Source organism: Leptonychotes weddellii, chromosome 9, assembly GCF_054177405.1.
Source record: "Leptonychotes weddellii isolate Sample4059 chromosome 9, ASM5417740v2, whole genome shotgun sequence".
NCBI classification, from domain to species: Eukaryota; Metazoa; Chordata; class Mammalia; order Carnivora; family Phocidae; genus Leptonychotes; species Leptonychotes weddellii.
The window spans coordinates 2001787-2139023 of record NC_138377.1 but is presented as its reverse complement, the minus strand read 5'-3'; the positions used below and the strand labels follow the sequence as shown (position 1 = coordinate 2139023).

The following is a 137237-nucleotide window of genomic DNA, read 5'->3' as shown; positions in this document are numbered from 1 at the left end:
AGTTTGGCTATTGTGGACATTACTGCTATAAAATTAGAGTGCATGTGCCCCTTCGGATCACTATATTCGTATCTTTGGGGTAAATACCTAGTAGTGCAATTGCCGGGTTGTATGGTAGCTCTATTTTCAACTTTTTGAGGACCCTCCATACTGTTTTCCAGAGTGGCTGCACCAGCTTGCATTCCCACTAACAGTGTAGGAGGATTCCCCTTCCTCTACATCCTCGCCAACATCTGTCATTTTCCTGACTTGTTAATTTTAGCCATTCTGACTGGTGTGAGGTGGTATCTCATTGAGGTTTTGATTTGTATTTCCCTGATGCCGAGTGATTTTTGAACACTTTTTCATTTGTCTGTTGGCCATTTGGATGTCTTCTTTGCAGAAATGTCTGTTCATGTCTTCTGCCCATTTCTTGATTGGACTTTGTTCTTTGGGTGTTAAGGTTTTTTTTTAAGATTTTATTTATTTATTTTGAGAGAGAGAGAGTAGGAGTGGGGGGAGGGGCAGAGGCAGAGGGAGAGAGAGAATCTCAAGCAGACTCCATACTGAGCACGGAGCCTGACAGGGGGCTTGATCCCACAACCGTGTGATCACTACCTAAGCCAAAACCAAGTCGGACACTCAACCGACTGTGCCACCCAAGTGCCCCCCCATCAATTTTTTAATGGTGAAATAACAAGGGTCATTTTCTTGCTCTTGCTTCGTGTCCATTATGGCAGGGTCTCTGGTCCTCTCACTCTAGGATGCCGGCTGATGGAGCTTCACTCGTTGCTAGGCAGCGGGGGAGGGAAAGAGGAAGGGTTAAGTTACCCACTGGCTCTAAGAGCTTCTACCCAGAGATTATACATGTCACTTCCACTCACATTTCAGTGGCAAAGGGAGTCTCCCAGCCATGTCTAACTCCAAAGAGATATGCGATCCTCCCGTATGCCAGGAAGGGGCGGACATGTTTAAAGACTCACAAGAGTAAAATAAGGTTCTTTCCTGCAGGACTTCTCAGCACCTTTACTGGGCTATCGTTCACTGTCTCCCCTTGGCAGAGAGTGGGATGCAGCAGGCTGAGCAGCCCAGGCTTATCCAACTGGGGGACTCTTTTCTCCTAGAGCATCTCACAGGATGAGTATTCCCTGGAATCTCCTTTGGGGACCACTGCCTGGACTGGTGGCCACTTCCTAGAGTAGGGTGGGCAAAGTTTTTGAAAAGCACTACGTAGTAGATATTTCAGGATTTGTGAGCCATAGAGACAAGCTACTCAACTCTGCTGTTGTAATGAAAAGACAGTTACATGGAACATGTAAACAAATGGCATAACAGGTTATGTGTAGATACTGAAACTTGAATTTCATGGAATTTTCTAGGGTCACAAATTAGTCTTCTTTTATGGATTTTTTTCAACCATTAAAAATGTAGGGGCGCCTGGGTAGCTCAGTCCGTTAAGCGTCTGCCTTCGGCTCAGGTCATGATCCCAGGGTCCTGGGATCGAGCCCCGCATCGGGCTCCCTGCTCAGCGGGGAGTCAGCTTCTCCCTCTGCTCCTCCCCCTCCTTCTTGCTCGTGTGCGCACGTGTTCTCTCTCTCTCAAATAAATAAATGAAATCTTTTTAAAATTATAATTTATTTTTATATAAATAAATATTACTTATAAAAATAATTAATAATAAAATAATAAAAATAATAAAAACAATTTAAAAATTAACAAATATATAAAACCATTCTCAGCTCACAGCTGTCCAAATATAGGTGATGGGCTGGGTTTGGCAGTAGTTGCTCACCCCTGTCCCCGAGGCTGGAGCCCTGCCTGACACCTTCACCTGGCATTCAAGCTCCTTCATATTTCTGGGCTTTATCTGCTGCCCCATCTCCACACAGAGCCTGGGAGTGGGCCATGGTGGACCTTTTTCCAGGAACATCACATTCTTCACTCTCAGGAGGCTTCTGCACAGGCTGTTCCTCATACTGGGAATGCCCATCCAGAGATCTAGGTTTGGGAAACCTGAGGCTTCTTTTGACCGGGTAGAATAAGAAGTTTGCAACCCTTTTGGCTCCTTCACCCCCAAGGTGCCCTTGTTGGTTATATTCTGATATTTTATAAATGTATCTGTTTCCCAACTAGGCATGAGCTTCTGGAGGATGGGGACCCTGTCCTCCAGAATTCTGATCTCCAGGCCCAAGGGAAGGAGACCTGGCATGGAGTCTGGGCTGCTGGAGAGTGAAGGAAATAAGACTAGGTAGGAGGGGTGCCCCAAGGCGGGGTTCTGGCCTGGCCAAAGGTGCTGAGGTGGGACGAGTTTGGAATGCTGGGGGTTCCTGAAGATGAGTCTGCTGCAGCTGGGTTGGAGGGTGACATATGTGGGGTTTTAGGGTGATGCTAGGAGAGGTAGGCTTGCTGCAGTTCAACAGTAGGGTGCCTTGAGGTGTTCTTGAGCAGAGGAGGGGCTTAATGATATTGCTGTTCGGGGTGAGGTCCAGCTTTCGAGGCCCCATCCTGGCACTCCTTGGAGGTGTCCAGATGAAAGTCCTGAACAAGCTATGGGAAGGCCCAGGTTCAAGTTCTGGTTCTGCCGTTCAACTTCCTGCGGGGTCTTGAACAAGTCACTTTTCCTCCTGGGGCTTCAGTTTCCACATCTGTGAAATGGGAGCAATAATCCTTGCAGTGGAGGCCTCCTGGGGCTGCTTTACAGGCTCAAAGGGACTGTGAGGAACCGAGGATGATGGCGGACAGCACTGGACTCTCTTTAGTGGGTATTAATGTGTGCTGGACACCGTGGGGGTGGTGACGGTCAGGAGGGGGAAAGCACAGGCCTTGCAGAGAGCTGACCTTTCGCCGTGTCCCTAGCCCCTGGCACAGCATGGGCACCTAGGCGCGTGGCCCTGGTGTGAAGAGTGCAGGATAGGGGCACCTGGGTGGCTCAGTCGGTTGGGCGTCTGCCTTTGGCTCGGGTCATGGTCCCAGGTACTGGGATCGAGCCCCTCATCGTGTTGTCAGGCTCCCCACTCCACAGGGAGTCTGTTTGTCCCTCTGCCCCTCCTCCCTCTTGTGTGCGCACGTGCTCTCTCTCTCTCGTGTTCTCTCTCGCGCGCTCTCTCTCTCCAGATAAATGAAAACTAAAATCTTTTTTTTTTTTTAAAGATTATCTATTTATTTATTTGACAGAGAGAGACACAGCGAGAGAGGGAACACAAGCAGGGGGAGTGGGGGAGGGAGAAGCAGGCTTCCCGCCGAGCGGGGAACCCAATGCGGGGCTCGATCACAGGACCCCGGGATCATGACCTGAGCCGAAGGCAGACGCTTAACGACTGAGCCACCCAGGCGCCCCGAAAACTAAAATCTTGAAAAAAGAGTGCAGGAGGCCTGAAGCGGGGTCTGGACGAGAGTGGCTCAGGGCTGTGCGAGGTGGCTCTGAGACCTGCAGTAAACCATAGCATCGTCTGCGCGCACCATGCCCCCTGTTCTCTAGGAACCGGCATCGAGCTTCCTGTGGCAGATAACATTTGGACCTGAATCCGAGCCAGAAGGCCCCCTCATTTTACAAATGAGGAAACTGAGGCCAGCAAGTGTCAGGGACCAGCTCGGGGGCTCTCAGGCTGCCAGAGGTGGGCCAGTCCCCCCCAGACACTCCCCTGCAGCACCAGAGAGTCTTGGCGGCCGTGCCTTGTCCCTGGGAGACACAGATGCCAGGATGTTCGGGAAGTCGGTGCCGCTAATTAGTCACATCATTTTTGGCATCTCACACAGCCTCGGGGAACTGGAGAATGTCATTGTCAAAGTATTTTTGAATATTTGCCTTCTCAGCAAGAAGATGCTGTGAGAACACTCTGTCTTCCATTCGGGTGTGGATACTAACAAAAATAACAAGCACCGCGAGCTAGAAGGATCTGGGAGCTTGGGAGAGAGGCCTAGGGAAACCTGGTGCTGCCGGTTACTGCTGCTCACTCTGCCCTCTGGGCCTCGTGTCCTACCATAAAATGGCTCATTCATTTCTCAGATATTTGTGGAAGCCCAGTGTGTGCCATGTACTACTCTAGGCTCTGGAGAAACAACTGGGAACAAGACAGACAGGAATCCCTGCCCTCAAGGGGCTACCATCCTAAGGGGGAGCCAGGCGGTACGAATCAATAAGCTCTGCTGGCTGGTGGCATGTGCAAAGGAGAAACTAAAGTGTGTTGGGTGGCGGGAGGGGTGACCTTCTTCAAGAGAGTGCTCAGAGATGATTCACTGAGAAGGTAAGATCCGAGTCAGGGTCTGAAGGAGATGAGGAGTGAGCCCAGGACAGCTCCAGAGAAAAGCATTCCTAGCACAGAGAACAGCAGGTGCAAAGGCCCTGAGGCCTGGGGATGCTTGGTTTGTCTGAGGATCAGCAGGAAGGCCAGTGGTGCTGGAGCCAGGTGGTGACACAGAGAAGATGAGATGACAAGACAGTATTTGGTAGGTCCCAGGGGCCTGCTGTGGAGGGCCTTGTAAACCACTGGACAGCCTTTGTTTTCTTGTTCTTGTTCTTTTTCTTTCTTTTTGGTGCAAAAAGGTGGCTTCATTAAAGCACAGGGACAGGCCCTGTGGGCAGAAAGAGCTGCTGAAAGCCTTTGTTTTCGTTCTGAGTAAGCTGGGAGCCACTGGGAGGTTGAGCAGGGGCATGACATGATCTGTTTTCTGCATTAAGCATCTTCCTCTAGTGCTCATAGGTCAATGGCAGAAGCAGACAGTCTAGGGGAGAGGTGACGGGGCCATACCAGGGTATGGGTGGTGGAGGAAGGAGAGGGGCTGGATTCCACATGTTTCTGGAGGCAGAGTGGTGGCTGGATGTGGAGTTTGAGAGAAAGGAGCCAAGATGCCTCCAAGGTTTTGGCATGAGCATGTGGGAGAAGAGGTGACCTGCCCTCGAGGTGGACCCCGGGTGGGCTCAGCGTTGAGATGTGTGTGGTGCCCATTGGTCAACTCTGGGCAGACTGGAGCAGGTGGCTGGACTTGAGGCCAAGTCCCGGCTGGAGACATAGATTTGGGAGTCATCGGAGTAGAGGTGTTATTTAAAGCCAGGAGCCCGCCTGAGATCCCTGAAGGGGGAACAAGAGCAGAGGCTTGGGGCCAACACAATAAAAGCAGCATCTCCGTCCCTGCACAGGGCAGAACCGGGGGGGGCTCAGCCCAGACGGTTACTTCACTATCACCACAAAAGCCATGCTGGTGCTCAGGCCCCTCCATCACAGACCACTGCCTCCTCCGGGACTGTGGGTCACAGCCCAAGAATCCAGGGCTTGTCCTCTAGACAGGAGCGGCAGGTGGGAATACGGAGGGGCAGAGTGCGGGGTGCACGGCCGTGTCTAGACGCCTAGCATCCTGTGCAGTGGGCCTCTGCACTGACGTTGAAGGCTGGACTCCAACTCTGGTCCCTCAATTCTTTGTGCGTGCTTCTGTGTGTGTGTGTGTGTGTTTGAAATGCACGTAACAAAATTAATCATTTTCACCATTCTGAAATGTACAGTGCAGTGGCATTAAGGATGTTCACAGCGTTGTGCAGTCATATCTGTTATCTGGGCGTAGAACTCCGTCATCCCCGGGCAAGAAAGCTCGTACCCGTTAAACAGTCCCTCCTATTTCTCCCCGTGCCAGAGCCTGACAACCACAAGGCTACCTTCTGTCTCTGTGGATTTGCCTGTTCCGGACATTTTGTGTAAGTGCCATCAGACACCCTGTGACCTTCTGGGGCTGGTTTCTTTCCCTTAGTGTAATGCTGTCAAGGTCATCCATGTTGTAGCTTGTGTCCGTGCATAGTTCATTTTTTTTCCCTTAAGGTTTTATTTATTTATTTATTTGAGAGAATATGCACAAGCAGGGGGAGGGGCAGAGGGAGAGGGCTCAATCCCAGGACCCCTAGATCATGACCTGAGCCGAAGGCGGACGCTTCACCGACTGAGCCACCCAGGCGTCCCATGCATAGTTCATTTCTTGTTAGGGCTCGGTCCCCCATTCTTGGCCAGGTCTGTGATGTCCAGGTGGACAGTGTCCACCCTACTTCAGCTGCCACGAGGATGGTTAAATACCCTGGGGAGAAGTGAGTCCCGTGCCAGGGCGCAGAGGGGCAGGGCTGGGGTCCACACTGTGGGCAGAAGTGGTGCAGGCGACTCGTGGCTGCTTTGGAGGCTTCCACAGTCAGGGGTCACTCCTCAGCTTTGCCCTCAGCTGAGCTCGGAGTGGGCACTCCTCGTGGGCGAGGCCAGCGACCACTGGGCCATCTGGGCTTCCCGGGTTTGGTGCTGCTCTCTGTCCTTCTGTTGTCTTTGTCCCTTTCTTCTCACTCTGGTCGGCTGGGACTGGAGGTAAATGAATGGGCCCCACCACCATCTTTCCTTTCCTTCTAAGACCTTCTAAGATTTCCGAAGCAGCCCTTTGGGACAGGCTTCACCCCCTCCTCAGAGGGGAAGCAGGGGCAGGGAGGCCTCTCGGAGGAGAAGGCCACGGCTGGTGACCAAGGCGGGGGCTGGTCCAGGTCTGTGTGGTTCCCCCACCGGCTCCGAAAATGCTGGGCATTTAGTGAAGGAGCCCCGATGCCATTCGTGTGGTCCCCCCATTAAGAGGATGCTGCCCTCCTGGGGCACCCTTCCAGAAGCCCCCTCTCCCGAGGCCCCCTGTGTGCCAGGCCAGGGGCGGCAGATGCCAGCGAGCCAGCTGTGAGCGCAGTAAGGGCAGAAGGAGGCGGTGTGGTGGGAGGCCTCTTGGGCCATGACAGACCTCCCTGTGCAAGTGGCCCCAGTGGCCTTCCCCAGGCCTCACCTGCACCTGCATCAGCCCCAGCAGCCCCCCAGCCGGCACCATGAGGAGGCCCAGGCGTAGTCTGCGCTAGGCCAGGCTCTGGCCAGGGGCTGGAGCCCCAGCATGAGCAGCACAGGCCTGGACAGACAGACAGGCCCCTGTGCCCGGGGGGAGTCTAGTGAGGGAGTGATAACAGGAACAAAGAGAGCCATAACTGTCGTGGAGATAAGGCGGAGACGGGGTGCAGCAGGGAGGAGGCTGTGGGGGTGGGCTGCTGGAGGTGGGGCGCTGCACATGCTGTCTGAGGGGTGCCGGCTGAACGAGGTGGAGGCAGCCTGTGAAGACGCAGGGAAAGGTGTCCCAGGCTGAGGAACAGCCGCTGGCCTGCGCGAAGCCCTGGAGGCAGGAGGGGAGGGAGAGGCAGGGAGTGGAGGTCAAGGAGGGAGGGAGGTGGGCCACATCCTGGGGGGAGGGCAGCAGGAAGCCCCTGGAAGGACGGAAGGCTAAGATCCAGTCTGTGTTTCCAAGATCATCTCTGGCTGTCCGGTGATTAGGGGATGGAGCGCTGGGAGGGAGGGGGGCAGCCTGGCCCGGGAGGAGGCTCCGCGTGGCTCTCCTGGGCCTGGCCCCAATGCAGTGACCTGTCCCCAGGACTGTATGTCAACAGAGCTCTCAGCACGCCCACCCACCACCTGCCAGGGCCACCAGTCTCTGCTGGGTCTCACGGGGAATTTAGCGGGTCCGCTTCTCCCTTCCAGGGTCCTGTGGGGGAAGGGGGGCCCGTCACTCCCGCTGGCACTGCTGTGGATAAGGAGTGGGTCCCCAGGATGGAAACCGCACGCTGGAAGGCGGTTTCTCTCTGAGAAAAGGAACACTCCTCCCTCTGGGGGTCCAAATGCCTGGGTGCGGCCAGAAGACAGCCCGTGAGCCGCCATCTGCCAGCCACGGGGCTACCTGGGAAGTCGGAGCCATGCTCAGCGTTTCTTTCCCGGCGATACGCTGGTGCCCTGACTCTGTTTTGTGGAGGTGTCCCAGGCTGCGGCGTGCGAGGCCCGGTGCCGAGCAGGGATCCCAGACACACGGGCACAGATGAGACCTCGTGGAGCTTATTTTTCAGGGGGAGGGAAAGACAAGTAGCACACCCATAGGTCATTACCATCGTGATTGGTGCCAGGTGGGCTGGGACAGGGGCCTGAGTTGGTCACAGAGTTCAGAAGAGCTCCCGGAGGAGGTGACCTATGAGCTGAGTCATGAAGGACAAGTGGACACAGTTTGGGCCATGTAGCCTGGTAAGAGGAGCATCCCCTGGGAAGGAGAGGTCTCCAAAATGGGGGACTCTTGAGGCAGACCGGAGCCGGGAGACTGTGGCCTCCAGCGTGGAGACTTGCCTTGGCCACGTTTGAGGCCTGGGGCTGGGGTCTGTCTCTGCCGGTCCTCCCATGTGCTTGTGGCCCCTTGAGGGAGTCACCCTGGGAGGCCTCCTTCTTACCAGGCCAACAGCTATGTCCCAAACCCTCTGGGGAGCTTCTGAAGAGTGAGGCGGTTTGGGCCAGAAAGGGCCTGGGTCTACTTCCCTTCCGACATCCTGCCCTGCTGACAGACCCCGGCTCAGGTCTCTCCTCCGTAACTGCACAATGGCGAACTGGCCAGTCAGGGGTCTGTGGGACGAGGAGCCTCGGGGTGGCCCTCCTGTGGTCACCTAGCTAAGTCAGCAGCGCCCAAGGCGGCTGGTGTGGAGCAGGACGGGGAAACCTCTAGGCCCTGCAGGGAGGCTCTCCCATCCTCCCCCTGCAAATGAGGGATGCAAACCAAACAAAATATACAGAAATACCAGGCTCCGTGTGATGTCTCCTATGTGTTTCCTTCCTCCTGATTCCTCTTTGTTGATCATCTCTACTTAACCAGCTTTATTGGGATAGAATTCGTCAACCATACAATTTACCCATTTAAACTACAATTCAGTGGTGTTCAGTATATTCACAGAGTTGGGCAACTGTCGCCACGATCAATTTTAGAATATTTCACCACCTCAGAAAGAAACCCCATACCCATTAGCAGTCACTTCCTATTGCCCTACCCCTCCAGACCCCCAGCAACCACTAATCTACTCTCTGTTTCTCGACATTTGCCTGCTCTGGACATTTCCCTTAGAGCAATCGTATATGATGTGGTCTCCTATGACTGGCTTCTTTCATTTAGCATAATGTTTTCAGAGTTCATCGACGATCCATGTTGCTGCCTGTGTTAGTCCTTCTTTCCTTTTCATGAGTGATATTCCATCATATGGAGAGATCACATTGTGTTTGTCCATTCATCAGTTGATGGACATTGTTTCTTTCTTTCTTTTTTAAATTTTTTTTAACTTAAAATTTTTTTTTATTTTTAAAGATTTTATTTCTTTATTTGATAGAGAGAACACAAGCTGGGGGAGCGGCGGGCAGAGGGAGAGGGAGAAGCAGGCTCCCTGCTCGGCAGGGACCCTGGGATCATGACCTGAGCTGAAGGCAGATGCTTAACCAACTGAGCCACTCAGGCGCCCCTCTTTCTTTTTTTTAAAGATTTATTTATTTGCGTGCAAAAGAGAGAGCGCGCGCGCACACACACACACACACGCATGGGGGGGGAGAAGGAAGGGGAAAGAATCTCAAGCAGACTCCATGCCCAGTGCATGAGCCCAATGGGGGGTTCGATCCCAGGACCCTGAGATCATGACCTGATCCGAAATCAAAAGCAGGACGCTTAACCAAATGAGCCACCCAGGCGCCCCATTCTTTTCATTTTCTGACAAGGTTTTATTGCGTAGAGAGGGGGTGGGTGTTCAGTCCCTCCTGGCTGCCGCTTTCCTCATGGTTGCCAGGACCTTGCTCAGCTCATCTTTTGTCCTCTTGGCACAGATGAGTGTCCCCACACTTTTCTTGTTGACCTTGAGGGCCCCCTTGTCCTTGGAGACCTCGAGCAGCATCATGACATGCCGCTCATATGGGGCAAAGCCACACATCTCTTGGATCATGTCCTGAACAGATTTTGGTGTGACCGTGGCGGCTGCACTTCTGCTGGCTCGTGTCCTTGGTCCCTTGTGGCCCTTGTTGAGGCCCACAGGCCACGGGGGAGCGCAGAGCCGCAGCTGCTGCCCCTCCATGGCTGCTGAGACAGAGGGGCTGGACACTCTTTCTTTCTGGCTCCTGTAAATAATACCACTATGGACATTTATGTATGAGTGTTTGTGTGGACATACATTTTCGATTCTTTTGGTTAGACATCTAAGAGTGGGATTGCTGGGTCATATAGTAACTCTATATTTAGCTTTTTTTTTTTTTTCCAGTTTTTCCATATTTAACTTTTTGAGGAACTGCCAGACTGTTTTCCAAAGTGGCTGCACCATTTCACATACCCAGGAGCAGGGCATGAAGGTTCCAATTTCTCCACATCCTCACGAACGCTGGCTATTATCTTTTCTCACTCCAGCCATCCTAGTGGGTATGAAGTGGTATCTCATTGTAGTTTTGATTTGCATTTCCCTGATGACTGATGTTGAGCATCTTTTCAGGTGCTTACTGGCCATTTGTAGATCTTCTTTGGAGACTTGTCTATTCAGATACTTCACCCATTTTAAAATTGGGTTATTCAATCTTTTTATTATTGAGTTGTGAGAGTTCTTTCTATATTCAGATAAAGTCTCTTACAGGGCATGATTTGCAAATATTGTCTCCCATTGTGTGGACTGTCTTTTCCCTTTCTTGATGGTATCATTTGGCAACACAAAATTTTTGAATTTTGAAGAACTCGGATTTATCGACTTCTTTCTTTTGTTCCTTATGCTATGGGAATGCATTTAAGAAGCCTTTGTCTAACTCGAGGTCACCAAGACTTACTCCTTTGTTTTCTCCTTCAAGGTTTATAGTTTTAGCTGTTACAGTTAGGTCTATGATCCATTTTGAGTTATTTGTTGAGTTATTAACACATTAAAGGTAACAAGATCTGGCAGTGGGTCTAACATCTCTGTGATTTTGGAGGTGAGTGTACAAGTTATTCTGAGATCTTTCCAACAATTGCAGTGTGATGATGAGACAGTATCATGAATTCTATGAGTGACAGAGTCGCAGCCATGGCTAAGACCACCTACATTCATAATTGAAGAAAATGCTGGATTTCAGTGAAAGAAGGTTCACAAAGCTGTAATTATTCTCCCTGGTTCACGGTTCCCCTGAATTCTATCTACAGATTGGTTAAGAACTCCTGGGATGGCTAAAATTCATGCCACATATCTCAGTTTCTCAATAGTCTTGGGGGTTTGAACCCTCCCAGGACTGGCTTCTGGGCTGTTTTCCTGCCACCCCAGGCCCCGTTCCCTTCACCCTCTGCCTGGCTGCAGACTTGGGGAAGCTATTCCTGGCCCAGCAGAATTTGCTAACAAAGTGAGGCTACAGAGCTGTGTGGCTGAGACATGCAGGCCTCTCCACTGGCCAGATTACTTCATTTCCTAGGTGCCTCTGCTTACCTGCAAGGCATGGGTGGGCCGTCAAAACTGTGTTCACCTCATGGGATTATTGGGCTGATTCCATCAGTGTAGGATTTCAAGGCTGAGAGCAGAACGGGGCACACAGGCACACCCCGAAGATACCAGCTTTTTAATTTTCTTTCTTTTTTTTTTTAAGATTTTATTTACTTATTTGACACACACACACACACACACACACACACATAGAGCATGAGCAGTGCGGAGGAGCAGGGGTGGGGGGAGGGAGAAGCAGACTCCCCGCTGAGCAGGGAGCCCGATGTGGGACTTGATCCCAGGACCCTGAGATCATGACCTGAGCTGAAGGCAGACACTTCACCCACTGAGCCACCCAGGCGCCCCAGCTATTTTCATTAAGCCTTTCACAGGAGAGGGGAGGCTGCTGTTTCCTCTGCCTACACATTCTTTCCCTTGCTCTGCACCAGGTTAATGCCCAATTATTTGTAGCGGTCAGGAGTCTTTGAGTTCATTTTTTTTTTAAGATTTTATTTATTTATTTGAGAGAGAGAGAGAGACAGCACATGAGCAGTGGGTAGGAGCAGAAGGAGACGGACAAGCAGACTCCTCACTGAGCAAGGAGCCCGCTTTGGGACTGGATCCTAGGACCCCAGGATCATGACCTGAGCAGAAGGCAGACGCTTAACTGCTTAACCAACTGAGCCACCCAGGCGCCCCAGGAGTCTTTGCGTTCTAACAGAAACTCAAATTGCTCCATTTAAAAGGCCAGGATTTCAGGCCGTTTATAGGGTGTGGAGAGGAGGAGAGAGGAGGAGAGTTCCAAACATCCCATCAGGCCTCAGCCCTCCGCTTTCCACAGGCTGGTCAGATAGTGGGTGCTCCCTTGAGCAGGGCCAGGACAAGCGAGGACCCCTTTCTCAGGTGCCTGGGCTACAGACTGACCACACGGAGCCTGGGCACAGGACCCAGGTACCTGGCCCTGACCTGGAGGCTCCAGGCTTTCCTGGTCCTGAGAGAGAGAAAGACTCTCTCCTAAGAGTTTCCCCAAAAAGTTCCAGAAAGGACCTTGATTGGCCTGGCTAGGTCATGTGCCAATGCTTGAGCCAGTCACAGCAGCCAGGGGCTGGGGGGCTCTGATTAGCCAGGCCTGGGTCACATGCTTGTAAGGCCCCAAGCCAAACTCCTGAAGGAGGATGGTGGGGAGGGGCTCGCTCTGGGGAGATGCTGGGCTGACGAAATTCAAAGGTCTTCCCCTCTTGTAGGGCACGTATCAAGTCTTGGTCAGACCTCACTTGTTTCAGGAATCCTCCCCTCACTGGAACTGGCTCCTGTTCTGCGCACCAACAGCAGCCTGTATTCCCTACCGCTCACTTCTCACTCAATAATTATTTAGTGAGGGGCTCCTGGGTGGCTCAGTCCTTAGGCATCCGCCTTCGGCTCAGGTCATGATCCCAGGGTCCTGGGATCGAGCCCCACATCAGGCTCCCTGCTCCGCGGGAAGCCTGCTTCTCCCTCTCCCACTCCCCCTGCTTGTGTTCCTGCTCTCACTGTCTCTCTCTGTCAAATAAATAAATAAAATCTTAAAAAAAAAATAAAAAATAAAGTAATTATTTAGTGAGCACCTACTATGCACCAGGTTGAAAGGAGGGGGATGGAGGCTGCAAAGGGGACTGGGAAGGAGTGGTCTGTGAGGCAGGAGAACCAGGCATCCTGAGGTCTAGACACCTCAGGGAGTTTCCAGAAGGTGGAGTGATAGACTCAGGTGCTGCTGAGGAGCTCAGTGAAACCATTAACTGACCACTGGATTGGGACGCCTGGAGGTTGTGGATGACCTTAGCAAGAATAAAGAGTGGGGACAGCCCTGCTAAGGTGGCATGAGGAAAGACTAGGAAGGAAGGAAGGGAGTGGACACATTTTTGCAGGTTTCTGTGTGGAGTAGGGAGAGGGGGAGGAGGGGGAGGAGGCTTGGAAGCAAGGGAGAGTTTTCCCCTTACTTTGGAAAATGCTGACCCAGGGGAAAGAGAGAGGTTGATGGCACAGGAGACCAGCCAGGGGAGGACAGTGGGAAGCAGGTGCCAGAGATCCAGATCAGAGTGGGAGAGCCTGAAGGGGAGGGGAGTGGGTGCTAGGCTGGGGCATTTGTCCGTTTGGGGCCTGGAAGTTCAGAGGGATCCCATTTGATGGCTTCAGCTTTTCTCACCCAAGAATGAGAAGGTCACCCAAGGTCGCTGGCTGGGAGCGAGGGCAGAAGGGACTGTGGGAGGTGTGAGGGAAGGAGAGAAGGTGGGATATCTTAGTCTCAGAGTGGGAGAGAGTGTCACTGGAAAACATGGTAGGGCTGCTGACTCTGCCTGTTTGAAGTCTGAGGTCACAGATTCCCAATCAGAAGGGTTGTGTGTGGACACCCCCGTGGCCCTCCACTGCCCCAAACAATAGGAGGTGCAGGAAGGGGGTTTTCCTAAGGTTGGAGGGTTCCCTATGGCAGACGAAGATTGGGGCTGGGGAGATGGACTCTATAAAAATTCACCAGGCCAGGAAGTGGTTATTGTTGTCTGTGTTTTACAGATGAGTAAGTTGGGAGGGTCAAGGCCAGTATGGTATCCATGTGGCTTTGGGGTCAAACTAGAAATAGGCCTCGACACATGCCAAAGTAACTTAGGTGTTAATATTTGTTGAAAAAAGTGAATGGTTGGATAGCGCAATGATGTAACCACAGTCATAACCCAGTCAGGAAATAGCCCCAACCTTGGGGTTTGGTGGGTGGTGCTCATGACCTGGTGTCATGCCATCCCTGCTGCCCTAATAAATGACTTAATATCACCTTTGCGCTGTTGTAGGCTAATCATTCCAGGGTCTGGTGGTAGAATTTCATAGACTCCAAGTGAGCAGGTGGCTGGGCCCCAGAAAACCACCTCTGGTTCCTCACCCTGGGCTTTGCTGTCTGCACCCTACCCAGGCCAGCTGGTGGTGGTGGTGGGGGGGTGGTCTAGGGGGATTCCCAAGGGCACGCATCTGCAACGCCTGGGGCTCTCCAACAAGAGGGGCATCCTTTTAAGGGGAGGCCAGAAGATGCAACCCTGAACTTGGTGGGGGCAGGGGTCCTCCACTGGGAGGGCTCCCAGCCCTGTTTCTTAAAGGCCATGTAGGCAGAAGTGAATGTGGTTACTTCACTGAAGTTAATAATAATGGTTCATGCTGCATAAAATGTGGACGAGAACACTCTGCTTATTTATTCAGGTTTTAAAAACATAAAACTCCAGATTTCTCCCTGTAGCTATTTATATCTAGAGTTGGTGTAAACTGTCCCCCTATAAAGCTCAGGTTTGAAGTAACTTAAAAGAAAAATAGCTATCCGTTGAATTAAAAAAAAATCATTTATAGATCTTCTCTTGCCTCCTAATTATGCAGGATCAGCGCGCTGTTTTGGGGGGGGCTGTGGAGGTGGGACTGACGCGGACCTCCAGGGGAGTCCCACGCTCCCCCCACTCCCCAGCCAGCGGTAAAGCAGCCCCCAGGCTGGCTGGTGACCACCCTCCAGGCGGGGATGTCTCGGGCTGGGTCATGCTCTCCCTCGCCGGGTGCCCGGTGGGGACTGGGGGAGGCAGGGCAGGCAGCAGATCCGGAAAAGTGGCTGTTGCCTGGGAGGAAGTTGACCCTCCTCCCCTACCAAGGGCTTGGGATGAAAATAGCTTCTTCCTCTTTACCCTTCCTGGCCCCAGCCCATTTCTATAAGTCCTCCTCCCCATTTCTGCAAGTGCCCCCTCCCGCAGGGACAATTCGGCCCCCTCACTGAGGACTAAACGGTCATCAGGGATGGCAGGGGACCCGACGCCCAGACTCCGCGTCTGGCCAGGAGCCGCTGGGGACCCTCCCTCCGGCCCCCGCGGACGCCGCGCCCGCAACTCCGGCAATTGCGGCGACTTCCAGCCTCCCCCCACCCAATTAGCAGAAACCTCCACAGACCCTCCGAGCCCCCACACTGCTTCCTTTCTCTCCAGGGGAGACTGTCACCTGGGAACCCTGTCCCCTGCACCGGGGACCGCCGGCACCGAGGCACCCCCATATCCCTTGGGAAAGGTGTGGGCGCAATTAGTTTCCTCCAATTAGTTTCCCCTCTTTGTATAGAACCCATTCAAACTGTGGATGTAATCCTCCGCGCGAGGGGGAAAGTAGTCCCGACCTTGCATCCTATTTCTCTTCTCGTGTCGCGCATATTTTACTTTTTGAAGCCAACGGGACTCACAGTGGGGCCCTTCGCGGAATGTAAGGGCAGAGGCTGCGGGGGGTGAGCGCAGGTGAGAGGGTGGGGGGGCCGCAGCAGAGGGAGGGGGGGGAGGGCAGCTAACTCCTCGCTATTGCCTAGAGAGATGGATCATGGGGCGTAGAGAGATTACAAACCTCAAACCACGTACAGCGGGCGATACGCGTCAACCGAACCTGACCAACGGAAGCCCGGAGCCTCCCCCTCCCCGCGCTCCCGCCCCCGTCCCTTGGACAGACGGGAGTGCCGAGCCAACCGCGCTGCCGCTCGCTGTCCGAATCCCACAGAAGCCAATGGGAGCTCGTGGGGGGCGGAGCCAGCCCGCTTCGGGTTGGGCTGCGCGCGGCTTTCCCCCCTTCTCGCCCCAGGCCCCGCCCCCCCCGCCCGCTCGCGGCTCCCGGAGTAGTTAGTGCCAGTGAAGTGCGGGCGGCGATGAGAGCGAAAGTTGCGCTCGGCTCGGCGCTGGGGGCTTGAAGCGGCACCGCTCTCCGCCCGCCAGGCCACCCCCAGCCCCGACTCGCGCCCGCGGGCTTCCACCGCGCCCGCCCAGCCCCGCGCCCGCCCGCGCTTCCTACCCCCCCGGCCCGGCGCCCCCTCCTCAGGAGCCGCGGGGCCCCGCCACTTTCGCCCGGCCCCGGCCCCCGCCGATGCCGGCCATGGTGGAGAAGGGCCCCGAGGTCTCAGGGAAGCGCAGAGGGAGGAACAACGCGGCCAGCGCGGCCGCCTCGGCCGCTGCCGCCTCGGCCGCCTCCGCTTCGGCCGCCTCCGCCGCCTCGGCCGCCGCCTCCGCCTCGGCCGCCGCCGCCGCCTCCGCCTCGGCCGCCGCCTCGGCCGCCGCCGCCCCCAATAATGGGCAGAATAAAAGTTTGGCGGCGGCGGCGCCCAATGGTAACAGCAGCAGCAACTCCTGGGAGGAAGGCAGCTCGGGCTCGTCCAGCGACGAGGAGCACGGTAGGTGGCAGCCGCCCCGCGCCGCCCCCACGCCCGCCCGCCCGCGCTGACCGCCGTGCTCTGCTTCCCCGCAGGTGGCGGCGGCATGCGGGTCGGACCCCAGTACCAGGCGGTGGTGCCCGACTTCGACCCCGGTGAGTAGCGGCCCGGGGCCCCGCGACCCGAGGGGGCGGGGGCCCTCGGACAACTTTTCTTTTTGTGTGTGTTCGCCCTGCTGTCCGCGGGGAGAACAGCAGGGCGAGAACCAGGAGGGAAACACACACCCGAGCGTGGTCCGCCAGCGCGCCTCGGCACCCCGGGGAGGGAGGTCCAAGCACCCGGGGTCGGGTCGCTGCCGCGGGCCCGCTGAGCCCCCGGGGGGGGGGCGGCGTCGGCGCGGCCGCAGCTGGCCTGGAGGCTCCCGCGGGCCCGGGGTCCCGGGCCGGCTGCGCCCTGGCCGGGGGGTCGGGGTGCCAGCGCCGGAGAGTTAGCGTGCTGCGAGCGCCCTGGACTTGGGACGTCCTCACACCCGTCTCTGTCCTGCCAAATGTCGCAGCGCTGGCCCTTCCCTCCTCCTGCCGGCCCCCCGGGCTTCTGCTCGCCCCTGACTCCCCTCCCAGCCCGAGGGGGAGTAGAAAAGCGACCCCCCAAAATCAGTTAAGAAGTGTGCTTCCCAGAGGGCGCCTGCCTGGGGAAGAGAGGCTTGCTCGTGGCAGTTTGATTTTAGGACCTATTTGTAAATGTCCGTGTGTTTCCTTTTTTGTTTTGTTTTGTTTTCCTTGAAGGAAGGGGTTGTGAAAGAATAGAACCTTCAGAGGTTTTAGCCTAAGGAATGATTTCCACCTCCGAGAAATCCCTACACCCTAGAATGGAACATTTACTTTCCTTGCTGCTCTTCTGCGTGGAAGCAAATTTAAAGTGGTACCAGAAAAAAATCTAATCAGACAAAGGAATTCGTCAGATTTTAATGCGTGAGATTCTAGCTGGTCTCCGTAGGACTGTTCTTTAAAGATTGTTGGCATAGAAGATGTTTGAAAGGATATGGGTTTTATTTCAGAAATAAAATTCAAAAGAGAATCCTGCAGAACTGGAGTTGTTAACAGGCTTTCTGGTTGGAGGGCTTTGGAGCTGGAAGGTATCTGTGTAGGTTATACCACTAGTTTATTTGAGAAAATAATGCATAAATGCTTTTCCTTGGAAACAAGACTGCAGAAAATTGCAAGGATCTAGTCCTTGAAAAAGGAGATTGCTCTTAAGCTGTTATTAAGGTACTAAACTCTGGGTGTTCTTTGAAGTGAAAATACACAGGGATCCCTGAATGAGCTTTTGGGCACTCTGGAAATAAATGACCTTGCCCATATTGGACTTCTAAATTTTAGTCTGTTGATTTAAATCTCTTAAATTTATGTAGTATAATACCCAGGTTTGTATTCCTTTTAAATTCGTGTTAGTCTTTTTGATAGTTTCCCCTTCCCCCACATCTTCCTTTTTTGGTAGTGACTTCTCATTTACAAGAGTGACAGGATAGGACCGGGAGACCAGGCTTTTTCTCTTGTATGCATGCCTTCTCCGTTCCTAGGTTGGCCACCAGGGGAAGCATACTGTATTTTGGTTACAGTTGACCCTATCTTCATTTTGTAGGTCAAGTCCATCTTTGTTTTAATATACAGAACATAAAGCAAAGGTTGTCACCAAGTTTCCCACACATATTAAAAAAAATCAACTTGCATAGATCTTTTAGTTAAGTTGGTCGATTTTCAGTACGTTTTAGTTATATTAATTTCGAGAGCTTTACTTAAATGATGTGACTAAGGAAAAGGGCATATTTGATGGCAGCAACAGGAATTAGATTTCTGACGTTCTTCTAAATATGGATGTCTACCTCTGCATTGTTAGTAATGACTTCTTTGGGTTTGTTCTCTGAAATAGCAGATGTAGTAGGATCATATTTTGAGCTGCCCTTGTATTTTTGATGGAATAGATACAACCATAAAAATACTAGAGAGCTGCCATTCTAAAAAGTAAAACATTGTAAATGTTCTGCGTAGTGTTACTGCCATTTGATTGGGGTTTGGTATTAATATTTACAAATTTCTTATTTTGTGTTGTTTTAATCTGGAAAGGAATCTAACTGACAAACAATTTTAAGCCCTGTTTTGCTAGTCTGAGCAGTGGGACACATTCATAGGTATGGGTGAAAATTGTGGGAACTCATTGTTTCCTAGTGATTTTTTTTTTTAAGGTGTGTTCTTATACAGAACTTAGTATCTAAGGAAGAGGAGACTTCCATTTCGGAATAGAAATGGTACACCATGTTTGATTCATGGCAAAAAAAAATTTTTTTTAGGTCTTAAGACTGAAAGGTTTTTTCTATGAGTACAGGTTAGGAATAATACAGACTTTGAAATTGTGATTGTTAGTGCTTGTTGTTTCTCCCTGCCTGAGTTTTGAGTGCATTTTTTTTTTTTTAAACCAGAATTTGAACAAGTGAATGTGAAACTCCTCAGGAAGCCTTTTTTCTTTCTTTTTTTAAAAAAACATCTCTGGTAAAGATGTGTGAGTGGAAGAAGTTGATTTTAATTTTTTTTAAAGTCAGATTTTCTTTATCTATGGTATCCCAACTTGACCTTATTTAGCTTTAAAAGCAAATGGTTAAAGCTAGGAACACCTGACATTCCCTGTATAGTCCAAGGAAGATCCACTTCTGGCATTCCTTACAGATAGTGAATAAAATGGATGGAGCACTGTAACCCTGAAATGCTGATTCAGTTCTTCTAATCAGATGAAGACCCAGACTAGATTTGTGGACTGTGGTGTAACTTGGCAATTAAAATGATAGGAAAAGTTTTATCAGTTAGTTTTAAAAACAAAGACCAGAATGTAGTTCTACATCTTTAACTTAGGCTTTGCTCTTGGGGCGCCTGGGTGGCTCAGTCATTAAGCGTCTGCCTTCGGCTCAGGTCATGATCCCAGGGTGCTGGGATCGAGCCCCACATCGGGCTCCCTGCTCCGCGGGAGGCCTGCTTCTTCCTCTCCCACTCCCCCTGCTTGTGTTCCCTCTCTCGCTGTCTCTCTCTCTGTCAAATAAATAAATAAAATCTTTAAAAAAACAAAACAAAACTTAGGCTTTGTTCCCAGGTATGACGTCCAGACTGTCTTTCCATACCCCACGCTGTAGCATGTGCTGAGTTGTCATTGGTTTCTTTTAGAATTTAGTAATCATAGAATAGAGTAAGAGGGAGGAATGTTTATTCTGTCCTACCTCTGGTTAGTTGTTTCCTACACTTGCAAAGCATAATTTAATTTGAAATGAGTAGTGTTTTTCTATATAAAGATGTGAATGTTTCCATGATCTTACCAGTAAGCATGTAAAGGAAGGAATCTATAGTCTATATGTATATATAGATACCTGTATATTTTTATAGCCTATATATTTCTATATGAGTAGTGTTTTTCTATATAAAGATGTGAATGTTTCCATGATCTTACCAGTAAGCATGCAAAGGAAGGAATCTATATATATATATATACACACATAGATAGATACCTATATATTTTTATAGCCTATGTATTTCTTTTTTTTTTTTTTTTTAAAGATTTTATTTATTTATTTGTGAGAGAGAGAATGAGAGACAGAGAGCACGAGAGGGAGGAGGGTCAGAGGGAGAAGCAGACTCCCCGCTGAGCAGGGAGCCCGATGCGGGACTCGATCCTGGGACTCCAGGATCATGACCTGAGCCGAAGGCAGTCGCTCAACCGACTGAGCCACCCAGGCGCCCTAGCCTATGTATTTCTATCATTGTTTGGTACTCTTCCTCTTTGTTGTCTTCTAGCTGGAGAAACACAGTGACAGGATGTTAAGGTTGACTCAAGTTCTTTGTTTTCTGAAGCATGGGTTATTATGTCAACTTTTATCCTGGATTGGTTTTCAGTATCACAGTTTACTGATACTAAAATTGAGACTTACAGAAGAGGAAATTGTTAATGGTAAATACTTTTGAGATAATGGTCCTTTAAAAAAGCAACCTATATTTGGAACATTGAATCCAACTTAATGAGATTTGAAAATTTGGGTTGTCATTGACTCAACTGTCACTTCAGAGTGGATTTATATTAGTAAAATGTGTTCTGCTTTAATGTGGAATAATTTTACTGAACAGAGGGTCTTGACCTGCTTTTCATTTTTTACTGGTGGTTCTATGTTCCTCTTTGAACACATTATTTTCTATGCTTCAGTTTCATTGTAAAAATCAATTTTATAAATATTCTAAAATTAATAAGTTATGGTGAATGTTTTGTGATTTAAACATACCTTGAGGCAGTGTTCACCCAACCATAAGAGGTTAGGGTAATGATAAATCCTGTGAGATCAACTTTGTCAAGTAGTGTGGTAAGGAGACACTTAGAACTAGTTGTCTGGAGATTGACTGCCCTAGCTCTGTGACTAAGCAGGTGCTAAAGGTAGAGCTGGTCATTTTATTTCCAGAAACCTCAGTTTCCTCTGTCATAAATCAGGGGTTGTTTGCATCACTAATAGTCCATGATTATGTCAGTTATAGTCCTCTTTGTAATTTTTTTTTTAAAGATATTTATTTGAGAGACAGCACAAGTGCAAGAGCGGGGGAAGGGGTAGAGGGGGAGGGAGAGAAGCAGACTGCCCGCTGAGCGTGGAGCCCAAGGACCCTGAGATCACTACCTGAGCTAAAACCAAGAGTTGGAGCCTTAACTGACTGTGCCACCCACGTGTCCCCTTCTTTGTAATTTCATGTTTCTTTCAGAAGCAGTGTAGAGTAGATTGAGAGAGCCTGGGCTGTGAGAATCCTCAAACTTAGATTTGGGTCCTGGCAGTGCCTCCTGCCAGCTGTGTGTGTTGCCCTTGGGCAAGTTACTTCCCTTTTGTCCTCATCTGTAAAACAGATAATAGAATATCTTAACTTACCCATGTAAAATGCCTAGGACAGTGCCTGGCACACAGAGTGCTAAGTAAACATTTTCTGCTATCCTTATTCTGATTATCATTCATTTAACTTAAGTTGCCAAATAGTGGTCCTTGCATCACCTGCTTTACTCATAGGGAAGACTGGATTATAATGAAGCCATTGATTTGAACGTAAGTTATGCACTGAGATATTTGAAGATGATCTTAAGTCACATGTACTTGCTACAGTTTAGTTATATACCCTTTCCTCGAAGATGGAGGAGTCCAAAACATTTATGTAGCAGAAAAAGAATACTGAGGACCAGAGAGCGTAGGTAAATCTCTTCAGATCAAGTTTCTAGATAGTGTAAAGACACCTTGAATCCCTCCCTGGGCCAGGGGAGGTACACATTAACTAGGTTCTGAGTCAGGGAGTTTTTGCTCTAAACTTTGAGGTTCTTGTCTTTGAGAGTTAATGCTTTCAAGGTAGGGTTCTACCACAGTACTCCCTTCCACGGATGGTGACTGTGATTCAAAGGTTAGCTGGTTGAGACTGACCAGAACATAGTGGTTTTAAAAATCAATAGGGGCGCCTGGGTGGCTCAGCCGTTAAGCATCTGCCTTCGGCTCAGGTCATGATCTCAGGGTCCTGGGATCGAGCCCCACATCGGACTCCCTGCTCGGTGGGAAGCCTGCTTCTCCCTCTCCCACTCCCCCTGCTTGTGTTCCCTCTCTCGCTGTGTCTCTCTCTGTCAAATAAATAAATAAAATCTTAAAAAAAAAATCAATGTTAAGGGGCGCCTGGGTGTCTCAAGTCAGTTAAGCATCTGACTTTGGCTCAAGACATGATCTCAGGGTCTTGGGATCGAGTACCCACAGCGGGCTCCCTGCTCATGCTCTCTTTCTCTCAAGTAAATAAAATCTTAAAAAAAAAAAAACCAAAACCGGGCGCCTGCGTGGCTCCGTCATTAAACGTCTGCCTTCAGCTCAGGTCATGATCCCAGGGTCCTGGGATTGAGCCCCGCGTCGGGCTCCCTGCTCGGCAGGAAGCCTGCTTCTCCCTCTCCTGCCCCCCCACCCCGCTTGTGTTCCTGCTCTCGCTATCGCTCGCTGTGTGTCAAATGAATAAATAAAATCTTTAAAAAAATAAATAAAATCAGTGTTAACTTGTACTGTAGAAATTTAGGCTTTTAGAAGGTCATTTTCCTTGGTATTATAAGGTTCTGTGGGGCAGTTCAGTTGAAAAAACTCTTAAATCTTTGGAGATGAAACATCAAAGTTCTATCCAAGTTACTGTATTTTCTCCCAGGTTGTCTTTTTATATTTTCTTCTCTGCTACATAGATTGTTGTAAGCAATTTATGGTTTAGCCCTCACTTTTTTCTGAGTCTTTCTTCAGAGGTTCCGTGCATAATGTAAAAAGAAATAGTCTTCTATATGTCCCCTACTCTAATGGAAAACAGTGATCTTTGCTAAGGTGTAGTGTAAGTTTGTATTTATATTAAAAACAGAACTTGAAATCACTTTGTGGGAGAGGAAATCTGTAGCAATGTAGTAGAAGTCTGAATAAGGTAGAGTTTGGGGATTGAATACTGATTCAGTGATTTGGAAGGAGTTAATTCCTCCCACAGCTTTAAATAGCAATTGTCGAAAGTATTTGTGACCCTAGAAATGATAGGGTTATAGTTGCAATATAACAGTTTCTTCTGTTTTGTGTTTTGAATGTTTTATTAATACATCGTATCTAGTGTCTAGTTGAGTTTTATGGTTTCTGTGTTGATTTTTATTATTTATGTATTTTTTAAAATATTTTTTGATTTTATTTATTTTTAGATTATTTATTTATTTATTTGACAGAGAGAGAGAGAGAGAGAGAGACAGCGAGAGAGGGAACACAAGCAGGGGGAGTGGGAGAGGGAGAAGCAGGCTTCCTGCTGAGCAGGGAGCCCGATGTGGGGCTCGATCCCAGGACCCTGGGAACATGACCCTAGCCGAAGGCAGCCGCTTAATTAACGGAGCCACTCAGGCGCCCCCACAAAGATTTTATTTTTAAGTAATGTCTATATCCAACATGGGGCTCGAACTTAAAACGCGGAGGTCAAGAGTCAACATGCCCCACAGCTGAGCCAGCCAGACCCCCCCTTCCCCCTTGTCGATTTTTTTTTAAAGTTGGTTTAAGGTGACAAAGTGTTCTTCCAAAATGTTTGAGAGAAATGACATTAAAATGTCATTTATTTTTAAGATTTTATTTATTTGAGAGAGAGAGCGAGTGTGCATGTGTGCACGAAGGGAGAGTGGGGGGTGGGGCAGGGAGAGAGGGAGAAGCAGACTTCCCGCTGAACAGGGAGCCCAAAGTGGGGCTCAGTTCCAGGACCCCAAGATCATGACCTGCCAGGCGCCCCCCCCAGGCTCCCCTTAACTTTTCATTTAAATGACATTTTATTTTATTTATTTATTTATTTATTTTTTAAAGATTTTATTTATTTATTTGAGAGAGAGAGAATGAGAGACAAGAGAGCATGAGAGGGAGGAGGGTCAGAGGGAGAAGCAGACTCCCTGCCGAGCAGAGAGCCCGATGCGGGACTTGATCCCAGGACTCCAGGATCATGACCTGAGCCGAAGGCAGTCGCTTAACCAACTGAGCCACTCAGGCGCCCTTAAATGACATTTTAATGGAGTACCTGGGTGACCCCTCCCCCCTGCTCACACATGCGCCCGTGCTCTCTCTCTCAAATAAATAAAATCTTAAAAAAGAAATAAATGAGGGACGCCTGAGTGGCTCAATGGGTCAGGTGTCTGCCTTCGGCTCAGGTCATGATCCCAGGGTTCTGGGATCGAGCCCCACATCGAGCTCCTTGTTAGCCAAGAGCCTCCTTCTCCCTCTCCCTCTGCTGCCGCTCCCCCTTCTTGTGCTCTTTGTCTCTCTCTCTGATAAATAAACAAACAAACAAATAAATAAGATGTTAACAGTAAGCCCTAAAACTCCTATGTTTTCAAATTAGTCAAATTTTTAAAAGATGTGGATCTTAATGAAAATTGAACACCAGACATAATTTTTGAAGTTTCTAATTTTTTCTCCCTCAAAGTAATGAGTGAAAATTGTAATGCCCATCTAATCCAACCTTCCTATGTCCTAGATGAGGAAAGAAAGAGATAAAATGACTTATGTTTGTCTTTCTTTCAATATCTAATCATTGAAAGTGTCACAAGGTTGAGTTGAGGCCATATGAGGCCAAACTTCAAACTTGGCTTATTTTAGATTTTGTAGAGTCTTGTTACTGGGTACAGTAATTGGGAACAGTAATATGTGTTCAAAATTTTAGATCGAGACATAAGAGTTTAAAAATTTTTTAAATTGAAGTGACTGGATAGTTATGTATATTTTGAATATCTTTGTGTATTACCATTGGATAGGATAGAATTGTAATCATAGAGTTATTTAAAAAAAAGTAAACATTCAGATAAAACAGCAAGTAATACATGTACCCACCACTGTGATTAATACTTAATATTAGGCTGTATTTGTGTCATGTGCAGCTGAAGGCTAATTCTCTCACTTCCTACACTAATTTGGAGTTGATTGATGTTTTTCCTGAGATAGTTCATTTGCATCCTCTTAGAAGCAGATGCCAAGACAGGATTAGATGTGCAAGAGATTCATAGGGGTAAATGCCTGTGAAGGATAAAGAGGAGAGGATGGTTGGGTGGCAGAAGCCTTCAAACTGGATGTTGGCGTGACACCCCTGAAGGAAAACAGAAGGCAGGATGATTTGTGGTTGGATCCAGGAGCCTAAGGTTGGAGTGCAGCTTGGAGAAAGTCTGAGCCAGAGCAGATTGTTTGTTAGAGGAGTCCATTGGGCAGGAATGGCCCTGCTCTAGAATGCTTGCTGTGTTCAGTCATTGGCCTGGCACTGGTATGAATGCTGCAGTGGATCCCAAAGGTGCCAGGCGATGGGACTGCCAGCTAATTAAACATCTCTTAGCACTTTCTCTCTTGAAGGGAAATCTGAGTGCCATGTTCTCAAGGCCTTCAGAATTCCCATACATGTTTTTGTATTTTAATACATACTTATGTACGATAAACAATATGTTTTGTCAAAATCCTTTTGTAAGTGAAATTATTTTGTATATTCATTTGCTTTGATGGTTTCCAAACGAGTACATGTCCACCAACAAGGCACATGAGTTCCATTTCACCCAATCTTCACTATACTGTTAGATTTATTAACTTTTTGCAGTGCTCTCCTTTTGTGGTTTATGTTGGCATTTTTTTTCTTTTTTTTTTTTTTAAAGATTTTATTTATTTGAGAGAGAGTACATGAGCACACAAGTGGGGGGGGATGGGCAGAGGGAGATGAAGAAGCTGACTCCTTGCTGAGCAGGGAGCCCCATGTAGGGCTCGATCCTAGGACCCTGAAATCAGGTCCTGAGCCTAAGGCAGACGGTTAACTGACTGAGTCACCCAGGCACTCCTGTTGTCATTTTTCTAATTACTGGTGAGGTTAAATGTCTTTTTATATGTTTTTTGACTGCTTGGATTCCTCCTATGAATATGCCTTTTGCTGGGGTGCCTGGGTGGCTCAGTCGTTAAGTGTCTGCCTTCGGCTCAGGTCATGATCCCAGGCTCCTGGGATCGAGCCCCGCATTGGGCTCCCTGCTTGGCGGGAAGCCTGCTTCTCCCTCTCCCACTCCCCCTGCTTGTGTTCCTGCTCTCACTATCTCTCTCTCTCTCTCTGTCAAATAAATAAAATCTTAAAAAAAATGAAAAAGAATATGCCTTTTGCTGTTTTTCTGTAGGGTGTTGGTCTTACTGATTTGTGTGAGTTCTTTATATATAATTTGGCTATAATCCTTTGTTAGGGTTGCATATATAGAGTTTTTGTTTTTTCTTTAGTATGGGGGGGTATTAATTGAGTTTCTTTGGTTAGGAAGGAATAAAAATAATATCCCTGAATGGACATATTTCTGCTTAAAGCTTGGCCTTGGAATGTAGCCCCTGTAATATTTATCACTAGGATCCTTGATTTGTAAGATGAATGTTACTGAGAACTGACATCTTTTTTTGTTTTGTTTCAGTGTTAGTCATTTTGGTATACTAAACTATTAACTGATAGGCCCACATTACAGTGCCAGATGACTTGGAAAGCTGATTTAATTTCTGTCCAGCATGTAGTTAAAGCAGCAGCATGTTAAAGTTAATGGCTTTAGTTCCTGTAATGGTTGGTTAGTTTCTTGCAAATGGTTAAGGTGCTAAATTCATCTGTCTGTCTGATGGATTTGCCACTGATTATAAGGGAATGGGTGAGTGTGTGGATGGGGAGGTAAAACTTGTCATCACTAACAAAACCTTCAAAGGAATGATCTATCAATGCCAGGTCAGGGTGTGCTTATTATGTTCCAATCTGGTTTGAATACTTTATATCTCTTAAATAACACACAATCACAACAATCACATAAGGTAAAGTTGTTATCCCCATTTTCCAGATGAGGAAACAAAGGCTTACCGTTCTGGTTTAACCTAATAACTTGCCCAAGGTAGTGCATTCTAAGATGCCATTAGTTGTAAGATGTACCATTATTTTATATATCACCAAGAAAGGAAAAACTCCAAGATACCATTGTTATGTTGCAGTTAGATTTCAATCTAGTATATTTTAGGGAGAGTCAGCCAGAAGTCCTCTTGAAGAAAAAACTTACATAGGAGTAGTGCTTTATTGGATCAATTAATTGATTAGTTGTTTCCATGTGCTCTCAGGTGTTCTGAAGTTACAGGTTTAGGATTACCAGAGTCCGCTTCATGTCATGTCCAGTTATATTCCTCTTCTTTCTGGCAGTGAAGACCCAGATTGGTTTGGTTGATTGGCGCAAATAGGAGTGAGTTGTTTTACTCCTGCATGTATGTTGAAATAGTCTTCTTCAGAGCTTAAAACATAATTGTAAGTTTTTTTGAGGGGAGTGATTTCTTATGATTATATGATTTAAGGTTATAATGGATAGTGTTAGGTTGGTTACCCTTTAGTTTAACAAATATGAATATAATATTTAAATATTGTTTATCCCATCCTCCTGCCCATTTTTCTACAGGTTCACATTGAACTTGAGCTGTGGAGTGAATTTAAGAACCATGTCTTGAATAAGGTGTGAAATGATAAAATATCTGAGAAAGTAATTTATTTTATTTTATTTTAAAGATTTTATTTATTTATTTGATAGAGACACAGCGAGAGAGAGGGAACACAAGCAGGGGGAGTGGGACAGAGAGAAGCAGGCTTCCCGCAGAGCAGGGAGCCCGATGCGGGGCTCGATCCCAGGACCCTGGGATCATGACCTGAGCCGAAGGCAGATGCTAAACGACTGAGCCACCCAGGCACCCCGAAAGTAATTTATTTTAATTAATTAATTTTTGACAGAGTATTTTTTGAAAACCCTTGATTTCACCTGTACCAGCTATCTGGTTAGTATTGTTCAGCAACTAATTTCCCTTTCTTGCATATTATTCCTATCCTCCCTCCCCTCCTCAAGTCCCCCCTCTTCAAGCCCCTCCCCCCAACCCCCCCCAAACTAACCCTGCCCACCATTCCAAAGTATATATTTCTTGGTGTTAATAGTCAATTTTGTTCTATTTTTCAGAGACCAGAGTATAAAGAAAATTGCAAGCCTTTTTCTGATGGACTCAGATATGAGCTATGCCATGTTTGATTTTATCATAGTGTAATTTAAGGACCAAATTACCGAAGGACTAATTGTTGTCTGCCCAGAACCTCAGGGCTTCCTTTGTACTTAAATTGAGGTTACTTAAGTAGTCTTTGCTTCTAAAGTTTGGCTATTGGTATCCTTTTCCAGTTTCATCTACTGGCCCAGAAACACTGCCTGATGGCCTTTGTCTGAAAAGGTTAATTAAAATTTTGAGGTTAGCTAAACATTAATATTTACCTGAATTTAGGGCATTTCTGTGTTGTTTTACACGCATATACACATGCACTCTCTCTCACTTAAGGTCACGTTCCTTCTTTACCTCTAGTGGCATGGAAGCTTTTGGACTTGGGGCTTGTTCTGCTTTCAAATTTAGCATGGACATAGGGAGACCAGGATAGTAGAAAGAGTAGAATAAGTAATTAGTTTGGTCTTAATACTGTCAAGTTTTCTGGGAGCTAGTGGTGCCATGTACTTCTGCTTTTATAGAGTGCAGTAGTATAGTTTTTTGAGTCACCAATTCAGGTTTAAATATTTTAAGGCTCATTTGCTAACTTGTCCCAGCTGAGTGTGGTTCTGAGCCATGTGCTTGGTTTGGCTGATTTTCCTTGAATAAGCATTTTGTAATGGACATTTAATAACTAAGCATCAAGTTCAGTTATTGAAGAAGTGAAAACCCAAGGAAAAATGAACTTTTAAATTGCTGGTAAAAACTGATTTCCCCCATTTTCTGTGCTTTCTTACAGTGAATTTGTGTAAATTAGAGATGCACATCTTGCTTAGATATATTAAAATTTTTTTTCTCAAGGTGAGAGTCACGTAACATAAAATTAACCATTTTAAAGTGAACAATTTATTGGCATTTAGTACATTCATTAGTACATTGTGCAGCCACCACCCTGTCTGGTTCCAAAACATTTTCCTCCCCCTAAAAGGAAATCACCTCCCCATGAGGTGGTTACTTCCCACGCCCCACTGTCCCAGCCCCCAGTACATTGCTGACAGTATACAGAGAGTACATGAGACCTGACTGGGGCCACCTGGTCCCTCCTGGGGTGGAGGGTAGGGCAATTGAAGGAACCAGGAAGTTTTAGGTGATACGATCCTTTGAGCCAAGCTTTAAAAAATAGCTTTTCACGGGCTCTTTGGAGCATGTGACTCTTGATCTCAAGGTTGTGAGTCCGAGCCCCATGTGAGGCGTAGAACCTACTTAAAAAAAAGAGCTCTTTAATATTTATGATTTTATGGTGCTTATTTTAAAATCAATATATATAAGCTATGAATTTTAAAAATTATTTTGGGAAAATTCTAATCTTAAAAATTTCAATCCAGATTTTCTTTTTGTCTTGAGCTGTGTTGTCCAATAATGTAGCCACTACTGTATAAAAATATTTAAATTTAAATTTATTAAAATCTGTCAGTAAAACATGTGACTCTTGATCTCGGGGTCATGAGTTACAGCCTCACACTGGGTGTAGAGATGATTTAAAACAAAACTAAACTAGGGCGCCTGGGTGGCTCAGTTGGTTAAGCGACTGCCTTTGGCTCAGGTCAGGAGTCCCAGGATCGAGTCCCGCATCGGGCTACCTGCTCAGCAGGGAGTCTGCTTCTCCCTCTCCCGCTCCCCCCTCTTGTGCTCTTTCTCTCTCTCACTCTCTCTCTCAAATAAATAAATAAAATCTTTAAAAAAAAAAAAACTAAACTAAACAAAAAATTCAGTTCTGTCACACTAGCCACATTTCAAGTGCTCTGTATTCCTATGTAGGTACTGGTTACCGTATTGGACAGTGCAGAATAGAACGTTTCTGTTATACCAGAAAGTTCTGCGGGACAGCACTGATCTAGAGAGTCTGATGACTTGAAAGTTTTCTTGTTTTCAATTTTTATAATTAGTTCAGAAGTTTTGCCTCTTTAATCAAGGTGTGTGGTGAAATGGGATTTTGGAGCAACTGCTAAATACTATGATGGCTGTGTACTGAAGTCTTGTAGTGGGGTGTTTGTTTAAATAGTGCTCTTAAGATATTCATAATGAGGCTTCTTGAAAGCAAGTAGAAATAGAAAGCTTAGGAGAGCTTTGTTTTTTGAGGTGGTTATTTAGTACCTAATTAAACCAGAACGATGATTAATATGTATGGCTATATTGAAGATAGATGTAGGACTTAAAAAATTGACAGTATGAAGTCTCAGCCTTGTCTTCAAAGGTTAGGTTTCTGAAAACAGCCTTATTGAGGTATAATTGACAAACTGCGTATTTAAAGTGTACAGTTAGACATATGATAGGCTGAAGTCACACTGCTTACTGATGCTATGGTTAATCTTTTTTTGTTTCATTTTGAATACTTTCTATTGCTATGTCTTTAAGTTTACTATTCACTTGCAATGTATAATCTGCCCTCAATCCCATTTTTCATCTCAGACATTATGGGTTTCATACGTAGAAGTTTGATTTGGGTCTTTTTAAAAAAATATATTTCATTGGGCCCTCTGGGTGGCTCGGTTGGTTGAGTGTCCTACTCTTGATTTTGGCTCAGGTCATGATCTCAGGGTCATGGGATCGAGCCCTGTGTCAGGCTCCTTACGCGGTGTGGAGTCTGCTTGTCCCTCTCCCTCTGCTCCTCCCCCTGCTTACACTCTCCCTCTCTATAAAATAAGTAAATAAGTAAAATCTCAAAAAGTTTATATAAAAATATTATATATTTCTTTTTCTAAAAAAGATTTTGAGAGAGAGAGAGAGCACTGGGGAGAGGGGCAGAGGAAGAGGGAGAGAGAATCTCAAGCAGACTCTCACAGTGAGCGTGGAGCCTGACATGGGGCTTGATCTCAGAATCCTGAGATCATGACCTGAGCCAAAATCAAGAGGAAGCTTAACTGACTGAGCCACCCAGGTACCCCTGTATATATATTTCTTTTCTTTTTTTTTTTTAAAGATTTTATTTATTTATTTGACAGAGAGATAGAACAAGTAGGCAGAGAGGCAGGCAGAGGGAGAGGGAGAAGCAGGCTCCCCGCCGAGCAGGGAGCCCGATGCGGGGCTCGATCCCAGGACCCTGGGATCTTGATCTGAGCCGAAGGCAGCCGTTTAACCAACTGAGCCACCCAGGCGCCCCACCCCTCTGTATATATTTCATGTCTCTACTTAGCATAGTCAGTCTTTCCTTTAATATCTTAGGCACATTGAAATACAGTTACAATTGTTTTTAATGCTTTTGTCTACTAATTCTATCATCTGCGTCATTTCTGGGTTGGTTTTGATTGATTTTTCTCCTCATTATGGGTTGCCTTTTCTTGCTTCTTTGCTTGTCTGGTAGTTTTGTTTGGATGCCAGACATTATGAATTTTACTTTGATGGATGCTGGATATTTTTGTATTCCTATAAATATTCTTGAGCTTTTTTTCTGGGACATGGTTAAGTTCCTTAGAAATAGCCTGTTCATTTCAGATCATTTAAATTTTAAGCTTTGGTAGGCAGCGTCGGGGCAGCATTTCATCTGAGCTGATTATTTCCCACTACAGAGTCAAAACTCTTCTGAGTAGTCTATGCAGTAGTCCATGAATTTTGAGGTTTTTCTACTCTGGCTGTTGGGAACAGGCAGTCCTCTTGGCCGTATGTGGGCTTTGTGAATTGTTCCCTTTTATTGTTTTGGGTGGTTCTTCATCCAGAAACCTCAAGTATTTTCTTCATAAGGATGTGCTAATGTGCTCCTCAGTACTCTTCTGAATACTCAGGGGGGACCCTCTGCAGATCTCTGGCATCCCAGTTCTGTGCAGCATCCAGCTCTCTCTTCTGATATTCTTCTCTACAAACTGCCTTGGCTTCTTGAACTCAACTTGTTCCCTCAACCTAGAAAGAATTTCCCTGAGTCCCCATCCCCATGCTGTCAGGTGGAAACTCTCTTCAGGCAATAAACTGGGGCAGTTGTAGGATTTACTTCATTTCTCATCTCTCAGGGCTCACTGTACTTTGTTGCTTGGTGTCCAGTGTCTTGAAAACTGTTGCTTCATATAGTTGTCCAGGTTTTAGTTGTTTGAGACAACAGGGTAAATCTGGTTCATGTCACTCCACCTTGGCTGGAAGCAAAAGGTCAAAAATTTTATTTTATTTTATTTCAATTTATTTATTTATTTGACAGAGAGAGACATAGCAAGAGAGGGAACACAAGCAGGGGGAGTGGGAGAGGGAGAAGCAGGCTTCCCGCCACGCAGGGAGCCCAATGTGGGGCTCGATCCGAGGACCCTGGGACCATAATCTGAGCCGAAGGCTGACACTTAACAACTGAGCCACCCAGGTACCCCTTTATTTTATTTTTTTTAAAGCTAAACAGAGGGGCACCTGGCTGGCTCAGTTGGAGGAGCATACAACTCTTGGTCTTGGGCTCGTGAGTTCAAGCACCACGTTGGGTGTAGAAATTGCTTAAGTAAATAAACTTAAAAAAGGTAAGCAGAGGAATTGGTTATATTCCCCCCCCCCTTTTTTTTAAGTTTTATTTGTTTAATTTCTATACCCAATGTGGGGCTCAAACTCACCACTCAGATCAAGAGTCACATGCTCTCCTGACTGAGCCAGGTAGGCACCCTGTTACATTTGCTTTTTGTTAGAAAACATTAATACTTGTTTTATATATTGCCTTTTGCCCCTAAACTATTTGGTTTCTTCTTGAAGTTGGTAAGGCTTTTAAACTTTCTTTTATTTTTGAAGATTTTATTTATTTATTTATTTGACAGACATAGCGAGAGAGGGAACACAAGCAGGGGGAGTGAGAGAAGCAGGCTTCCTGCTGAGCGGGGAGCCAGATTTGGGGCGGGGAGAGGGGGTGGGCTTCTATCCCAGGACCCTGGGATCATGACCTGAGCCGAAGGCAGACGCTTAATGACGGAGCCACCCAGGCGCCCCGGCTTTTAAACTTTCAAATTTGGGTTTTATGTTCATGAAAACATTCTGTAAATAGAATAATAATGCTTTTAGAAACCAAATGCCAAATTTTGTGTTTTTATGTAGCCACTATTCATTTCAGTATTTGTAATAAAGTGCTTCCTCTGATCTCCCCGCTCATTGAAACTTGATGATTCTAGCCCACAATTTTCCAAAGGAAGATAGTTTTTTAAAATTCACCGTTCTTTAGAAAGTAAATTATTTAAAACTTACTACTTCTAATGTATTTTTGAGAAAAGTATGATTTAGGAAATATCTCATTCTTGGACTGTCTTGGACCTCCATCTTGCTGGAATGTAGTAAAATGATATGTGTATTCCTTTTGAAACACAGAATTTTTATTGTTTTCTAGTCACTTTCAGCTGGATGTCTTTGAGATTTTTGAACATCTGGTGCATTCAGATGCCGTATATTGATACTAAACTAAATTAGAGTTTTATGGATCAGCTCATGAACTATCATTTTGAGTAGCCACTTGGTGTTCTGCTTGCTTGGCAGCACGTCAGTTGCCATGGCATTGCCATTTTTGTACAGCATTGTTAATGGTGCCGAGAAGTTGGGGGGTAGGGATGCTTCCCCTTACCCTGTTAAAAGGAGCTTATAAACTGCAATAGCTGAACTTTATTTAGCTTTGTATATTAAGTTTCTAGATAATGTTTAAAGAGTTTTATTGCTATAAAAAATTTTAAAGCCACACTTTCTGCCTTATTAAGAACACGTAGCAATAGCAAAGTGAAAGTGTTGATACCGATGATTTGAAGTGTAGGTTCTACAAACTTTCATGCAGTTGAGACAAAGCTAATAATCATTAGGCATTCTAAAAGCATGCAGCTTTTACCTCAGACGTATTCATTGGTTGGCTGTGTTTAACTGTGAAGGGAAGAAAACCAAGAACATGTATAAAATTGGAATTACACTGTGGAAAAGTAAAATGAGATTTAATTAGGTGTTTTTTAGTTTTTAGCTTTTCAGGAACATGATTATGACCCTTTGGGCACGTCTCTTGCCTTGCTTTCACACATTCCACTTTTGTACATGTGTTTAGGAATTCATTATGTGAGAACATGATGGACTCCTTATAATTTTGCTGACCTAAGAACACTAAATTTTTCTGTTAGAGGATATTACACATATAGTTTCCCTAAATATTAGTAACTTGCTTTTTTTTTTGCTAATGAAAAATTTAAACATGTATAAAAAATCGGATATTAATGAATCCTGTATGTTTAGCAACCAGATTTAATAATTGTATGATTTTTGTCATATTTTGTTAATCAAAAAGAGTTTTTATGGCTGAAGTTTAGTAAATTTGCTTTTAAGTGGTATTTGCACATTACAGAATATAATAATTAAGTCTGACCCTTTTAGACCTAGTTATTTCTTGGATATCTGCTATTTTCCACAGTCATCAAATGCCTAGTCTGGTATGATAAATGCTGTGTTATAGGGGCGTACCTGTGTTCTGAGAGCCTGTGGGTCAGTGGGACAAGGTGACGTGGTTGAAGTGGGGTGTGGAAGGGGAGGTTTTCTTGAGGTGACCCTTAAGGTGGGTCTGGAAGGGCAGATGAAGAAACAGTGCTCCAGGCTGAAGGAGCTATGTATTTACATAGAGTCCTATGGGTAGAGAGGGCTTGACGTTTTTGAGGAATCATTAGTAGTTTGATATAATTAAAACTCAGGAAGGTAATCAGGAAAGTGTTGGAAGGTAAGATGGGAGAGGTAGATACATATTAATCACAAGGGCCTGTGTGCCAAGCTGAGGAATGTATTTATTAAGATGTAATTCACATACCGTAAAATTCACTCTTTAAAACTGTGCAGTTCGGTGGGTTTTCACATAGTCACAGTTGTGTAACCATTACCACTATCTTAATTTCATTTTCATTACTCCCAAAAGAAGCCCTGTACTTACTAGCAGTCATTCCTATTTGGAATTTATTTTAAATGTTGTTTAAATGATTTTCAACAATCACTAAAGATACAAGTCTTTTTGATATGCATAAAAATAATATACTTTCCTTAATGTTTGTTTGTATTATGGAAGCAGTAATGTATATTTTTGTGAAATAATGCATGTGGTATTGACCATGCATTTTATTTTTTATTTTGTTTTATTTATTTTTAGAGCAGGAGGTAGGGAGGGGGAAAGAATCTCAAGCGGACTCCACATCCAGCACAGAGCCTGGCTTGGGGCTTGATCCCACAACACTGCGATCATGACCTGAGCCAAAATCAAGAGTCGGACGCTTAACTGACTGAGCCACCCAGGCATCCCTGATGATTCATTTTAAAACCACACTACTCCATTTTGGATAAACATTGTTCTTCAGTGTGAGTAACACTGGAGAATTTTAAGCCAGACAGTGGTGTGAATGTAATTGCAGTTTGGAAAGATCATTGGTTGTTGTGTTGAAGAGAGCTTGTAAGAATGGATTCACTGAAGGTAGAGAATACTAGTCATTCATTCAGAAACCTTTAAATAAGCATCTCCTATTTTTCCAGACACTGTTCTAGGCTCTGTGAACAAACTAGACATTCTCCGCCCTCATGGAATTAAGTTGTAGTGAGGGGAAGGGAATGGGGATAGATTTGAAAGCTCTTAAGCTGTTAGAACAGACTTTGATGGTAGGTTGGATGTGGGGCACAAGGAGGCGACAGTGACTTCTGGATTTCTGGCTTAGGTGACTGCGTGATTGATGATGCCATTCACTGAAATAGGAGTGATTGCGGTTTCGAGATTGAGATGCCTGCACATAATAATTCACGCAGCATTTATTGAACTGTCATGGACTCTTCTCCTGTCTCTCCTCTAAGTTAGGTCCACCTTGTATGTCTTCTGTGTGTACCTTGTTACTTACCTTTATTATGGCACTTCTCCATCTTTAGTTGCTAGCTTTTACGTCTTCTCTGCTGCTCATTGAAGGTGGGAACTGCCCATATCATTTTTGGATCCCTCCTGCAGACCATTTAACTAGCATGCAGTATATAATTCTCATTGCCTCTAGTGCTGCTGTCCCCTTGTAAGCCATCATCATCTGAAACTCGAATCACTGCAGTAGCCTTCTGGTAAGTCTGCTTCTGTTTATTAAAACGTAAGTCAATATGTTTCTCTGCCATTAAAACCTCACAGTGGCCCACATTTGACAGTGGCCTCATAAGACCTTCTTAGTCTGGTCTTGCACTACTACTCTGACTTTATCTCCTTCCCTTCTTTCAGATCTTTGCTTAAATGTTACCATCTCAATGAGGCCTATCTTGACCTACCTAGCTATCCATCTAGAAGCATATTATCTCTAAAATATGACTTTCAGACAATCTAGCTACATTTTGTACGGTTCCACCTATATGACAGTTCTGGAGAAGGCAAAACTATGGTGACAGTAAAAAGATCAGTGGTTGCTAAGGGGTTAGAGTAGGAGCAGGGAAGATTAAGCAGAGCACAGAGGATTTTTAGGGCAGTGAAACCACTCTGTATGATACAGTAATGATGGGTGCATGTCATTATACATTTATCTAAACCCACAGAATGCACACCAAAAGTGAACCCTAAGGTACACTGTGAACTTTGTGTGATTATGATGTGTCAGTGTGGGTTCATCTGTCAGTGTCCCACTCGGTGTGTGTTGGGGGGGGAGGCTGTTGTTAATGGGGGAAGCTCTGCATGTGTGGGAGCAGGGATATGTGGGAAATCTCTGTATTTTGTCAGTTCTCTTGTAAACCTAAAACTACCCTAAAGAAAGTAGTCTTTAAATATAAAAACAGCAACAACAAAATCTAACTGCAAATATCATCATTAAATAAAATATTTATTCTTTAGTAGAATTAAATCTCCAGTAAACTATTTTAATTTTTATTTATTTTATTTTTTTAAAGATCTATTCATTTATTTGAGAGAGAGCGTGTGCATGCTAATTTAGGGAAAGGGGCAGAAGGAGAGAATCTCAAGCAGACTCCCCGCTGAGCACGGAGCCCAATATGGGGCTTGATCTCACGACCCATGAGATCATGATGAAATCATGACGTGAATTGACACCAAGAGTCAGACGCTTAACTGACTGAGCCACCCAGGTGCCCCTCTAGTAAACTCTTTTTTTTTTTTTTTTTAAAGATTTTATTTATTTATTTGAGAGAGAGAGAACACCTGAGAGGGGATAGGGTCAGAGGACGAAGCAGACTCCCTGCCGAGCAGGAAGCCCGATGCGGGACTCAATCCAGGGACTCCAGGATCATGACCTGAGCCGAAGGCAGTCGCTCAACCAACTGAGCCACCCAGGCGCCCCTCTAGTAAACTGTTTTTAAACAGTTGGTCCGTTTGAATCAGGATTCAGACATGAGCCACATGTTGCATTTTTTAAAAATAGCTTTGTTGAGGTATAATTGACATAGAATAAACTCATATTTAAAGTGTATAGTTTGATTAGTTTTGACATATATGTACACCTGTGAAGTTATCACCACAATCAAGATACGGATTATATCTATCATTTCCAAAAGTTTCCTAATGCCTCTTTATAATTCTTCTTACCTGCCACTCCTTCAAGCAACCACTGATCCTCTTTCTGTCATTATTGATCAGTTTGCATTTTCTAGAGTTTTATAGAAATGCAATCTTAAATTATGCACTAGTTTGACTTCTTTCAGCATACTTATTTTGAGGGTCATCCACATTGTTGCATGTATCAATTGATTATTTTTATTCCTGAGTGGTATTACATTATATGAATATACTAATTTTTTTTTTAATCCATTCACCTCTTGATGAACATCTGGGTTATTTCCATTGTTTGGCTATGACAAAACTGCTATGAAGATTCGTGTGCAATCTCGTGTGCAATTGTGTGAGTATATATTCCCTTTTCTGCTGGGTGAAGTCCTCAGGAATGGAATCATATAGTAGTTGTATGTTTGTTAATTTTTTAAGAAACTGCAAAATTTTTCAAAGTGGTTTTACAATTTTACATCCCACCAACAGTGTATAAGAATTCTAGTTGCTCCACAACCTTGCTAACACTTGGTGTGGTCAGTCTTTTTAATTTTAGACATTTTGACCTATATGTAGTGGTATCTGATTTTACCTACATTTTTCTAGTGACAAATGATACTGAGTTTTGTTTCTTTATATGCTTATTTGCCATCCCCATCTTCTTTGGTGAAATAACTTCCCTTTCTCAGCTTCATGGCCTGGAAACTCTCTCAAAGCAGTACGTTGGGACAGTTTGGAAGCTCATCTCGTTTCCCATCAGGGATCACTGTCCTTTGTCACCTGATGTCCGTTGTCTGGAAGACTGTTGTTGCATATATTTTGTTTGTTTGTCCCTTAGGATGTTTCAAGGGTGAGGGTCAGTCTGGTTTCTGTTACTCCATCCTGGCCAAAAGCATACCCACTCAATTTTAATATATAGATTTTCTCCTTTTTTTATTTTCCTTGTAATTTAGTGGTGGAAAAACACTAGATTGTCTGGATGAGTTTCCCTCATGCTGGATCTGCTGATGTATCGCCTTGATGTTTTTATCATGTTCTTTGTCCTCTGTATTTTCTGTAAACTTGGTAGTTAGATTTAGGAGGTTGATTGATTTTTTGATTAAAATTATTTTTGTCAGGAATAATTTACAGGAGCTATTTTGACCATCCTGTTTAAAATGGGAACTTCACTGCGCTCCAGGCCCCCTCATCTTGCTCTACTATTTCTAATTTTCATAGCACCTTCTAACATGCTGTAAATGTACATATTTGTTTAATGTCTGTTCTAAAATATATACAGACTCTGTAGGGTGCCTGGATGACTCATTCGATTAAACATCTGCCTTCAGCTCAGGTCCCGGATCGAGTCCCGCATCGGGCTCCCTGCTCAGCGGGGAGTCTGCTTCTTCCTTTGACCCTCCCCCCTCTTGTGCTTTCTCTCTTTCTCACATAAATGAATAAAATCTTTTTAAAAAAATCATAAACCCCATAAAGGCGTGGGTCTTTGTTTTGTAACACCCTTGTTTTGTGTCTAGAGTCCTGTATCCTTTGGGAGGATGGGTTAGCCTGGTGGTGGGTATTGAGGAGGGCACATTCTGCATGGAGCACTGGGTGTTATGCACAAACAATGAATCATGGAACACTTCATCTAAAACTAATGATGTAATGTATGGGGATTAACATAAGAATTAAAAAAAATAAATATAGATTCCTGTATCCTCAGAGTTTAGAACATTGTTTAGCACATAGTTGGTACAAGATAAAATCTCTTGAATAAGTGAATGAAATACCAGGGCACAGAACTGATAAACTGCCTAGCCTTCACTACTGTCCACAGAAAAGTAGCATTTTCTTTTGTTAGATTAATTGTGCTTAGCAACATTATTAAAAGTAACATAAAATCCTCTGGAATTTGGGCAGTTACAAACTCCAGAGATGGATTTTGGAGGAGGGTTGTATCACCCGTTCTACTTCTTCCTCTGAGAACAAGCCTCTTTTTGGTAGCTACCAGAGATCGATTGGCTCTTTACAATCCTAGCCCAAACCTAGCAGCCTTTTTCAGCAGAAAGGAAGAGCAGTGCTTTGGTGAGACTGCCCTCTGCCAGCCAAGAGGCTTCACCGGATGTTAGGAGGAAGCCCAGGAGCTTTGCTGTTCCTGGCGAAATCCTCACACACCCCCTCCCTTCCCTCAGCACACCTAGCTTCTCCATCACTTTCTGCCTTGGGAACATCAGTATTAATGTCATCATCATCATTGATCTCAGCATCATTAATCTCAGTATTAATCTCATCCCTCTAATCACCCAGCAGGCCAGAATTACTGGGTCATCCTCCCATTATGTGTACTCCAATCTCCAAGACTCTTACCTGCGTTGTTTTTTCTGACCCCATCTCCCACCTCTGACCTTCCCGTGAAGTCTTCACACTGAGCCTTCTGAAGCTCTGGGTGCATCAGCAGAACCCCCAGTCCTCAATTTCTTTGGTGAATTTCCCTTACGTTCTTGTTCTAACAGAAAATTGATTGTCTTCTGATGGCACTGCTTTCCCTGTAGCACTCTCAAGTAGTACTTGCTTCCTCTACATTTCTTGTGTCCCTGGGCCTGGAAGTGGGATGTTCTCCTTGTTCTTTATTGCCAGTTCCATACCATTCTTTTCCCGAAAATACCCCACTATGAATATGATGTCATCAGATTACACCGTTTACTACTGCTTTTTGCTGTAATCTGCCTTTCCACAGACTGCTGGAAGAGTGAACCTTTATCCTTATCTCTCGTAACGCTCCTTCATGCCTGCTTTGTGTAATATCGGCACAGCTGTGCCCGTTCCTTTTTGTTAGTGTTTGCATACTATCTCTTTTCATCTTTGTGCTTTCATCCTTCCTCTATTCTGATGATTTAGGTATGTCTAAACAGGTTTTTATCCAAATCATAAAAGCAAATCTTTGCTTTTACCTAAGGCATTTCGTTCCATTTACAGTTTCACTTAAGTATTTATTGATATGTTTTTGTATTTAGATCTACTGACTCAGAGCTTTCTATTTATTTGACCCACTTGTTCTGTGTTTCGTTTTTGTTCCTTTGCCCTTCTTTTGCATTGTTTTAGTGTTTTTTATTATTCTACCCTCTCTCCTTAGCTTGGTAGTTATATGCTCTTTTTATTTATTTATTTAAATTTTTTTTTTTAAAGATTTTATTTATTTATTTGACAGAGAGAGACACAGCGAGAGAGGGAACAGAAGCAGGAGGAATGGGAGAGGGAGAAGCAGGCCTCCCGCGGAGCAGGGAGCCCAGTGTGGGGCTCGATCCCAGGATCCTGGGATCATGACCCGAGCTGAAGGCAGACGCTTAACCGACTGAGCCACCCAGGCGCCCTTGTTTATTTATTTTTAAGATTTATTTATTTATTTGACAGACACAACGAGAGAGGGCACACAAGCAGGTGGAGTGGGAGAGGGAGAAACAGGCTTCCCACGGAGCAGGGAGCCCGATATGGGGCTCGATCCCAGGACCCTGGGATCATGACCTGAGCCGAAGGCAGGCGCTTAATGACTGTGCCAAGCAGGTGCCCCTATATGCTCTTTTTAAAAATATTATTCTCTTAATGATTATCCTAGGGGTTACAGGTGTTTTTAGTTTTGTATTCCAATTTTTAAAATTATGGTAAAATAAACAATATAAAATTTGTCATATTTAACCATTTTTTAAAAAGTGTACAGTTCAGAGGTATTAAATACATCCATAATGGGCTATACAGTCATCCTTATCTTCCATCTTCAGAACTCTGCATCTTATAAAACTGAAACTCTGTTCCTATTAAACAATGACTCTCCATGCACCCCTCCTCCAGCCCCTGTCCACCCCACCATTCTACTTTCCGTCTCTATGATTTTGACTACTCTGAGTATCTTTTATAAGTGGAGTCACACAGAATTTGTTTTTGGTGACTGGTTTATTTCACTTGTATTAATGCCCTTAAGATTCATCCATGTTGTAGCCTATGTCAGAATTTCCTTCCTTTTCAAGGCTGTTTGAAGGACAGTTTTGCAGGATATAGGTTTCTTGATTGACAGTTTTTTCTTTCAGCACTTCGAATGTATTGGTCCTCTGTCTTCTGGCCTCTGTACTTTCTGATCAGAAATCTGATTAACTTATTGAGAATCCTTTATATGTGTTGAGTCATTTCTCTTGCTACTTTCAAGATTCTGTCTTTGTCCTTGACTTCGGAAAGTTTGATTATAATGTGCTTTGGTGTAGGTCTCTGATTCATCTTACTTGGGGTTTGTTGAGTTTCTTAGATGTTTATATTCATGTCTTTCATCAAATTTGGGAGGTTCTTAGCCATTATTTCTTCAAATATTCTCTCTGCCCCTCTCTTCTGGGATGCCCACAATCCATATGTCGGTCTGTTTGATGGTATCCCACAGGTCCCTTAGGCTCTCTGTTCACTTTTCTTCAATCTTTTCTTTCTGTTCCTTAGACTTGACAATTTCCATTTTTCTATCTTCAGATTCACTGATTCATTCTTTTGCTTGCTCGTATCTCCCTTTGAGTCCCTATAGTAAATTATTCATTTCAGGGCGCCTGGGTGGCTCAGATGGTTAAGTGTCTGCCTTCGGCTCAGGTCATGATCCCCCAGGGTCCTGGGATCGAGTCCTGCATCGGGCTCCCTGCTAGGCGGGGAGCCTGCTTCTCCCTCTGCCTCTGCCTCTCTCTCTCTCTCTCTCTGACTCTCATGAATAAATAAATAAAACATTAAAAAAATAGTATTTAAATTCATTTCAATTATTGCATTTTTCATCTCCAGAATTTTTTTTATTTCTTTTTAGGTTTTCTATCTCTCTCTCTCTCTTTTGAAAGATTTTATTTATTTGAGAGAGGGGAGAGAGAGAACACATGTGTGTGTGTGTGTGCAGGAGGGGAGGAGGGGCAGAGGGAGAGAGAGAAAAGCAGGCTCCCTGCTGAACAGGGAGCCCAGTGAGGGCTCGATCCCAGAACCCTGGGATCATGACCTGAGCTGAAGGCAGATGCTTAACCAACTGAGCCACCTAGGCACCCCCCCCTTTTTTTTTAGACTTTATTTATTTATTTGAGAGAGAGAATGCGTGAATGGTGGGGAGGGGCAGAGGGAGAGGGAGAAGCAGACTCCTCGCTGAGCAGGGAGCCTGATGTGGGGCTCTGTCCCAGGACCCCAAGATCAACCTGAGCAGAAGGCAGATGCTTAACCAGCTGAGCCACCCAGGCACATCCCCCCGCCCCCCCAACTTCAGTTTTATTCTTAACTTCCAGGGTACGGCCTTTTGGAGTCCCAACTCAAAGAAATGGTCATTTGCTAGCTGCTGCTCTCTCTCCCTCCCCCCAGTGGCAGTACTTGAAGTCAGAGCCTGTTACCCAAAACCATGAGCCTGTCAGATGCATTATTCAGTTTCTCAGCGTCTCAGTGCTTTCCTCTGGAATTGGCAAATAACCTCTGGGGGAAAAGTGACCCCAAGATCTGTACTTCCCTTCCTAAGCCTCAGTCTCTGCTGTGTTCCAGCCCAGTCTTGTTAGTTCTCTGGTTCCTTCAAGCAGATGTTAATATTTTGTTCAGCTTCTCTGTCCTCAGTGGGAGGGGTGTAAGTTACTTAGTTTATTAGTAGAGTAGAAGTAGCTTCTACTTTTCTCACCTGCTACAATACAGTGTCTTTAGTCTTTTGTGATTTCAGTAACCCTGGAAATAATTCGTCCCAGAGCAACTGTGAATGGCTGGCTGGACAACTATTGAACAACAGTGACCCTGATCCTTCAAATACTTTGGCTTCTTAGTTCTTTGACCTCTCTCCCAGCTATCATGTTCTCTACCCTACCTTGGTAACCCATTCCCTTGAATTACTATTATCTGAAAAAATTCTGCCACCTCATTTTCAGACTTAGCACTCTGACTACCTCTTCCAGACTTTATAGCTCACACCTTCTACTATCCCATTTCCTGTAGTCTTCAATCCCATTGTGAATTTCAGTTCATCGTTCCTGCCACCTTTCCCATCACTCTCATGTCTTTGTTCACCTTAAATTCCATAGTCATTACAATATGTCCTGTACTCGTATTCTCTTGTTTTCCTCTCATTTCATCTATAATCTTGGCTAAGACACGGTCTCTCTTAGCCTGAATTCCCTGAAAGAGGGCATGAGTGTATGTGCTGATGCTTTATTTGTAGTTAGCATGAGGAGAGAAAAAAGGTGAGGCAGAGAAGGAGAGAGAACAAATACAAAGTGGTATGTTACCAAGCCATCACAGCTTCATGAGAACCTTAGTGGCTGACTGCTGGGCCATGCTGGGAATCTGTAGGGAGTGAGTCATGACCCCTCTCAGAGCACTCCCAGGGGATGGGGGGCAGGCAGGTATGTGGAAAGGACAGCTGAGAAATTTGTTGGCCCTTTCCCATTTCCTGTCTCTTAATGGTAAGAGTTGCCCCATAGGGTCTTAACTGTTCTCTTCTTTCAGGCTTGTTACTTGGCCGCTCCAGGCAACTCCTGGAGAAGCAGCAGAATTTGGGTATTAGAGCTGTTGTGGCTTCGGTCACAGTGCACATGGTGAAGGCTACCAAAGTTCAGCCTGTACCCCTGGGGGAGCTAGAGACAGCTGGTGATGTTAGGAGAGAAGACATGGGCAGTGAGCTGAGGCTTTATGATCGCCTGAAGCTTGCGTTTTTGCTAGGCCTTGTGGGGCTGCTCCCGCTGGGAAGTAGAGCAGCAGGCAAGGCAGAGTGGATTTGGGGGAGGGTGCATGAACTGCATCTGTTAAGGCTTGTTTAATCCAGCCTTTGCTTATTTTTTTGCTTGTATCCAGACAGCTGAATGTGACTGAAGAAGCCATACTGACTAATCTCACTTAAAATCATGACCACCAAAATCACATAGGCCCATTATAGGTTATATTCTGTTTTCCTACTCCAGTTACTTTTCTAGATAGTATTTGAATATTTCACTTTAAATCTTCCATTTTGGGGCGCCTGGGTGGCTCAGTCGTTAAGTGTCTGCCTTCAGCTCGGGCATGATCCCAGGGTCCTGGGATGGAGTCTCACATCGGGCTCCCTGCTCCGCGGGAAGCCTGCTTCTCCCTCTCCCCCTGCTTGTGTTCCTGCCCTCGCTATCTCTCTCTCTCTGTCAAATAAATAAATAAATAAAATCTTCACAAAAAAAAATCTTCCATTTTTCCTTCCTCTTTTTTCCTTTAAGTAGAACAAAAAGGAAGTAATTGGAAGAGAACTTCCACAGGTTCCCGTTGCTGTATGTGCCACCTTCCTGCATCTGTGCCTAATCCTCTGCTTTATCCCTGTTCCCAGCCAAGGCCAGCTCCTCTGCATGTGCGTTAGACCCTTCGATACCACGCCAGTGATTCATCTTTTATTTGCATCATAAACTTTTATTCTGTGTTGTGTATATAGCAAGGCTGTTATATCTCCCTTGTTTAAAAAATTTTTTCTTGATAATTGTCTATATTGTTTTCCATTCTTTTCTCATATTCTCCTCTTGAACACATTTCTTTCAGACTGTTGCCCCCATTGCTTCTCCAGAATTGCTCATGATGTCACTAGTGACCTCCATGTTGCAAAATCTAATGTCAACTCGCAGTCTTCACCTTATTTACCCCAGGACCCAAGTAGATCACTCTTCTTTGAAACCTGATCAGTTAGGGTTCTCCAGAGAAACAGAACCAATAGGAGGTATATATTAAAGGGATTTGTTATAAGGAATTGGCTCATGTGACTGTGGAGGCTGAGAAGTTCCAGGATCTGCCAGTCAGCAAACTAGAGGCGCAAGAGAAATTCTGATGGTAGGTGTAGTCTGAGTCCAAAGGCCTGAGAGAGAACTAGTGTCCCAGCTCAAGCCATGAGGCTGGAGAGAGAGGTTCCCTCTTACTCAGCCTTTTTGTTAAATTCAGGCCTTTACCTGATTGGATGAGAACCACCCACATTATGGAGGGCAGTCTGCTTTACTCAGTTTACCAATTCAGATGTTAATCTCGTCCAAAAATACTCTTACAGATGCACCAGAATAATGTTTGACCAATATCTAGGCAACCTACAACCTGGTCAAGTTGACACATAAAATTAACCATCACAAAACCCTTTCTCCCCCAAAACATCTAGAACAAGATGTCAGTTTGTTCTGTAGGAGATCTCGTCCCTGTCACCCCTGACCTCAGCTCCAGCTACTCCTTTCTTTTCTCCACTCTAGTCACAGGTGCCTGCCTGCTCTTTCTTGACCATCGCCAAATATGTTCCTGCCTTAGGGTCTCTGCACTCATTTTTCTTCTGCCTCCAGTGCTTTTTCCTTGCTTCTCTACACCTCTCCCCTTATTCTTAATCCATATAGCTCATAGTTTTATTTCTTTCCCTCTGCATTGAAGTGTCACACTCTCAATGAGGCTTTTCCTGATCAATACCTCTAAAAATTTCAGCTGCACCCCTGGTGTTTCCTGTACCCCTTACTTTATTTTTTCTCATTCACTCTTATCGTTATCCACATACTTCCTTATTTATCTTATTTTTTGCCTGACTGCTCCAACCAGAAGGTAAGCTCTCTGAGGTGATCTAGGATAGCGGCTGGTACAAGTGTCTCTCAGTAACAACTTTCTGTTTGTTTAAAAAGATGGACAGCAGCTCTTTCTAGTAAGTTTACAAAACAGAGGTTTTCAGCCCGAGTTCTCAGCAGTGGGTACCCTTACTGGCTCATAGATGCCTTTTGCATAGGTCTTTTATAGCCTGACTGGGTGAGGGGATGTGATTCTGAAGGCACCTCGCCATCCTTCTCAACTCCTTTCCTCCTAGCTGTGTGTGTAAGAACCAGCACTGTGTTGGAGAGCTTTACAAATAAGACCTTATTTAATTCTTGGAATAGTCCTACAGTACAAGTGGTATCATCCCCATTGTGCAGACAGTGAAACAGATGTAGAAAGCTTAAACAACTTGCCTGAGGTCTCCACAGTTCAGGTAATACCTATCTCTTGCTTCTTCCGGGGCACAAGTATGACTATGTGGAAGTAAGTGGGAGAATCCGAGTTGATCTAGACCTGTATTCTTGACTGTTCTTACATGAGATGCCATTTCCTAAATAGATGTTGTGTCCTGCAGGAACTTAGGAATGTTGGGCAGGCTGTTTAACCCCTTACAGCCATAATAGTGTTAAATAACCAGAGTATCTGCTCAGTGTATACTTGGCACAAAGAACCATTCAGAGTTAGGAATTCTCTCTCAGATCAGTGCAAAAATAACTCAACTTAGAGCCTTTCTCAGCTTTAGCCTTCCCACATCTTCCTAGGCTCAGTCCTCCTATTTAGGTTTCTGGATCAGAGGTACGTACCTTGTCTAGAAGATTAGAATGGTTGTGGTGACTGCCATCGTGAAGGATCTTGCCTTTTCTGGCTCAAGTTATTAACCAGCTCCATCTACCTCTGGGGTATTCCTTGAGGAATTACAGGAGTCCCCTTTTCCCTCATAGGAAACTGTAACAAACCACTCAGATTTCATTGTTTGAAACTACTATTTTATGATTCTTGCCTAGTTGGATAGTTGTTCTGCTGGGCTTGCTTAGAGTGTCTCCTTTGGTTGCTTTGTGGGGTTGGTGTCATCAGGTGGCTTCATTGAGATGCTGGGACAGCTGGACCTATTTTTATCTCTGTGTAGTCTCAGGGCCTCTCCTTTTTCCAGTGGGAGAGGTCTCTAGTGGGATAGTCAGATTTCTCACCTAGTGACTCAGGGCTCCCCAAAACAAGCATTTCAAGAAGGAGGAAGCAGAAATTGCTAGCCCTTTGCACGTGTAGGCCCAGAACTGGCACATTATCACTTCTGCCACACTTCCTTGGTTAACATGAGTCATGGCCCAGCTTGGATTCGTTGTGAGAGTTGACTACAGAGGGTGTGGGAGTAGGTTTATTGGGAGTAGACTAGCCCCAACTACTTTTTTTTTTTTTTTTTAAGATTTTATTTATTTATTTGACACAGAGAGAGCACAAGCAGGGGGAGTGGCAGACGGAGGGAGAGGAAGAAGCAGACTCCCCACAGCACAAGGAGCCCGATGCGGGACTCGATCCCAGGACCCTGGGATCATGACCTGAGCTGAAGGCAGACACTTAAACCAACTGAACCACCCAGGCGCCCCTAGCCCAAACTACTTTTGAGAGTGAATAAGGGCCTATTAAAAATTATGCCAGGTTGACAGGTGTAAATTGGAACTGTCCAGGACTAACCTGGACTTATGGTCATCATAGTCATACTTGTGCCCTGGAAGAAGCAAGAGATAGGTATTACCTGAATTTTTCCATGTGATCTTCTTAGTGTGAAAATAGGACCATGTTCAGTATGCTGCTCATGGATTTTGTTTTTTTTTATTTATTTGTCAGCACACGCGAGAGCACAAGCAGGGTGAGCGGTAGGCAGAGGGAGAAGCAGACTCCCCACTGAGCAAGGAGCCCTATGAGGGACTTGATCCCAGGCCCGGGATCATGACCTGAGCTGACGGCAGGTGCTTAACCGACTGAGCCACTCAGGCGTCCCAGGCTGCTTATGTTCTAAATTGAACATGACTTCTAAACACAATCCAGCAACTTTGTTTGGGTGCTCAATGACTATAGAAGGAATCACTTACTCTAACAGTGGAGTGGGAAACTGGCTTTGAGCTTACTGAGATGATTTTGTTGGTCTCCAGCCGGTGGCTTTCCTGAGGTATTTTTCAAGAGTAATTTTGACCATGTACCATTTTCACCTTATTAACTTGGAATCCTATCCTAAGATCTAGCTACGTTCTGCAGTTAATCAGATGATCTCAGAGGTCTCTTCCAGATCTAAACTTCTGTTCTATCTCATAGAAAGTTGTTACAAGTACCCAAACAACAATTGGAGAGCCGTGATAAAGGCTTTCATACTTTGGATGTGATCTGGGGCCAGGTGGGAATCCAGACAACTGTATGTGGTAAAGTTGCTTTATACTGTGAAGAAAAGTTAGTTTGCAATCCAAAATGGAATTTTTTCTCAAAAGAATATTGAGTCTTAAAAGGTTGGCTGTAAAAGATAATTCTAAAATTAAAAATCCCACTTTTCTGTACAATAGATGCTAGATTTTGGAGGCCTGCCGTTAAGATCCCATTTTGAAGTGACGTGCCTCCAGCATGTCTCATGCTTGTGCACCCACATGTGATTGCGCTTCGGGAACGTAGTAGGAGGGTCCATTTTGTCTTTCCTGAAGTTGTTCCCTGGGGGGAAAGGGTGTCATTCTTACGGAATGCTTACCTGATGCAGTTCTGTGTCTTGCGCTGGTTGGGAAGGGGGGAAGGTTCAGTGAAAATTCTTGACTTGAATGCAGTGTAATAGTCTCCTTATTTATTAATCCTGACTACAGTATGAGAAACAAACTTCTCCATGTTTCTGCTGAATAGTTGTGACATCTTTTTTGGCTGAAAAGGTCACTAGTATATGACTGTAGTCACATGACTTTCTGCCATCTGGGAGCACAAGGTTACCACTGATTTTATGTAATATACACCAAATATTCTATATATTTATGATTTTTTCCTCACGACATGTCTTATAGTACGCTTTTTAATGATGCAGCAGCTCTGATGCTGGTGGCATTTGTTAATAAGGAAGCCCAACCTCCTGTATTGCTGTTGGTCTAGCTCTAGGGTCGGGGAGGAAGGTGGGTTGGTAAATCAGGGTGACAAGTACACTTTTCTTTGCAGTTGTTTGACAAGTTCGTTTATATTGAGATTCAGGGAAAACATTGACTTTTAAGATGACTTTGGCACAGGTAATGTTTATTTAAGAACTGTTAAATAGGGAAAGGATTACCATTTATAGAGTACCTTTTATATGTACTCATTTTTAGCTGTCTTGTGAAGAAGACCATGTCATTTTATACATGAGGGAATGAAGATTGACTTTCCCAGGGTTGTATGTGATACAGCTAGTAATTGTCAAAGCTTGGATTTGATCTCAGATTTGTTTGGCTTTAAAATGTTTGTGGTGGGGCGCCTGGGTGGCTCAGTCCTTAGGCGTCTGCCTTCGGCTCAGGTCAAGATCCCAGGGTCCTGGGATCGAGCCCCGCATCGGGCTCCCTGCTCCGCGGGAAGCCTCCTTCTCCCCCTCCCTCTGCCCCTGCTTGTGTTCCCTCTCTCGCTGTGTCTCTCTCTGTCAAATAAATAAAAAAACCTTTAAAAAAATAAAAATAAAAATAGATAAAATGCTTGTGGTCCATCCCCTCTCTCCCTGCCCCCCATTTTGGTAGTTCCCAACTACCCTGTCTATACTTTATCTTCCACCAAATACATAGATCCAACCTTCCTGGGAAAATTGTTATAACTAGCTATATTGCTTTCATATTTTTCATATCCTATTTCTTACATTGTTGTAAATATTCAACATATTGGGTTTTTCACCCTGGGACCTATGAACCCTTGGAAGTTGTGTGCAAACTGTTACATGTGCATTTTTTTGGAAAATGTCAGGATCCATAGCTTTCATAAAATTCTCAATGTTTTCTGCCTCAAAAAACAGCCTCAAGAGCCTCTGCTTTATGCCATTAATATTTTCCAACACTATTATTAAATGAATTAATATACTTAAAGTGCTTAGAGTAGGGCCTGACAAGAAGTAAGTTCACTATTAGTATTGTTATTAACATCAATAGTTTTCTATGTGCATGGTCTTCAAGACTTTTTTTTTTTTTTTGAAGGCAGTCGCCTGACCGACTGAGCCACCCAGGCGCCCTCTTCAAGACTTTTTAATAATTGGATAATAGTCCATGGAACAGAATATTACCAGGCATACAGCTCCTATTGTTGTCAGTATTTGGGTTCCAAATTCATTTTTCTAAGGGCGATGGTCAAAAGGGGTGAAGGGGAGTGGGCGGTGTAGGCTTCCAGTTACGGAATGAGTAAGTAGTGGGGAGTGAAAGGTACGGCGCAGGGAACAGAGTCGGTGGTACTGCCATGGTGTTGATTGGTGACAGATGGGCGTACGCTTGTGGGGAGCACAGCGTGATGTACGGGGTCGAGTTGTGGGATCACTGTGCTGTACATCTGAAGCTAATGTAACGTGTGTCAACTATACTTTGATTAAAAAAAAACCCTTCCTCTTTACCAGATCATTTTGAAAAGGTTTTTTTTGAGAGGGGGGCAGCAAAGCAAGGTTTATTGAGCGATAGCAAAGTGATAGTACAACGCTCCTGAGGAGGGAGGGGACCCGAGAGGGTTGCTCAAAAAGTGTCTTTGTTTTGTTTTGTTTTCATTTTATAAGCAACTTGAGATGAATCTTCATGTAGTTGTAACAGTTCCCTATATTTTGGATTATTGCTGTATATCCCCCAAAGTGAATTTGCCGGGTCAAAATGTATGAACATTGTGAAGATTTTAGACATTGCCAGATTGCTTTCCAGAGGGTGTATACTGGTGTATTGCAGTCTGTATTGCTACATAATCTAGCTTGCAGTAAACAGATAAGTTTAATGAGCAGAAGATTGCCATGTTATTAAGTATTCTCATTTCCAGACAGGTGGAACATTTTCTGTGTACTCTTGTGAATTGTCTTTGTCTTTTTCCCATTAAATAGGGTTTTTATGGTTTTATGAGTTTGAGATACTTAGTCACCTGTTACAACTATGTTATTCTGAGAATGCTTGCCTTTTTTTTTTTTTTTTAAGGATTTGTTTGTTTATTTGACACAGAGAGAGTGTGAGAGAGCACAAGCAGGGGGAGCGGCAGGCAGAGGGAGAGGGAGAAGCAGGCTCCCCCTGAGCAGGGAGCCCGATGATGCAGGGCTCAATCCCAGGACCCCGGGATCATGACCTGAACCGAAGGCAAAGGCTTAACTGACTGAGCCACCCAGGCGCCCCTGCTTGCCTTTCTTAAAAAGTAATTTCTAAGTTCAACGTGGGACTCAGCTCATGACCCCGAGATCCAAGAGTTGCATGTTCTACCAACTGAGTAAGCCAGGCACCCCAGTGCTTGCCTTTTTAATACTTTTCAGGTTTTTAAAGTCAAATCTGTGGTTTATTTTGCACGTGCTTCTAAGTCTTCCTTCCCTGTCCATTTCTCCTAGTTTTTCTCATGTGGGTTGTAGATTTTTCTTCCTGTATGTTTCTAAAATCTCCTAACATAAAAAATAATGGAAGTAATTTATGTTTTTTACAATGTGTATATACATATACAGAAACGAGCTAAAGACAGCTATATTTTTTCATAATAAGTATGTAGGATGTATGGATTTAATCATAATTTGACCCTACTGATGGCCATCTTGTTTCTAATATTTTCTGTTACAACTAATTCCGCATAATTTTCTTTCTAATATAATCTCTGCTCACATAGGTTAACTTTTCTGTGGAGTAGATTCCTAGAAGTGGAATAGTTGGATCAAAATTTAGATAACAACTACCAAATTGCCTTCTGCAGAGGCTGCTTTTCATTCACTGCAGATTTTAAAAGTGTCCTTACTTGAAGAGTAGTTGTCAGTGCTTTTAACTTGTGAACTTAAGCATCTATCTATTCATATATTTATGGACCATTTGTTTTTTCTTCCTGTGTACTGCCTATCTGTGACCTTTGCCCATTTCACGTTTTTACTGATTTATGGGAACTCTTTATATATTAAAGGGACTAGGTCTTTGATAGAAGTTTTGTAAATGTTTTTCTTTTTGGGATGTATGGATAGTTTGTAGAAAAGTTAAAAATTTTATATAGTCAGATTTATCATTTTATTTATGAATTCTGGGATTGTTAATCTCTAGTTTTTGATAGAGTGCTAGGAGAAAGATGGTTTAAAAAACATGCCTCTTTTTGTGCTTTTAGAAGTTTTACAATTTAGGAAAACGTATTTGAACAAAGGAAGAGTGTCTTTAAATTGCTCTGTGGGAGCATTCCTTTGTTTTCTCTAGTTGCAGTGTGTCTAAATTTAGTTTTTTATGGTTCTTACAGTGTTTAAACACTGGAAATAAATATCCATCCCGGTTGTTTTACAAAATAATATATATTAGTTATAATATAAAATAATTGTCTTCTTCACAGTTTGGATCATGTACTTCTTTTAGTTCAAATGTCAGTATTTAAAAAAAAAATGTTTTAGAAAACTAATAAAAACGTTTAACATTCCCCAGATTTCAGGTTTAAAATGTAGAATGGGTTCCTACCTTGTGTTCAAGCCAGTGTGGGAAGTTTGCTACATCAGAAAGAGCTATGTACCAGTCCTGGGAATAGCATACAAACAAATAGCCCAAAGTCATTATCAGCTAATGCAGAGGTTGTTGCTAAAGCTTTATTTACAGTTGTGTTCAGGAATACTGGGTGGGAGCGGGTTTAAGGAGGGAGTTTCTAAGTGGAAGGCTGTTTGAGACTTGTAGGGAATGGAGAGATGGGGGTTTTTGTTTTTTTAAGTAATCACCAGGCGTGGGGCTCAGACTCATGACCCCAAGATCAAGAGTCGCATGTTGCCCTGACCAAGCCAGCCAGGTACCCCTAAAGAGGTGGATTGATTGATTGATTGATTGATTGATTTAAGGAGAGAGACAGAGAGGGTAGAAGCAGGGGAAGAGGCAGAGGGAGAGGGAGAAGCAGACTCCCCGCTGAGCTGGGAGCCCGACATGGGGCTCGATCCCAGGACCTGGAGATTGCGACCTGAGCAGAAGGCACATGCCTAACCATCTGAGCCACTCAGGCGTCCCTGGAAAGGTGGATTTAAATGGGAAGGGTGCTAGATGTTATTCCTACCTTTATAGTATTGTTTTCTGTCCACGTTTTAAATACAATTCTCTTGGAATTCTTTTCTTGATTTGTACAGCTGCCACCGTACTGTTCATGACTGTATCCATGGGAACACAAGTACGATGACATGAGTTTATAACTTGTTGCTAGGCAGATCTAGCTTGGAACGTATTAAAATTTTCTCATTAAAAGGTGTTTGGATGTTTTACCTTCTGTGGGGGAAGGTAACTTAAACAGGGTGGTTTGGAATTATAACTGAAATTGTGTAAACTGTTTTAGTAGAAAGGACTGGTTCTGTTTTTAATTAATTTAACGTTTGAAAGGGAAGAGAGTTGAAATAACTCACTGCATTCTGTAAATTTAGCCTCTTAAGCTTAAAAGGTCAGTATTCAGATGTGTGTGGACTACACCTGATCCATCCTAGAATGTACATAACATTGCAGAATAAGGACAGGTATTTTAGGTAGTCCTTCTGACTCCAGAAGACGTGGGGGTCTCACCATAGAAGCCTCCTGGAGATTGAGATACTGGACTCTTATTTTGGTTGACATTTTAATTTTTTTAATTAAAAAAAATTTAATAGGTAGTGTGTCATTGGTATAAAACAACTAAATTAATTTCAGAAAGATAATACAGTAAAACACAATTGGTCTCTTACCTATGTTTTCAAAGTCACACAGTTCCCCAGAGGCTACTATGCTTATTCCCTCCTTATCCTATTATAACTTAAAGAATTATTTAAATAGTTATTTAATAATAATGGATAATATTTAGGCATTTCTGTGTGCCAGCCGCTGTGATAGTACATTACAGGACAATCTTAGGAAGTAGTCGATTTTAACTCAGTTAAACTCAGTTAACTCAATTTTACTGATAAGGAAACCAAAGCTTAGAGAAGTTAAATCACTTGCACAAGATTTACTATTTCTTGCTCACTAGATTGTATGCTCCAGGAAAGTAGGGTCTATTCTTTATTTCTGCTTTATTCCCTGTATATAGTGTAGTTCCTATGGGGTTTGGGTAGTGTGTCAAGTGTAGTATGACGGCTGGTTTTACAAAGATGGTTATCTTCATTTATTAGCTTTGAACTTGTATAGATGTAACAAACTCCTATTCATAGAGAAATCGCATTGAGTGTTGGAGTAGCATTGAATCTGCATATTTATCAAGGGAACCTTATATTTTTGGATTTCATGTTGGGAACATTTGAGAGAAATCTCTCATAATTTGAGAAGGTCCAGTGTTTGGAGATGAGGGTGGTTAACATAGGGATTGAGATAATTGTGACTCCATTCCTTTTGGTATGTTTAGTTTTTACCCCTTTCTCTCCACTCCTGCTCCAACTGTATCTAGTTTGGCCCTGTGTCTTTTTGGTTTCTTGATCTAAGTGAAGGAATAAGTAAGTAGTAATCGAAGGGATCAAATAGAAGGAACAAACTCTAAATGTTGATATTGACGAGAGTCCGTGGTCTTGGAAATCTACGTTTAGTATTCATTGTATGTAGTGCCTCCAGTTTCTTACCCCTAAATAATAGAAAATAAAAATTTACAGCTTGATTATCGAGATTATTTGGCAAGAGGAAAATGAGGGACAGTTCAATTCCATAGATAATTTTTGAGTTATTTTCTTCATTTATTAAGTGGACTTAATATTTATCTCACAGGGTCGATATAGAGGATTAAGAGATAATCTTTATGAAAGTCTTGGGCTGATGATTTTTTTTTTTTAAGATTTTATTTATTTGCCAGAGAGTGAGAGTGAGCAAGCGAGTGTGTGCCCAAGCAGGGGCGCAGCAAGCAGAGGGGAGAAGCGGGTTGCCTGCTGAGCAAGGAGTTGGGCTGATGATTTAACAGTAATACTAATGGTTAAACTTGCTGGGCATTTAGTATGTGCTAGCATAGTATGGGGAGAAAAGGTTCTGAGGCATCATAGGAGGGACTGGAGTAGGGGAGAATGGAGTCAGGAATGCCATTTTAAACATTTTACAGTACTGAACTAGAGAGTGAAGGCTCAAAGCATTAGGAACGGAACATATTTGAGAGGATGTGAACAAACCATACTGGGCTGGCAGAGAGGAAGGGAGGTAAAAAGCGTGAGTTTTGATACTTTGAGTAGTGGTTCTATAAACAGTAGAGTAGTCTGGAGATGTCACTAATATTTTGAAAACTGAAAAAAATAGTTTAATGTAGAGTGATTACCTTGGCAAACTGAGGAAGCTGAAACCAGAAGGAGAGGTAGTGATACCGGTGAGAAGTAAGCAGATTGCTGCCCTAGAACCTCAGAGAGGCCTGGGGAGTAGAAGTACCAGGTGCCTCCCAAGGCCTCCGTGTGCTGTGGTGAGGCAAACTGGAGGGCTGACCCAGCGTTGGTGGGAAGTTAAGTCCCTAGCTTCTGGCTTCACTCCAGCAGCCCAGCAACTGCCCCTTTCCTGTCCCAGCAGAGGACAGATTAATTCTTGGTGGAGTTTGAACCAGAGGGACACCAGATTTGAAGAGGGAAGGATGGATAGAACCGGACATGGGAGTGTGGGAAGGTGCATAGATTCAGTGAAAGCTTGCATATTGAATGGGGAGAACCCCAGAACATCCCCCAAATTCTTGCAGCCTGGCTTATACTCTCTAGGCAGCAGACTAGAAGATTCTTCTTTGGGAGGAAAGTGGCCCAGGTGTAAATGTCAACAGTCTTGACAATTGTCACCCTGTATTCAAGTTATTGTTGCTTTAAAAGGACAACAGTCATTTTCTTATTTCTCACAGTTTCTCGTGGTCAGGATTTTGGAAGGGTTCAGCTGGGCAGTTCTGACTCAGGTTTCTCTTCAGGTTGTGGTCACGTGGTGACTGAAGCCAAATGGGCTGGCCACACATCTTTTCTCATGTTTTAAAGGGAGACAGGAGACAGTGTAGATTCCGTCTCTTGATAGATGTTGAATCAAAGTCACATTGTAGGGGTTCCTGTCTGGGTCAGTCCGTAGAGCATCTGACTGTGTGTGTGTGTGTGTGTGTGTGTGTGTGTGTGTGTGGTTTTATGGTTTAATTGACACAAATATGACATGTACATAAGCTGTCTATTCATTTTCTTCACTGCACAGCCTGGCATTGGGATTGGTGACTCTGATGGCCCGCTGGGCTGTTCTTTCCACAATAGCTTTGCAGTTCTTGGAGGAGACATTGTGAGCAATCTCTGCACAGTGGGATTTGTTGCACATCAGCAGCACTGTAAGCTCCTTGATGTTGTGGACTAGGAACTTCCGGAAGCCACTGGGCAACATGTGCTTTGTTTTCTTGTTGCTCCTGTAACCATTGTTGGGCATCAAGATCTGGCCCTTGAATCTTCTGTGCGCCCTAATGTCAGTGCCTCTGGGTTTCTGCCAGTTGTACTTAATTTTGACATATCGGTCTGCCTGGTGCTGGATGAACTTCTTGGTCCTCTTTAATGATTTTATTTGTTTATTTGAGAGAGAGAGAGCACAAGCAGGGGGAGCGGGAGGCAGAGGTAGATGCAGGCTCCCCACTGAGGAGGGAGCCCGATGTGGGGCTCAGTCCCGGGACCCTGGGATCATGACCTGAGCCAAAGGCAGACGCTTAATGACTGAGCCACCCAGGCGCCCCTTCTTGGTTCTCTTTTTAACGATCTTGGGCTTCATCAGAGGTCCGAGGGCAGCCGTGATGCCGAGTAAGAGAAGGCTGCCACCTCCACAGGCAGCGCCGAGAAAGAACAAGCATCTGACTCTTGATCTCAGGGGTTGATCTTGGGGGTTGTGAATTAGAGCCCCACATTGGGTGTAGAAATTATTTTAAAAAGTCAGATTGTAAGGAGACCATGTAGGATGATGATGTGGCCATCTTTGGAAAGTAGGATTTACCACAGTTTACCCTTTGCTTATAATACGTTCTACTATGTGCAAATTATATTCCTATTCTCCCCCAGTTCTCCCTGGTCTCATCCCATTATGGCATTAGCTCTAAGTTCAGGGTCTTGTTATCTAAATCAGGCTCAGTTGTGGCTAGACGAGACTCAGGTATAGTTCTAGATCCCAACACATGTGAACTCAAGAGACAAGTAATCTGCCACTCCTTCCAACTTAAAATGGTGGGCCAGGCTTAGGATAATGGCTGTCGACACATCTGTTCAGAAAAGGGGAAAAAAGGTACAAAAGTCTCTGGTTCATAGCTTTTCTGAAATCCCGTCAGGCACAACTTGCCAGTTCCTTGGTAAGGACTCAGTTTTGTTGCCTGGGAATGATTTCCCTGAGGCTCTTGGCTCTACTCTGAGAGTTTTGTGTGTGTGTTGTTTTTTTTTTTTTAAGATTTTTTTAATTTATTCATTTGAGACACAGAGATACAGAGAGAGAGAGAGAGCATGAACAGGGAGAGAGGGAGAGGGAGAAGCAGGCTCCCTGCTGAGCCGGGAGCCTGATGCAGGACTCGACCCCAGGACCCTGGGATCATGACCTGAGCCGAAGGCAGACGCTTAACCATCTGAGCCACCCAGGCGCCCCTACTCTGAGAGTTTTGTTTTGCCTTCTAAGTTATCCTTTCCCAGGGGCACCTGAGTGGCTCAGTTGGTTAAGCGACTGCCTTCAGCTCAGGTCATGATCCCAGGGTCCTGGGATCGAGTCCCGCATCAGGCTCCTGCTCAGTGGGGAGCCTGCTTCTCCCTCTCCCACTCCCCCTGCTTGTGTTCCTGCTCTCTCTCTCTCTCTCTGTCAAATAAGTAAATAAAATCTTTAAAAAAAATAAGTTACCCTTTTCCATAAGCAGTGGCTGTTTTTTTGTTTATTTTTAAGTGTGTTAAAATACAGATAACATGAAATTTATTATCTTAACCATTCTTCAGTGTACAGTTCAGGAGTATTAAGTACATTCATAATGTTGTGCAGCCATCAGCACCATCCACCTCCAGACCTCTTTTCATCTTGTGAAACTGAAACTGTACCCATTAAATACTAACTCCCCATTCTCCCTCCTCTAATTCCTGGCACTTAACCATTCTCCTTTCTGTCTCTGTGATGCTGAATACTTTTAAGTACCTCGTGTGAGTGGAGTCATACAGTTCTTTGTGTTTTTGTGACTGCTTATTTCACTTAGCATAATGCCTTCAAGGTTCATCCATATTGTAGCCTATGTCAGGATCTTCTTCCTTTTTAAGGCTGAGTAATATTCCATTGTGTGGCTATACATACTGTATTTTGCTTATCTGTTCTTCATGGATGGATACTTGGGTTCCTTCCATGTTTTAGCTATTGTGGATAATCTTCTATATACATACAAGCGTCTCTTTGAGAGTATAAATGTCTCTTCCAGACCCTGCTGTTAGTTGTTTTGGGTACATACCCAGAAGTGGAATTGCCCAATCATATGGTAATTTTTTATGGTAATTGTATTTTAAATTTTTGAGGAACTGCATATTGTTTTCCACAGTGTCCTACCAGTTTACATTCCAACCAGTAGGGCACAAGGGTTCCACTTTCTCCACATCCTTGCCAATGCTAACATTATTATTATTATTATTATTATAGCAGTAGGCTTCCTAATGGGTGTGAGGTAATCAGTCTCGTTGTAGTTTTGTTTTGCGTTTCCATAATGATTAGTGATACCAAGTATCTTCTTCTCATGTGCTTCTTGACCATTTGTGAATTTTCTTTAGAGAAACATCCACTCTGTTAGACAAAAGCCACATTTACAAATCTCTTTGTGATAAGTTCTTTGCTTCCTTGGACTCCTTTGTGAGTGTGCTATGGGACAACCACCTGTAACAGTCTATGAAACTCCATTGTTTGGAGAGGCTCTTTAGAGATCCGTGCGTGGAAGGCACAGCTGACACCTTCTTGGATCTTTCTGAGGTTTTAAAAATTTTTCAGTCATAACCTGGATTTGATTTTTCCCCCTATAGCAATTTCTTCTGAGAATTGTTTTGCCTTCAGGGAGGCTGGGAATGAGAAATAGTTTTATTTTTGAACCCAGCAAATCCTGATGCTTTTATTTTTAACAGTTTGTTTTCCCCAGCTCATCTCTCTCTTCTCTCATTTGTCTTAGGCTGTGTGAAGAAGCTAGGTGTCACTTTGAGTATTCTCCCTGGAAACTTAGATCACTGAGCTTATTAGATGCGTTTCCTGTTTTCTACCACTACATAACAAGGGTACCCCCTTCTCCAGTATACAGTAATATTTTTCTTACTTTCCACCAAACCTTTACTGATCGTCTCCTTGTTGAGGCCCTGCGGGCTTTCTCTTGACAGACTCCTCAAGGCCTTCCAGTAGTCCCAAAGCCAGTACCTTTTGTTTTAGGTTTTTGTTACAGCAACATCTCACTTCCTGGTGCCAAAATCTGTTCTGCCTGTTCTTGCTGCCTAAAATATGACACTCCCCTCCCCCATTATGTGACTTAAAATAATTTCGTGGTTTCTCTGGGTCAGGAAGTTGAGGGTAGCTTGGCTGGGTGGTTCTGGCTCAGGTCACTTCTGGGATGGCAGTCAGTCAGTTGGTGGAGCTGGAAGAGCAGTGGGCACAGGGCAGGTGAGGCAGTGTGTGGCGGGGGGGCAGGGGTTGTTGTACTTCTCTCTCCAGGTGGTCTCAGAGCCTCTCCATTAGGTCTCTGTGTGTGGATTAGTTTGTGTTCCTGCTTCCGGGCCCTTCAGTTGCTTACATGCACACTCATTGTCCAAAGATATTTGTCTCAAGAGAACCGGCAGGCAGAATGTTTCATCTCTTTATGATTTAGTCTTGGAAGTCATGTCACATCATTTCTGCTATAGTCACAAATTTGCCCAGGTTCAAGGGGGAGAGAACATAGACAGACCTCACCTCTTGAAGGCAAGAGGTCCAGTTGGTTGCACTGTAAGAAGATCATGTGAGATGGGAGATAATGTGGTCAGCTTTAGAAAACACAGTGTACCGTGCCTTTTAGAGAAACAGATCCCGGTCTGAACACCCCACAGGCAAGCCTTGCTACGTAATAAGCTCCATCTGTGCACAGGAACATCAAGCCTGCTTTTTAGCTAGTACTTCCCTTCTTAACTATGACTGAGCAGTCAAGGATCATCATACACATGAAGAAAGCTTCTAACAGTCTAACAAAAACAGATAAAAAGACACTGAAGAAAGAGGCAATGCAAGTTGCAGAAGGAAAGTTCAAACTTCAAAAACAAGAGGCTTAGAGAACTAAAAAGAAGGCATTACATTCATGACACAAAAATAGGATGCGGTAAAATAGGCAACCATTCAGAAAATAAGAAACTCTTGGAAAATAGAATAGCAGGGAAAATTTTCAATAGGAAACTGAGAAAATCTTCCAGAAAGTAGTAGGCAAAGACCAATGAAAAAGAGACTGGACAATGCCTGGGCCTTGATTGGATCCTTGATTGACAAATATCATTTAAGGTGGGAAGAGGAACTGTGGAAATGTGAATATGGACTGTATATTAAGTGATAATGAATTAATGTTAATTTTTCCAAAGTGTGATAATGGCACTGTGTTTATGTAGCAGAATGTCCTTATTCCTAGAAGATAGATACTGAAGGCGTTGAGTGTTATGGTGTCTGCATTCTTCAAATGGTTATGTGTATGTGTGGGGGGAGGGAGAGAGGGCAGGCACAAGAGAGAGAAAATTAAAGCTATTATGGCATAACGTTAATAATGATGAATACAAAACAAAACAGAGTATATCAGAGTTAATGGATCAGTTCGGGAGATCCAAACTCTGAATTACTAGGTGTGGGGGGATGGGTTAGGAGGGGACAGTGATTAAATTAACACTTAAACATTTTCTAGGACTGAAGGTCATAAATCTCCAGAATGAACAGATCTACTGAGTGCCCAGCACAGTGAATAAGAGAAAATATATGCCGTTATATCCCAATGAGATTTCAGAACAGTGAGAAGGGAGAGGACCCCAAAATCTTCCAGAGGCAACAAATCAAGTTATAACAATGGCCTGAGGATCTGCATGACACTGGAATGTAGGTGACAGTGGAATGAATAGTGTCTTCGGATGCTGGGAGTATTTCTTCCAATGTAGGAGTCTTATGTCAAACTGTGTCAAGTGTGGAAACAAAGGCATTTTTTAGACAAGTCTCTCTCTCTCTCTCTTTTTTTTTTTAAGGGTGGGGGGCTTACCCTCCCGATCACTACATGTGCTGCCTTTTGTGGGACTCAGAATAAGGGACAGATGTGATACTTTATTTTTGTTCTCTGAGGTTTGTTTTGTTTTGTTTTTTGAAGTAGGCTCTCTGTCCAATGTGGGGCTTAAACTCATGATCCTGAGATCAGGAGTCACATGGCCTACTGACTGAGCCAGCTCGGTGCCCCAGAGGGTTTTTTTTTTTTTTTTTTAAATAATAGCTTTATTGAAATATAATTTGCCCATTTGAAGTGTACAGTTAAGTGATTTTAGTATATTTACAGAGTTGTGCATCCATCACTACATCTGTTTTAGAACGTTTTCATCATCCTAAAAGAAACCCCATACCCATTAGCAGTCACTCCCCATTTTCCCCAACACCCAGTCGTAGGCATCCACCAGATCTACTTCCTGTCTCTGGATTTGCCTATTCTGGACATTACATATAACAGGATCATATCATATGTGATCCTTTGTTACTGGCTGCTTTTACTTAGCATAGTACTTTTTAGGTTCATCCATGTTATAGCATGTATCGGTCCTTCATTCTTTATTGGTGAATAATACTCCATTATATGGATATACCACATTTAGCCACTCATCTGTTGATGGGCATTTGTGTTGTTTCTACTTTTTAAAAAAATTTTTTTAGAACTTATTTTTAAGCAAACTCTACCCACAACGTAGTGCTTGAACTCATTACCCCAAGATCAAAAGTCTCATGCTCTACTGACTGAGCCAGTCATGCGCCCCTGTTGTTTCTACTTTTTAATTATTATGAATAAGGCTGCTGTGAACATTTGTATACAAATTTTTGTGTGGAAATAAGTGTTTCATTTCTCTTGGAAATACCCAGGAGTAGAATTGCTGAGTCATATGTTAACTTTGTATTTAACCTTTGAGGAACTGCCAAGCTGTTTTCCAAAGTGCCTGCATCATTTTTCATTCCTACAAGCAGTGTAGGGGAGGGTTCCAGTTTCTCCACATCTTTTTTTTTTTTTTTAAGATTTTATTTATTTATTTGAGAGAGAGAGCACACGAGAGGGGGGAGGGTCAGAGGGAGAAGCAGGCTCCCCACTGAGCAGGGAGCCTGATGCAGGACTTGATCCCAGGACCCTGGGATCATGACCTGAGCCAAAGGCAGACGCTTAACCAACTGAGCCACCCAGGCGCCCCTGCTCCATTATTTTTTAATATGTCACTGTGTATTTCTTACGAATAAGGGTGTTCTCCTTTACAACCACAGTATAACTATCAAAATGAGGAAATTGGAATATTGATGCAGCAATACCTCTAATCCACAAACCCATTTAAATTTCATCATTTGTCCCAGTAATGTTCTCTGAAGGTCCAGAATCCAGTCCTGGATTATGTGTCGTATTTAGTTGTCCTGTCTCTTTCGTTTCCTTCCATCTGGAATTGTTCCTTGGTCTTTCCTTGTCTCTTATGACCTTGATATTTTTGAAGAATACAACTAGTTACTTTATAGATGAGAATTGAGTTTGGTGTTTTCTCATGATTAAATTCAAGTTTTGTGTTTTGGGGCAGGGATAGTGCAGAAGAGATACTATGCTCTTAGTGCATCATAGCAGGAGATACACAATACAGGTTTGTCCTGTTATTGGCCATACTAACCTTTATTTCTTGACTTTTAGTTGGTGTCTGCCAGGATTCTTCCGCACTGTAGAATTGTTTAAGAAATATTTTTATACTAATTGATTTGTAATAAATATTTTGTGAGGAAATAGTATGTAGCTTCTAATTCTCTGCCACACATTTATTCCTTTATTTATATCCGTGTAGACTTATGATTTTCCATTTTACTCAAAGGATTACAATTCATAACTATTATTATTTTATTTGATGCTCAGATTATTCCAGCTTTGTCCAGTGAAGGCCCCTTCAAGCTGGCTCCTTTGTCCTCTTGACAAATTTCCACCATTCTTTGAATACTTCTTTGTTTGCTGATGTGTCAAAATATTCCAAGTTCATCTTGTATTTTTCCTGCCTCATGCTGTAGTCAGCTGTTTCTTTAAGGAGGACTGATTGCTTTTGGTGGCGGGAATAGTACTGTAGAAACCAAGACTGGGGCCTTAGATGTGCTCATTGCTGCCAGAGTATCATTGCTTCGAGGCCTCTCAGTGGGCAGAACTAGGAAGGACATTTATGTATATACATACACACCTCTATTACATCTTTCTATACCTATCCATTTGTATATATTAGACACCTGGATTCATACCGGTGCCACCATTTTTGATCGGGCACCATAGAGTTCATTCTGGCCTTCCTCTTTCTTAACTCCCTTCTTTGACACCGAGAGTCCTGCTTTTCATTATCCTCAGTATATTTGCCCATTTGCTTATTCTTCCTGAAAGCTTGGCTCGGACATGGGATCCAGGAAAAGGGGAACTCAACAAGGGAGATAAGGTGAAGGGAATTCCCAGGGTGATGGTAATGAGAAATCTTGAGATAGTAGGTCTGCAGGCATCAACCAGCCGTCCGGATCGGCGAGTGAAGACGGCTCTCGAGGGGTATTTTCAAGAAATAAACAACTGAGATTTACACTTCTAGTGGAAGTTTGGAGGGAGGGAGTGAATTAGTGTTGAGTATGCAGAAAACCAAGCAGGCAAAAGAAGACAGTTATTAATTCCAGATTAGGCATACTGTACAAAAATGGACCTGTAATAATAGTATGCAGCGTGAATCAGCTGTGGATAGCATTTACATAGTCACAAACAGCTAAAATATTAATTTAATCAAAACATGTTAAGCATATTGTGGAATGACTGGAGAAAGGGAGAGGTGGTTTGTATAAGAAAGCCAAATCCTCTTCTTCTATATAAGGTAGTGAATAGATATTATTGAAACTGGGGAGGAAATCAATAGCAGTATAAACATGTTGTTTAGAAATAGTAGAAACAGCTAAGAGAGTTGAAAATGATTTCACTCTGTAGAGTGAGGAGAGAGAGAACCATAACACCAAGCTTTAGGGAATAAGCTGAGAAAAAACTAGGCATGGGCCTTAGGAGGGAAGCGGCTGGTGTGGCATCACTTGTGGGTATTATGCAGTTTGGCCACTAGTACTTTTGAACACTCTTATCTTTGGTGGGGGATTTCCTACTTTATTAATCCTAAAGTGGGAGCTGTTATGCTTTCCTTCCCACCCTTCTTTGTAGTTAGCCATATAGACATGTTACTTTTGCTCCCTGAATCCCAAGGCAAGCCCGAGAGTGGGAAGCAGGTGGTGTAAAGTAGGCCCAGCATCAGTAGGCTGAAGGGCATCCAGCTTTTAGGGGCAGCAGGTTCTAATGGTAGTGCCCACTGTCCAGGGCCCTTGTTGTGCAGCAGCTTGAGCAGTGCCCACCAGAGCAGCACTGTGGGATCATTCTGGGGTCGGCCTGTGATCAGGCCACTAAGCCTGATTCTCCTACCTTCCTAGACGTTTTGGAAGCCTCTTAGTTATTTCTAGTAGCAGAGTGGGTTCCGTTTAGAGTAAAAAATCTGATTGATGAAGAAATTGGCACTAAGAGTCTCTAAGGAAATAGATTGGTTGTCTAGCCTGGTTGTATATGAAGGCAGTGAAGAGAGAAAGGAGAGGGAGCTTGAAGAATCAAAGTAATCAGCAGTGTTTAATGACTAAGATTAGTCTATTATTCAGTCATTGTATTAAGTTTCAGGGAGAAGTGAGTGAAAAAACACAAATTTTACAAACCTTACCATACCCACTCATAACAAACAAAACAAAACAGGATTTCCTGGGATCGCGGGAAAGGGAGGTCAGACTTCAAAACATAGTGGACAGGATTATGCCCTTTCATTTGTTTATCAAATGGACTCTAGAGGTCAAGTCCAGTCCTCTAATTTTACTTACGGGGAAACTGAGTCTTGGGTACTTTTTTGAAATTTCTACATTTCTGCAAATGATTGGTTATTCTGTGGTTGTTGTATAAGAATGAATAGTCCTGGGGTGACTGGGCTCCATTTGTTCTCATTGGAATTGTGGGTTCCTTATAGCCAGGTTAGGAATGAGTTTCCTGAAATGTTTTAAAAGTATAGGACTCATTTCAGAATTGTCAGTCCTAGTCATCAAATGTTGGATAGTTTCCCCTTGTACCGAATAGTTTAGTTTTCTCAATAGCAGTTGCTGTATTAGGCATTGAGACTCGGACTCATAATAGAATCCAGATATCTTAATGAGAATGTTCTCATTTTTAAAGTTAACTCCTAACTTACTAGCAGCTGATGGAATTGTCATTGTTTCACAATAAATTGCTGACTATGGTTGGCTAGAATAATTTGACAGTAAATTTTGTATATTGACAGTAATGAGGGGAGACTGAAGTAGAAATGGTTGATAAGAGTAAGTATACTTGTGAAATAAATGGGCTCCCTAATTATTTAGATAGCTACACACATCTGATTTCTTATGGCTGAGTGTTGCCTGAGTTGACTATGAGTAGATCTTTTAAATAAAAGGAAACTTAGACTGGAGATCTTTATGCTGAGTTGGCTGGAATAAGTAGGAATTGCTAGATCTGCTTTAGATGAGAGCATTGTAACCAGGTCTCTTAAAAACATCCTTGTGATTGAATCTATTTTCACGTCCGGATCGATTATTTTAAGCTTCCAATATGTAGCAGGACCTTTGCTACTTGTTTTAAAATGCTATTTTATTTCATCTCTGTGGGGAAAGTCTTATGTCCTCCATTTTTATGGACAAGAAAACTGAGGGGTGGAGAGAGAGAGAACTCTCCTTTGATCTAGGCAGAGCTGGGACCTTATTCAGTGACACTTGACTGTTAACACTGATCCTGATAAATGTTAGACTGGACTGATCCCGATAAATGTTAGCTGCATTAAAGAATGGCCGACAGGGAATACCTTGAGCCTCCCGTATCCATTTACCTGGAAGGAGGAATGCTGAGAAGTGAGTTACAGGCTCCTTCTCCCCTACTCTGCCTTCTTTGGGAGCGTTCACATTTCTCAGACCTTTGCCTGAGTGTTTTGTGTGATTGCATTATGTCCGTTTCTTCCACACGTAAGCTTGCCTCTCTGTTCCTCTGAACAGTTCCTCAAGTGTCGTACCATTCCTCCACATCTGTATTTAAATATTTTGTGTTTAAGTATGTTGTGTCTTTTCATTGAGACCCTAATTTGGGTGAAAATTCTCCAAACCGCATTTCTTGCTAGTATATTCTGTTTGTATTACCTAGAACCAGCTTCCCAGATGAGACTTTTTTGATAGATACATAGCAGCCACCTACTTTTTAACATTTTGTCTTCCAGTTGACAAAAATATTATTTATTTTTAAAGATTTTATTTGAGAGAGAGAGAGTGTGCATGTGCGCGCATGGGAGGAGTAGAGGAAGAGGGAGAATGTCAAGCAGACTCCCCGCTGAGCGTGGAGCTGGACACAGGGCTCAATCTAACAACCCTGAGATCATGACCTAGCCGGAACCAAGAGTTGAACGCTTAACCGACTGCACCACCCAGGCGCCCCAGACAAAAATATTGTTATTGGTAAATAATGAATGTACTTAGAATGCATAACTGTGCACATAAAATTGGAAGGGTGTATGCACGATTTCAGAGAAGTATGGAAAAAAGCTATTAGAAAATAACTTGAATTTTATAGTGTTATTCCTTAATTCTCAGAAGACTCATTTTACATGTTTGTAACCATCATGTACAATATGGATTCCATTTTGAGTTGGGCACTTGGGTAAAGAGTGAGTGAAGACGAGATTTAGTTCTCACTGGAGCTAGTCATTCAGTCATTGAGTAATGCCTTATGATGGCTCTGGGGTGCTGACAGCAGACCCCTCTCTGTGATGTGGGAGGCCTAGAGAGAAGGGTATTTTGGAACCACAGTGTTCCCTGGCAGAGGAAGGCGATCAGAACTGATCTGATCTGTGTAATTTATAATTGTTGGTCTTGGTCACACCTCTTTGCCTGTGGTTGACTTAAAAAAAAATTTTTTTTTAATTGGATATTTGAATAGGTAATACAGATATGTGGTACAGAATTAAAAGATGCAAAAGGGTATGTACCATAAAAAGGAGACTTCTCCTGCATTCTTAGCCTTCCATTTTCCCCTCCCTGGAGACAACCATTTTTACTAGTTTCTTCTGTATGAGTTGACACTGGCTTCCAAAGGAGTATCTTTGCTGTTGCACTTTAGAATGGCAGGAAGCTGAATGACTCACATTCAGACATTTTTTTCCTTTCATCAAGCTCATTGGTATTCCTTCCTCTCAGTACCTTTCCTGTGGCAAGTTTTGTAATTTGCTTTTTTCTTTTTATCATGACATTTTCCTGTGTTTTTATGATTTTCCACTTTTTTTTTTAAGAACTGGCTTTGGTATCTATTTCAGAAAATTGCGATGATTACAAGCTAAGGTTTGTGAAAGTTCCTGGCACATAATAGTTGATCAATAGATATTTCCTTTTGTTTTGTACTGTCTTTCCCTCCCACTGGTGGTGTGTGTAAAAAAAAAAAAGCAAGATGAGGGGCGCCTGGGTGGCTAAGTTGGTTAAGTGTCTGCCTTCAGCTCAGGTCATGATCCCAGAGTCCCGGGATAGAGCCCCACATCGGGCGCCCTGCTCAGCGGGAAGTCTGCTTCTCCCTCCCTCTGCTCCTCCTGCTGCTCGTGTTCTCTCTCCCTCTCTCTGGCTCACTCTCTCTCAAATAAGGAAATAAAAAATATTTAAAAAAAAAAAAAAAGATGAAAAAATATTTGTGAACCAGACCGTGCAGTGGATTCCAAAATTAAGGTTAAGCTTGTGTGAATTGTTTCTTGAACTCATTCATTTTGAGTGGAAACAAATTATTTTCATTCTTTGAATTCACTTTGCTCAGATTATTTAAAAAGAAATTCCTCAAGCCTAGTTCTTCCCGTATATAATTTCTTTACATTGACTGTAACCCAAACACATACGGGCTAGAGACTTGTGAACAAGAGTTTTGAAGATATCTTTGCAAAATGTTCCTCATCACAGTGATGAATGCTGTTGTGTGCCTAGTGTTTGGATTTAGGTTTTCCCACTGGTATTGTTCTTACTGTGGGTCCTCTTAGGTGACTTCATGTCCTCAGGTTTACTTATTTATTTTTAAAGATTTTACTTTATTTCATTTTTGAGAGAGAGAGTGCGCACGAGCGGGGGTGGGGCATGGGCAGAAGCCAACTTCCTGATGAGCAGGGAGCCTGATGTGGGACTCGACCCCGGGACCCTGGGATCATGACTTGACCCAAAGGCAGACGCTTAACCGACTGAGCCACCCAGGTGCCCAGTGTCCTCAGGTTTAAAACATACAGCCATACTGGCTTCTTGGTAGATGTGTTAAAACCCAAGTATTTTCAGGGTGCCTGGGTGGCTCAGTCGGTTGAGCGTCCAACTCTTGATTTCGGTTCAGGTCGTGATCTCAGGGTCCTGGGATTGAGCCCCCCCCCCCGCCCCGGCAGATGCCGGTTCACTCTCTCTCTTGCTTATACTCTCTCTCTAAAATAAATAAATCTTTTTTTTTTTTTTTTTTTAAACCACAAGTATTTTCGGGTGCGTGGCTGGCTCAGTCAGAGGAGCATGCAACTCTCGATGTCAGGGTTGTGAGTTCAAGCCCTACATCGGGGGTAGAGATGACATACATACATACATATATACACACACAATCAGCCAACCAACCCACCAGGTATTTTCATCCTAATCCTAGACTGATTCTTTCCACATGGAGCTAATTTTATATTAACCTTTCTAGTGAAGTTGTTTTCAATCCAGAGTAAGATTGATACAGCACAGAGGTATTCTGAGGATTAATTAATTAATGGCTTTTGAAGATACAGAGAACTTCATAATTGGTGTGTAATTAGAATGTCAGCACACTGGAAAACTACCTGGAGTATAAAACACAACTTTCAGTCTTATCCATCCTTTTAGGTATTTAGAAATTTTATTTATCTAATGCAATTTTATTTTATTTTTTTAACATTTATTTATTAGGGAGAGCACACATGTGAGCGGGGGTGGGGGGAATGTGAAGGCAGAGAGAAAATCCTCAAGCAGAATCCCTGTTGATTGAGGAGCCCCACGTGGGACTTGATCTCATCACCCTGAGATCATAACCTGAGTGGAAATCAAAACTTGGATGCTTAACTCACTGAGCCACCCAGGTGCCCCTGAATGATCTTTCTTTTTAAAAATGAGCTACAGGGTCACTTGGGTGGCTCAGTGGGTTAAGTGTCTGACCTTGGCTCAGGTCATGATCTCGGGATCCTGGGATCGAGCCCCAAGTCGGGCACAGCATTCAGTGGGGAGTTTGCTTATGTTTATGGCTCTAATTCTGGGAGTTTTTAGAGTGTTACTTTCTCAGCAACGGAGTGGCTACCAGTCCCTTCACGTTTCCTGACTATGGTAGGTTATCTGACCCTTCACCCAATTTCCCCAAATGTTAACATCTTACATTACCATTACATTACATTATGAAAATTAAGAAGCCAGCATTGGTACATTACTATTACTAACCAAGCTCCAGCCTTTATTCACATTTTGCTTTTTCTGCTCTGGAATCCAATCCAAGGTACCACATTGCATTTAATTGTCCTGCCTTCCCAGTCTCTGCTGGTCTGTGACAGTTTCTCAGTCTTAACTTGTTATTCAGTCTTGTTATTCATGATCTTGAGAGTTTTGAGGCATTCTAGTCAGGTTTAGGTGTTGTGTAGAATATCCCTCAGTTTATCTGACCTTTTTTCTTTTTAAAGGTTTTATTTATTTATTTGACAGAGAGACACAGCGAGAGCAGGAACACAAGCAGGGAGAGTGGGAGAGAGAGAAGCAGGCTTCCCACGGAGCAGGGAGCCCGATGCGGGGCTCAATCCCAGGACCCTGGGATCATGACCTGAGCCGAAGGCAGACACTTAACCACTGAGCCACCCAGGCACCCCAGCACTCTCCGTCTGTGATATTCTTTGTAGCTTTAATATTCTGAGTCAGTTTCTGAGCTTGAATGAATTTTGGAGACACTCTTGCAAGGTAATGTGAAGTACTATCACATGGACAGTAGAGGGGAAATATTTCTTGCTGCTGTTTATGGAATAGATTTGGATTTGGAAGCAAGGAGAAGAATCTCAAAGTTTGGTAAGGATGTTACTACAACCTGAACAAGGAACTTAGGGCCTAGACCAATGTTTGGAAATGTAGGAGAAGATAGCCATAGCCAAGAAGCATGAGGGAAGTAATGTTCAGTTATTTTTAGGTTTGTTGTTTTGTTTTGTTTTTGCTTGTTTTACTCCCAGCAGTTGGCTTTAATAATAAGAGTAATCAATTATTTGGTAAGTAGAGTACTCAAGGTGAGCCAAGGCATTTAGCCAAGATCCTTACATGTATTGTCTCATTTAATTCTTTGACTCTGAGGTGGAGATTCTTTTTAACTGCCTTTTCCATATAAGAAGATAAAGGCTTCCTTCTAAGAAACTTCCAGTGTCTTAAACTTTCTAAGTGCAGAACTGGAACTCTAACCTGTGATTGTTTTGTTTTTCCTTTTTTTTTTTTTTCTAAGATTTTATTTATTTGAGAGAGAGAGAATGAGAGAGAGCACATGAGAGGGGGGAGGGTCAGAGAGAGAAGCAGACTCCCTGCTGAGCAGGGAGCCCGATGCGGGACTTGATCCAGGATTCCAGGATCATGACCTGAGCCGAAGGCAGTTGCTTAACTAACTGAGCCACCCAGGCGCCCCCTGTGATTGTTTTCTAACCCATGGTGGTTTGAGCTCTGAGCTCCTCTGTTTAACCAATTCCTCTTAGTAGGTTCTCTGTAGATATGAGCCAAAGTTAGTACGGTTTATGTGCTCTGCTGAATGTGAACATTTTGCTGCTTTTTAATAAAATAGCTCTAAGAATTTGATGTACAAGGTAAGTGATATTTGTTGTGATTTGTAAGTGATTTTCTTAACATACGGAAATTTGAAGATACTTTTGCATAGGTTTTTTGGGCAAAAATTAAGTTTCTTTTCATACCTTGTGTAATAAAATTAACTTTTCAGTCTGTTCTAAATTAAGGGGAAAAGAGATGTACCTTTTCTGTGACTGCTAATTGACAGCATCTGGGTTTCTGCCATTGTTAAAGTGTTTTTTTTTTTTTTAAAGATTTTATTTATTTATTTGAGAGAGAGAGAATGAGAGACAGAGAGCATGAGAGGGAGGAGGTCAGAGGGAGAAGCAGACTCCCTGCTGAGCAGGGAGCCCGATGTGGGACTCGATCCCGGGACTCCAGGATCATGACCTGAGCCAAAGGCAGTCGCTTAACCAACTGAGCCACCCAGGCGCCCCTGTTAAAGTGTTATTACCAGATTAGTATGCTATGAAGAAATTGTACGACGGTTTTCATCTTCAAGTATAATATTAAGGATAGAAGTTTCAGGATGCTTGGGTTGCTCAGTTGCTTAAACATCTGCCTTTCTGCTCAGGTCATGATCCCAGGGTCCTGGGATCAAGCCCCACAATGGGCTGCCTGCTTGGCACGGAGCCTGCTTCTCCCTCTCCCTCTGCCTGCCGCTCCCCGTGCTTGTGCTCTCTCTCTCTTTCTCTGTCAAATAAATAAATAAAATCTTAAAAAAAAAAAGGATAAAGTTTCCTTAATATGGTTTGACTTGCATAAATTACAATCTTAAGTTGGCTCAGATTTGTTTTTAAAAGAGAACCACCAGTAATATTGTATATTGTGATATTGCTGAGTTCTGGGGTTATAATGTTTATTTTTATGTAAGTGTTATTGTTTGAATTAGAATAGTAATAGTTGTAGCTTCAGACTACATATACAATATAGATCATTGGTCACAAGAATGAGATGGTGTCCCCCAAAAAAGTCCATTATATGTCAAAAAGGAAGGAATTTCCTACTTCCTGTTGAAAAACACAGCAAAAAGTCTTATTTTTAATTTGGTTCTGTGCTTTCTGGAGCCCAGCTTGTTTGAACACTACTCTTGGGTCTGATTAGGTTAGTGTCAATATATTCAGAAATTATGCCTACTGTACATTTGTCATGCTTCTTACAGGGCATTTTAGACTGTGTGGGACCAGAAATGCTCAACAGTTTTTTAGAGGGATATGGCACTGTAAGGAAAGACTGTGGAGGCTGGAATCTAATAAAATTCTCACAAATTTGGATTAATTGTAGAAAAGTCAGTAATAAGTAAGTTAAAAAATATCTGACCCATAGTGCTATTTTTTATTGCACCAAAAGATTGGATATTCATTCCTTCTTTCATTAAACTACATCAGTAGCTTTATACTCTCAGCATCTCCTAACCTCTTAAGGTTAAAGAGAGAAGAAAATAGTGTTTTTCCTAAGAAAAATTTCAACAGTGTAATTTGTATTTGTTAAGTATTAAGCTTTGGGACAGGCACTGTAGAGAGCAGCTCCATGGACAGTAGCTCCTCTCCTTAGGGGTGAGCACAGGTGTTGCTGGAGCCCGGGGAGGCCCCTCTAACTTACCTAGTTCTGTTTATAGAAACATGGTTTCAGTTGGACATGAGTTGTATCGGATGATTCTGTAAGGTGCTTCTTCATAGTCTGCGGTTTTACTTTACTGTTTCCCCAAGTTAAGTGTACTTCTACAACTTTTAATGTGTGCGTAGTTTCCACTGTATTGTTGTACGAAACTTTAAGTCTCTGTTGTTGGACATTTGAGCTGTTGCCAATTTATTTATTTATTTTTTTAAGATTTTATTTGTCAGAAGAGAGAGCACAAGCCGGGGAGAGTGGCAGACAGAGGAGAAGCAGGCTCCCTGCTGAGCAAGGAGCCCCATGCGGGACTCGATCCCAGGACCCTAGCCTAAACCGAAGGCAGACACTTAACACTGACTGAGCCACCCAGGCTTCCTGAGCTATTGCTAGTTTATTGCCTTTTTAGCAGCACTTGATGAACAACTTTGTAGATGGATCTTTTGTTTTAGGATAAATTAGTAGAGCCTTTGGTAAACATTGCCAAACTGCCCTTCAGAAAGCCTAAACTAATTGACAGCACACATCTGTCAACATTTTTGGTGGTTACTTTATCTGTACCCATTTCTAACATCCTGCTCTGCGAAACTTTAGGAAAGAATTCCGTGTTCTCTTTTTCCTATCTCAGCTCTTCATAAGGAAGTTCTTAGAACGTGTGTGAATTCAAAAGGTATGTCCTCAGCTGGCAGTTCAAGTAGTTGACGTTTTTGCTGGACTGTGGGGAAATGGTGAGGATATTGGGAATGTTGTGTTCTGGGGTGAGCCGCCCCTAAGATGGTGGTGCATCCCCATTAATCGGACTGTGGCTTGAGGTTTTTCCCTGTAGGAGTACCTGGTGCCGAAGCACCAGTATAGTCTTTCTTGCCTGTGCGGAGGAGTGTGCTTTGGTGACGTCGCTGGTGGCGTAGTGTTAAAAGCACTGGGAGAGGGGCTCCTGGGTGGCTCAGTCGTTAAGCGTCTGCCTTGGCTCAGGTCATGGTCCCGGGGTCCTGGGATCGAGCCCCGCATCGGGCTCCCTGCTCCACGGGGAGCCTGCTGCTCCCTCTCCCACTCCCGCTGCTTGTGTTCCTTCTCTCGCTGTGTCTCTATCAAATAAAATCTTTAAAAAAAAAAAAGCACTGGGAGAAGGCACATGGGGTCAACACTGTGCCGCCACTCGTGTCTCGGAGGTATTTTGTCCCTGTTTGTTTTGGTTTAAGGTTTATATGTGGTGAAACTACATTGGTGTTAAAGATTGAGTCAATTAAATTGATAGCATTGAAGAAACATATTTGTATTTTCTCTAGAGAAGACTGAGTCTGAGTCCAAGGCACCTGTAGGTCAGGGGAATGAGAAGAAAATAAATGGAGTCCAGAAATCCAGTTGCTAGTATAAGCAGTTTACCTCAGTGGCATTTGATTAGAATCTCACTTCCTTCTTGGGAATCAGGAAAGGGACATAGGTGAGGCGTTGGCTGGACTCAGGTTACTGGACACTGATACAACTAATTCTGAGGTCAGCTTGGAATATTGTGAATTATGGTATGTTTGAAATAGCCTGTCTGTGGGGATAGAGTTTGTGCTGCTCAGCCTGTTGGCTCCCACCCTTGTCAGTCTGGACTGCTGGGGTGATACGGATTAGAATATGTACTGCTCCCTTTCTAAAGCTTTCCATGAGCTGGCCACCTAACTTGTTACTTTATGCATTTTAACTTACTCATCTTTTATGAAGCACCTTGAATGTGTCAGACAGTGAAGATACACAGGTCTCAAGGACCTGTCTAATAGGGGAGACAGAAGAGGACAATTGTTGTTAAGTAGGTACCAGGAACTTACTAATATGTGCCCCTTTTAATGCTCATAGAAACCTGGACACAAGGAAAGCATTCTCCATTTTTCAGCAGGGGTCCGTGAAACTGTTGCGCATCCCTCAGGGACAAGGTGGTTAAGATAGGATTCAGACCCTGCGTGGGACTTAGTCTCAGATGGTGAGCTCAGATCCTGGCCAGTGTTGGGCTTGAATGCAAGTCACTTAACCCCTGTTTTCAAACAGAGATAGAACAGTTCTTACCTCATAAGGTTGTTTTGTGTATTTTGTGACACAGAAATGTAAGATGCTTTAGCTCAGTTACTGGCACATAGTAAGAGTTAATAATAATGAGATCTAATTGATCCCAAAGTCACTCACAATAATCACTATCAATAATAATTGAGTCTTAACTTACAGAGCCCCTTTTCTTTGCCCAGCAGCAATGTGTCTTTGTTTTTCCTCTTTTTTTCTTTGAAGGTTTTTAACTTTTAAGTAATCTCTACACCCAGCATGGGGTTTGAACTCACAACCCCAAGATCAAGAGTCATAGGCTCCACTGATTGAGCCAGTCAGGCACCCTGCAGTGTGTCTTCATGCAAACCATGAATGATCAGACTTTAAGCTATGAGAGTGTTATGGGAGTATTGAGGAGGGGTGGATTGCTCACCTGGCCTGGGAGAGTTAGACTTTCCAAAGATGCTAATCCTTGGGCTATCTTGAAAGAGTAATGAGAGTCAGCTGGTGGGAAAAGATAGCGAGGGGCATTGCAGTGAGAAGGAAATGTATGAAGAAAGATGTGGGAAAGTAAAAAGGCACAGCAGTAGAATTACCATGTGTGGGGTAGATGAGTCATGAGAATGGGACATAAGGTTAGAAAGGCTGGCCAGATTGTGTAGGGCCTTAGAATGTTATGGCTTTATCCTAAAGACAATGGGGAAGCTCTGGGAGGATTTGTTTTCAAAGTAAATTTATTTTAGAGTAGTTTTAGATTTACAGAAATTACAAAGAAAATTCCTGTATATCCCACTCCCTGTTTCCCCTATTATTAATATCTTACATTAGTATGGTACATTTGTTACAATTAATGAACCAGTATTGATTCATTATTATTATCCAAAATCATAATTTAATCAGATTGCCTTAATTTTTACCTAATGCCCTTCTCCTGGTCCAGGATCCCATCCAGGACACGACATTCCATTTAGTGGCCATGTCTCCTTAGGCTCTCTTGGCTGTGACACTGTCTTAAAGACTTTTCTTGTGTTTGATGACTTTGGCAGTTTTGAGGAATACTAGTCAGGAATCTTAAAAAAATGTTCTTCAGTTGGGATTTGTCTATGTTCTTCTAATGGTTAGACCGAAGGTATTGGGAGGAAGACCCCAGATGTAATGTGCCTTTCCTATCACATGTCAAGGGCACATACTAGTAACATGGCTTAGTCTCTGTCGATGTTGGCTTTCATCGCCTGGCTGATTTGTCAGGTATCTCCACTGTGAGGTTAATCACTCCCTTCCCGCCTGCCCATCCTCCTTTCTATAACATCTTCTTTTGAGGAAGATACTATGTGCATTCCACACTTAAGGAGGGGAGGGTTATGATCTCTCTCTGTGGAAGGATTTTAAACATCAGAAGTGATTTAATCGGAATTGTGAGTCAGAAAGATTGCTTTAGCCAGAGTGGAGAGACTGACGTTGAGGATAGGTTCATGTGTGGGGTCTTGGTTAGCCTGGAGAGTTCCAGATAAGGTCAGAAAAGATGAAGACCTCAACTTAAGACAGTGGCAGTGGGGTTGGAAAGAGAGTGATTTGAGAAAAGTTGAGGAGGTACAATTGAGGGGTTCAGTAGGTTGGGGTTAGGGACCTGGCAGGAAGTGGGGGAGAAGAGGTTCAAGATGACTTGCAGGGGTACATACTATCAGCATGACTTACCAAATATTGATGTTGACTTTCATCACCTGGTGGAGATAGGGTATGTCAGGTTTCTCTCAAATTCAGGAGCATTTGGATGAAGTTTGAAGTGTTTTTTGTTTTTGTTTTTTTAAGAATTTATTTATTTATTTAGGGGAGGGGAGAGAGCCTGTGTGCTCACAAACAGGGGGATAGGGAGAGGGAGAAGCAGGCTCCCTGCTGAGCAGAGAGCCTTACGGGGGGCTCAATGCCGGACTCAATCCCAGGACCCTGGAATCATAGCCTGAGCTGAAGGCAGATGCTTAACCGACTGAGCTACCCAGGCACCCTGAAGTTTGCGTTTTTAAGGGCTTTAAAAAAATTTTTTTAATAGAAATGCGATTGCATCACCCTTTTTTTTAAGATCTTATTTATTTGAGAGAGAGAGAAAGAGCAGGGGGGAGGGGCAGAGGGAGAGGGAGAAGCAAACTCCCAGCTGAGCAGGGAGCCTGATGTGGGACTTGAGCCCAGGATCATGACCTGGGCTGAAGGCAGATGCTTAACCAACTGAGCCACCCAGGCACCCTATTAAGGGCTTTATAATATTTCTGTGTTTACTGTAGCCTTTAATTCCAGAGAGCTCGTGATAAAAAATTATGCACTTATTTATTCCAACTTAACCTTTTAGCATTTTAAAAAAGAAGAGCCTGGAGGAGAACCAGACAAAGACGTGTATAATTTGATTGTAGGAAGATAGAAGTATTTAGATACCAAAATTGTTTCTGAGTTCTTTGATTTATAGAGGACAGACTTGTCATTTGAGAATTCTTTTTTTTTTTTTTTTAAAGATTTTATTTATTTATTTGACAGAGAGAGACACAGCGAGAGAGGGAACACAAGCAGGGGGAGGAGGAGAGGGAGAAGCAGGCTTCCCTGCGGAGCAGGGAGCCCGATGCGGGGCTCGATCCTAGGACCCTGGGATCACGACCTGAGCCAAAGGCAGACGCTTAATGACTGAGCGACCCAGGTGCCCCTCATTTGAGAATTCTTAAATGTTGAAGTAATTAATGGGATAATATTGTGAGGTGGAAAAATGTGCTTTAGCTTTTGATCTCTTTATACTTCTGATGACTTACGGTGTCTCTAAAATGTAGGCCTTGGGCGCCTGGGTGGCTCAGTCAGTTGAGCGACTGCCTTCGGCTCAGGTCATAATCCCAGGGTCCTGGGATCGAGTCCCACATCGGGCTCCCTGCTCTGCGGGGAGCCTGCTTCTCCCTCTCCCACTCCCCCTGCTTGTGTTCCCTCTCTCGCTGTGTCTCTCTCTGTCAAATAAATAAATAAAATCTTTAAAAAAATAAAAAAAATAAAATGTAGGCCTTGTATATAACAGTTAACATAATGGGTTCTGGAATCTGCTGCTCATGGGTGAGATCTTGGGCAGTTTACTTCCTCTCTCTATGCCTTAATTTTCCAATCTGTAAAATGGGAATAGTGCTTCAGAGGGTTGTTAGGAAGATTAAATGAGCTAACACAGGTAAAAGTGCATAGTACTTGCTACATAGTTAAGTACACATGTTAGTTTATAACAGTAGTAATAATATTATACTAGTAATGCCGTTCAGATTGATTTACATTTCCTTCAGAATGCCCAAAATAAGAAGCCAAAAATTTGGAGTCACAAAATGATTTTTGATTCATAACCTAAATTTAACACCCAGGTTAAGTTTATGGATACATAGCTTCACAGGATATAGCAAAAGTATGGGACGGACAGTTGGTAAATTTAAGAATAAGAATCTACCAATTTATTTATTTATTTATTTATTTATCAAAAAGATTTTATTTGAGAGAGAGACAGAGTACAAGCAGAGGGAGTGGCAGAGGGAGAGGGAGAAGCAGACTCCGCACTGAGCAGGGAGCCTGACACGGGGCTCGATCCCAGGACCCTGAGATCATGATCTGAGCTGAAGGCAGTTGCTTAACTGATTGAGCCACCCAGGCGCCCTTGGATCTATCAATTTTTTTTTAAAAAAAGACTTTAAGAGGTAGAGGGCGCCTGGGTGGCTCAGTTGGTTAAGTGACTGCCTTCGGCTCAGGTCATGATCCTGGAGTCCTGGGATTGAGTCCCGCATCGGGCTCGCTGCACAGCAGGGAGTCTGCTTCTCCCTCTGACCCTCGGCTTGGGTCGTGATCCTGGGGTCCTGGGATCGAGCCCCACATCGGGCTCCTGGCTCGGCGGGGAGCCTGCTTCTCCCTCTCCCTCTGCCTCTCTCCCTGCTTGTGCTCTCTCTCTCTCATTCTCTCTCTCTCAAATAAATAAAATCTTAAAAAAGAGAGTGCACGAGCTGGGTTGGGGCGGGGAGCAGAGGGAGAGGGACAAGGAGGCTCCGTGCTGAGTGTAGACCCCAGTGCAGGGCTCAGTTTCACAACCCTGAGATCATGGCCTGAGCAGAAATCAAGAGTCAGTGCTTAACCAACTACACCACCCAGGTGCCCCCAGAAATTACCAATTTTTAAAATTTTATTTAATTAAGGTTTTTAAAGATTTTATTTACTTGTCAGAGAGAGAGAGTGCAAGTGAGCACAAGCGGGGAGTGGCAGGCAGAGGGAGACCGGGCACCCCTAGAGCAGTGCCTTTTTTTTTTTTTTTTTTAAAGATTTCATTTATTCACTTGAGACACAGAGATACAGAGAGAGAGAGAGAGAGCACGAGCAGGGAGAGAGGCAGAGGGAGAGGGAGAAGCAGGCTCCCCGCCAAGCCAGGAGCCCGATGTGGGGCTTGATCCCAGGACCCCGGGATCACGACCCGAGCCGAAGACAAGACGCCCAACCATCTGAGCCACCCAGGCACCCCTAGAGCAGTGCCTTTTTAACAGTTGCTCCTAGTCCTAAGCCACTACAAGAGAAAAGAGGATAATGCATATATAATGTTGCACAAAAAATCCTTTTGCTTTAATTCTCAAGTTTGGGCAGTATTGTTTGTAATTTTTTTTCCCTTTATTTCTAATGTATTTGGAATTATATCCACTTTTTGGATTAAAATTATTTGTATCTCCTCAAATTCTGCAGAGATTAGTCTATTAGCTTTTTCTCAAGACCAACTTTGATTTTGTTAATCCCCTTTAACTTTTTGGAATCAAAACTGTTGATATCTGTACATCTGATCAATTTTATATTCTGTATTTAATTCCTTTGACTGCCTATACTATGATTTAGCCAATTCCTGTTGATAGACCTTTAAATTTTTCCTGTATTTTAGAACCATGAACAAGCATCTGGTAACAGTCATATCAGTCATGGTTCTCCCAGTGGGGTGTGTGTGTGTGTGTAAATTTTCACCAATAGCTTATATACATACTTAATGAAGCAATATGCTGATGCTTTCTATTCTTAATTAAAAAAAAAAATGCTGATTAGGTCCCGGTAAATTAACTTCATAGGTCTGACCTGTAATTTGAAAAACATTGCTATTGTATATATTTTATATCTAGAAATGGATTGTTGGTTTGCAGGGTATCCATACTTCAACTTGATCATATGCTGCCAACTTTCTAAAGTAGTTATGCAAAGGTACATTCTCACTAGTGAATTCTTTCTTCTCCCCCTTCATGGAAGTTGGTAATTTCAATTTCTTTGTAATCCTTCTACTTCCATCAGGTCTGGGTTTATTTTTTAAGGTTTATAACACTTGGCAATCGACTTTAAACAAAGAGAGCAGCTTTAGAGTTAGCACCCTCAGAAGACATCAGTATCAATCCAGAAATTAATGACATTGCTTTGTTTTCATCATATTTGTATTCTTCAATTCACACACAGCAAAATGGACTAGTTTTTGGTGTACATATTTGTGAGTGTTAAAATAAGCATAGTTCCATACAACCACCACCACAGTTGGGATACAGAACAGTTTCATCTCTTCAAAAAATTACCTTGTATGGTTCTTAGCCTTCCTCCTACTTCTGACCCCAGAAACATTGATCTTTTTCCTATCATTATAGTTTCACCTTTCCCAGAATGTCATATAAATGGAATCATATAATATGTAACCTTTGGAGACTTACTTCTTTCGCTGAGTATGATGCATTGGAGATATGGCCATGTATCAGTAGTTTATTTTTATTGCTGTGTAGTATTCCAGCGTATGGATGCTCTACAGTTTGTCCATTTACTCTTTGAAGGACATTTGGGTTTTTTTTCCTCCCGGTTTTCAGTGATTGTGAATAAAGCTGCTGTAAATATTTTGTGCAGGTTTTATTGTGAACATGTCAGTTCTATAGGGTATATATATCTAAGAGTGTAATTATTGGGTCAGTCATTTGTTAAATGTTGAATCTTTAAAAAAAAAACTATAGAACTTTTCCTGAGTGACTTTTATCATTTCATTTGGCATTTATATTAGCACTTTATGAAAGTTTCAGATACTCCTCATTCTTGCCAGTGCTTGGTATTGTCCATTTCTTTTTTCTTTATCTTTCAGAAAGAGACAGAGAGAGCGTGCTGTAGCTGGGGGTTGGTGGGGAGGACAGAGGGAGAGAGAGAATCTTAAGTGGGCTCCACGCCAACAATGGGGATGGATCTCACAATCCTGAGATCATGACCTGAGCTGAAATCAAGAGTCAGACACTTAACTGACTGAGCCACCCAGGTGCCCCTATTTCTTTTATTTTAGACATTCTAATAGTATGTGTTGAATTCTCATTATGGCTTTAATTTGCATTTCCCTAATGGCTAATGATCTTGGGCATTTTTTCATGTGCTTACATGCCATCTGTATATTTTCCTCTGGTGAAGTAGTTCAGATCTTTTGCCCATTTTTTAAAAATTGGGTCATTTTCTTACTGCATTTTTGAAGTTCTTTATATACGTTCTGGTAACAAGTCCTTTGTCAGATATGTGATTTGCAAATGTTTTCTCACAGTCTGCAAGGGATTCTTAACGATTCCTTTTGCAGAGCGTAAGTTTCAAGGTTTTGATTAAGCCCAGTTTACCATTTTAAACTTTTTTATTTTTATTTTTTTAAAGATTTTTTTTTTTACAGAGAGAGATAGCAAGAGAGGGAATACAAGCAGGGGGAGTGGGAGAGGGAGAAGCAGGCTTCCCGCTGAGCAGGAGCCCGATGCGGGGCTCAATCCCAGGACCCTGGGATCATGACCTGAGCCGAAGACAGAGGCTTAACGACTGAGCCACCCAGGCACCCGTATATTTTTTTTTAAAAAGATTTTATTTTTTTTTGAAAGAGAGAAATCACAAGCGGGTGGGGAGGGCAGTGGGCAGGGGCAGAGGGAGAGGGACAAGCCGACTCCCTTCGATGTGGGCCTCAATCCCAGGACTCCAGGATCGTGACCTGAGCGGAAGGCAGACGATTACCTGACTGAGCCACCCAGGCGCCCCATTTTTAAACTTTTATAGATTACACTTCAGGTGTCATATCTAAGAACTCTTCCTAAGCCAAGTTCACGAAGATTTTCTCATTATTTATTTATTTATTTTTTTTTTTATTTAATTAATTTTATTTATTTATTTGACAGAGAGAGGGATCACAAGTAGGCTGAACAGCAGGCAGGAGAGGGAGAAGCAGGCTCTCTGCTGAGCGCGGAGCCTGACTCAGGACCCTGAGATCATGACCTGAGCTGAAGGCAGATGCTCAACGAACTGAGCCACCCAGGCGCCCAGATTTTCTCATTTTTTTAAAAAAAATTTTACTGTTAGGTTTTACTTTTATCTATGAGATTCATTTTGAATAAAATTTTTATAAGGTGTTGAGGTATAGTTCGAGGTTCACCTTTTCTTTTCTCTTCTTTTCTTTTTGCATGTGGAGATCCAATTGTGAAAATCCCCTTTATTAAAAGGGTATGGAATTGAATGCTTTCTCCATTGAATTGGTTTTGCACCCGATCACAAATCATTTGACCATATTTATATGAGTGTTTCTGAACTGCCTCCTGTTCCATTGATGTGTGTTTGTTTTTTTGCCAATACCACACTGTCTTTGATGACTGTTCCTTTATACGGTAATTCTTGACTTAGAGTTGTGTGCAACTTCCAACTTTGACCTGACAATTCTGGCCTCCCCTTTTACTCGATCTATCCATCCTTTTGTTTTATATCAATGTGGACTCGCAGATTGTTATTTTATTGCTGTCATTTAAGTTTTTGCTTATGTTGTAGATTTGGCCAGGGGGAGACATATCCCATCATTCTTTGAACACTTCTTACCTTCTGGCATAACAAGATGTTCTAGGGTCCTCTTGTCCATTTCCTGTCCTAGTCCTGGAATCAACCATTTCTCCAAGGAGACCTAGTTTCTTTTATAAGAGAATGGTATTTAGAATCAAGATCTGGGAGCTAGATGTGCACATTATTGCTGGGTTGCAGCAAGACCCTCTCAGTGGACATTGAAAACTATGAGTTTGTACTGTTAACATCCAATCCTGTCCAGCACTACAGAATTCTTTCTAACCCCCCCTTTATTTGTAACTCTTTCACTCAGCATAATTACTTTGAGATTCATTCGTATGTTTAAATAGTTCATTTTTTTTTTTTTTGAGAGAAAAGTTGCCAAGAAAAATTACTCCATTGAGTGGTATGTCACAATTTTAGGAAATTGCTAGACTTTCCCCCCCAAAGCGGTGGTACCATTTTACATTCCAACCAGCAGTGCACTAGAGTTCTAGTTCCTCCACATTATTGCCAAACCTTGATATTGTCTGTCTTCTTAATTTATACTCTTAATAGGTTTGTTTTGAAATCTTAGATGTTTTTAATTTGCCTTTCTAGATTGACTAATTTGCATAGTTTTCTATTCCATGTACTTATTTGCTGTTCTTATGCCTTCTTTGGAGGCATGTTTATTCAAATTTTTTGCCCAATTTTTTTTTTTTAACAGTATCATTATTTCTTAATGTTGAGTTTTGAGGGTTCTTTATAGATTCTGGCTTTATCAGATATGTGATTTGTAATTTCTCAGTCTTTGGCTTGGCTTTTTGTTTCCTTAAAAGGGTCGTTTGAAGAGCGGAAGTTCTTACTTTGGATGAAGTCCAGTTTGTGGATTTTTTTCTTTTATGGATTGTGCTTTTGGTGTTTTATGTAAGATCTTTTTCCACCTAAGTTCAAAAAGGTCTTTTTAAAACTTTATGCATTTATTTATTATTTTTTTTAAAGATTTTATTTATTTGACAGAGTGAACAAGCAGGGAGAGGGAGAAGCAGGCTCCCCAAAGGTCAGGGAGCCCGATGCGGGGCTCGTTCCCAGGAGCCTGAGATCATGACCCAAGCCAAAGGCAGATGCTTAACCGACTGAGCCACCCAGGTGCCCCAAAAAGGTCTTTTTTGTTTTTTTAATTTATTTATTTATATTAGAGAGCACATGTGCGTGAGCAGGGGGAGTGGCAGAGGAGAGAGAGAATCTCAGGCTCCCCTGCTGAGTGAGGAGCCCCACACAGGGCTTGATCTCACGACCCTAAGATCATGACCTGAGTGGAAATCCGGAGTCAGATGCTTAACCAATGAGCTCCTCAGGTGCCCCAAAAAAGGTTTTTTCATGTTTTCCTCTAGCAGTTTCTTAACTTCTGGTTTTACATTTAGTTCTATCATCAGTTTTGAGTTAATTTTTATATACTTGTATATGTTAAATATGGACCCATGTTAACTTTTTTAAATATGAGTGTCCATTTGTTCCAGCATCATTTGTTAAAAAGATTCTTTTTCTCCATTGAATTTTGCCTTTGCGCCTTTGTGGATAATCAGTTGATGCTGTATGTGTGGTTCTGTTTTTGGACTCCATTATATTAATTTATTTCCCTGTATGCCAGTACAACACTGTCTTGATTACTGAATCTTTATAACTAGTTTTGATTCAGGTAGATCTTCCAGTTTTGTTCCTTTTCAAAGTTATTTTGGCTGTTTAGGTACTACTTTGTGCTCCTGTATGACTTTCAGAATGTTTTTCAGATCCCTAAAGGGAATAGGGATATGAAAGGGATATTCTTTAGTTTTGATTTTTATTAACTTTTATTAACTTTATTAACTCCTGAAAGAGGTATTCTTTAATTTTGATTTTTATTAACTATTTTGGTTTTTACTTTTCCTTTTTTTACTACTGATCTTGTTTCCTGCAACTTCGTTAAACTCATTTGTTCTAGTAACTTTTTGTAGATTTTCTACACAGATGATCATGTTGTCTGTGAATAAGACATTTTTAATTCTGCCTTTTCAATGTGTATTCCCTTTATTTCTGTTTTGACTTTTGATTTTTTTTTAAGATTTATTTATTTATTTATTTGACAGAGAGAGAGAGACAGCGAGAGAGGGAGCACAAGCAGGGGGAGTGGGAGAGGGAGAAGCAGGCTCTCCGCTGAGCAGGGAGCCCAATGCGGGGCTCCATCCCAGGACCCTGGGATCATGACCTGAGCTGGAAGACAGACGCTTAACGACTGAGCCACCCAGGCACCCCGTTGACTTTTGAGTTTTAATTTGAAATACAGCAAGGTTGTATATCGTGTGGGGTCCTCCCCACATACATTTGTTGATTTTATTTTATTTTTACATTATGTGTAGCAGTAACATTTTTCTGAAAGTCAGAATTATTTCCTATTCCTGTCTCTCCATCGTTTACACCCCATTCCCACCTTGCCAGATTCATCGTGTTCACACTGTGGGTCTTTCCCTTCCACCATCCCATTATTTTTCCTTAAAGTAACTGCCCCCTAGATTTTGCCAAAAATCTCTTTCTTTGTAAAACCTAGAACACATTGATAGATATGGCGGTTTCATAGAAGCAGGAATTCTTAAACCAGGCTTTATGAGCCTTTGGCTCAGATCATGATCCCAGGGTCCTGGGATCGAGCCCCGCGTCAGGCTCCCTGCTCAGCTGAGAGTCTGCTTCTCCCTCTGCCTCTGCCTCTCCCCTTCTACCTGCTCAGGAGCACATGCGGGCATGCTCTCTCTCACACACGCGCGCTCTTGCTCGCTCTCTTTCAAATAAATAAAATCTTAAAAAAAGGAAAAAGAAAAAACAAAGGTAAGAAAGAATACCTTTGGAAGTTTGGAATGAGTGAGTTTGGGCCTAACCAGTGTAAAAGGCGTGTTAGTGAGCCTCTTATGTCTTGAATCCTTTGTACCTTTTGAAGATAACATTTAAATGTCTCTGATGTAGTATATGACTGTTGTTTGTGGTTAATCCAGTTATACATGTCAACTCAACACATGCCACTTGTAAACCTTGGCCTACTATTTTGTATCATAGATTTTTAAGAATTTGAATGCATTTAAGAAGTTTGCTTTCAGGGGCTCCTGGGTGGCTCAGTCAGTTAAACGCCTGCCTTCAGCTCAGGTCATGATCCCGGGGTCCTGGGATCGAACCTCAGAACCTCACGTCGGGCTGTCTGCCCAGCAGGGAGCCTGCTTCTCCAACTCCGCCTGCTGCTCCCCCCGCTTGTGCACGCTCTCTCTCTCATAAATAAAATCTTTAAAAATAAAAGTTTGCTTTAAGATTATTTTTAATGGTTATTCTTTTTTTTTTGTAATTTTTTTTTTAAGGATTTTATTTATTTATTTGACAGAGAGAGACATAGCGAGAGAGGGGAACACAAGCAGAGGGAGTGGGAGAGGGAGTGAGCAGGGAGCCCAATATGGGGCTCGATCCCAGGACCCTGGGATCATGACCTGAGCCGAAGGCAGACACTTAACGACTGAGCCACCCAGGCGCCCCAGTGGTTATTCTTTAATAAAGTTGTTAAAAGAATCTTTGGATTCCTGTTGTCAAGTCCCTAAAAAGTTATTCTGGCAGAGAAGGGTAAAGGTATTCAAAGCACACATGAAGTATACATATTTTAAGAGAATCTTTGAAGCTTCCCTTTTGGATGTCCCATGTCTGAAAGCAGAGCATCCTAGTAAATAGTGCTTAAACGTACTGTAGCCATTCTGCCTGAGTTCAGTCCTGACGCTTCCTCGTTCTAGTAAATGACCTGTTTCGTTTCCTCACCTAGCAAATGAGAATAATAAACCTGTCTGTTAATAGTAAAGGGCTTGGAAGTAGATACATTTTGGCAGACTCCAAGGCCACCCTCACCCTATGATGGTAATTGTGCAGGTTCCACTGGGGCAGATTTTAGTAAAAGGTGGGTAATGTCACCATATTGTGAGGAATAAAAGACCAGAATGGTGCTGTTACTCATTGCTTATTATGTCTGTTAAATTATAATAAGAATGTTCTTTTTTATTTCTCCCAAGCCAAACTAGCAAGACGCAGTCAAGAACGAGACAATCTTGGCATGCTGGTCTGGTCACCTAATCAGAATCTATCAGAAGCAAAACGTAAGTTTTAAAGGACTTTTATTTCCCCCCTTTCTTATTTAATGCAAAGTTTTAAAGTCACTTTTGTAGCTAAAAGTCCCTATACACGTTACATTTTTTTTCAAATTAAATGTGCATTTCTTTACTGTGGCCTGTCATAAGGACTTAAAGATTCTTAACCAGTGGTTTCATAATCTACTTTTTTCAAAATGCTGGAGTTACTAGGAGGAAAAGCTTAGAGTGGAAGAAAATTATAATGCAGTGTAAAGTTCCATCAGCTGGGAATTGATAGATTTATAAATTTCTAATTGAAGGGTTACAAAGGGCAAATGTATGTTATTGGAAACAGGCTTTGTTTATACTGTAAGGCTTCAGCCTAGCTAGAAGGAGAACTGTTGAATTGATTCTGTTTTATGAGTTTAAAGTTGTATTAGGATGAATACTCTGAGCTACTTTGAATCTTATTTTGAGGGGATAGGGGTCCTTTAGCTATTAGTAATATTACTTGTATATTCAGAGTTCACTTTTTCAGCTTTTATATTCGCTCTGCTCAGATGATACCAGCAAAATTAATTTTAGTCTTTGGCATTTTCAGAGTTTTTATTTTCTTCATAACTTAAGAAAAACTAAATCTCCTTTTGGAGAATTTTTCAGTGGGGGTTCATGGATGGAATTTATGGGGATTTGTGAACTTAGAAATCACATGCAAAGTTTTTTTTGGTGTATGTGTTTGTTTTTCTGGATTTTCAAAGGGGTCTTTGACAAAAATAGGTTAAGAATCAATGCTCTAAAAAAGGGTAGGTCTTGGAAAGCCACCAGTGGTAAATGTTATCAGGAAACTGTTTGTGAGTAAAGGCTCAGATTTTTAGGCTTTGATCAGGATTTCCCAATGTGTGTTTTCATGAGAGGATACATATTAAATATTCTCCTCTTGTATATTCAGTATCCATGTTAGCACATTTAAGGTGCAAAGAGCTCATATGGTAAAGAAACAGGTTTAATTTTGATCAGGAAAGATTCTTTTTTTGTACAGTCTCCTCCATGGAACACGGGAAATTCATCTACTCTTAATGCTGAATTTAGCAGTAATAAAATAATCTCAGTCTAATCTGATTTTAAGAGTATCTTAATTTTGCCTCTATCAGGCTGCTGCTTAATGAGTTTATAATGAAGAACAGAATAGCAAAAGGAAGTGTATTGGCATTTCTGATGTCTTCACTATGCTGGGAGAGACCTTTTAAGTATTTCTGGCGTGTTTATTTCCCTTTGAGTACTTGCATTAACTTACAAAAGCAATCTATTCCTTTTTTGAACATACTCTTTTTAACAGAAAGCTGAAAATCTGCCTCCCTGTAATTTTTAAAGCTTTACTTTCCTGAACTCTGCTAAATAGGTTTGCTTTCTGACAAGTCTTGCAGATGTTCAGGCTTCCCTCAGTCCAAGTTAAACCTGCCTGGTTGTTTCAGGTGTTTTTCAGATGGTTTGGTTTTTGGATCTCTCTCTTGCACTACCGGTATGTTCCAGTTGGGTCAGACTGTCCATATGAAATGATGGTGCCCAGAACCGAATATGCAGAATCATGAGCACTCATTGAATCTTTATGCCAAGCCCTGCACTAAAATGCATTCACTCTTCACAGTCAGCCAAGAGGAGATTTTTGTCCCCATTTTACAGATGGCATTCCACAGTTCAAAGGTTTGTGCAACTGACACAGATAATAAGTGGCGAAGCCAGTAGCAATGTCCAGGTTTGCTGATTTCACCCTGATTCATGCTCTGAGTGCCTCTCTTTGGGAGAACTCATTAGCTGTCAGTGTTCTGTATTTCTGCTGTGATCTTCTCTTCCTACAGCTCACAGTCGATCAGTGCCCTTCGTGATTGTATTACCTGTTGACATCTGTGGAGTCAATTTAATTTTGATATTCTCTTATTTTTCCTAGACCTAGAAGAAAAGAGCAGAATATGAGAAGTTAGTTGATTTTTAAACAATGGCATTGCCTAAAATAAACTTGCAGTTTTAATGTTAGCCTTTAAAACTTGAGACTTTTAAAACCAATATGGAAGTAACATTGCTATATTGTTGAGAGTTCAGAAGATACAGGAACTTACAAAGAAGGAACAGCTCACACATTATTCCATTACCCAGAGATAACTGTTGTAAACGTTTTGGGATTTTTCCCTGTCCTCTTTTTTTCCTCTTGTGTGCATATTTATATAAGTGAGATGATGTAGGTGTGTATATGTGTGTGTATTGTTTTCCTGATACTGACCTAAGCATTTCCCACATTGTTAAATAACCATGTACATCATATGGGTGGATCCATGTGTTTATTAACCTTCTTCTATTGAAAATTTATGTTGTTTCTGCTTGTTGGCTGTTGTAAAAGAAGCTATAGTGAAAAACTGAATCCTAGAGCTTTGTCCTCTTTTGTTTTTTGTTTTTATTGTGTTTTTAGTCTTAAGTAGAGCTCTAGGAATGGAGTGTGGATTATTGGGAACTTGCTCAACTGCTCAGGGGTAAGGACGTAAACATAATGCAGTGTCCTGGCATGAGTTAGGTTCCGCTTAGTAGGCTTCCGTTTATGGAGCTTTGTAAATCACACAGTTCGTGACTAGTAGTCTAATCACAGTTAGGCATTACAGTGTGATTATAGTATGAATGCGGACAGGGGTACACAATTTTTTCCGTTTGCACACCTACCATTTCCCCCTCAACTCCCTTGCCCACGGTATATGGGCAAAAAAGAAACCTTTTCTTCTTGCCGTTCTTTATTTTCAAAGAATGTGTAAGTCTTGGTTGTCACCGTACATCTGTCACCAATCAACACCATGGCAGTACCACGGACTCTGTTCCCTGCGCCGTACCTTTCACTCCCCACTACTTACTCATTCCGTAACTGGATATTTGAAGTCTTTCAGCTCTTCTTTCTTTTTTAAACTTAATTATTTTTTTAAGTTTTTATTTATTTTTTATTATTTTTATTTTTTTTTAAAGATTTTATTTATTTATTAGAGAGCGAGCGAGAGAGAAACAGCATGAGAGAGGAGAGGGTCAGAGGGAGAAGCAGACTCCCCGCCGAGCAGGGAGCCTGATGCGGGACTCGATCCAGGGACTCCAGGATCATGACCTGAGCCGAAGGCAGTCGCTTAACCAACTGAGCCACCCAGGCGCCCTTAAGTTTTTATTTTAATCACGCGGTATTCATCATAAGTGCATTCCTTAATCTCCATCACCTATTTCACCCATATCCCCCCGCCCCCCGGTAGCTACCAGTTTGTTCTCTATAGTTAAAAGCTGTTTCTTGGTTTTTAAACTTTTTTTAAAAAGCTGTGGGGAGGGGCGCCTGGGTGGCTCAGTTGTTAAGCGTTCAGCTCAGGTCATGGTCCGAGGGTCCTGGGATCGAGTCTCGTGTAGGGCTCCTTGCTTAGTGGGGAGTCTGCTTCTCCCTCTCCCTCTGCCTCCCTCTCCCTGCTTGCATTCTCTCTCTCTCTCTCAAATAAATAAATAAAATCTTAAAAAAAAAAAAAAAAGCTGTAAGGGAATGATAAATCCCTAGAAATAGAGCTCCTAGGCCAAGGGGCAAATACATTATTTCTTCTTTTTTCTTTTCATTTTTAAAAATAGATTTAATTTCTAGAGCAGTTTTAGGTTCACAGCGAAATTGAATAGAAAGTACAGAGATTTCCCATATCCTTCTGCCCCAACACATGCACAGCCTCCCCCATTGTGGACATCCCCTATCAGAGTGGTAAACTTGTTATCAGTGAACCTACATTGATGCATCATTGTTACCCACGGTTCATAGTTTACATTAGGGCTCACTCTTGTGTTGTACATTCTGGAGGTTTTGACAAATGTATAATGACACGTATTCACTGTTGTAATATCATACTGAAAAGTTTCCCTGCCCTAAAAATTCTCTGTGATCTGCCTATGCGTCTCTCCCAACCCCATAACTCTTGGCAACTACTGATCTTTTTACTGTCTCCATAGTTTTGTCTTTTCCAGAACTGTCATGTAGCTGGAGTGGTATAGTATGTGGCCTTTTCAGATTGGCTTTTTTGACTTAATAATAATACACATTTATTTGAGTTTCCTCCATGTCTTTTTCATGGCTTGATGGCTCATTTTCTTTTTGGTGCCGAACAGCATTCCATTATCTGGACGGACTGCAGTGTGTTTAACCATTCACATGCTGAAGGGCATCTTGGTTGCTCCCAAGTTTTGGCATTTATGAATAAAGCTGCTATAAACATGTATATGTGGGTTTTGGTGTGGACATAAGTTTTCAGCTATTTTGGGTAGATACCAAAGAGGAGGATCGCTGGATTGTATGTTAAGAATACATTTAATTTTGTAAGAAATTGCAAGACTATTTGATTTGATTTGATTTGAGAGAGAGCACAAGTGATGGGGAGAGGGAGAGGGACCCTGAGATCATGAACTCTGCAGATGCTTAACTGACTGAACCACCCAGGCGCCTCCCCCCCTTTAAATTTTATTTATTTGAGAGAGAGCAAGACTGTCTTCTGAAGTGGCTATGCCATTTTGCATTCCTACCAGCAATGGATGAGAGTTCCTGTTGCTCCATGTCCTTGTAAGTATTTGGTGTTACAAGTATTTTGGATTTTGGCCACTCTAAATAAGTGTATAGTTTATTTTCTTTTAAACTAAAAAAATAATACATATGCACAAGATAAAAATACTCTAATTCTCTCAAGTTAACCAGTGTTATATTAATATTTTGGGTGTCTATTAGTCCCTATACACTTACTATTTTTTTTTTAATGGTCATATAATATACGTGTTTCATAGTTAAGCATTTCTAAACAGTGCTGTGAACATCATTAAAGTGGGGTTGCTGGGTCAAATGATATGTACATTTGACATTTATAGATCTTTCCATGTGTCATCCGAAGAGTTAAAGGAGTGTGCCTCTTTTCCAAAATGTCCCCATCACTGGGTATATTAATTTTTTTCTTAAAATTTTTTAATAATTATTTTTAATTATAGTAAAATACAGTGTAACATTTACCATCTTAACCATTTCTTTAATTCCAAGTAAATTTTATTGTGAAACTATAACAAGCAAATGAAATATGTTGATTTATATTTCCATCTTAACCATTTTTTTTTCAAAAGATTTTATTTATTATTTGACAGAGACACAGCGAGAGAGGGAACACAAGCAGGGGGAGTGGGAGAGGGAGAAGCAGGCTTCCCGCTGAGCAGAGAGCCCGATGTGGGGCTCCATCGCAGGACCCCGGGATCACAACCTGAGCTGAAGGCAGACGCTTAACGACTGAGCCACCCAGGCGCCCCATCTTAACCATTTTTAAGTGTATAGTGTAATGGTATTAAGTACATTCATATTGTTGTGCACCCAACCTCTAGAACTTTTTTTTTTAAGATTTTATTTATTTATTCGTTGGGGGCGGGGAGTGAGCACACAAGTAGGTGGAGTGGAAGGCAGAGGGAGAAGCAGGTGCCCCACTGAGCAGGGAGCCTGACGTGGGGCTTGATCCCAGGACCCTGGGACCATGACCTGAGCCAAAATCAAGAGTCGGACGCTTAACCGACTGAGCCACCCAGGCGTCCCTCTAGAACTCTTTTCATCTTGCAGAACTGAAACTCCGTACTCATTAAAGAACCCAAGTCTACATTTTCCCTCCACCCAGCACCTGGCAGCCACCATTCTACTTTTTAACTCAGTGAATTTGACCACTCTGGGTACTTCATATAAGTGGAATTATACTATTTTGGTGACTGGCTTATTTCACTCAGCATAATGTCTTCAGGTTTCATCCCCATTGTAGCCTGTGTCTGTTTCCTTCATTTTTATGACTGTATAATACTCCACTATACGAATGGATAAGACCACATTTGTCTCCGTTTATCTGTTGATGGGCACTTGGGTTGTTTCTGCATTTTGGCTACCATGAATGCTGCTGCTGTGAATACGGGTGTGCAGATACCTCTTTGAGGACCTGCTTTCGTTTCTTTTGGGTACTCAGAAGTGGAATTGCTGGATTTGGTCATTTCTGTTTTTAAATTTTCTTGAGGCACCACCATCCTGTTTCCTACGGAGGCTGTTATCATTTTACTCTCCCACCAACAGTGCATGGGCTCCAGTATCTCCACCTCCTCGTCAGGATTGTTATTTTCAGTTTGCTTGAGTTTTTTTTTTTTAATAGTATCTATTTTAATGGGTGTGAGGTGGTGTCTCACTGTATGAGAATATTAATTGTTTTTTAAACTTTGCTGAACTGTTAGAAAAGAATTTAATTATTACTGAGGTTGAGCATCTTCATATTTTGATCTTCTAATTCTTCTCTAAATAGCAGTTAAGTCTTAACCTTATTTTTTAATTTGTGTTTTAGAATTCTATGTACTTAAATTTATTAACCTTATTTGTGGCTTCTAGCATACTGTCATGCTGAAAATGCCCCTCCCCTCCACATATTACAGACATAGATACCTACGTGTCTTCTGCCCTCCCCTCCTTCCTCCTCCCTCCTCATTACACCATTGTTCATCTGGAATTATTTAAGTCTTTTCCCCTTATGTTAAACTTGTATGTCTACTTTGGTCTGTATCTGGACTGTTGATTTTGTTTCATTGATTTATCTGTTTCCTGACTTGTACCATTTTTATTCTTTTTGGTGTTTTTGGCTCATGTATTTATTTTTCTAGGTGAAGTTTAGGCTCATAGTTTCACATTCTCTCCAGAAGTATCTCGATTGGGGTTGTATTGAATCGAGCAGCTTTGTGTGCTTGGTACTATAGCAGTTGAGGGATTTGGGAAGCTTCTACTGTAATGGAGAAAGAAGGGAAAATGAACATGTAAACAAGTAATTTATATGTATTTTCTCTAGTCCAATTCTTTTTTGGATGCAAAAAGTTGAGGTCTAGAGAAGTTAAGTCAAATGCTTAAGATCCCACAGCTAATTAGTAGCCAAGTTTGGGCTAGGTCTCTGGTCTCCAGATGGCATTTATTACACACATCTGCCTTCATGTGCTGCTTCATTTAATAAACTATAATTACATTCTTAAAACATTAATGATGTTACATGAGTTGCTTTGGGCTGTGTCTAAGTAAAACTTCAGGGAGAGATCCAACCTTTGGGGTATGCCTAGAAAATGTGCCTTGTAGAGACACCTTTCATGTAGAAGAAATATTTTCCTGGGTAGAAACAAGGGAAGCGTTGGAGCCAGCTGACTACAGGGTAGAATGTTGAGGAATATAAGAGTTGGCTGGTGGGACAAGGTGCACACACACACACTGCAGACAGGGGAAAGATACATTTGCATTCGGACAGGCCTGAGGATGTGGGGAGGAGATGCAGTGCTTTGTTTTGGAGACCTGCCTGGCTGTGACACGGGTTGTCCTTGGGGAGGTGAGAAGCAGTGAAACTGTATGTCAAGGCTCTTGACAGCCTTGTGGTTTCGTGAAGAGCTAGGGTAGAGGCAGTAAGTGTTGATCCACTGCAGCTGAGAGAAGTTGATGCCCTCACTAGGCCATTGCTTGTTTAAAGAGAGGTTGGATTGGGGCGCCTGGGTGGCTCAGTCGTTGAGCGTCTGCCCTCGGCTCGGGTCATGATCCCAGGGTCCTGGGATCGAGGCCCACCCCCTCTCCCCGCCCCAAATCGGGCTCCCCGCTCCGCGGGAAGCCTGCTTCTCCCTCTCCCACTCCCCCTGCTTATGTTCCCTCACTTGCTGTGTCTCTCTCTGTCAAATAAAAACTAAAAAAAAAAGAGAGGTTTGATTGAAATTTAAGAAGTCATACTGGTAGTACCAGGAGTGTGTGAACTTGCTCAGAGGAGATGGAGATCATAGAAATGTGAGGTCAGGTGGGGGTTGGGTGGCCTTTAACAGGCCTTTAATATTATTATTTTTTGAAATATTTTTACTTTCTTTTCCAGGTAAAAAAGCAGTAGTATTTCACATCTATTAGTTGATGGTTATTAAAACCCACCCATGATAAAATAGTTCTTGGTTTCAGGCTTCGTTTCCTACCAAATTTTCATTGTTGCTCTTTAAAATGTATTTTTATTTAAATTAACATAATAAAATTAAATTAAAAAAAATAAATTCAATTAACATACAGTGTGTTACTGGTTTCAGAGGTAGAACCCAGTGATTCATCAGTCTTATGTAACACCCAGTGCTCATCACATCACGTGCCCTCCTTAATGTCCATCCCCCAGTTACCCCATCCTTCCACCCCTCTCCTCTAACAGACCTTTAAGTAAGCAGAATACTGTCATATCTAGGTGTACCTGCGCTACTCCATCAGTTCTTCCACACGTTTTTATCGATACTTTCAAGGCACCTGTGATATGACATCATTTCCTTCGTCCCCTCTGTGATGTATGTAAGGTGCCCTCCTGCATGGATGCCCCCCTCTACTCACGTCTGTGAGCATCCTGCCCACCCCATTTTTCAGGCTGCTCTTCCTTGGGGACTCCCTCCTCATCCCACTTGGTCTACACCCTGGATGCCTGCCTGCTTGCCCCAACCCAGTGGCTTTAGGACAGCCTGCTCTCGGGGGGCAGCTGCTGCCCTGAGCGCAGTAGAGGCTGCTCTTTCCTTACCCCTTGTGGTCCTACCCTGACACGCAGACCCAGCCAAGGTCTAACTGTGGAGAGAAGCACCTGAACGTTAGCAAAACAAAGTGGACATGTTAGTAGCAAAAATCTCAAAAAGTTGGTTTTTTGTTTGTTTTTTACGGGATAGTCTTGTCTTCTTTGAAATGTATACAGTTAGGCCAGATCTTATTCCCAGTCTGGGTTCACTTCACTGCTTTAATGAAAAAAAAAAAAAAAAGTTTACCAAAGCAGGTGCGGTCAAATGTAATACAGAACTGTGGCCTGAAAGAGCTCTTAGAAGGCAGTTTCAGGAGAGAGGATGGGTTAGGAAAGGGGGTAATCTGAGGATGGTTTTTGTTGTTTGACTCACCTATAAGAGGCGAATTGGAGCCAGAGGACAAGCCGGTGGACAGCCATGCCCACTGTGGGTCGTTCCCTGAAGAAGCAAATTTCCTAGGCTCAGCTGCACTTGCCTTGGGTGTAGAAATTTGCAAGGTAACTTTGGCTGTTGGGAATCAGTGAAACAGGTGGTCCTGCTCATTTATGCATCATGTACCTTATAGGTTATGTATAATCAGTACTTCTGCAGTTACTTGTTTGATTGCATTTTATTTTTATTGTATAGAAATGAGGAGAAACTGGTACAGTGGTAAGCACAAATCTCAATGTTAAAATGGACATAGATAGAAATCATTAGCTATGGCAGAGACCGTCAAGCTGGATGATTTTTTTTTTTAAAGCTGGCTAATGATAAAAAAATTAACATATACAATATGCTAGACATATAGAATTGAAAGGCGTGTCAAAAGGCAAAGTCAAATTAGAGATTTTAAAACAAGTTGTAGCTTTCTTGGAATGAGAACCTTCCTTAGACCTGCAACATACACAAACGTTTCTATGTTAGGACATTTGACTTCAGAACACATTTTCAAGATTATATTGTGTGCGAAAGTTTCATAGATATATAGTAAATTTTTTAACATTCGTATAAATACATAGTACATGTCAAGAATCTCTAAAACAGGGGCACCTGGGTGGCTCAGTTGGTTAAGCGACTGCCTTCAGCTCAGGTCATGATCCCAGGGTTGTGGGATCAAACCCTGCTTGACAGGGGGCCTGCTTCTCATTCTCCCTCTGCCTTTCCCACTGCTTGTGCTCTCCTGCTCTCTCTCTGCCAAATAAATAAATAAAATCTTAAAAAAAAAAAAAAGAATCTCTAAAATGTTCCAGTGCCTTTCCAGTTCAGTATAAAAATCAGAAGACCTTTGGGCACCTGGGTGGCTCAGTCGTTAAGCGTCTGCCTTCAGCTCAGGTCATGATCCCAGGGTCCTGGGATTGAGCCCTGCATCGGGCTCCCTGCTTGACAGGGGGTCTGCTGCTTCTCCCTCTCCCGCTCCCCCTGCTTGTGTTCCCTCTCTCACTGTCTCTCTCTCTGTCAAATAAATAAAATCTTTAAAAAAAAAACAAAAAGAAGACCCGACAGTTGTCCACAAGACCCTACATAGTCTGACCCCACTTGTGCCCTCCTGAGTCCACCCAAAACATGCTCCCTAGAGCCTTTTCTGTTCCTTTGTCTGGAATAGTCTTTTCCCAAATGTCTGCATGGCTCCCTCAGTCCCTCCCGGTCATTGCTTATTCGTCAGTATCTGAGCAGCTTCCCTTGACCACACTGTGAAATAGAGATTACTGCTGCCTCTTACTTACCTTGCTTCATTGCCTTCGTTTCATTTATCGTCACCTGACGTAGTATTTTTTTTACTTTGTCTCCCTCTACTAAAATCTGATGGGGAACTTGGTATGTTTGCTCAGCTGTTAATCCTCTTAGCACATGGTGGATATAATAAATACTTGTCCAGCGAATGAGAAAATGATGGGGATGTGGACACTCCTCTGTATGGAGATTTGCAAATACAGACTTTTCAGCTCCCTGTTCTGCATCTTGGGTCATCTGGAATCCTCCAACATTTTCTTTTTTGCCACTCGCCTAGTGACCATTCATTTACTCAGTAAATATTTGAGTGATACATATGTGCCAGGCCCTGGGGGAATATAGGAATGAACAGTCTGACAAGTCCCTGTCCAAGTATAGCTTATGGTCTGATGGGAACCTGTCCTGGTCATTGACAGGAGGGAGAAGTGAACTTAAAATTCTTAACCTGTTAGTCCTTTGACTGGAATGTGTGCAGGGGTAAGAATAGGATAAGCTAATACTGGCCTTGGTTTTCAGCTTTTTATAAGTAAATGGCTTTCAGAGAGCTTGATAATTGTGATTAAAATGATGTTTTTTTGCATGTGAAAATTATTTTTACCATTTTTATTAAGTGTTTTAGAGTTAGGTCAATGTTCAGAGCTGGATTTACAGCCTGTAGTTGAAGCCCTCCACTAAAAATCAAGGGTTGCCTTCCCCTTTCATCATGCCAGTGTGTCTTATCTTCATCCTTTTATACTTAAAGAATTTCATCTTGTTATAATTTATTTATCGTTTCTGTTCACAATGGACATTTGCTTCCAGTTTTTTATTTCTATGACTGTTACTAGGAACTTTCTGTGACTTGGTTCTTGATATCCATCGAGAATGTAGATACTCAGCTATGAGAGATCAATGCCAAATTATTTTCCAAAGTGGTGAAACTGGTTCACACTGCTACCAATAAAATGCAAAATTTATGTGCTCCATGTCCTCACCAGTAATTGCTATTGTTGGACTTACACATTTTAGACAATCCAGTGATTGTACCACTGTTTCTCACGTCAAGGAATTTTGCTGTTTTTGTTAGGTGTAATAATGGTATTGTGGTTCTATTAAAAAAATATGTCCACTTTTCTTGGTCCACATTTTTAAAAAGATGTGTATTGGTTATGTATAGAGATAACTAGTATTTACTTTAAAATTCTTGAGCACAATGTAAAGCACATTTTGGGGTCCACGGCCAGATTGGAATACAGACCCAGATTATTGTTTAAATGTTGAATTTACTGTTCTGTGGTTATGTAAGAAAACGTACCTACTCTTAGAAGATATGCGCTGAGTATTTAAGAGTACAGGGTATAATTATGGTAGTCTCAAATGGTTCAGAAAAGAAATTACACATAAACACACAAGCTTGTTTTTATTATTAAAAATAGCCTAGAACTCCTTCAGCTCATCGCATGGGTATAGCCACTATTAAAATTTTGCTTTCGGGGCGCGTGGGTGGCTCAGTTGTTAAGCGTCTGCCTTCGGCTCAGGTCATGATCCCAGGGTCCTGGGATCGAGCCCCGCATCGGGCTCCCTGCTGAGCAGGGAGCCTGCTTCTCCTTCTCCCTCTGTCTACCACTCTGCCTACTTGTGCTCTCTCTCTGTCAAATAAATAAATAAAATCTTAAAAAAAAAAAAATTTTTGCTTTCATGTCTTTATGCTTCTGCACACTCTGGATTTAAGCACAGATGGGTCACACTGTAAATAATAGTTTATCAACTTTAATTTTCCTATAATTAAACATTAAACTGAGTATTGATCCCTGAATATCCCATCATATAGCCTTATTTATTTATTTATTTATTTAACATATAATGTATTATTTGTTTCAGGGGTACGGGTCTGTGATTCATCAGTCTTACACAATTCACAGCGCTCACTATAGCCCACACCCTCCCCAATGTCCATCACCCAGTCCCCCATCCCTCCCACCCCCCTTCACTCCAGCAACCCTCAGTTTATAGCTTAATTTATTTAACCATGTCCCCATTCTTGAATATTTCCATTTTTTCAAATTTTCCCTACTAAAAATAACAAATGGGTAAGCAGGAATTTATAATGTCCTTTTCCAGTAGAAAAGGAAGCCTCCCTTGATTCTGCAGATCAGGTTTCCCAGGTAAGTGCATTCATAGTTCTTTTTCTCTGACACTTAGGATGATTGGAGTTAATTGTTTGTGTAATTATTTGTCTCCAGCCAGACTGAATTCTCTGAAGGCGGCTGTTTTCACTGTGGCTGTGAAAGCAGCACTAGGGGCACAGTAGGCCTGAAAGATTTGTTGAATCAGTGGAGAATGGTTAAATATAAAGTATAGTAATTATAAAATGTCACCTTTCTGCCACTTAATTGGAAATGTTGGGTTTCTTTACTGGATGAAGATACCCCCACCCTCACCCCTGCCACCCCCACAAGACTCAAACATTGAACGTGGGTGGGACTTCGAGTGGGAAAGCCCACCCCCTCCCCCCATTCTCACTGTACCACTGTGCAGTTGACCTTCCATTTTCAGAGCTCGAGAAACCAGGGCCCACAGAGGAGAAGTGGCCTTTCTTCAAGTCTGTGGGAGTGGTGGGCAGAGCCTTGTGTCCCTGTGCCCGTCCTAGAACCCAGACCCCCTCTGTGTTTCCCTTGGCTGTTTTCGTCTCACTGAGGAATCCCTTTTTTCTGCATTCTTATACACAATGGGTTGTACTAAGGGAAGGACCGTTGTATATGTAGGGTGGCAGAGGCAGGGTTAAAGGACAAATGTCCCTATAATTTGAAGTTTGTAGACCAAACTGTGAGGAGTCACTAGGATTTGCAGGCTTATAAATCCTTCTGACCACCTCCTCCTCTGCAGGATGGGAGTTTGAAGTCGGTAATTTATTTAATCTACTTATTTTTAAAGATTTTATTTATTTATTTGAGAGAGAGACAGAGCATGAGCAAGGGGGAGGGGCGGAGGGAGAGGGACAAGCCGACTCCCTGCTGAGCGTGGAACCTGATGCTGATCTGGATCCCAGGACCCTGAGATCATGCCCCAAGCTGAAGTCAGGCACTTAACCGACTGAGCCATGCAGGCGCCCCTGAAGTCGGTAATTTAAAAAAGAACTTCTGTATAGTCGCTGAAAGGAATTTTTTTTTGCATGATTGAAATTCACAAACCTCCTTTCTATATAGTAGTAACATAAAAAGCACATTTATTCCTGTTTCTGTTGTCCTGATAGTGTCTAATCTTTTTAATACTAAATTTAACAATTTTGTGCTTGTTGAGGTGCTTTTTATCACATTAAAATGGGGAATGTTATCAAACTCATGTTCTTCACACATTAATATTATGCTCTAATTCACGATTCTCAGAATCCTCTGGGGGCATTGAAAGCAAACCAAAACATCTTGAGTATAGTCAGTTCTTTCCTTGAGCTAGGTGTGTTTGATTTTCTGAAAAATCACCAAGCTGGGCCTTTATGTGTTTTTCTCTGTGCCCGTCATACTTTATAAAAACTATATATGCATGAAGTACACACATCCATGCACATAAATATACATGCATAAACTTACATATGTGTATACACATGTATATAAACGAAGGAGGGTGGAGCCCAAGAATCAGTATTTCAAAGTTTACCAGCTGGTTCTCATCAGTTAGGATTGGGAACTCTTGGACCTGGGGCACAGCTCTCCTGGGATTCAAGGACTGGGTGTCTCTTGATAAAGCTAGTTCTGTGGTTGTGAAGTGCACCCTACCCCATCTCTAATTGAATATCACACATGTTTATGGAAGAATTCATTTTAGTAATACTTCATATGTGTATATCTTGGCTGCTTTACTACTTTGTAAAGGATTTGAGCAGGATATCTTACCTCGCTCTTGTCAAATAGGTGAGGAAATGGGTTTAGCTCGCAAGTTCCTGATAGAAAGCAAGGACGCAAGGCTCTTTTCACTGTTGCCTGCTGTGAATTTATGGGTGAATCTACAGTGTGTTCCCCTCTCTTCTTTTATTGTCAGGGAATGTTGCCTTTAGTTAAGGGAGATGCAGACCTTGTTTGGAGCACGGTTCCTTCCTTCAGCTCATACTGTAAACGGAAAACATGCGTGAGAGCAAATGAAATCATTTTGAGTACACAGTTGCCTGCCTAGGGACTTAGCTGTCAGGTAGGTTGACTCTCAGTGTGAGAGATGCAAGGCGATAGTGTGTCACTATGCTGATTGATTCTTTACCATTGGCCTTGCACATTTTTAAGAGAAAGGTAGTTACTGTTTTAATTACAACTAAATGTCATTCTAGTGATGATCAGTTTGTAAAATACAGGATATCCTGTATCTGTTCTGTGCCGTTCTGGAAGGCTCACAAGTGTTTGAGGACTGGAGTAAAGGTGGATTATTTATCCATTTTAGAGCATGCACATGAGCCAGAGGGGCGGGGAGGGGGCGGGGGGAGAAATTTTTTTTTTTTTAAAGATTTTATTTGAGAGAGACAGATAGCGACAAAGAGCATGAGTGGGGAGGAGAAGAAGGAGGCTCCCCACTGAGCAGGGAGCCCGATGCGGGGCTCGATCCCAGGACCTGGGGATCATGACCTGAGCCGAAGGCAGATGCCCAACCGACTGAGTCACCCAGGCGCCCTGAATTTTTTTTTTTAAGATTGATTTATTAGTGCGCGCATGTGCATATATGCGCGGCGGGGAGTAGGGAGCAGAGGGAGAGGGAAAATCTCAAGCAGACTCCCTGCTGAGTGTGGAGCCCTGCCTGAGGCTCGATCTCATGACCCCGAGATTATGACCTGAGCCCGAATCAAGAGTTGGACTCTTAACCAGCTGAGCCACTCAGGCGCACCCCCCCCAAGTTTTTTAATTACTCATAAAATGTTGCCCTGGAACCACTTTTAAGATCATGATAGTCAGTCCACTCAGGAAAGGAGGCACAGAGGCGGGGGTGGAACTTAGCCACAGTCATACAAGTGGATACTGGCATGGACGGGGAATACAGAAATGCAGATTAGGTAGGAATAGATGCCAGAAACTGAATTTAAATACGTGTAGCTTGGGAAGGTGTTATTTCTTATTTCCACCTGATCAGATAGTCTATGAGACTGGGTTGGATTTTGTAGTAAAATTTACTGGAGAGCCTGCAGGGGCGCTTTTTCTATAAAGTGGGATTTTAACGAAACTACATTAGGAAACAGAATTTTCATAAAGTGCATTTTATTACTGACTAGGAAGGACTGGTTCATTATATTGTATTCTTGCAGAGTCTCTGTGGCTTATCTTGTTTCTTGTGGGGGGGCCCCCCCCAGATATTCAGAGGGATCATTGAAATGTTAACTGTAGTAATATCTATGCCCACCAGGTGGCATAATTGCTTTACTTAAATGATTTAAGCTCATTTCCATTCTCAGTGAGTTACAGTGATAACTCATTTCTTATTTTAATAATAAAAGGAGATGCCATGATATTTATCATATTCCTAAAGAAAATTTTGGTATTCTCAGTTTGAGTCATGAGAGAGAAATTGGTGCCACGTTCCTTTGTAGTACTGATGCTACTTCAAGTGTTAGGATAATAAAATTTTTTTTAAACTGTATTGAGGTTATAGCTTTGTCCTCAACCCACCTTATGGTGTCAGCCTCTTGCTCTGAATAGAATATGCAAGATCACAAGGTGTCCTGAGTCTCTGCAGTGTCTAGAGGAGGGAGGAGTGGGGGAGCTCAGGTTACTGTGGCAACTTTCATCTGCATTTTTCCCTTTTTTGCAGTTGAGTTTGAGACTCTCACTAATGGAACTGAAGACATTTAGTTCATCGGATAGAAACAAGAATATAGAAGCAAATGATGCCTATTGCAAGGCAGCCTTTTGCCTGTTAACCTTGCTTTCCATCACTTCCGTCATCAACCGCAGTTTTATTTTCTTAACTCTATTCAGACGACATAGACAATATTGGTTAGTCTTGCTCAGTTCTCTGTACCATGGAGACTGTTCTTATCTGAGTGCCCTTCTCCCGCCGTGTCCTTTACTCAAGAGGTAGGATAGCATATAGTGGTTTAATATCGTGGGTCCTGTGGTCAGACACTCTGCGTGTATATAAGTCCTCTTTCTGCTATTTACCAGCTGTGTCACTTGGCCAAATTACTTAACTTCTCTGAGCCTCAGTTTCTTTATTTATGAATGGGAGTGATAATAGAATTATTGGAGAGGATTAAAAAGATAATCCTTGTAAAGAGCTTAGAACAGTGGCTGGCACATAGTAAATTCTCAAATATTAGCTATTGTTATTACTTAATCAATATAGCTGTTGAATCTTCAGGAAGCTTATCTTGATTTAACATCATTACCATCATTATTTACTGATTATTTTGGATTCCCATGCTAGTCTACATCTGTACTGTACTGTTTACTTTATGTATTGCTGTTCTCTGTTACTTGTGTATTGTTTCAAGCTAGTTCAGGAAATCAGTTTGTTTTTCTTCTGTATTTTGGCCTGCTACTTAGTACAGTATTCTGTACAGAGTAAGGGTAGTTCAATAAATGTTTGACTAGGCTTTAGGAATTTTGTAAATTTTCTTTCTTACTGTTTTTTTGGGTTTTTTTAAGGAATTTTATAAATTTTCTTGATGAATCTCACATTCTCCCTTTAAGTGATGTTATGCCAAAACATAACTCATTTACCTGTGCTTTCCGTAATGCTAAGTTCTTGTCAAAAAAGCCAGTGGTTTGTACAGTCTGTATACTTCTTAAAGAATCGGAGTGATACATAACTTTATCCATCATAATTTAAGATCAAATAGTTCTCTTTGGTTGTTTCCATAGGATATTCAAGTTTTTAAAAATACCGCATTATAGGGGCGCCTGGGTGGCTCAGATGGTTGAGTGTCTGCCTTCGCCTCAGGTCATGATCCCTGGGTCCTGGGATCAAGCCCCTCAGCGGGGAGCCTGCTTCTCCCTCTCCCTCTGCTTCTCCCCCTCCCTCTGCTTCTCCCCCTGCTCATGTTCTCCCTCTCTCTCTGTATCTCTGTGTCTCAAATAAATAAATTAAAAAAAAAAATCTTTAAAAAAAATCAGTTTGGGCGCCTGGGTGGCTCAGTTGGTTAAGCAACTGCCTTCGGCTCAGGTCATGATCCTGGAGTCCTGGGATCGAGTCCCGCATCGGGCTCCCTGCTCGGCAGGGGGTCTACTTCTCCCTCTGACCCTCCCCCCTCTCATGTGCTCTCTCTCATTCTCTCTCTCTCTCAAATAAATAAATAAAAATCTTTAAAAAAAAATCAGTTTTAAAAAGAAATACCGCATTATACATTTTTAAATTTTTTTTAAAAAGATTTTATATTAAAGAGCATGCGAGTGGGGGAAGGGGCAGAGGGCGAGGGAGAGACAGAATCTTAAGCAGACTCCCCGCAGAGCGCGGGGCCTATGCAGGGCTTGACCTCAGGACCCTGAGATCATGACCTGAGCAGAAATCAAGAGTTGGACACTTAACTGACGTGGTCACCCAGGTGCCCCTGGAATTGTTTTTTTAAAGGAGAGTATACTTAGTGACTGATCTTTCTGCTTCTCACTGACAGATGAGAATGTCAGCTCAGCTTCTTCTTGCACCCAGATGACTGTCTGGTTCTGTCCCCTGTGCCCAAGTTGGGGAAGGCTGGTGGATATAAATGACCGGGCCTTAGAAATGTCCCGGCATTTCCTTAAGCCACGTGGACTTTGTGCATTGTCCTAATCACAGCTTGATGACTCTCTGCCTGGAGTGACTCCTCACCGCCAGATTGGGACTGACTCTGGTTAACCTTTAATTTCTTAGAGATGAAATCAGGATCCCTGTTGCCAGAGATGAGAAAGTACTGGAAAAATCCCCAAGGAACCCTGTGTTCTTTGTTTTAGAGCTCTTGGTCTCAAGTAGCTTGTATTTCTCTTGTGTCCCTTCCTGTTTCATCTTTCATCCACAGCCTGAAGTATCTGGTCATCCTTTGTTTTTATGAAGGCATATGGGAGTGGGTTTTATTGTCTTAGGTTGAAAGCTTATTTTTGCTTAAGGAAAGTATGTGGGAAGTTTTGAAAATGCACACGTTCCGTTTTCATCATGCCCTACTGGCATGCACTCTGTAAAGGAGCCAGGAGGGTAGGTGGTAGAGAAGATGGGAGTCTAAAAACTGTGGTGGGAAGCCCTGTCGCCCTGATCGTGAAAGGGAACGAGAGCTGAGGACTACCTATATACAGTAGGGAAGCAGTCAGAGACCAGGCTGTCAGCAGCATCCTTTGTGCGAGCACATGGCTTGGTTTCTGAATTCACTCCAGACGAAAACATTGCAGGAGGACTTCTACTCTGCTGTTTTTCAGATAGGTGATGATGCAGCTTTACTGGGGAGAGCTCCTTCCTGGGGAGAGCTCCTTCCTGGGAAGGTCAGGAAAGTTGCTAAAGGTAACACAGTTTAGACTGTAGTTCTTACTTATACATCAAGCACCACTGTCTGTCAGCTCGTTTTGTCTAGAGACAGAGCCAAGACTGGACCTCTTTTTTTTTTTTTTTAAGATTTTATTTATTTATTTGAGAGAGAGAATGAGAGAGAGCTTGAGAGGGGGGAGGGTCAGAGGGAGAAGCAGACTCCCTGCTGAGCAGGGAGCCCGATGCGGGACTCGATCCTGGGACTCCAGGATCATGACCTGAGCCGAAGGCAGTCGCTTAACCAACGGAGCCACCCAGGCGCCCCGGACCTCTGTCTTTCTTAACCACATCGCTAAGCTCTACTGCCTCTCACCTTGCTAGAAAAGAGCCTTTCTTTTCGGTGACACTCTACACATCACAGCACCCCTAGCATTTATTTAGCAAACTGTTTAATCTCTGTTAGACACTGGGGACAATAAAAAGAATGAAAAATTGTATTTTTGCCAGTGGGTATCAGATGGTAATTCTTTGGCAAGTTGCAACCCTCCCCATGTATGAACTTACTGGGGTCACACCTTCAGGGCACCTGGTAGAGATACCAAGTGACTTCCCGTAAGTGGTTCTGATAGAATTCTTTCTTCCTTAGATTTGATTCCTCAGGCTAGTCTCCAAGAAAATCTAAAAGAGGTGTGATTTTTAAAGGTACCTACTAAGAATACCTTGCTGTTTACAACATGGAAAATGTTCTGTCCAAACTTAGCTGCAACGCTCGGAATTTTACTCTTCCTACCACCAGCTAATTTTTATGTTAGAAAGCAAAGAAGCAGATGAAAATAGAGTAGCATCCAAAGAATGCTTTGGTTTTGCATGTAATTTTTAAGCTAAATCTGGTTGGAGACCATGGGGACAGGCTTACTGGCCCTGCTGCTGACAGAGCAGATAGCGTCTGCCCCCTTGGCCAGCCTGTGCGGGCAGCTGCTGGCGGGTCACGTGACTGCGCGGGGGGGGGGACCCGCGCACGCGTCACACGTTCCTCACTCAGCTGAGGGGTATAATAGTGTTTGGAAATGTGTATGCTTGCAGAGTTGAGGTTGTACAGCAGAAGTTTGAGTTCATTTACCAAATATCTATTAAAAGAAACCACCCTTAGAGCAGACCCTCTTTGGGGTTGACCCTCAGTTCACCGTAGATTGTTTTTCTCTTCTCCCCTGACATAGCCTTGGCTTGAACACACCTCATTACTTAGTTTTTATCATCTGACCTGCAGTCCATCCCTCAGGGTCTAGTGTGTTGCCATGTGCATCTTGGTCTCCTCCAGTGTGCATCTCCAAGTCTGCCACACCTGGAGAGTGAGGCTGAGGGTCTCCAGAGAGAGGCACAGGCCAATGGGAAACTACTGTTTGTTTCAGAGAGTTCTGTGCTATTTGGGCTTTTTTTTTAATTTTTTGTTTTCGGTGGTTGGTTTTTGTTTGGTTTGGTTTTTGCTTTTTGGGGTTTTTTTGGGAGCCTGTGTTATTTTTTGTAATTTACCCCCCCCCCCCCAAAAAAAGAGCTATACAGGAATATAATGAAGTGTTGTTATTGATTGGTAGTCTCTTTTATTCCTGGAAAAAAGACTAGAAAATGTAGAGAGGAAGTAACTTCGGGGGTGTGTTAACTTCTCCTGGAGATTGAGTCAGTCAGTTTTCCTTGGCATTACCCTTAGTACTTGAAAGTCGGCGCTTGTCGCCTTGTGTTGGAATTTGAAAGCAAATACCAGGCACTGGTTCATGTAATTCATCTCTTAGATTTTTTTAATATAAAGATAAGTGGCTTGTTTTTCAGCTTTGGCTGAGACTAAAAACAAACCCCCCAATTTTAATACTTCTTTTTATTTCTTTTAATTATCTTTCAGAGTACCAAAATAATATTTATCATAGGAAATTTAAGTAGAAGCAAGTTAAAAAAAAAAAAGGAAGAATCATAGTCTTCCCATCCAGAGCCAAGTACTGTTAATACTTGAGTATATTTTGAGCCATTCCTCTGTGGGATTTATATATGTAAGATCCATAATGGACTTTGTTCTTTATTTTTATTCCTGTGCATGGCAGGCCTGAAACATATATACAACTCTAGTGCTCCTAGACTGTTGTTTCCTGCCCCTCCGTTTGTTTATTGGCCTCTTGTCTTGTTTTTCAGTAGATGAATACATTGCCATCGCTAAAGAGAAGCATGGGTACAACATGGAACAGGTAATGACGTGGTTTTCTTTTGTTGTTCAGGATGAGTTTCTATTTTTAAAGGGGGTGGGGTTGTAGCTGACCTGTTAAATTGTTTGTGTTCTGTGTGTTGAGTAGCAGTGCAAATTTTTGGTGGTCACTAGCAAATTGAGGCTCCAGCCCCCCTTTTCTGCTTGAGATGAGTATTAGAGGAGCCTTTGATTTGAAAAGCACCTGTGTCTTTCTGCGGGTTTGGAGATCTATGGCGCCTGTTGCTCCAGAGTAGCTCCAGGGTGCCCAGATACTTGGGCATAAGTCTTCCCTATTTGAATACATGGTGTGTTTGTCATTTGTGTGTTTGTGTGTTGGCTTTTCTCCTGACCCCGTGTTGTCACACTCAGACCCACACAGACTCACAGTGTTTTCATATCAGTTGTTTTGAATCACTTTCAGGTTGTGAAATTGGACTAAGGTTTTCTTTTAAAAATTGCTTGGAACCTATTAATGAGAAATATATGAAATTAATTTTGCTCAAAGTGTGATAATAATCCTGTGTCTGCCTTATTTCTAATTACTGTTTTAAAAATAAGTATATTAAGTTGGATTAGTGCTTTGGCATTGATCTAGATATTAAAACCTGTCAGTTTCTAGCATTCATCCTCATGACTGAGGGTACCACTAAGTTACATTATATAGAATTTGACTCTTTCTTTTAGCCCTGGTGTTACTTTTAATTATTCTACCCTGGTAGAATTTGTTAGGAAAGCCAATTACAATGAGATAGTTCCAGAATCTTTCAAAGCAAGAGATGTATGCTTTCTCTTTTTCCAAACCCTACTCATGAACTTCACGAAGTTGCTCAGATCACCAATTTTTTTTTTTTAAGATTTTTTTATGTAATCTCTACACCCAGTGTGGGACTCAAACTCACAACCCCAATATCAAGAGTCACATGCTCCACTGACTGAGCCAGCTAGGTGCCCCAAACATCACCAATTATAAATTCTATTTAGAAAGTGTAAAAATTACTCGGCAATTGGGCATCTGGCTGGTTCGGTCGAAAGGGCATGGGACTCTTAATCTCAGGGTTGTGAGTTTGAGCCACCATGTTGGGTGTAGAGATTACTTAAAAATAAAAATAAAACCTTAAAAAAAATTGGTGATTGCTAAATATACTTGTATGAATTTTTAAGGATTCTGATCTTCAAAAGTATGATCATCCTCACTTTGGAGTTATAGAAAGTTTTCTCAGGAAAAAATTGCTGAATTATCTCTCTTTTTTCCAGTTTGTCCCTCACCCATTTGAATATTTTCTCCCTTCTGAGCTACCAAAAAAAAAAAACCACCATAAAACAAAACTATTTTTGAGCTTTTTCGGCAAAAGAATAACAGAACGATTACTTTTTAAAAAAATTTTTAGGGGCGCCTGGGTGGCTCAGTCATTAGGCGTCTGCCTTTGGCTCGGGTCATGTTGCCAGGGTCCTGGGATCGAGCCCCGCGTCAGACTCCCTGCTCCGTGGGAAGCCTGCTTCTCCCTCTCCCACTCCCCCTGCTTGTGTTCCCTCTCTTGCTGTGTCTCTGTCAAATAAATAAATAAAATCTTTAAAAAAAATTTTTTTTTAGAAGATTTATTTATTTTAGAGAGAGCGAGCGAGGTGGGGGGCGGTGCAGAGGGAGAGAGAGTCTTAAGCAAACTCCATGCTGAGCATGGAGCCTGACATGCAGCTTGATTTCATGACCTTGAGATTGCAATCTGAGCCGAAACCAAGAGTCGGAGCCTAACCAGCTGCACCACCCAGGCACCCCCAATTAAGTGCTTTTATGAGTTACTTTGTCCTATTGTATATGGAGGCATTCGATTGTGGCCTTCTAAGAGCACAGATTCAGGAGCCACACTGCCTCTTCACCTACCTTCCACACTGGACCGTTGGCAAGGACTTAATTTCTCAGGCCACCGTATTCTAATCTGAGAAGTGAGCATAATGGAACCTGCCTCACAGCCGCCCGTGTGTAGGCGGGCGTAGACCCCCTTAGTCACATGGCAGTCTGGTCTGCTTGCAGGGAAGCACAGGCTCTTCTTTTGCTAATCTCATTGCCATTTTAATGTTTCACTCCTGCCTTTGGTCTAAAATTTCACTGATACTATTTTTCTAGGCTCTTGGGATGCTCTTTTGGCATAAGCATAATATTGAAAAGTCATTGGCTGATTTGCCCAACTTTACCCCCTTCCCAGATGAGTGGACTGTGGAAGATAAAGTCTTGTTTGAACAAGCCTTTAGTTTTCATGGGAAAACTTTTCATAGAATCCAACAGATGGTAAGTAAATGAGACCACTGTATTTTCTCTTTTCCCCAGCCTCTCTTCACTGTAGCATACCCGAAGGGTAGGGATAACCGCAAGCATGAATATTCTCATTTTTTTTTTTTAAAGGTTTTATTTATTTTTTGACAGAGAGAGACACAGCGAGAGAGGGAACACAAGCAGGGGGAGTGGGAGAGGGAGAAGCAGGCTTCCCGCGGAGCAGGGAGCCCGACGCGGGGCTCGATCCCAGGACCCCAGGACCATGACCTGAGCCGAAGGCAGACGCTTAACGACTGAGCCACCCAGGCACCCCTGAATATTCTCATTTTTAATAAAGCTCCCTTTAGATAGTTCATACCTGCTGCGGGGTGGATAAGAGGCTTTACATTACAAGAGTGAATCATTTCCTAGCACTTCCAGCTTGATAGCAGCTGTAACAGAAGCCCTCCTCCACCCCCATCCCCGTCTCTCTTGTTGGGACTCCCCAGATTAGTCTGATAGAAAGCTTCTTTGATGGTTGTTTGATGAGGTGGGGCATCATGAAACCCTATCTGCCTGGGGAAGGTTTGCTTATCTCTTACATTCTAGAAGGCTATTTGGTGGAGTCCTACTAGGAAAGCTCATTGGTGGTTACATGAGTGCTAAAATGAATTTTTAAAAAATAACCCGAGAGTTAGGCTAGAAACTTTAGGTAAATCCTTGGATTCATCTCTGACTGCTTTAGCAATCTTTCCTGGGCCAAGTGTCACTTCCAGTCACACTGCACTAGTTTGGAATGTATTGGTAAGACTTCTTTTTGAATCTCCTTCTCAGAGAAAAGGGCTGTGACTTAGGACATTTCTGGGTGCGTGAGACAACCCTTAACCATACCTAATAAGCACACTTGCTTGATTTGGGAAGATTCGCTCTAAATCGAAACCAACTTAGTTTTTATGTTTAGCTTCCTGATAAATCTATAGCAAGTCTGGTGAAATTTTACTACTCTTGGAAGAAGACGAGGACTAAAACCAGTGTGATGGACCGCCATGCTCGGAAACAGAAGCGGGAGCGGGAGGAGAGGTCAGTGCCTGCCTGGAGGTGGTGTCTCCCCACATGGGGATCTCCTGGGTCAGTAAAATTGCTGAGAGCTGGTAGACGCACAGAGGAAAGGTTGAGTGATGGGTCTGCCCCAGTGCCTTCCTGCTGGAGCCACACGTACACAGATACTCTTCCTCTGATGCTCCTGAGCTGTGTTAACACGCGTTCTGTTCTGCAGATGTTTTTCTTAGCGCGCTCTTTCTGCCATTTAGTAAGCTTCCATTATGAGAGAGCAAACTTTCCCACATATTCTTTCCTGCCCCTGAAGGTGTCCTTTTAATAAGAAGGAATCTGTTATTTCCTAGGTTGAATTTATTTTTTGATACATAAGATTTGACATATTTTAATGTCTGATATGTTAAAAGATGACTGTACAGTTTAGATTTCCTTCATCCCTTTTTTGACCATCTGTTTTGTGTATGAGAGAGAGAAACATTTTATGATTTCTCCTTAATAAGGATCTAGTTTTAAGAATAGCTTGGTGAGTAGGCTACATCTTAGCCAGCACTCCCTTGGTCTTATAAATGGCACAGAGTAGTGGGAACAGCCCTGTGCTCACACGCAGAGGCAGGTTGGCATGTGAACTCCAGAGGCTCTGCCTGTGTGCTCACAGGCGAGTTCACTCCACACGCTCCTTCCCCAAGCCTCACTTCCTCAACTCAAAAATGAAGAAGCTCTAAGTCCAGAAGGCAGCGCATACACATACTGGTTTTTGTGTTCGGTTGCTGGGACTATAGGTGGCTTTTTAAAATTATGTTTTCCACATTTTCTGTAACGTTATTTTTAAAAATTAATAATACAAGTGAAGAAAGACTGTATGATCTCCATGGCCCCATTTTAGGAGAGTGTTTTATGATTTTAAATAGAATAACATGTGGGAACAAATTGGGAGTATGACTTTTGGAGAATTCGGATCCGTGGGCCCAGCTGTAAAATGGGGGCAGTGGTGGGAACATCCTCAAAGCTCTCTCCAGCTGGAAGAGTCTGTAAGACTGTTGGCCTTGGTGCATCTGCATGTTGTGTGGTCTGCCGCATAGAAACCAGTGGGTCTGTTTTGGGGTCATTACTCTTAGTAACCAGAAGTGGCAAACACTACTGAATTTTGTTTTTAGTGTTCCAGTAACTTTTGATTAAAAATTTTTACACCCATTATATGTTTGGTCTCATTTACTTTTTTAAATTGAATCTATTACTACAGGCAGGTATACTCTACTACGCTGAAATCAGAGTTAAATTAAAAAGTATCTGGGATTTGTTTTCCTTGTACGACCTGGTAAGCGCTTCGGCTGACACCTGTGTACTCCCATCCCTGGTGCTTTGCATCAGCACCAAGGGTAGGAGAGCAGCTGTGCTCCCACCTCCTGCGAGCACCTTCCCCGCTGTCAGGATGCAGACCCAGGAGGGCACGCCACATGGCGGTCGCACCAGAGAGGTTGTTGGCAATAGTGGGAAAGAATTTCCTCAGCCCCAGACCCATTCTCCTTTCAGACACTCTCCTCAGCCAGGGCAGGTGGGGAGAAAGGGTAGCATGGGCCCCGGGATGGATTCCTCAGACAGTGGGGACATTGACATTTGAACAGCTGACTGTTTTGCTGCCACCACTGTTGAGCTGGTCAAAACCGTGGGCAAACTAGGGCCAGCTACTTGACTTGTGTCATCCTTATTTTCTTACTTTTTAAAATAAAGGTCGTAACTACTACAAAGCTCTTTTAAAAAATTAGTAATACATGGAAGGCTATAAACAAAAGCATTTGTTTTTTTAAAGATTTTATTTATTTGAGAGAGAGAGAATGAGAGACAAGAGAGCATGAGAGGGAGGAGGGTCAGAGGGAGAAGCAAACTCCCCGCCGAGCAGGGAGCCCGATGCGGGACTCGATCCAGGGACTCCAGGATCATGACCCGAGCCAAAGGCAGTCGCTTAACCAACTGAGCCACCTGGGCGCCCTAAACAAAAGCATTTGAAGTACCATGTCAACACGAATGTTCTTTTTTTTTTTTTTTTTTAAGATTTTATTTATTTATTTGAGAGAATGCAATAGAGCATGAGAGGGGGGAGGGTCAGAGGGAGAAGCAGACTCCCCACAGAGCAGGGAGCCCGATGCGGGACTCAATCCCGGGACTCCAGGATCATGACCTGAGCCGAAGGCAGTCACGTAACCAACTGAGCCACCCAGGCGCCCCGAATGTTTTTTAAAATTAACCTAATTTGAAATACCAATCTCTGTAGGCCACCAAGAAGGCTCTCCCATTCTCACTTGTGTTGAGTTATGAGCGTCTACTCATGGGACTTGCAGTGGAGTTTTACTTGTTGGGGTGTTTGTTCCCAATGCAGTAGGACTCGATTCTTGAGCCATCTCCTGGTTACGTCTCAAGATCATGTCCTAGTGCACTACAAACTAATTATGGGGCAATTACATAAACGTCTTAAATTTGATATTTTCAGTGGAGAGTTGAGAAAAAGCATTTTACAGATACAAAGCAGTTAGAGACCTATTTTAATAGTTGGGTTTTTTTTAATCATTTAGACCAAGAGAACTATGGAGTTGATATTATTTTATTTGAATTAAAAAAAATTTTTTTTATCTCAGCAATCTGAAAACTTACTAATTTTATATTAAGTCTGTCATTAAATCAATTTATTGCTTATATTTGTATATTAAATAGAGTTAGTACCAAATAATCTTTCAGTAACTTGTTCTTGTCTTCCAGTGAGGATGAACTGGAAGAAACAAATGGAAATAACCCCATTGACATTGAGATTGATCAAAACAAGGAAAGCAAAAAGGAGGTATTTTTTTTTCCCTAGTATTATTTAGGCAAATAAATTTAATTACTAGTTCCATAAGTAAAACATTCCTCTTACTCTATTTAAAATATTAAGTGCTATGTACAAGGCATCGTGATAAGACTTTTTAAACAATACTAACTTTGCTTTATAGACCTTAGAATTTTGTTTGCCAAGAAACAGGAATAAAGGAAGCCCTAAAGGAAGTGAGAGTGTTATCAACTAAGGATTTTGTCGCCACTGGGCAGCCGTCCTCACTGCCTTCTTCCCTAGGTTAGCGAGTGGTGGGGTGGTGTTGGCGAGGAACAGGTGAGGGTTTGGTTCCTCCTTTCAGCCCTCGGGGTCTCCTTCCTCACGATGGCCAGCTCCAGAGGTCTGCACAGTGGTTCTGGAGGAGGCTGGAGGGGGCTGGCAGGGACTCAGTGCAAGTGTTCCCGTTACTCAGAGCTAGCAGCATAGGTCATATGGCAGCGAGCCTCACACATGGTGAATGTTTCATCTTTCCATCTTAAAAATCATTATGTCAGAGGATGCAAGAGACCCATGAATTCCTACAATTGTATATGACTTTTGTATATTTATAACATTTCTTTATTGTAAACTGTCCATTGAGAACGATGGCGTGTCTAGATGATCTTAGTAACCTTTTGAAATGGGTTATAGTCTAAGGTTATTTTGCCCATTTATAACAATTAAGTAAAGCATATGTGGGATCCCTGAGGGCCCTCCAAGGAAACCCAAGGCTCCTTGGCACAGATTGGAAACCCTGAGCAACACAGCGTTATCTGCGGCAGGCCCCTGGTGGGCTAGTGATACAGTCCCTGGAGGAAAGGGCCTCGTTGTCCATTGGCGTCCTTTAGCTCCTCGGTTCAGGCTGGCGTGTTGCCTCCCAGTGTGGGATATGACTTTTATATGTTCATACAAGTGTTTTTCTGAAGACAGAGTCTTATATCTATAGTTTCAGTAAAACCTCAAAGAATTCTCTATCTCAAAAGGTTCTAAAGTATGAGAACAGCTGTTTTAGACTGCTCTACGAAAAACAAAAGGGTCTGGACATACCTAAACTTAAAAATCACGCCAGTAATACATGCTTTTTCTGGGCAAAGTAGGAGATCCAGTTAAACAAAAAAGGGAAATGAAGATGATTCACAATATTATCATCCTTAATCACTGCTAACATTTGGGTGACTTCTTCCAGATGACTTCCTATGAAATGAATATGCCTATTTACATAACTTTGAATCGGTACTCACTTTAAAAAAATAAAATGGGGTCTTAATATATAATATTTATAACCTTTTAAGTTTACTCTTTCTGGGACATGTTTTTATGTCAAATATATTTGTATACATAACTGTTGGTTTATCATACACACATTACATAATTCAGTCAAGTAATCTTAGGGGTTTTTATTGGTTCCCCCCCCTGCTTTTTGCTGTTATAAACAATGCTGAAGTGCTGATCTCATGATTAAATACTACTACTACACTGAATTTTTTCCATTGGAACAAATTTCTGGAAGTTGAATTGTTGGGTCAGGCTTCTTTTGGTATGCTGCTGCTGCATACCACCAAACTGAAAACTGGAAATTCTTTCTGGATGGTTCTCTAGCCAGTGATTTATATGAATGCCCAAATAGCAAGACTATTTTAATGGTTAGCTAAATTAGATTGTTTGGGAAATCAGATTGTACCTGCAGTTTTTAGGAAGCTTTGTTTTGATGCATTGTTCTGTATTAGGCTCTTCAATGGAACATTTTAAATGAAAGAGGAAAGGCTTGATTTTACATTAATTTCTATAATTCTTATTTATATGGCACAATTTCTGATTAAAAGAGAAAAATGATTTATATCTTAAATTCTTTATGTACTAAAATGTTGTTAAAACAGACACATGGTCATTCGGTGATCTTTACTAAACAGCGTAGTGCTGTTACAGACAAAGGTTATTGCCTCCTAATATTTTTATGTATTGTTTATGACCACTTGTTCGAGACCTCATGGGCACCATCGTAATTACAGAGTCTGCTTATCTCAGTGTTTTAAAATATGAAGTAAAAAAAAACCTGAATGTATTCTCAGCTTCATCAGCAGATGTAAATATGCTAGGAAGATGAGATTATTAACAATTACAAAAACTTCTTAAAATTGTTACCAGGAAGACAGTATCCTTTCCTTGCCAAGATTTTATTACATTTCATTTCCACAGGTTTCGGTTTTAGAGAAAGCACTTAAAAAAATGAGCAGCAGTCAATGCATTATAAAATGACAGCATATATTTTTGAGGCAAATTACACAGTTGCCGTAGAAGTTAAGAGTCATCCAAAAAGAGGTATATAAAAAAGTCACAGTTTCATATGGAAGTTTATATTTTAATAAACTTCTGTATAGATTTAAAGAATTTAAATGGATTTTTATATATGTGCTAAATCATATTTTTCTCTTTTCTTTTTGTGGTCCCAAATCCATCTATTTTGCTAAGAACTATTAGGATTAAATAGCTCCCCATTCATATATACAAAGCACACCAGACGAGAATACAGATCTTTTTTCTTCCTGTATTACTATAGTGAACTGAGAATGCCTATTGCCAGAGGCTTAGAGTGATAGAAGAAGGTTGTTTATACGGACAGCAGTGGATTCTACTTTGATGTGTTTAGCCAAAATTCAATAGCCAATGTTTTTGTTAACTGCCTGTTTGTAGATGGTAATTATGATATGGCATGGTGTTTGTCTTCAATTGTTTAGAGCCATGTTAAGAAAATATGCTTATTACTATTCTTTTGGCATTTTAATGTTTTAGAGCCTCATTTATCAAATATGTATATCATGCAGGTGCCCCCTACGGAGACAGTTCCTCAGATCAAAAAAGAGAAACATAGTACACAAGCTAAAAATAGAGCAAAAAGGAAACCTCCCAAAGGAATGTTTCTGTCCCAAGAAGACGTGGAGGCTGTTTCTGCCAACGCCACGGCTGCCACCACGGTGCTCAGGCAGCTGGACATGGAGTTGGTCTCGATCAAGCGGCAGGTACCGCGGGTCCCGTCCTGGGCGCGAGGGCTGACGGTGCTCCAGAGGCCTTTGTATGTTTCACACACCTAGCTGTGCTCTTCACAGATCTCTAAAGGGCATTTTGTTTCTCAGGAATTGGACAGAAGATCTTGGGTACTGATCCGTTGGTGTTCTTTAAATTAACTTTGAAATTGAAGATTTATGTATATATAGTGTGTGTGTGTGTCAGTGATTTTCACAGTGTAAGCACACCCAGCACACAACCACCCCCTTGATCAAGAAAAGAGACGCTGCCTCCCAAGCCCTGTTCATTTCCCCTTGTAGCCCCTGCCCTCCAGTGCCTCACTAATCTCCCTCTCACCCATGACCCACCTTCTGTGAGTAGCTGATCGCTGGTCTGCTTTTTAAACCCCACATTATTTATCCATTGTTTTATTTTTATATAAGCAAAATCATATGATGTGCTTTCTTTTACGCCCAGTATTCATTCAACGTATGAGATCCATCAGGGTGGTATAGAGCCATAGATGTTGTTCTTTCTCATTACTGTGTAAATACCCTGTGACTTACCCATTGTACTTCTAGTAGATGTTTTAGGCCATTAACAAATAATACTGATACATTTTATTATGTGACTCTTGGTGTGTTATGTATGCATCTTTGTTGGACACGTACATAAGAGCAGAGTTGCTGAGTTACAGAGTATGCATATGACCAACATTTTATTTCATTTTTTCTTCTCTTTCCTTCTCTTTCCTTCTCCTCTCCTCTCTTCTCTTCTTTTCTCTTGAGGGGAGGGGGTTATGCAGAGGGAGAGGGAAAGAGAAACTGGAGCAGGCTCCACGCCCAGCACAGAGCCTGACACGGGGTTCGATCTCACAGCCCTGAGGTCATGACCTAAGCCAAGACCAAGAGTCGGATTCTTATCCAACTGAGCCACCCAAGGGCCCCTGTCCAGCATTTTCAGAAACAACTCCCAACAGTTTTCCAGGGTGGTCGTGTCGATTTATGTGAGTTTGGTTACACTACATTAGGGCCTGCTAAGTGTAGCACTACTGACATTGGGGCTGGGTAATAACTTGTCACGAGGAGCTGTCCTGTGCGTTGTAGGATGTTCAGCAGCATCTCTGGCCTTCACCCACGAGATGCCAGTAGCAGCTTGGCCCCATCAGTTGTGCCAGCCGAAACGTCCTCAGGCGTTGCCTAATTATCTCCCCCCACCCCGGGTGTGGGGGCAGAATTACTTCCTCCTTCCCATTCTGAGGCTTGCTTGCCTTTTCACTCTCTTAATGGTTCATCTTTTGATGAAATTTTTTACTTTAAGGTAGTCCAGTTTCTCATTCTTATCTTTTATGGTTAGTGCTCTTAAGAACCTTTCCTAGGGTTATGAAGCTAGTCTCCCGTGCTATCTTGAAAGTGGTGTTTTGCTCTTCGCATTTTGATCTTCTGTCTGTCTGGAAATGTTTTTCTGTGTGTGTTTTACATGTAGGGTTGACATTTGTGTTTCCATGTGGATAGCTAGTTAACAGTAATGTTGATTGAAGACTATCCTTTTCTCACCCCAATGCATTAGGACCTTTGTTTTGAATCCCATGTCCGTATATGCATGATCTGCTTTGGGGTTTTCTGTTGTTACTCTGGTCTGTGTGTCTATTCTTCACCGATACTATCCTGCCTTCATTACACCTACCTTACAAATCTGAGTATCTGGTCTAGATTGTAAGTTCTCCAAGATTGTCTGTCCTGGCCCTTTGTTTCCATAGAAAATTTAGATTCACTTTCTCAGTTTCCAGAAGAATAATTCTTCTAGAATTTTTATTGGGATTGTATTGAATGTATAGATCAAAATAGAGACTTAGCATTAAACTGGAGAACTAACCCGGGACTCACGAACATGATCTGCCCCCCACCAACACAGATCTGTAACTCTCGGTGTTGTGCTGTTTCTGCGTCCAGCGCTTTGTCGGAGTTACCCTAGATGTTTGGTACGTTATGATGCTCTTGTGAAGGATACTGTTCTTAAAATTAATCCTTTTCTAATTATTTATGTCTCTCATGAGGAATGGCTCATCATTTGAATCTGATTTTACACGGTACATTTCAACTGCAGATTGAATCGAGTAGCCTAATGTTGTCCTTTCATTAGTGTTCCGCCCCTCCCCCATCCTTCTCTCTCTGGAATTCAAAGCCAGTTGTGGTGGACGGATGGTTTACTTTTAGTTTTTGCTGCTTTTGACTCGTTGATCTTGATGGTTCCATGGAAGGTTGGATAGGAGGCCAACCATCATTTCACAGATGAGAGGAGGGGGCTGTGGGCCGGGTCTGTCACCTCGTGACCAAGTGTTCCTGTGCAGGCAGAGGACTGGCTTCGAGTCTTGGCTGCTGGCACAGTGCTGCACCCTCTTCTTAGGAGAATCACTTAATCTTTCTGGGCCTCTTTTCAAATGAGGAGATTAATCCTTGCCTGCCTGATCTTACCCTGGCTATCTGAGGGCTGCTGCGTGAGGGAGCGTTTTAAGCCCTGTCTGCGCTGGAAGAGCTCTCTGGTTGGGGCTGTGAGCTCCCACATGCACTTTCATCTTCCTGTACAAGGGGCCTCGTTTCCCCCTCTGCTGAGCAAGTCCCTAATGCTTGCCATTCAACGTTAATACATGGAGGAAAGAAAAGGAGCCCCCTTCTTCCATGGAGGTGTGACTGACAGTACAGTCAGATACAACGGTCTTTGGTTTCACAGCCAGGGTCAGGAGCAGGGCTTTTTTACTGGAAGCTAGCTACTCCGAGTTCACACTGAATAGAGAGGGTTACATCTCCAGGGAGGAGACGGGTTGTTCACCCCCCACAGCCTGGTGGGGCTACTGCCAAACGCACTTGCCGACTCACAGTGGCAACCGGTGCACACCCCGGACATGCTGTCTGGATGCCTCCATGTGTGGTGGGGTATCAGGGAAGGGCTCGCACGAACATAGCAGAAAACCTGACTGACAGCAGCTTAAACAATTCAGAATTTATTTTTATCAAATAGCAAGAAGTCCCAACGCCAGTAGTTACTGGCATCAGCCCGTCTTTTCAGTGGTGTTGTCGAGGACCCAGATTCTTCCACATTTTCTCCTCTGCCATTCTTAGTGTCCTGGCTTTCGCCTTGCTGCCCTCTCGCATTGGAAGCTTCAGAAGCCATTCTGTGGCCTGCACATCAGCGTTCAGGGCAGAGGAGGGGCTGGAGGTGGAGCCAGCCCATCTGCCCTCCTAGCAGGAGAAGCTTTTACCTTCCCGGGGGCTCCTGTCCTTTGTGCATGCCAGAGCTCTGCAGAACGGCTCCTCCAAGGTCCGAGGAAGACCCCCAGCCTCTATGGACGATACTTGTGAGAAGGGGACTGGGGAACAGACGTCTGTTCGATTAGCGAGTGGCCAGTGCCTGGTGCATTAGGTCTCCTGGGTGGAGAGGGAGACGGTCACACAAGAAAGTAGAAAAGCCCCATACAGCTGGGAGGTCTAGGTAAGGCACCAGGCCAAGTCAATGGCTTTTTTTGTTTTTTTCTTTAAATGCTGATTGCTTTCTTACCGTATTTCTTAACACAGCTCGTTGCCACTCTGACTTCCAGTTAGCATGATGTTGGCAGCCAAACCCTATCCTTATTCTGGTAGTAAACACTGAGTATTTCTAACAAGGCAAATACATTAGGAAGAGAGATGAAGGTTAATGAGAATTTAGAGCTAACTTTTAGTTCAGAATTTGTGGATGTCTTGCCGTGTAGTCCCTTATGTAATCTCTATGATGCTTTATTGATTTTTAAAGAGAAGATGCATGTGGTAAATAGGTTGGTCTCCTTAGAAAAATGTATGTTACTTAATCACAATGCAATATATCCCCAGTTTTATACATATGTGAACAACAAGCTGGAGCAAATAGAATAACATATTTAACTGGCGTGCTTGGCGGCATCGAGTATTCTAGATTGCTAACTTTTGAGAACTCGCGTATTCCCTGTCACAAGTTTCTAGGTCTAGTTTTTAGCCTAAGGAGAGTTCAGCGGACATAATCTTGAATGTCTTACAACATTTTATGGGTGGTTGGTGCCTGAGAGCTCTGAGCAAGAGTCTAAGACCCTGCTGTTTGATCGGGTAGCCAGTAGACACACATAGTCATTTAAATTCAAGTTTGGATGAAAGTAGAAGACATGAAAAATTTGATTCCTTAGTTGCATAAGCTCCATTTCAGGTGCTTAGTAGTGACATGTGGCTGGCGGCTCCCATGTCAGGTAGCCACGGCTGCAGAATACTGCATCCAAGAACATTCTGTGAGGTAATGCTGCTCTGAGAGCTTGGCGTCACCGTCCCAGTAACTCACTGTGAATCAATTTCTGGTACCAGTTTATTTTATTTGACTTTTCAAAAATGAAAATGTTTTAGTTTTACAGTAGAGTAAATTTTGTGCACATTTCCTATATTTTTCTTTTCAGTTAAGTTTCTGTGTTCTGATTTGACATTAATAGAAAAAGATTTGGCATAGGCTGTATTTCTGGTAGGCTTTAAGGCCCTTACGAGTGGCAAACAGGCTCACTTTCTGGTCCCTGACAGGGACCAGATCTTACTTACTGGGCCACTGGTCCTCTGTACATCTCCACCCCGTTTTAAATCTTTTAGAAGAAGTAAAACATAGGAAAGGAAATGCAAAACTAGAATTCTGTGAACCGTAAGTATTTGAAAATGAAATTTTCTTCTAAGTATAAAAAGATTTGTAGAGGAGAGAATTATTAAAGTGTCCATGAAACCGTGTCCTTCACCACCATCTCCGCTAATCTCCCGTCCCTCCCCTACCCCTCGAAGTCCTACTTTTCTTTATTTGTCTTAATAAGGTTGCTGCTTTCGAGGGCACCTTCTGCTCATGAGGGTCTTTGAGGTTTTATTTGGGAAAATGAATTTGTTTCTCCCCTTGCTTGCTTTTTTTTTTTTTTTTTTTTTCTTTTTTTGCCCATGGGATTATTCAGAAAGGAAAAACCCTAGGGTCAGAGTCCTCCCCTGGTGCTTCGCCTAGAAATGCCTCTGCACGTAGGGCTGAGCGGGAAGGGCCCATTCCCGTGACCCAGCTCATTCAGGAGTCCATGCAGAAGTCAGGAGGAGCCATGGATTGATTCAGTGGTTGGTGGTGTTTGTGTCTTTCTTTTGATTAGGTATGAGCAGTGAAAGATGAGGTGCATCGAATCCAAACAATAATGTGGAAAAGAAAATCTCTGAGAAAGTGAAGAATTACAGTTGATGAAAATTAGGCTTGTGGGAAACTGACATATTGCTTTCTTTTTTCTTCTCGTTAAAGAAGGCTGCATTGTGGGCTTTTGCCCTGTGTGGTGCCTGGACGGACAGTGCTTGGGGCTCTGGGAGTCTGCATCTACAGTCCTGCTGCAGAGCCCATGCCTCTTCTCTTGACTCTGCCCGCTCTCCTGCTTGAGCTCAATTCTGTGTGGCGGGAAGCCCAGGCATTGCCTGTCTTTTGTGTCAGACTCCAGATACGCTACTCAGGGGATGAACTCTTACGAAATTATGAGTTAGGACTGTGCACACAGGAGCCCTTTCACCGCCATGCCCTCCTCCTCGTCCCTTGTGTGCTGCTCTAAGCAAGTCAGAGCATCTAGTTAGATGCTCTGAAGGGTTACTGTAGGGACCTCAAATCTTGGCTACCATACAGATCTGGTACTTCTTTGCTCTTGGTTTTTTGTTTCTTTTACTTTTTTTTAGTTTTGTTTTCATTTCATACCTTTATAAAAGTTTTTCATTTTTAAAATTAAAATACTTTCTTCCTTAATGATGTAATGTATGGGGATTAACATAAGAATAAAAAAAAATTGTAAAAATAAAAAAATAAAAAATAAAAAAAAAAAAATACTTTCTTCTTTCTCTTAGATTCAGAATATTAAACAGACAAACAGTGCTCTCAAAGAAAAACTTGACGGTGGAATAGAACCATATCGGCTGCCAGAGGTAGGATTACATTGACATCATCTTAGAAGTCATGACCAAGTTTTATGTGCTAAGAATATAATGCCTATATAATACATCTCCAGTATACAACCCATAGAAAGAAAGGTATAGACACAATATTGAAAACCTAGTTGATGTTGAAATTCTGATAGGAGAAAAAATAAGATTCATTAACTCTTGTAAGGACATACGCACGTGTAGATGCATTATGCTCATGTGACTCATTTGGATATGCAGGTCATTCAGAAATGTAATGCACGTTGGACCACAGAAGAGCAGCTTCTTGCGGTACAAGGTATGGGGAGTCCTTCTTGTGGGCTTGCAGCCCTGGCACCTTTAGGAAAAGTCATGCCTCACCCCATTCCCATCCCACCACTTGTGGGAGTGTGTTGGGTTCTGAATGGTCAGAAAGTACAAAACCCCAAAAGCAGCAGGTTGTCAGAATTTTACAGTTGGGAGGTATTCTAGTCCTGGGGATCCTGAAAAGAAGAATGCAGAATGTCCATAGCCACAGGATGCTGGCTGGGTGACTTCAGGTATCTTGGGACAGGTGACAGAAGGTGCAGATTTCTGGATGACAGGGTCATACTGGACTTCTTAGATCAGTCATCTACGAAATAGATCTACGTTGCTGCTTTTTCCCACTGGTATAATGCATTAAGATAGTGCCTGCTGTTAGAAGCCCCGTATGTTTTCTTATCTAGATAAAGGAAGGGGTAAGTCTCAGTTGTGTGGGTTTTTCAAAGTTGTTTTTCCCCTATATTGAAAAACAATGCTCTCTTACGTCCTTAGCCATCAGGAAATATGGCCGAGATTTTCAGGCAATCTCAGATGTGATTGGGAACAAATCAGTGGTACAAGTGAAAAACTTTTTTGTAAATTATCGACGCCGCTTCAACATAGATGAAGTTTTACAAGAATGGGAGGCAGAACATGGTAAAGAAGAGACCAATGGGCCCAGTAGCCAGAAACCTATCAAGTCCCCGGATAATTCTATCAAGATGCCTGAAGAGGAAGACGAGGTAAATCTGAAACAATAAGATCGCTGCCAGGTTCATGCTCGATATTTGGTTTCTTCTTTGATGGCCTTTCTCAGCTGTAGAAAAATTTTTAGCTCTCAGCTCTGTCAGTGACTTGACTTTTACCTATAAATACCATAATGTGAGTGTTGACGCCAGTTAGTTTTTGGTCACTAGGTAAATTATTCAAATTTAATTGCTGTACAAATTCTTAGTTCCATCCTGGTTTCCTCCAGTCACAGTATATTCCACATTACCAACATTCCTCAGATCGAGTAAGAACTCAGCCATAAAACAGTTAGTTGGAAGTGCCCTGAACAGCGTCAGTCAAGCTCAGTCATATAAAATGCACTGTCATCTCAATGGGAGGTTAATGAACTTACTGGTAAATCGGTGCAGCTAGCCAACCAGGAGCTCCTAGGTCTGTCTCTGCTGTCCCAAATCAACCAGACTTTGATGCTGTTTGGGGCTAATGGGTTTAAATATTGATGGGGACAATTCCAGGTTCTGTGGTTGGCTGGACCTTCCAGGCTGGTGGCTGACATTCTGGCAATCTCCAGGATAGCTGCACCTATCTCCTCTGCAGACTCGGCACAGCTTAGGCAGCCAGACTGGTGAGGCTGCACGGCCCCCGGTGCTGTCTCCCTGCTTCCTGGGACAGGGCTGCCGGCCTTTTCCCTACCTAGTCTGGCTGGCCCTGCTACATGTATTTACCCCCGCTCCCACAGAGGAGGAGAATGGGGCTAGACAGAGGTAAGAGTTCATTGCCAATCACTTGACATTTGAGTTTGTTCACTGACACGGAACTCCAAGGATTAATTGAGCTTTACAGGAAAATTTACTTTCTCATCAAAGCCTCTCCCAGACCATGCAGGAATGATTTGAAATTACCTAGTTTGTATTGTCTGTGCTCCCCCTTTACTCTAAGAGGCTGGTTATAAAAGCTGCCCAGAGGCCCCCCTCCTGACCTGAGCACACACAGTGCCTCACGAGGGAGATCTGCACCGCCCCCCACTATGCCATAGATGGAGCGCTCCGTGCCTCTGCACCAGTTTGAAAGGCCACAAGGTACTTCATCTGTCAGAAGGGTGTTAAAACATCCTCATTTTGTTAGACTCTTTAGAGCTTTCTACCAGAAAATCTTTGTAATAAGTGTACAGAATTTATATTATTAACAATGTGAGTGTTTTCCTGAGCCACACGCATGCATGGCCCAGCCTGAGACCCTGCAACCTAGCAGCATGTGAGCAGAGAGAAGGGGTTTGCAGCTTTGAGCAGTAATTCTTGTCCCAGTGCTAGTTGCCACTTTAGCAGCAAATTAACTTCCCTCACGTCCTGCACTCAAGAAGCATTGAAAGATGAGAATTACCAGGGAAGGAATATTAGAATTTGCAAGAATGACAGCTTCCATGTGTGTTTTTCAGCTTTAGTCCCAGGAAGCAGAAATAATAGGAAACTCTAGCTTTCTTCCTTCTTCAAATTTAATCAAAGTGGGTGTTGGCAGGGTTAGCCTAAAGAATGTGGTCGTAAATTTGGGACCGAGGGCCATCACCAATGGGATGGCATGTGAGTTCTTTCCCATATATTTTCCTCCCTTTTCTTAAGCCTGGTTCATTCACTGACAGTAATTCTTCATGGTCCATTCACCATGTTGATTGCACATCAAAATATACGCACATAATTCTCTTCACAGTCTCTGGGAGCATTGGCTCACCCATGACCGCATTTCCCACCAAGCAGCACGTCTTCATGTCTCTCTGGTGGTTGATCTTCCATGTGTCTGTTTGCCCACCCTTCTCTTCAAAACCAGCACTATTACCTGACTTCTCTTTAATGTATGATCTTTATGTTGTCTGTAAACATTTTCACCTCCTCAGTCATTTAAATCCCCGCCATCACACACCTTATTTCCTTTTCTTTGGCTCCTTCCTTCCTTTTCTTTCTTAATTTACTTAAGAGAGAGCAAGAGAGAGTGATCACAGAAGGAGAGGCAGAGGGAGAAGCCGACTCCCTGCTGAGCAGGGAGCCCGATGCGGGGCTCGATCCCAGCACCCTGGGATCATGACCTGAGCCGAAGGCAGACGCTTCACTGGCTGAGCTACCCAGGCGCCGCGGTCCCTTTCTTAGGCTCCTTGTCGTACCAGCCTTCCCACTCTACCACCCTGCTTTTCTCTTCTCCGTATAGCAGTTTGCAAAAGGAAATCAGTCTGTACAGGGACCAGCTGCTTCTCTGTGTCCATGAGGGGCCTGAGGGAACTTGTTAGAATGCTGGTTTAATTGTCTGTCTAGTCAGTGCCCAGAACTGGGTGCCCCTGTAATTTCTCATTCTTGTGTAGCCCGTGGATTCCAGCAGCTAAGAAAGAGGCCTGCTAGTGTCCTGCCCACCCCTTCTGCCCTCAGATTTTATGTGTTAAATGTAGCACAGACAGGGAGGAGGACATCAGAATTGCCAGAAGTTCCAGTAACATAATGGCCTGTTAGCTGTAGGCTTTATTTTCTTCAGGGCCTAGAAGGGAAGGCAGCCCACGGGTTTTGAGCTTTTGAGATTCAGAGTTCTCTGAGGTGGACAAGGATGCAGTACAGAGCGGGGGTGGGTGCGTGTCAGAACGGGTGATGGGGATGCTAGACAGGACCGGCTCAGAGGTAGAGTCTCCCTTAAAGTTACAGAATGGCTTGAGTGTGTTACTAGTGAGGAGAAATCTCCTGACCTAACTGTTCTCATAAATTGTGATATCGCCCGAAGGAACCACAGTTTTCAGATTTGGGGTTCATAACCCAGTGGTTTCCCTAGCAGTAAGAGAGACATCATGAGGGTATCAGTGAGCACTAAGGTACCTTGTAACTTTCTGGTTTGGTTCTGGGAGTCTGTTTTAGTTCAGAAATGCCTTTGAGGCTTTTAAAGAAGATCCCACAATCTTGGCTCTCCTGTGTGTCGCTGTGTCCCAGCGCGGGCCAGTGGCTGTTGGTTGAGTGGGGTGGGTGCCACGGCTTCCCTCCAGCCAGTGCTGACACGCCTGAGAGCTGCCTTTGGCCACGCATTGTGCTGACAAGCCCTTTCCAGGGGTTTTATCTGATCCTGCGAAGTAGACATCACTATTGTGTCTATTCTGCAGATGAGGAAACAGAAATTGGAAAAGAAGTAACTCATCCAAGGATCCACATCTAGAAAGTGGAAGAGCCAGGATTCGAGCCTGAGATATCTGGCCATGGAGGCCGCCCCCTTAACCTTGCCTGCCGTGCCCAGGCCCTGCCCTTAGGAACACGCATGCGTGCGGGATAGACAGGCGGCCCACACCCTCTCGCCCTGTCTCGCCAGACCAGAAGTAGTGGTTTGCGGTGTTTACCTGCTCTTTGATTTTTTTTTTTCTTTCCCCTTTTCTCCTCAGGCTGCTTCTGTTCTTGACGTCAGATACGCATCTGCTTCATGAGAAACTCTGGTAGCTTTGAGCACTTGGTATGGACGACTGTGTTATCCAGGATATCAGGTATTACAAGACATCACCTAGCCATCTGCATCACATCTCTGTGGACAAGCAGCTATTACCAAAAAAGGCATACACTTCCAGTCCTGTGCTCCATCTGCCTTAATTCTGTGCTCGTTCCTCCATGTGGCGCCACTTCCCAGAGAGCCCCTTTGCATCTCTCACACTCTGCCTCAGTGCTGGGGAGTCTTCGTGGCCTGCACGCCTCCTGTGACTCTGGGGACCCCTCCCCAGTCGAAGCTCCTGAGCCCCACCAATGGCAGCTCTGCCCAATCAGCAGCTTCTTCAAACAGGTAGTCCACTTGGAAGGCACGACTCTGTTCCTGCATGGCCTGCAACTTCTACTTTGTGCATAATGTAATTTTCAGAGTGACTGTGACCCTGTTGGCCTTTTAGAAAGTTTCTCTTGGTCTTTTCTGAGGCAGCCACCTAAGTGATATCATGCTTCTTTGGAAATCACCGTATACTGGCAGACTGCATTATAACCTCCATTGTGCCAAACATCCTGAGACAGCTCTCATTTCCCCAAATGTTGGGTGTAATTATGGTTTGTAAATTTATCTGGCTTAAATCTCGCCCTTCTCCCTTCCCAAGTGGTAGAAAGCTCATTCACAGCAACTGTCCTTGGACGCTAGCTTAAAGGGAACGTGGACCTCAACACTTTCTGCCTTCAGCTTTCAGCATTGTAATCCCAGGACGGGAGCCAATCCTGTCTTTTTGGATCCCCCCACCCCACCATCCAACTCCAAGAGATGCGGTCCATACCACTGTACCTGGTGCTTGTGCATTGGAATTGGTGCCTTCTCCTTTTGGCAACCATGTTATCAACCCTTTTTCTGTTTTAGTGTCTTATTTCTTCTTTAAAGTTTATTGCTTGCCAAAGATAACATCACTGAGATTAGGAGACAGGGGAGAAATTGCTGCAGATTCTGACAGAGTGCAGATTTTAAATGTCAGGTTAGCTCAATAAAGGGTATTAGAATAACTGGTGAGGGTTTTATAAAAGCTACACATTATGTGTTCCCCGTTTTGTTGGTATGCCTGGCCTTCTACATCTCACTCCATACAGCTTTTTTTGTCCTTCGTATACTGACGTGATCATATAAACCCCATTCTTTCTCTTTTAATATTATAGTACAGGACAGAGAAGTGATCAGTTTATCGGCTCTAGTAAGACCAAGACGAAAAGAAACAATGTACAAAGTGGTCTGTAATGCCTTTTGGTTGGACTGGGAACAAGTAAATGTTTCTAATAAATGTTCTAAGATTTCCAGAATCACTTATTCTCGTACCAGACTCTGGACCCGCTGCGGGGCTGAGGGATAGACTGTCAGACTGCGTTCTCGCGTAACCTGTGTCCCGCCCACGGTCAGTCCAGCCTGCACTAAATATGTTGAAGGAGCTTTTGTTGTTGCTGTTTTGCATCATTTAAATATTTTTCCTGCTTTCAATACCAAAAAGAAAAAATGCAGATGCTTTAAGGCACAAACAGAATTCTTAAGAATTTAAAATATGCAATTAAAATCTGATGTGTTTTGACTCCCAAGCACCTTGCCTCCCCCCCCCCCCACTTTTTTTAAAGTCAGCTGATTGTCTCTTTAGGAAGAACGTCAGCTAGAAACCTAGACTGTTTGGATTTGTATGTTTTTAGAAATCTGGAGAAAGGTCATTCACAAGGGCAGTAAAATGGGACTTTCCCGACTTTTGTCATCTTGTCCCTTCACAGGGAGTCTGTGGGTCAGGTAAGAGCGTGTGAAGAACGGCATCTGAGGAGGCCAGAGGGCAGTCACAGCTCGCTGCTCCTACCTAGACGGGGTAGCCTAGTAACACTAGTCATGAGGTAGGATTGGTTTGGGCTCGTATCCTAAGCCTGCTGTGTGATTGGAAAATGGCAGGTAAACCATGGAGAGGAGGTGGCAAAAGTTTTGCACATCGCTTAAAGGGGACACTAGGCAAGAAGCGAGGCCGTAGGTTCTCTTTGCTTCTCAAGGCCTCCTTCCTCTTTATGGAAGCAGCAGGCAGTTTGCTGCAGTGGGTCTCGTTCTGCCAGTAGATCTGTTCCTCTCCGTGCCCGGGCAGTTCTCCTTCTGGCAAGGCGTGAAAGCCCCATGCTGGTTCCTAGGGAGCGGGGCCCCTGAGTGTGTTCTGCACCATCCCCTCATGTGCTCGCCCAGTGCTGAGGAATCACTGCTCCAGTACCCGAGGCCGGCCACAGCAGCCCGGCTCTGGCTTTCTCCACCAGAAGGGGGCATCGTTGTTGTCATTGGCCAGAAGGAAGAAAGATGGTGGTCTTTGCCTGACTCCTTCTCCACCTTGTAGTTTCAAGCATAACGTAGCACTGTGTTTTAAACTGTTTCATTACACTGTCTTTGCAATGATGTTGTAAATGCAAGAAATCACTTAGCTTTAAAAGCTGAGTGATTGATCTTATTTATGTGAAGCCCCTTTTTTAACATATCAAGACTTCGGTGCATCAGCAGGTCGTGTTTGGATGTATAAGGGTCCACGGTGACAGCTGCTGCGGATGCAGTGTTCACTTAAGCTTTGTCTTCTTAAAAATTGATCAATGTGAATGTCATAATTATATATATATTTTTGTGGAAAATTTCTCCTAAGTATAAGTTATTGTGCAAAATATAGTACCATTGAAGCAAATGATAGTTTAACTTTTAGTTTAGAAATCCTAAAAGATATAAATTGTACTGCATATGCATTAAAAGTTTGTTCTATTTAATTTTATGTAGGTGTGTCAAGTGTTAGGTAAAAATTGTTTTCACTTATCCATTTAAACACCTTGTTACTTGAATATTGTGCTGACTGGTCTGAACCAGCGATCGACCCTGTAACATAGCTGTTTTAACCAGGAAGGCCGCGCCTCAGTTGTGCTCACAGTCAGGTGCTGGTGCCTACAGGAGGCGGCAGTTAGTGTAACACACCCACCGCGTGGTCTTGGGGTGTTTGTGGCCACCAGGACACCAGTTCCTCAAAATGGTTTTTGATAGTTTTTAACCTATACAACCCTTCGATGGTCACCAACCTCTCTAATCAAGAAATGAAAATGAAAAAATCGTTGCGTTTTACAAGCTTACTGTGGTGGACTAATTAAGCAGTTGTTTTCTGTGTATAAAAGTTCCCTCAGACACCACGCACCACTCTAAGTGTGCTCACTGTCACTTTAAATTTCAACTACGCCCTATTTTTGTCTTTCTAAATATCAGATGTACTATTGGTATAATTGCATACCAAAAATAAGCCAAACAGTGCATTACACTAACTGGATCCCTGCTTAAACGGAGCAAAGGAAAGACGGAGCCAACTCAGACGAGAGCCTCGTCTCCTCTCTCGTCCAGCCTGTGTCTAAGCCCAGTGACCCAGGATCCAAGCTTTCAGTATCGAGTGAAACTTGGCTTCCCGTTGACTCAAGGTAGTTAGCTAATCTGAATCTAGTGATCTTGTGCAATGCTCAAAAACAGATTCTCTCTCCGCCCCTCCCTGGGTCCCTGCAGCTTTCCCTCTTACACTAAAGCACAATTGCGGCAATGTTACAATTCAGAAGAAGGAAGGTCAGTAGAGTCTATGCATGTCGTGTGATAATGAGTGTTTACAGTCACCTTCTCCGAAAACTAAAATTTTTACTGGAGTGGATAGTATTCCATTACGTAGACCTATCAACTTTGCTAAGTGCTTTTTAGATTGCTTAAAAATTTTTCAAGATTTTAAAAGATGTATAAGGTTAAGTTTGCAAATATAATGGAAATGCTGTATATCTTTTGAAGTGATAAAATCCATGTTGGAATTTTAAAGAAAATATGTTGTTAATAATGCTGTTGTAAGTAATATTTTAATGTCTCTTTTTGCCTGTTTTCTATATCAGCACACTCATTGTGGTGAATGTTCATAGCATTATAATTGCTTAGCCATTGAATGATAACATTTGTTAGTGGAGATCGAAAAATTTATTTGTGAAATTCTGCAGAATTCATTTTTCTATTTCTAATATTTGCTGAAGTTAAATAAAAAATTTTCAAGCCATTGATGTAATAAAATATGAGACCAAACCATTTTCTGCACCCTCCCCTTTCCATCAAAGCAGTGCTCCGCGCTAATGCGTAGTGGGGTTTTGCTTTGGGCCTTGGGGTTTCGGAGCGTAGACGCCCCCCAGAACTACACCCTTGGAAGCAGCCACGGATGCCTTCTGTGTTTAGCCTTTGGCTCTCCTTGAACTGCAATTTTTTTTTTTTTTTTAATTTTAATGTACGATGAACTTACAGTTGGGACCAAGTTGAAGTACATGAATTCATAAAAGTTGGCAGCTGTTGAGGGCTTACATTTTAAGGTTCAGTGAGAGGACATTTTTTTCCCCATTAGTGGTTTTTCTCTTTTCAGCGTGACCAGGCTTGACACCTGGATGCTGGCCTCTGCACAGCCCTGGACCGTGGCAGTGAAGAGGCGGACCACTGCCTTGTCGCCTCTGGTCTGCCGAGAGTGGACACAGCTCTGACCTCAGCACCTCCGAGTGGTATGAAGAACACTCTGAGCACCCACTGGTCACCTCTGCCATCTCCTCTTTCGTAGCCAGAATGTAGGATCTGGCTAGAGAACTGCTAGAAGAACCTGACTTCCGAATCCAGCGTTGCTTCAGGCAGCATTTAAGATACGCAGAGGGGGTCCCTCTCTGTGTGGGACTTGGCAGGGGGTAGAAGGGGGTTCGCAGGACACCTGTGAGAGTTCGTCCCCCAGTCACCACGCTCGGCGTCACAGGAGAGGTCTCCGTGGGTGACACCTGAGGGCAGCAGCCAGGAGGGGCGGACAGAGGCTCAGAGGCCGCCACGCGTGCCTCGTGGAGGTGCCTCGTGGTACCGAAAGCACCCTGGGCTGTCCTGCCAGGAGGTGGGAGGAGGGAAACGGAGAGTGCAGGCGCAGGGAGAGAGGAGGAGAAGAGGAGGGTCAAGGCTGAGGGAAGGAGGTGGCCCGCTGTCAACAGTGCTGGACGCCTGCCAGGATGGGGGCCAAACGGGCCGCTTGGGCTTGGCCTCCATTGCCTTAGAAGAGCGACCAGCACTAAGGGAAAGACGCGTGGAGGGAGTTAGGGCAGTGCTGAGCGGAGGGCTTCCAAAGGCGGGCCTAGCCGCCACGCCGGTGCGGGGGCCTCAGGCAGCGGGGAGACCTGGCTGGGGCCCGACCCCGAGGGTGCCTGAGGAAGCACGGGCCCCGGCCGTGTCTCGCGCCGCAGGGCCCCTGGTCTCAGGCCCGCAGGCCCGCAGGCGGAGCTGCCCTCTCGGGGGCGGGCGGCGCTGGGGGCTGGGCGTGGGGGCAGCCCCCGCGGGCCACGGTGGTGACCGACTGAAGACGGCCCCTGTGCCTTCTCGTCCCCCGCTCCCGTTCCTGGGATCACGTTCAGAATCAAGCCCTCCTCGTGGGCGCTGCTTTCCAGCGCCCTCGGGGCCAAGAACACGCGGAGGCGGCAAGTCTCCCTGCCGGCAGGTGTGTCCCGGGCTCCATGGCTTCTGGCCGGGGGGGAGGCCTGGAGAGCGCTTGGCAGCCTGTATTTCGGGAAGGGGCGAGGCAGCAGCTCCACCCGGAGCGCGGGCACTGAAGGCCAGCCTGCTGCTCCCGGCGCCCGCAGCTCCGTTCCCCGAAGCTGTGGCCCCGGGGAGCGCGCCGCGCGGCCCGGTCTCCCTCCTCCTCGGCAGTTAAGCCCCGCCTTGTCCCCCGCTGCAGCGGCTTCATTAGGGGCCGGGCGCTCACGGGCCACCCCGCCGGAAGCCGTCCCCGGGCAGCCTCCCAGGTACGCGGCCCCGACGCAACCGCGGGCCTTCCCCGCTTTCAGCTCTCCTTCCCTGGGCCGTGCGTTCCCCCGGCCGGGCCTGACCGCGCTCGCACCGGGCTCCGCGCCCGCGTCCGTCCGTACCTCACAGGGCCCCGGCCGGAACGCCTCTGCCCCGCTCCTCCTCGCAAGTTCTCCGTGTCTGCACGGCTGTGCGTCTGGTCACCTACCCCTGAGTCCCCCTCGCGCCTCCCCCCATTGCTCCTGCGGCGACAGCTCGAGCCCTTCCTGGGCCGCTCACCTCGGCCCGACACCCCTCGTCCCCCAGCCGTCGTCAGGCTGTTTGCTGCTTAGAACATCTGTCTTCTAGAGAAACCCAGCCCGGCGTGCGTGTGCTACGTGACCTTCCCGCTTCAGGAATGTTCTGTGCTTGTCTGGCTGCGGTGCCTCCCCCTGCTGCCTGGCCCTGCCCCCACCACGTCCACCTCTCTGCGCTCACCTCTTTGCTGGACTTTTTTTTTTCTTTTTTTTAAGGATTTTATTTATTTGACAGAGAGAGACACAGCGCGAGAGGGAACACAAGCAGGGGGAGCGGGAGAGGGAGAAGCAGGCTTCCCGCCGAGCGGGGAACCCGATGCGGGGCTCGATCCCAGGACCCCGGGATCATGACCTGAGCCGAAGGCAGACGCTTAACGAACGACTGAGCCACCCAGGCGCCCCTCTTTGCTGGACTATTAGGAAATGGCGTAAAATGTCTCTTATTCTTCGAAGTAGGCGAGCCTGCAGGGGGATGGAAGGCACGCGGTGGAACGGGAGTCCCCGCCCTGCACCCCTCCGGCCGCCCGTCCCCGTTGCGGGCACAGCCTCCAAGCACACGGGCAAACAGCCGTCCTCGTGCCTGCCTTTTTTCACCCGACACACCGCCACCTTCCTCTTAGGACACGTCTGTGCCTCTGGTGGCTCCATGGTCGTCGGTTCTGGTCCTCCGGTTAGGACTCCGATGATTTCTTTGTCCTGTCGTCAGGTGCCGGGCAGTTACCCTTTGTGGTGCCGGCCAACTGGGGGTAACCATTTGCTTCTGCCTACCCGCCAGCACCGCTGTAGGATAGATACCTAGGATGGGAGCTTCTGGGTCAAAAGACCTGCTGATGCTCACACCGGCCGCAGACCCTAACGTCGTAGCAGCTTCTCTCGCACTTCTGTCGCCCTTGCATCCTTGCCACACCGTGGTAACCAAGCACTTGATGTGAGGTGTTTGCTAAGCTCTTCAGGGCACTGGGTTGTCCAAGATCCCGGCCCCAGGTCTGGGCGGGCGCTGGTGTGCCCTGTCCTCTCGCTTGCATTGGGCCCAAGGAGAAGTTCTGCTGAGGGGTCTGCTCATGGTGCTTAATCGACTGAAAATAAGTGTGGCAACAATTAAGTCTTATATAGTGGATAATCATGTGTAGCAAATTATTTGTGGTTTTTAGTAGTAATTGCTTTATTTATTGAAGATTGCCTTGCCGCTCAAGGACAAACTATGCTTTCTTTGATTTAATGCTCATAGCCACCTTCGGGTAGAGACCATCAGCCCTGTTTTATAGGAGAGACTGGGACTGCCAGAAGAATGGCTTGCCCGAGCTGCACGACCACGAGGCAGCAGCCGGGCCCTACTCCACTGTGCGGCCTCTCTGTTCAGACTCCAGGATGCTGGCTCCCGTCCTCGCTCTGCGGTGGCATCTGTCGCCATCTCAGTGACTCCCTCAGCCCCGCAGGCCCGGCTCCTCACCTGTGAAGCCAGGGTGACACCCTTTAAAGGGTGGTGAGAGGAGCCGAGGTCGTGTGCAGAAACACTTCCGGCTCGCCCGGTTGATTGGTGGAAGAGACACTGGATCCACGGCCGGTGCTGTCATTCTGTCAAGACCGGTCTCAGTGGTAGGGCCACTGCTGGCCCCTCCTGTGGGGCAGGGCAAGGGCGGAGCGGCTCGAGACCAGTGTCCTGCACCCAGAACTCTCTTCTCTCCATAGATTCCCGCCTCCAGTCCTTGCCCAGGCCAGTGATCCCCACGTGGTTTTGGTGGCATACCCTGGCCACGCATCTGCTTGTGTGTTCACCTGCAACTCCCATGCACGCAGTTCTTGCAACTAGCATGGTCCAAATTAGTAAAACCCACCAGTTCTACACCCACTATTCTAGGCGGCCGACCGTCCCTGGCCAGACTTCCAAGGGGTGGGCCGACTGCTGTCACACAGGTGGGCCCCCACTTTGGAGAGGAGGGGACTGAGGCCAGAGAGGTGAAGTGACGTCTGCAGGTCACTCAGCTAGTAAGTGGTGGGTGGCCCTGAGACAGAGCTCCTCACGAGGCCCCGCTGCCGTGGCTGCCACTAAGTGGACCGAGCTGGGGCCAAGGGGCCTGGGCTGTGGCCCAACTGAAGAGGCCCGACCTGAGCCTCCCTGCCGCCCCCAAGTCGGTCCTGGATTACAGGCCCAAGCGCCACTGCTGGGATGTCCCTTCCAGCCGGCTGCCTCCTGCCGAGGCCTGGCTGCGGGCACGCACCCTTCCTGCAGACGCCCGATGCCGTAGGCACGGCCCCACTGCCCTGCTCGGGGCACAGCACCTGCCCCCAGACGGCCGTGGTGCCCCGCGCTGACGACCCCGCATCCGGTCCTCCTCCTCCGCCACGACCTTCCTGGTCCTTCCTCCCCCTGTGGCCCTGGGCGGTCCAAGAGGACTTGCTGCCCCCTCGCCACCTTGTCCTTTTCCAGGGCCTTCCTCAGCAGAGTGACCCCTGCTGGTCTGCAGCCCTGGGATACTGAGCCCGGTCAGCCTCCCCGGCGGAGCTCGGACACGACTGGGCCTTGGTCTGGCCCTGACCCCGACGGCCCTGACGGCGCCTGCTCAGGGAACACAGCCAGAGCGACGGCCACGGAGTGCCCGCGCCTCGTGAGGTCACTTCCCCTAACCCCGGGCCTGCTCCGCGACTCGCCTAGGTCAGCGGAACCTCAGCAAGTGTGCCGGGAGCGCCAGGGACGGCCTCCCCTTGCTGCCGACTGCCCTGCCGTGGAGAAGCTTGGGACAACTGTGGGACAACCACGTGGACACAAGGGACCCGGCGGACCTGTGAGTGAGGCCCGGAACCCCGGGAGAGCGGCCAGGACGAACCCAGCCCAAACCACTGTCCCACAGCACAGCGGGCATGTGCAGTGACTGGCTCTAGGCCACTGATTGGGGAGTGGTTTGCCACCTGCAGGAGACACTGAGCCGCGGGGAGGGCCGGGGGGTGGGCGGGGCGGGGGTGGCGGGCAGGGGCATTTGAGAAGGTTCAGGCTGCAGAACAGGCCGGGCTTTTGGTGCTTGGGGTGCTGCTCAGATCCCCAGCTCTGAGAGGCAGGGTTACGGGTCCCTTCCGGGAGGAAGCTGCACGCTGCTGAGACCCCGGAGCCAGGGCCCAGCCCACAATGGACTGAGCATGTTTATTGTGGGGAGGCGGCAGGCTTTCTTGCAGTCGCTCTCAATAGCCTTCTAGGCTAGTAAGTCTGGGTCCTGCTGGCTGATCGCCTTCTTCATTAAGGGGATTCAGGATGGAAATGCTTTCCCTACTGCCCTCTCCCCTCATTCCTTCCACCCACATTCTCCTTGCCTTCCTGCTCTAGCCTGTGTGTGCCTGGAGCATCTTTTTCCAGCTTTGAAGCCAAACCATGCCTGGCTAGAAACTGGGGGGCTTGGATCCTGTCCCCGAATCACTGTGACCTTAGGCAAGCTTTAATCCCTCCACATTCTCTTCCCCCCCAACCAGGAAGAGGGGGGCATTCCCTCCTTCTTTGGGTGACGTGGTAGGGAGGTGGCCACCCAGCTCTCTCCCTGACTAAAGGACAGATATTTCCCCTGCTAACGTGGGTTGGATTGCAGGACAGAATGAGGCTGAGGAATGTCCCAGTCTTTCTGGGAGCAGCCAGTAGGACTGATGTCCCTACAGGCCTGTTCAAGCAAAGTGCCAAGGCCAGCATGCTCTACACAGCCCTTAGGCACCCTTGGGACCCAGCAGCAGGATGGGGAGCGGAGCTGGGGCTGCCTTAGAGGCAGCCAGCCTGGAGCCTCTGGCCCAGGCCCTGCTCTGCTGCATAGGGTCGGGGAGTCATTCAGGTGCTGGGATTCGTGGTCAAAGGCAGTGGTGCCTTGGGTTCATTTGGTTGTTAGCAGGTATTTACTGCGGCCCTGGCAGAGCGATTGAGCAAGACAGGT

At 43.9% G+C, this 137237-nt stretch overlaps 1 protein-coding gene, 1 long non-coding RNA gene and 1 pseudogene across 2 annotated transcripts; 1 reads left to right on the top strand and 2 right to left on the bottom strand.

Moving 5' to 3' along the window:
* Positions 1-9562: 9562 nt before the first annotated feature.
* LOC102729865 (large ribosomal subunit protein eL36 pseudogene) lies at positions 9563-9883 on the bottom strand (annotated as a pseudogene).
* Positions 9884-15869: 5986 nt separating this feature from the next.
* RCOR1 (REST corepressor 1) lies at positions 15870-128523 on the top strand. The gene is made up of 12 exons (XM_081829873.1): positions 15870-16430; positions 16505-16564; positions 86661-86744; positions 107580-107632; positions 109754-109915; positions 110841-110959; positions 113687-113765; positions 116597-116791; positions 122669-122746; positions 122984-123041; positions 123539-123768; positions 127152-128523. Exons 1-12 carry the CDS (start codon positions 16127-16129, stop codon positions 127191-127193), a joined length of 1464 nt encoding a protein of 487 aa, XP_081685999.1. The 5' UTR covers positions 15870-16126; the 3' UTR covers positions 127194-128523.
* Positions 128524-130876: 2353 nt separating this feature from the next.
* LOC145723348 (uncharacterized) lies at positions 130877-133512 on the bottom strand. Its single transcript, XR_014148269.1, has 2 exons — positions 133316-133512; positions 130877-132127 (listed from the first exon to the last, which is right to left on the bottom strand). It is a non-coding gene; the product is annotated as an uncharacterized LOC145723348 (long non-coding RNA).
* Between the last annotated feature and the right edge of the window lie 3725 nt (positions 133513-137237).

Coding starts and splice junctions, on each gene's coding strand:
- RCOR1 (XM_081829873.1), top strand. CDS start 16,127: ATGCCGGCCATGGTGGAGAAGGGCCCCGAGGTCTCAGGGAAGCGCAGA. Junction 16,431..16,504: donor GTCCAGCGACGAGGAGCACG/GTAGGTGGCAGC, acceptor GCTTCCCCGCAG/GTGGCGGCGGCATGCGGGTC. Junction 123,769..127,151: donor TGCCTGAAGAGGAAGACGAG/GTAAATCTGAAA, acceptor TTTTCTCCTCAG/GCTGCTTCTGTTCTTGACGT.